This window comes from Acartia tonsa, chromosome 5 (assembly GCF_053477335.1).
Source record: "Acartia tonsa isolate MP-2025a chromosome 5, ASM5347733v1, whole genome shotgun sequence".
NCBI lineage: Eukaryota > Metazoa > Arthropoda > Copepoda > Calanoida > Acartiidae > Acartia > Acartia tonsa.
The window spans coordinates 22,983,344-23,127,522 of record NC_137264.1 but is presented as its reverse complement, the minus strand read 5'-3'; the positions used below and the strand labels follow the sequence as shown (position 1 = coordinate 23,127,522).

Sequence of the window (144,179 nt, the reverse complement as noted above, 5' to 3'; positions counted from 1 at the left end):
AAAAATGTATGGATGTTGTTGTCAGTAATATGTTAGTATGTATGGACTCAATTGTATATAAACTTCGCTTCGCTTTTATGGATGTTGTAATTCTTGTTTTAAAACTTTTATTCAAGAGATAAGACAATGAACGATAAATTGATGTATAAATAATTATCGCATCGTATTAAAGATTTCTTTGATAAGACAATGGAAGATAAGTTGATGTATATACCCAATGATCTATTATTACATACATCTAACAGTGAGATTTTTAGATTAAAAAAGGTAAAAATGATAAAAGTAATTCAACTATGTATTGACATATTGATGTTCAGATTTCGTGATTATTATTCAAAATATTTATTAATTTGGTGTTTTACCTAGAGGTCATAAAAAATCTGTGAGGTTGTAAAATTTCCCCCTTCCCCCCACGTAACGAAAACTGGCCAACCCAAGAAATTCATAAATTTGTTTATTATTTTATTGCCTTTACTGACCACAAAAATGAATATTTTTATTCCATTATTAATATTGAAAATATGAACCCTTCCCCTCTGAACAAAATTATAAATTTAGGTGTTAATTAATACTTCCTTTGTGAACGAAAAATTTAATATTTAAACCCATTAGATATATTGATATTTGAGTCCAAATATGGACTGACCACAAAATTTTTCAATTTTTTAAAATCTAATGCTACCTAGCCTATGCCTGGGAAGAGACATTAGGCTGTTTATTACACTAGTCCCCAAACTTTAAGTTTTATAATAACGTTTTTATATTCATTTGCATAACAACTTTAGGCAATTTGATTGATTTTCTATTGGTTGGTTCATTAAGTTGAGTGTCAAAACTTTTCAACCACAAATTTTCATCTACAGACGATTAATTTTGTAAAATAATTTAAAGAATTAATGTTGGGGATATTCACACATTAATCGGTTATTGTTTTGTTCCTTAGATACCTGGGTGTTAATCTATAATACAAAGTAGCTTGCTGTCTGTTTGTCTGTCTGTCCGTCCCATAAGATCTCGGTAACCAATAAACCGATTGAATTCTACTCTTCAGGGAATATAACTACTGGTCTTGTGGTGGTTATAAGCTATTTTTCAATATTTTAAGGCATTTAATTTTTTCTTTTTAAAAGTGAAGCTTTTCTATAATTAGGGTAGGTCCGTCCGTGTGTCCGTTACAGTTAGCTCCCTTCATTCATTTATACAGATTAGAATTGTCCTATCTATTTCAAACTTTGCATGCTGATTCCTACAACATTTAGGTACGACTTAGAAAGTAACACATAATCGTTACTAGAAAGTCTGTACTTCCATTTAAAACAAGCTGATTTTTACTTTTTTGACAACAAATTTTTGAATGTTAAAAATATCCTATTCATCTGATATTTTGAATACTGATTCCTATTACAATAAGGTATAGTGTGTTAAACGAAACATCTCTATAATCAAGTCCTAAAAACGTCAGTATGTCCTTAAACTGTAACATGCATTTAATCAGTTTTGCAACAAATGTACTTACAAAATGTAAAATAAGTCTTTTTTGCGCATTTATGTACATTTATGTAAGGGATATATAATTATTTGCATGTTGCACCATATTTTGCTCCAACTCAAATAAAATGGCCTTTTCAGCATGAAAATATAACGATATCCCCTCCCCTCCTACTGAACGTAAGAACTGACCAATAAATGAAGACTAAAGTAGCAACCTAAATTGACAACAAAATTTTCCCTGTTATAATATCAACGTATGTTATATTTATTATTATAGAGTATAGATAGATTGATAGATGGATAGATAGATGGATAGATAGATGGATAGATAGATAGATAGATAGATGGATAGATAGATGGATAGATAGATGGATAGATAGATGGATAGATAGATGGATAGATAGATGGATAGATAGATGGATAGATAGATGGATAGATAGATGGATAGATAGATGGATAGATAGATGGATAGATAGATGGATAGATAGATGGATAGATAGATGGATAGATAGATGGATAGATAGATGAATACATAGATGGATACATAGATGGATACATAGATGGATAGATAGATGAATAGATAGATGGATAGATAGATGGATAGATATATGGATAGATAGATAGATAGATGGATAGATAGATAGATAGATAGATAGATAGATAGATAGATAGATAGATAGATAGATAGATAGATAGATAGATAGATAGATAGATAGATAGATAGATAGATAGATAGATAGATAGATAGATAGATAGATAGATAGATAGATAGATAGATAGATAGATAGATAGATAGATAGATAGATAGATAGATAGATAGATAGATAGATAGATAGATAGATAGATAGATAGATAGATAGATAGATAGATAGATAGATAGATAGATAGATAGATAGATAGATAGATAGATAGATAGATAGATAGATAGATAGATGGATAGATAGATAGATAGATAGATGGATAGATAGATGGATAGATAGATGGATAGATAGATGGATAAATAGATGGATAGATAGATGGATAGATAGATGGATAGATAGATAGGGTAAAGGGGGCTATTTTCAGGGAGGGGTTAATCCTGTAATTTTCAACCTACCTTCATAAAATGACCTTTATCTCTATGTTGTATTCAAATGACAGAAAAAAACATAAAAGCAAATTTGTTTGTTGTTAAATTACCTACAAAAAAGTATAAAATGAAATTTTTGTGAGATGAATTTTAAGGGTACTAAATAATTAAATCCCCTTTTTGGTTGATTTGCCCCAATGTGCAATGGAGATAAATTCATATACTTCCACATGATTACAAATAAGATTAATCCTCATGTAGATTAGATCTATTGGTCAAAATGATTAGACACTACCAGTTTGAGCTAACTTATCAAAAGTCAATAAAATAAAACCAACGAATTAGATAATGTTGATATCAATCTTACTTAATGGTTACTAGTCCAATGTCCCCTTCCCTCCCTGATATCTGCTAACAAAGCTACTCATTAACTTATTTATTAAAGCTACTCTACAAATATATTTTTACGATCAAGCTTTTCTTTGGGGGGGGGGGGGTTGGCACTGATAAACTTTTTGGGTAAACTGTTTTTGGGGGTAGGATATATTTCCAAAAATTAAAAATGAATAAACTTGATCTACCATAAAATTTGGATTAGTTGGCTTCCAAAATTACGGCGTCCAAACTTTACAACCAATAATTGCATAGGTAATGTATATGCTTAATCTTCAATTGTTCATTGTCAAAGTCTCTGTGTTTAAACAGTTTGACCTAAAACTGCTGCAGCTGCCGAGCCCTTGATAAAATCAATTAAATATTCAATTTTTGTAATGAAATGATCAAATTTTTAGGATTTTCATTATACATAAAAACTTACTTTTCATGTGTACTAATATCATCAAAATTAACTTTGAATGCAAATTATTTATTTATTTATTGTTCCCCCACCCCCCTTAAAAAAATTAAGATGGTTTAGATTTACCTTTTGTAGATACACCCACTGGGTAAAAAAAATTTATACATCCAACCCCCCCCCCCTCAAAAAAAAAGGACGTCCTTAGCTCTGGGCCTATCTAAAAATGCAGATTCAGCTACACATCACTGGCTACAATCCTGAAGAAATTTGTTTAAACCAGGAGGGTAGGGGACATTAGGCGTTAAATTTTACTGGTTTCCAAACACGATCTTTAATTCGTTGTATCTAAGCTTTGAATACTTTTATTAAATCTTTAATAGCTAGTTAAAACACGCAGTGTCCAAACGTTGCAACCAATAATTTTTTTTTATTCATTACGATTGGGAGCATACATAAATTTATCGGTCATTGTCTTATCCCACAAGATCTCTGTTTAAAACAAAAGTTTAATGGTAATTAAAACAGTTAGTTTATAAAAGTGTTGTTAACCTGTATATCGAAGATGAATTCAAAGGACAGTCAGATTGGATCTTTTGTGAAAAAAAATAATATTTGATTTGTTTATAAATTACCAAATTTGACAAGAGAATTAAAGTAAGAAAAAGAATCGGATATTGGACTCTAAAATACAATGGCACCCAAAGTTTTTTTTAGAACCCGGTATTAGTGTCTTAGAAATTATCTTAGTGACGTAACTAAAAACGAGGGATTAGAGGGGAGGTGGGAAAGGTAACCCCTAAAAAAGAGATGGATAATAGAGGTGATTGATAATTGATAATTGATAAAGAAAATGTAGGAAATAATTTATACTCTCTGTACTTTCTACCATAGATTAATTAATTTGTATTTTCTAGACAAGGATGACAACATCCATAAAAACGAAGCACAAAAATCAGAAGGTAGAACAAACGCACAATAGCTAGAGTGTCAGAACTTAATAAGCAGAATATTAATTTTGAAGTCTAAATGAAATTGCACATAAATTTGTTGCAAAATTGCGTAAATATAGCATACAGTAAAAGGACATACTTCCGTGCAAAATTTGAAATCAATAGTATAATTCTAATATGTCTAATAAATGTTGTCAAAAAAAGGTTGAAAAAAGTCCGCATATTTGATTAAATTTTTCTTAAAATCCGCATATTATGTTGATATAAACTATAATATATTATCACTAGCAGTAACATCACTAGAAGCTTTTAGGGTGGTAAGGGGGAAAGTTCATTCTTCCAATTTTCAATTTAAGTTTTAAAACAAAAAAGTAAAATTGCGGAGATGGTACTTTTTTTCTAGGTGTTATTTTTTTTGGAGAGTGGAGAGCCCTCTTCCTAAATAGTTATAAACTTCTCTATACCTATAATAAGCTTCACTGTAAAGAAGAACCCTTTAGGTTCAGCGGTTAACAAGATCCGTTGCTACAGTCAAAAAAAGCTTAGCTTACTAATTTATATAATAGGATATAATAAAGTCTCTTTGTTTGTTTGTTTGTCTTTTCCTTTTAAAATCTAGAAAAATAAATTGGTTTATTAAATTGGACTCTCTCCTCCTCAAGTGCCCCAAGAGGCCTCTAAGGCGTAGCCGCTAGTAATAGGATACAGTAACAAAATGCTAATCCTTATATCAAAGTAAAAGAATGTTTGTGTGTGTGTGTCTATTTATATGGAAGGATCTTCCTAACTAATATGCTTCTCCTTTGCAGGGACATAGGTCATAGGTCATGGGAAGGTTTATAACTATTTTAGGATAGGGTACCTGCACCCTCACGCGCTTAGAAAAAAAACCACCAACATTTTTTAAATTTTTTTCTTTTAAAACTAAATTGTCCTTTTAAGTATATCTGTCAGACAGACAGACAATAAATATATGGAGCAGATCTGTATAAATATAAGGTATCTTGACTAAAACTTACAGCTGGCTATCTAAAAAAGCAGTCGTGAAAATAACATTTCTCCAACAATAAGGTTTTTTAAGCATGACCGACAGTCAGACAGACAAAATAATGTATAGAGTAGATGCAGGGGGGGGGGGGGAAGGGGTGATTACTTGAGGGCACCCTCAAATTTTGGAAGTCGTTAAGTAGATGCACATATATCTTGGGTATAGTCCCTTTCATGACAATGCCTCTTAAGGGACGTTTCTTGGTATTTTCACAGTAGATTTTATCCTATTTCTAGCCACTGCGGGGGGGGGGGGGGGCTCTATCCATGCGGGGCCATTTTCCTAACCCTGCAGGGCAATCACCTAACCTAACCTAAAATAATCCATCAAAAGCTACTGTAAAAAAAAATACATTAAAACACCTCTTAAAAGACCTTTTCACTTAAAATTTCAGTTGTCTTTCTTCAATAGCAGCCAAAAAACACACAAAGCATGTTTTAAATGGACGTACTGACTTTCTGTTAACAATGATAGAGTTGCTTTCTAAATTATACCTAACTGTCATAGGAATCATCATGAAGAGTTTGAAATTGATAGGATAATTCTAACATGTCTTGTTTAATAATCTAAAATCAATTAATAATTTTATCTAATTTCAATTTCAATTTATCTATGAAATAAATGTAAAGCTGTACAGGTTAAGGCTACTATCTGACTCAATACATTTCTTTTTCTCCTCTTTTTAGCAACCGAATGAAAGTAATTCTTTTCAATTCCAGATAATTATAAGAATTGGTAACATTTGCTTAGATATTTATTTTATAAAAACATAGCAAAAAAATAATAACCGTATTATAATACAGGTATTAAATATTTATATACAAACAATAAAATTGAATATGAATATAAAATTAAGGATAGATCAATCAAATAATAATTATGTACAGTGTCAAAGGACTAAACAATCTTGTGAGAGGTAATATAACTTATGCATTTTAAAAAGATATTTGTTAAATAGACTGATTATTTAAAGACATATTTGTTAAATATGTTGCTCTACTGGATATCATTACCCTTGTTAGAATGTACCATTCATAAAGAAGGTTATTTTTTAATGGCAAAACTGTTTAAGCTAGCTTTTTTAACAATTACGTTCAAATTCCGTTAAATTTATTGATATAAATAATCTAATAATTGATTGTTTTGTTTTTATTCGTAATTGTCTTTTTTATATATACATTATTATGCTTAATTAAAAATTTCTGATAAACATCTCATTATATTTAAAGAAAAATTAGCTGTCTCTAAATTTAATATAGAAATAAAATTATTATGGAAAATCAATTGATTCTTCATGGTAACAGTTATAAGTTATAAAATACAGACGAATTTATAGATGTAATCTTGAAAAGATAGCTTTAATTTAAAATGATAAATATGCGTTATTTTTACCAAAAACTAGACAAAACCCTTTTTTGTTGTTGTTGATAGCAATATCTTATTTCTTTACTCTCGTTTATATATAGTTTTAACCTAATATCTTTTGATTTAATTGTTATTGGTTTGAAATTTTGACTAAAAAGCTGGCTTAAAAAATAGCTCATATGTGATAAAATATATAGCATTTTGCGCTAACTTATGAGATGTTTATACAATAAGTATAATTATAAAAGCAAATATTTGAAAATTATTTAAAATCATTCAATATTTAATGTAAGATTAAGCCAATTATTAATCACGAAATTACATATAGTTTTTTTATTATTTTGCTAAATAATCTATAAAATATTTACACATTGTAAGTCAACTCTTGAGTTATGTAAGAAGTACAATATCAGCTGATAGATCTTATTTCAATTTTGAAAGATAATTTTATAAAAAAAAATAAAAAAAAGTTGATTTTGTTTTTTAAAAGTGAGCAAAAATAATGTAGAATTTTTAGAAATATTTTTAATATTTTTTAAAAGCACAAAAAAACTTGATTTCAGGCCTATATTAACAATTCTTAAAAATCCTAGTAGTATCGACACATCCTATTTTTTTTACGTCACTAAGATAATTTCTAAGACACTAATACCGGGTTCTTTTTTGAACCCGGTATTAGTGTCTTAGAAATTATCTTAGTGACGTAACTAAAAACGAGGGATTAGAGGGGAGGTGGGAAAGGTAACCCCTAAAAAAGAGATGGATAATAGAGGTGATTGATAATTGATAATTGATAAAGAAAATGTAGGAAATAATTTATACTCTCTGTACTTTCTACCATAGATTAATTAATTTGTATTTTCTAGACAAGGATGACAACATCCATAAAAACGAAGCACAAAAATCAGAAGGTAGAACAAACGCACAATAGCTAGAGTGTCAGAACTTAATAAGCAGAATATTAATTTTGAAGTCTAAATGAAATTGCACATAAATTTGTTGCAAAATTGCGTAAATATAGCATACAGTAAAAGGACATACTTCCGTGCAAAATTTGAAATCAATAGTATAATTCTAATATGTCTAATAAATGTTGTCAAAAAAAGGTTGAAAAAAGTCCGCATATTTGATTAAATTTTTCTTAAAATCCGCATATTATGTTGATATAAACTATAATATATTATCACTAGCAGTAACATCACTAGAAGCTTTTAGGGTGGTAAGGGGGAAAGTTCATTCTTCCAATTTTCAATTTAAGTTTTAAAACAAAAAAGTAAAATTGCGGAGATGGTACTTTTTTTCTAGGTGTTATTTTTTTTGGAGAGTGGAGAGCCCTCTTCCTAAATAGTTATAAACTTCTCTATACCTATAATAAGCTTCACTGTAAAGAAGAACCCTTTAGGTTCAGCGGTTAACAAGATCCGTTGCTACAGTCAAAAAAAGCTTAGCTTACTAATTTATATAATAGGATATAATAAAGTCTCTTTGTTTGTTTGTTTGTCTTTTCCTTTTAAAATCTAGAAAAATAAATTGGTTTATTAAATTGGACTCTCTCCTCCTCAAGTGCCCCAAGAGGCCTCTAAGGCGTAGCCGCTAGTAATAGGATACAGTAACAAAATGCTAATCCTTATATCAAAGTAAAAGAATGTTTGTGTGTGTGTGTCTATTTATATGGAAGGATCTTCCTAACTAATATGCTTCTCCTTTGCAGGGACATAGGTCATAGGTCATGGGAAGGTTTATAACTATTTTAGGATAGGGTACCTGCACCCTCACGCGCTTAGAAAAAAAACCACCAACATTTTTTAAATTTTTTTCTTTTAAAACTAAATTGTCCTTTTAAGTATATCTGTCAGACAGACAGACAATAAATATATGGAGCAGATCTGTATAAATATAAGGTATCTTGACTAAAACTTACAGCTGGCTATCTAAAAAAGCAGTCGTGAAAATAACATTTCTCCAACAATAAGGTTTTTTAAGCATGACCGACAGTCAGACAGACAAAATAATGTATAGAGTAGATGCAGGGGGGGGGGGGGAAGGGGTGATTACTTGAGGGCACCCTCAAATTTTGGAAGTCGTTAAGTAGATGCACATATATCTTGGGTATAGTCCCTTTCATGACAATGCCTCTTAAGGGACGTTTCTTGGTATTTTCACAGTAGATTTTATCCTATTTCTAGCCACTGCGGGGGGGGGGGGGCTCTATCCATGCGGGGCCATTTTCCTAACCCTGCAGGGCAATCACCTAACCTAACCTAAAATAATCCATCAAAAGCTACTGTAAAAAAAAATACATTAAAACACCTCTTAAAAGACCTTTTCACTTAAAATTTCAGTTGTCTTTCTTCAATAGCAGCCAAAAAACACACAAAGCATGTTTTAAATGGACGTACTGACTTTCTGTTAACAATGATAGAGTTGCTTTCTAAATTATACCTAACTGTCATAGGAATCATCATGAAGAGTTTGAAATTGATAGGATAATTCTAACATGTCTTGTTTAATAATCTAAAATCAATTAATAATTTTATCTAATTTCAATTTCAATTTATCTATGAAATAAATGTAAAGCTGTACAGGTTAAGGCTACTATCTGACTCAATACATTTCTTTTTCTCCTCTTTTTAGCAACCGAATGAAAGTAATTCTTTTCAATTCCAGATAATTATAAGAATTGGTAACATTTGCTTAGATATTTATTTTATAAAAACATAGCAAAAAAATAATAACCGTATTATAATACAGGTATTAAATATTTATATACAAACAATAAAATTGAATATGAATATAAAATTAAGGATAGATCAATCAAATAATAATTATGTACAGTGTCAAAGGACTAAACAATCTTGTGAGAGGTAATATAACTTATGCATTTTAAAAAGATATTTGTTAAATAGACTGATTATTTAAAGACATATTTGTTAAATATGTTGCTCTACTGGATATCATTACCCTTGTTAGAATGTACCATTCATAAAGAAGGTTATTTTTTAATGGCAAAACTGTTTAAGCTAGCTTTTTTAACAATTACGTTCAAATTCCGTTAAATTTATTGATATAAATAATCTAATAATTGATTGTTTTGTTTTTATTCGTAATTGTCTTTTTTATATATACATTATTATGCTTAATTAAAAATTTCTGATAAACATCTCATTATATTTAAAGAAAAATTAGCTGTCTCTAAATTTAATATAGAAATAAAATTATTATGGAAAATCAATTGATTCTTCATGGTAACAGTTATAAGTTATAAAATACAGACGAATTTATAGATGTAATCTTGAAAAGATAGCTTTAATTTAAAATGATAAATATGCGTTATTTTTACCAAAAACTAGACAAAACCCTTTTTTGTTGTTGTTGATAGCAATATCTTATTTCTTTACTCTCGTTTATATATAGTTTTAACCTAATATCTTTTGATTTAATTGTTATTGGTTTGAAATTTTGACTAAAAAGCTGGCTTAAAAAATAGCTCATATGTGATAAAATATATAGCATTTTGCGCTAACTTATGAGATGTTTATACAATAAGTATAATTATAAAAGCAAATATTTGAAAATTATTTAAAATCATTCAATATTTAATGTAAGATTAAGCCAATTATTAATCACGAAATTACATATAGTTTTTTTATTATTTTGCTAAATAATCTATAAAATATTTACACATTGTAAGTCAACTCTTGAGTTATGTAAGAAGTACAATATCAGCTGATAGATCTTATTTCAATTTTGAAAGATAATTTTATAAAAAAAAATAAAAAAAAGTTGATTTTGTTTTTTAAAAGTGAGCAAAAATAATGTAGAATTTTTAGAAATATTTTTAATATTTTTTAAAAGCACAAAAAAACTTGATTTCAGGCCTATATTAACAATTCTTAAAAATCCTAGTAGTATCGACACATCCTATTTTTTTTACGTCACTAAGATAATTTCTAAGACACTAATACCGGGTTCTTTTTTTTACCATGTTATCTAATTAATTGGTGTCAAACTAAAAGTGTCAAAATTTTCAAATATTTTAATTTACAGATTGGGTAATTAATATTTTGTTTAACATGATTGAGGATATATATCTACATTGTCTTATCCCTTAAAGTCCCTGAAGTTTACCCCAAAATCAAATCAAATTATTTAGAGGCTTACATCTCAAACCTTCAATAAAACTAGCAGCTGCGCTCCTAGAATCTAGGTGTTTTATATTTGAATTGGTAGCTTAGCCCAAGCCATCCTAGGACTTAGATATAAAAAGTAAAGTAGCCTAAACCCATACCAGAACTTAATGACAAAAAGAACTTAATCAGCTCAGTAGTTTTAAAATCTTAGGCTACAGATGAAAAAAACTTTGCTGCTTTAAAATATAGGATATATATAAAAAAAATTATCCTTTTAAGAAAGGTTATGTTGGTATATTTAATTGCAAATTATATAATTTCAAGGGGTCCGAATATTCTGTGAATTTTACACACTCCGACCATTTTCAAGCATTAACGATTACTTTGTCAGCAATATACACGGAGATTATAGAGTATTACTCAATGGTGAAAATTAGATATGCGTTAAATGTCCCCAACAAAATAAGTAACTTTTTGTCAGAGGCGAGTTATTAAAACTGTGGATACTTTTATTAAATCTTCTACTTAGATTAAGATTTTTTAAAGTTGTAATTAAACAGTTTATACCAATAACGAAATTAATTCGCAAAAAAATCATGAAACCAGTGCAAAATTTTCAGCTGTTGTTGGGGGCAACACTTAGTAGAATTGACGACCTTTTTATCTGCCCCACCCCCTCCTCCAATATTATTTTAGAGATGGTAGAAGTTGGTGATCATAACTATTCTCAGACTTCTTAAAACCTGATTTACCCCCCTCTCTTTTTCTTTTCCCTTTTTTGGCGTAAAACTTGGCGTCTATAGGTGTTTATACAAATGTGCCAATTTTTTTTATAAAATATATTTTTAAAATGACATCTGTTTGGTTTTTTTGCAAGTAAGCTTTTTTTAGGTAAGGGGAAGGTTTTTAACTATTTTGGGAGAGCGTATCTCCACCCTACCAATTCAAAATCCCCCTTCCCCAATTTTTTTTTAATATTTCTAATTAAAACTCAAATCAAAAAGTAGAAGTGCGGTTGACTTATCCCCCTCCCACCTTAAGAACACCTAGAGGCTTCTAAGAGGCGTTGCCCCTAGTCTATCTTAAATAAAAGCTATGTCTTGCAATTTTTTTTCAATTAGGTGTTTGATCACGAATTGCATATGGTAAAAATATTTTTCTTATTTAATTGTTATCCTAATAAGATAAAAGTTATGCTTGAAAATTGTTTAAATAGCTATTATTATATGTTGCATTTTTAAATAAACGTGAAAATTGAGATCGCAATTTGTGTATATTTTATACACATTTGCGTAATTTGTATTTTCGGATATTTCTTACCTGTCACCTATTTTAGAATAATTTCGCTAACTGGCTATTCCTGGTAATTAGGGGTTTAATTAATACCACAATTGGTTTAGCCAACAATTTCTAGTATAAAAGGTGGTTATGCAGTAAAAAGTTATTAGTTCTCTATTCTCAACACTCTATAATCAGTATCTCTTTTATATAAGACCAAGTTTTATCAGACCCACTGTGTGTGTAGCCATAGTTTCTTAGTGTTTGGACCTAAGTAGTCATGGAGAAGACGAGACACTTTTGTATGCTAGCACAAGGTCCACGCTCAAGTACAAGAACTTGACCCGCTGTCTCAAAGGACCTACTCTTTATTACCTCACAGCAGCTGAGAAATTCGAGTTGCCACATGGGGACTTGAACTCGAACACTCACCACCGTAACTCAGTGCGTTACCACTGAGCTACGACGCCTCTAAAAAGACAATGTATTTAGATTAATTATTGAAATTTTTCAATATTGCTAATAAATTGTTCCATTTGTGTTTACATGCAAGTGTAAAGTTAAAATCTCCTATGCACGGTCAAAGTTCTATAAGTTCTAGATATTAAAGAAAATAGAAATAGAAATATAGTTCGCTTTAGATTAAATAAAAATAGTTAAAATACTTAGTTTTGAAACTTTAACATCAATGTAAAAGAGTCTCATTAACAATTCTAAGAAAGAAAAGCAAAAACACAATAATTTCATTCTCTATCTTAACTCTAATATCCCTTTTTCTTTAATTTCTTTATTTCTCTTTATGTAATATTTTTTTAATAACTCAATTTTCTTTCTTATCCTTTTCTATGTTTCTCTCCATTCATTTGTTGCATAGTTTTATTGAGTGGATACTCTATGACTAGCAGGATTCTTCATGGGATACGACAAGGATGACAACAATCATAAAACCGAATCTCTAAAACGAACCTAAACCCTTACAGATCGGGGGGGGGGGGCTCCAAGAGCCCCCCCCCCTCTAGTTTTTTCAATCTCATTTTTTTTGTAGGTAAGATGGAGTGCTGTGACTTCAAGACTTTTTAAGTTTAGTAATTATACGTCGGCAAGAGTTGATTTTTTTAGGATATCTGGTCTGTGTCGGTCGTGGTGTCCGGTCAAAGTCGGTTGGGTAGCACCAAAATTAGAAAAATAATCTAAAAAAATCTTAATTTCTACATTATGACTTTTGTGTATAAGGAGAAACCTAAAATTTTTTTTGTGAATACTTAGATATCAATGACCTTCTGAGAAAAAATGTGTTATGACCGTTTGACCGCTCCCTGACTGACTTTATGACCGATTTTTGTCCGGCTTTTACTACAGACATATATCATAAATATCGTGGCTTCTATTACAGCTAGAGTCCTATAAATTTTTTGGTAAATCCTTGAGCAACATCAAACAGATAAAAGTATTAATCGGCGCCGCCAACCGCCGTTTTACCACCGTAACCGCCGAAAATGGTGGTTTCCGTTATTTGCCGTTTTTTGGCGATGATCAGAAAAAGTAATTTTTTGTTATGAAAAATAAAAGTTCGTCCTAAAATTTGGTCATCCTAGCTGCAAAATTGGCCGCTCTACAGCTGTTTTAAAATTTAGCGGCTGGCCGCTAAAAAGCGGCTAAGGAGCGGCCTGGCTGCTATGACTAGAAAAAGTAATTTTCTCTAAAAATACACATGAACCACCAGAAAAAAATTTTACGTCTTTATCTGTAACAGGAGCCAAGATAGAGGGGGGGGGCTCTTGGAGCCCCCCCCCCCTGATCTATTAAGGTGGGAATTGGGGCCCGAGCTGTAAGAGTTAAAGTCGTAGACAGTCAGAACTGAATAATCAGAATATAAATGTATAAAAATCGAAACAAATTGTAAGTAAATTTGTTGAAAAACTGCTTAAGTACAGGATATCGTTTAAGGGCATTCTTACATTTTTAGGCCTTAATTATATCTTCGGCTACAACATTGTACTTTGTTGTCCTTGGAATCAGTATCATATCAATCGGATAATTTAATCACATAAAAATTTGTTGTTAAAAATCAACATGTTTAAAATGGACGTACGGACATTCTGGTAACGATTTTAGAGTTTTTACGCCTTTTTAATCGTACCTAACTACTACAGGAATCACCATGCAAAGTTATGAATCGATAGAACAATTCTAACCTGTTTAAATTAACGAAAAGAGCTAACTGTCCGTGATGTACGGACGGACGGATAGACAGACCCTAATTATAGAAAAGCTTCGCTTTTAATAAATGCTGATAAACAACTGATGTTCAATTCAAATAAACATATAACAAAAGTTTGACCCTGCCAGTTTGAAGATTTAATAAAAGTTCTCAAAGTTTTAAGTTTCGGAATATTTTAAAATATTTCATATATATAGTGGCAAACATATAGCTTAATCATTTAAAGACGTTTTCCATCAATGTGCCTTATTGAACTTAGAAACCCCTCACTCCTCATTTTTAGAAAGTGAGTCGAGAAAAGAATTTTGATTGTTTGATTAGTTTAGTCCCGTTTAGGTCAGTTTATAGGTAGCCCAACAGGGTCTGGGCATCAGGTATGGTCCCAGGGTTATTGCCCCCGGCAGGGGTTAGGATAATTTTTTTTTAAGGAGGGAGGAAGAGTTAGTGTTCGACAGTCACTTTAAGGAAAAGCTTAAGCTATTTGTGTGTGCAAGATAATTAATAAATTATTGCAATCCAACAAACTAGAGCAATATATTCAGCCAAAAAATTGTTGAGAAAAAATTCCTATATTCCCACACAATTAAAAGGACATTTAAATTCCTAATCTTATTGTATCAATATGAAACTTTACAAGGTACTAGTAGCTACGCTCCTAGATGCCTCTAGGGGCACTTGAGTTGTTGGAAGGGGGGATTTTAATTTTAGGTTTTAAAAAGAAAATCAAAAATAAATTGACGTTTTTTTTGCACTCGGGGAGGTTTCTCTTGGAATGATGTTAAAAACCTATCTCAAAATGGTTATGAGCCATCCTTGGACATAGGAGAAGCTACATTGTAAAAGAGAACAATACTGCTTCAGTGGTTAACGAGACTGACAGACAGGCACACATGAATTCACAGATAGACAACCTGCTACTTTCATATTTTAAGTCATGTTAATACTATTATGAACAAGGATAACCAATAACTAAATCTCGATAAAACTTGATAAAAGTATTCAGAATATAAAAGTATTCTATCCCTGAAAGTTTCAGTCGTCTATCTTGAATATGAGAAAATCATGAAAACTTTAAAAATGTAGAAATCGATCTAGCACCCCAACCAATTGACGAATCTTAATGAAACTTGGTAAAATGTGAAGGATGTCAACATAGTTAATCACTGAAAATTTCAGCTCTCTATCTTTTATAGAAGCCGAGAAAATCACGTTTCCCCTTTCTGTCTCTGACGGACAGACGGACAAACGGATGGACATTTCGAATAATAGAGTAGCTTCGCTACTAAAAAGAGTAAGAATATCAGTTTAAAATTCATGTTATTTAAGTTTTTTGCTAATGATATCACATAAATCTTAAATAAATTAGAGGAAGGATTAAGATTCATATAATTTAAGATATAGGACTGACCCTTTTCCATTATGCATCTGAATCAATTTATATTTTTACTGTATCAAGTATTTAGGCTAATTTGATAGACAGATACATAATTATATCAAGATAGAAAATATATAGATAGATAAATTCATGGTTTCATAGATTAGATCAATTACATTTCATATGGTCAAAACATTTTTATAAAGTTTAAAGGATTTTTTGAGGGTAATTGAATCTATTTTAACACTAGCGACTGCGAACTTATCATCTTTGGGCTCTTATTCGAAAAAACGAGGATAGAAAACAGCCTAATACAACCACTACATTTAAACATAGAAATAAAATATACAATTTGTATAAAGGGTTTATTTGAAGCTTCCCAATGATGGAGATCTCAATCGGTTCAGTAGTTAGCGATATCTTAACGGACATACAAAACACCTTACTACTTTGTTTATAGCCTTTTAATTTAATTTATTGAGCTTCGTGTAAATGGTTGTTGTCATCCTTGTGTTGTATGACTCAAGCATGTATTCAATGAATTTTTAATAAACACTTCAAACTGCAAATTAAGTATGAGTAGGTCAAAAAATATCATCTTTATGTGATTCATGCTTTGGATAGTTTTAGAAACTTTAAATTTATGAAATCACATGTATATTAAACCAAATACTTTACTGTAATATTGTTAATTCATTTAGCCTTTAGGATTGAACATTTATTCAGATTGCAAAGGCAAGGAATGAGGGGACATATGACTGTAAATAAAACTGGTACCCAAAGTTTTATAGCGTTATTTTATACAAGTTGGGTACTTTTCATTAATTTTGATTGGTTAGTTCAAAGCTAGTAGTATCAAAACTTTTTTACCAATGATTATAATCTCCATAAGAGCTAATTTTATTTATAATCAGGGGATGTATTCAGGGGCGTCCAAGCTTTTTATTTTGGGGGGGGGTAAAAATTTTTTAAGGGGGGGGGTAATTCGGTTTTGGGGGGGGGTAAAATGGCGCAAATTTTTTTTACCCCCCCCAAAATTTGCTTGGGGGGGGTAATTACCCCCCTGAAATCTGTTGGCAGGGGTAAAATTTGTTTACCCCCCCCAAAATTTACCCCCGGGGTAAAATTTTTGGGTAATTTAAATTTTATCAAAAATTTAGTATTAAAAATGCGCGCGAAGCGCGCAAAATTTTTTTTTGTTAGAGATTTTCTATTTTGGGGGGGTATTTACCCCCCAAAATTGTTTGGGGGGGGGGGGGTAAATACCCCCCAAAATTGTTTGGGGGGGGGTAAATACCCCCTCCTAAATGGTTGTGGGTGCCTACGGCACCCCCAGGGTAGGGGTAAATTCTAAATGGGGGGGGGGGGGGGGGGTAATCGCCCCATTACCCCCCCCCCCTTGGACGTCTATGGGATGTATATCAATTTATCAAGCATTGTCTAATCCCTTAAGAACCAATGATTATAATCTTCAGGAGGGATAATTTTGTCATTAAAGAATTGGATTTATATCAAATTATCATTCTTTGTCTTATCCCTTAAGATTTATCTATAATAAAGGTAGATCCTAATATATAAAGTAGTAAGTTTTTTTTTGTATGTAGCGATGGATCTCGCTAACCAATGAGACGATATGGTTCACCTTCACAGTGACGCTTCTTATAGGTCCTTATATGGTTTAAGGCTAATTCGTTTTCATAAATAAGTCTAGGTATGGTTTTAGGCTATTTTTCTTTCATCCCGTATCCCTTCTAATATAGAGCCGATAGATGTTAGGGGCGCAGCCCCTATTATTGTATAAAACAACAATCATGCTTAATCTACAAACCTTTCTTTCAACCAATATTTGTGAGCTATAAAAGACAGATTTTTACCAAAGATTTATTCACAGTCCATTGTCCTGTCCCTCTATGCGTGAATTTTATTGCATATGTTTTATTGATAGCCTGATATCTAGTTGCCGAAAGTGTACGCAGTTTCCTGGGTGTTTCCTCATCCTAGCTCAATATTTACTACTAGCTAAAAAAGCTTCAAACTTCAAAAAAAAAAAATCAAAATTTAAAAAATTCAAATTTATAATGTATATTGTATAAATCGTTTACACATTCAAATTTTGATTTTTTTAAGGGAAGTTTGAAGATTTGTAGCTAGTAGTAAATATTGAGCGAGGATGAGGAAACACCCAGGAAACTGCGTACACTTTCGGCAACTAGATATCAGGCTATCGTTTTATTTGGTCAATACCATTCAATATCATGTGGAGTTAGTGTTACAACAATCTGGAGAAAGTGGTAATATTTTTCTCTACTTATTCCAGGGATCTTAAGGGATAAGACCATCCTATTATAAAATTACCAGGATTTGCGTCTGACTGTCTAAGCAAAAGGATCTTGCTAACCGCTGAACCGATATGGTTCTCGTTTACAGTGTAGCTTCTCATAGGCTTTGAAACGATTTTTACTATTTTTGGGGAGGGTGCCACCACCCTTCCAAGAGAAAGCGCAATAAATACCAATATTAATTTATAAGGTCAAAATAATTGGTGGAAAAGTTAGAACAGTGGTAGTTTTATACAACCCAAACAATATTATATTAAAGGCCTCAGAGTTTTTAAGCCAATAAATGAGGTAGCGTGTTTCGCTTATTTGACAATTCAATATCAATTAGGCTTAATTGGTTGGTTTGTTTGAAATGTTAGGAATCAATCACCCTTCCGATGAATATAATAAACAAAAAGGCCAAAAAATGTTGAAATTTTAGCAGAGCAAAATCATAACAGAAAGGTGCTAATCCAATTCAATTTATTGATCATCAAACAACAAAAATGGGGGGGGGGGCTCAACAGTTTGAGTTATAGCACCCAGTTTTCTTCCGATTTGACAGGAAGATAGGCTCTTACATAATAACATTTATGGGAGACATAAGGTGAAAATTTAAGAAAAATTACAAGTTAGAATTCATAAAGGAGCTTCAAAATATTTATATTCTTTTTGCTATTTTATATTATGCTAAGATGAATAAACTTTCCTCTAAGAAGAACTGTAACTTTATTGATAATGTTAATTTCATAGATTTATACATAATATACGTACACACTGCATGATAGACTCGAAATAAAGTATTACCAAACTTTACCAATAAACTGTAAACAAATATGATAAATATACAAGCAAAATAACAAGTTAATGTTGAGATTCAATTCCTTCTCGTTCCTTCTTAAGCATAAAATGAATTTGAAAATTTTTAACATAAACTTTAATATCCTTATCAGGATGTTGATTTTATATGTCGTCTTTATGACAGGTAAAGATGTTATGAATATATTTCTTAAATTATGTATATAAAAAATATTGTACGGTAATATCAAATTAAATTAAAAATAATTTATTTTTTTTTGTTTTTTTTTGTACCAGAATCATCCCTGCAATGAAAGAAGAAAAAAATTTGTTTTGTTTTACATAGCAGACTAAATGTATTATGATAACATACAACGTCTCTTTGTGAGTTCATATTTATAATATTGATTTTTATAAATGAATTAATGAAAAAATATTTGTTTGAAATTTGACTAAATGTCATATTGTATAATTTACTTAATTCTTAACAGTCGGGCCCCTTGCCGCATCTTTATCGGTCGGGGGTGAGGGGGTGGTGTTCAACGCCCCCTCCCCTATTATCTGAGCCACTTGTCCCTAGAGGATTTAAGGGTACGTAGCCGCTAGTCCTTATATGGAAATAACGGGATGTATGTATATCTGTCTCTAGCAAAGGAACTCGTTATCCGCTAAACAGATGTGATCCTTGTTTTTTTTTGTAAAACTTAAATTTAAAAATAGAGGGGATTAAATTCTAGTGCCCATAATGATTGCTGGGGGCATAGCGTTTTTAGCATGGCAAGCATCGTTTTAGAATTAAAAAGAAAAAAAAATGTTTCAGTTAATAACAACCCAACAAATGATGTCTATAGCAATTTGATCAGCTGATTGGTTTTAATACTAGATGTTTTTTTAAGTAGCGCAGCTACTCTAAATCTAGGAAATAAATCTAATTTTGCTTAGAATTTACTTTTAGGTGTTTTAAACGTTGTAAATTGAAGATTTTATTTTGATAATTAACATTTTACAACAATACCCTCTATAAACTGTGAGGAAGTTTGATAAAATTACGTTTATTTTGCAAGCTTTTTTGAAAATACTTCATTATTTTTATAATTCTGACAAAATAGAATTTCTGTTTAAGTAAATAACATGGCCACAAAAAGGTTTAAGCAGTTATTGAAATATTTTATTACCATTCTTGCTAATTAAATAGTCGTTAACTATGTTTAATTTGCATTTTTTTAAAAGACAAGAAAAATATCCTACTTAAATGCTTCTTTTATGAAGTTATCTTAAACCTTTTCCAAAACTTTGTTTTATAAAAATATTTTATTTTCCATTGATTTTATTGATTATATAGGTTAAAAATATCAAAAGTATTTTTTAAAGGCTATAGATTAATTTTGATTAATTCCGATTTTTAATTTTTTAAATTTTTTTCAAATCTGAAAGAATATGCCTGTCTTTTTAAAGAATAGATTATATAAAAAAAACTAAATTAAACATATTCAGGCTATCAAAAAGTTAAAAATATTTTTTTTTTACTATTAAATCGCTAATTTTTAAAATCATTAGATTTTAAGCTTATTTTGCATGGAAACACACTTTTTCAGTCATTTCTTCTCAACAATGGATCTTAAATGATTATTACTGAAAACTTTTATGAAAATGTTATTAACCAAAACTCCAAATAAAGGAAATAATTGCCGTTTGCGAAAATGTGTGCAAAAAGTTGCCAATATCTCGTTAGAAGGGACTTAATGGATTTTAATTTTTACTGCTTACGACTTAGTGGACTATAAACTATTAGAAAAGTATCACTTCAAGGTGGAATTTTAAGGGTCAACTTTTTTTCTTTTAAAATTTGCAGTGTACATGCAATGTTATACAATAGGCTGGAGTTAGAAATATAATTCATGGAATTGAATAATGTTTTTTTTATCTTTTTTTCACAAAGATAAAAAGATAGATATGTTTGGAATACCTACTTTAATATGGTTCTGCCTAATTTTTGTGGTAAAATCTTAAATTTTGATAGACGAATACCTACACCTTAATTATCCTACTTGACTGACTATTGGATCAATGATTCCCAGGACAGCAAGGTACAATATTTACAGCGAAACCTCCCTATAATCATGTCCTAAAAATGTAAGTATGGCCTTAAACGGTATCTGGCATTTACGCAATTTTGAACAAATTTATATAAATTTTGTTTAGAATTTATAGATTAAAATTCTGCTTATTAAGTTCTGACACTCTACAAGTGTTAACATTTTCCTACCTTCTGATTTTAGAGCTTCGCTTTTATGGCCGGATGTTGTCATCCTTGTTTGTGATTAGATTAAAGTAAGTTATCTACAGATTTAGTATTTGTTTAAGGAAAATTATTATGTTTTTAAAATCAAAGATAAAACATTCATCACTATGTACAAATTTTAAAAATTGTGGCTGTTTATAATTATTTCTTGTGCTTGAAATTGTAAACTAAACAACGTCTTCAAAATAAGGAGACCAAAGTTTTTAACAAAAATTATAATTCAATCACTTTATATTAGTGGTTAAAATTAGGTGTTAATTAGTGAAAAAATGATTCTATTATGTCACTGTCAGACAGTCATGACTTATTATGATTTCATCATCTTTTATTATTTGGGCAACTTTGCTTGGATATCTCATTGGTTTAAGCCAAAGCGTTTGCCATGGGGGTGTATCCACTCCCATCAAAATTAAGGGAGGAAGTGGATCCCCCACGATTTGGGCTTTAGGGGATCGTCAAAATTTAAAAGTTTAAAAATGTCGGGTATGGTATGTTGCATGACGATTAGTATATGAAAGACAACAAAAACAAAATAAATTCCTCCTTTTATTTGATGCACACACACACACCCAGGCACGAATCATCAATTTATTATACATAAACTCACAGAAAAGAAGGAAAGTCAATTTGTGTCTTAATTAACTATTTGTTTCGCCCCTAGCTGCTAGTTGTTAAAAAGTAGCCTAAAACCATTTCAAAATATATATGAGTCTTCCCTGACTCAATCAATAGGACGAACAATTTTGCCTCAACCAATGTGATTTTATCAAGCAAAAAAATTTCCCTTGTAAGGTCTTAATTTTTATAACTTTTTTTGGTTGGTCTAGGTCAGGTTTTTGGCCGTTTTCATACTTTTAGAGTGTGTCAACTAACTCTAAAAATTATAAACTATACAGTTTTTCTTCGATTTAATCCTAAACATGAGTGAACTTTTAGTTCTACTATCTCTTAGTGAGCTTTATAATAGGCTGGTTTGGATTTAGGCTATTTTCTAGGGATGAGTCTTGTAGAAGAAGCCATAAATATGATTTTTTATTAGCATAGTATTAGATACAATATCCAAAGATAGTCCTAAATTTTAAAAATGCATGAAAAATATAATCTTATTTTAGAATAACAGAAGCATTATTCAGTTGGGGGAATTGAATCCTTTTTTAACGAAGCAGAAATAAAATCTATGATTACGGTTTTGACCCTCTAAAAAACGTAATTTACCATTCCACTTTTCCCTCTCTTGGTGATGATATCATCAACGACGATTTGATTTTTGTAATCCACCATTCCAATTTTGCCTCACTTGGTAATGATATCATCAATGCTGATACGATTTTTGAAATGTACCATTCCACTTTCAAGAGAGGCGAAACTGGAATGTTGGTTTACACTTTTAAAATCGACATAATTGAAATCTTACATACTTTTTAAAAATTAATCGTAGGAATGTATAAAATATTATTTATAATTAAAAAAATTCATGTAAAATAAAAATAATAACTAGAAAATACCATTACTATTATGTCGATTTAAATAAGGAAATCAATGTTTATGAATACGCAGATGTGTAAACATAAATGTACCATTCCAGTTTCGCCTCTATTGAAAGTAGAATGGAACAGTTTAAAAATCATATCGGCGTTGATGATATCATCACCAAGAGAGGGGAAAGCTCGGTTCATCATTTATTCCCTCGGGTAAGAAATATTCATTCCTAAACAAAAAACTGGACAGGAATACCCCAATTTTATGTAAACCATGATTTTAATTTAATTTTGTATATCTATTGAATCATTGATTCCCTCCTGCAGAATATTTAAAGGGGAGAGGAATCTGATATTACTACTTAACCCACCCTAATTCTGTAGATAAATTGCATTTTGTGTGTTGTTGATCCCTTCCCCCAAAATATATAAGGCGAATGAATCTATTATTATCGCATTTAACCCATCCTTTTTCTATAGCGATTGACATCAGTATTGTTAAACTTTTGTACCAATAAACTTGTGAACATATCCTCTGTGTTATTGGGGATGGAAGCGAAGCTTCTCTACAGTTAAACTAAGTAACGTCCGTCCGCTCGTCGTGTTCTGCAGCTCGCGCTTGTTACACTAGACAATAATTACCAAAAAAAACATTTTAATTGAAGGGGTGCTTGATTCTTTATAAGCAGACAGAGACTTGATTTCAGTATTGATTTCAATTATTTAGAACCAATATTTTAATTTGTACTCTTAAAACAAGAATAGTCATATTCTAAAGTAACGCTTCATAGAAATGAATAAAACAGATAAATTATTAGTTCCAGCAGTTAAGCTTTAGAGACAATTTCTTTTGAAAAGCTAAGGGTTCCCTCTCCCCAAAATAGTTAAAAACCTTAACTATAAGTGCGGATAGTGAGACCTTCTTGGGGCTCTGTATTTAAAGGGATATGGGGGCAAAAAATAGTCTAAACCACAAGGCTTTAAAAAAACTAAAAAACCCAAAACCATCTCAGACCTATGAGAAGCTTCCCTGTACAGAAGAACTGAATCAGTTCAGTTTTTATTATAATCTTAAGCTAAAAAAAGTAACATTACTACTTTAAGATAAGAGTATAAATTCATATATAGAGTCAACATTTTGGAGCCGGGAGCAGCAACATTTTTGGTGGAGCCGGAGCCGTATTTTTCGTTAAAAACGGCTCCGGCTCCAGATTAGCTAAAAATGATTTTTTAAAGTAATATTATAATTTGGCAACGGTCTATTTCTATATAATAAACTGAAAAACTATTGTTACTTAACAAATAGACACACATTCTTCTACTTTTATATAGCTTTAATCAAATAAAAGCAAAATATTTTATATTATTTATTTCATTTTATCAAATTCAATAATGAACAAAAATTGATATATTAATTTTAAGGTAGGAGCCAGAGCTGGAGCCGTATTTCCAGATACGGCTCCGCGGAGACGCATCAAAATTAAACGGCTCCGAAACGCTGTATAGAGTAAATGTTACAGGCACCTATAAAATTTGTCCATGCATATTTAAAGTTTGCATAAAACAAAACACACAAAAATTACTTAGATCTCACAGGATACAATTTAGGATTGTATTATCCCATACAAATAGTAAGGTTTCCTTATCTAAAGCTTAAGATTTTAATAACCACTGATATTATTAACTTGACATAGGTCCTGAGAGAGTTTTGGGTTATTTTATTTTGAGATGTGAGCCTTCATACCCCTTTGATACAGCGCCCCTAGATACTAGGAGAACAGTCACTAGTATAAAGACGGACAAAGTTTGTTGTATATTAGCTTTATTATAAAAATCTCCAATAATTAAATTACCGTAACAGTAAACAATTAAACCTCTGTATAATCAAAGTCTTACTAAAAGTATATCAACATCGTTAGCCGTATGTCTACTTTTTATTCAGCCACAGCCATAAATTAGCCGCCTTTATATAAGTTAACAGCAGCAGTTAGGAGCCCAGTTGTATACATCAATCATCAGCTGCAGCCTTAAAACTTAAAAATGTGCATCTAGAAACAGAAAATCAAATGTTATAATAAGTCTGTGGTCGCTGCTTTTTGTTTTGTCAAAGCTAGAATTTAATTAGGTTTGGTCTGTCTGTTCGGAACAGCTAGAACTTTCTTTTATTTAAATATTTTAGAACTGTCCTATCGAATTTAAACTTTGCATGATGATGTAGAAATCGTGGTAACTCTATAATCATTATTGGAAAGTTAGTACGTCCATTTAAAACATGCTGATTTATTACTTTTTTAACAACAAATTTTTATCTGAAATAATTATCCTATTCATCAGTTGTTTGAAATTCTGTTTACTATTGCAACAAGGTACAATGTCATAAGCATGGAATAAAAGGGTGTCCCGTAGTGTAGTGGTTAGCGCACTACGCTGTGGTTGGGAGAAATCGAGTTCAAGTCCCCACATAGACTTTGCACTTGGTTGACAAATGCTGTCACAATTTGTCAGATTATGATCACGCAACCTTCCCTAAAATGCCCTAGGGTTGTAAGGGGGGAGATTTGTAGGAAGTTAGGATTCTACAAATCAAGCAGCTCTAACTATGCCTTCCCTCATCCATGTTCCTTGTATGAGAGTGCCATTAATTAGGGTGGCTTAATATGGAACACCTGCCAAAACTCTAGGACAGGGTGATGTAATAATTGAGTAGCTTCCACGAGAATTGCGGGTCAGCTTGTAATGTAACATAGAATACAATCAGCTGTGCATGAAGCTTACCAATCTAAGATTGGCCAAAGGATTCTCACTTCCAATCTCTGTGTGCATCTGAGTCCTAACTTCAGAGAATCATGGCTACAACAACAACAATAATAAGCGTGGAATCTCTAAAATTAGTCCTTAGAAAGTATCCTTTATTTCAGCATTTTTGGAAGAAATTTTGTTTAGAGTTATTGATTATATTTTGCTCATTCAGTTCTGACACTCCCTCCTTGTTTTGATTTATTTTAAAATCAGAAGAATTGGAGAGCGGGGTGGGGGAGCACCGAAATGCTTCAAATAAAGATATTTATGCTTTTATCAGAATACTTAACAAATAACTGTGTGTGAGGTAATATTGATTTTGGCAATTAACAATTAAATAAAAGAAAAATTGGTTTGAGAATATTTTATTTATTTTTTAATTTATTTCAATATCAACTTTATTACTTGTTGTTTACACCCCTTTGTGTTTCTTACAGGGCCATAGAACATTTCAAAAAGTATTGTTTGTTTACTAAGCCAAAGTTTAGAGTTTGGACCTAAGACTCTTGTAGTAAAACGAGACACTAGGCCCAGCTCAAGCTCCACGTTCAAGTATATTATCAAGCTGCTATAAAATTAGGGTCAGTCCGTTCGTTTTAATAGTTATCGTTGATTGTGTACATATCTATTGATCTATCCATGTCAAATCTGGTATGAAACTGTAAGGTAATGTTGTTGTTGTTGTTAGCCATCTGGAGGTCAGATGTTGTCACTTCATATGCCAAGGAATTCTGCGCACTTTTTGGGCTGCGTCCAGAGGTGTTCTTAGCTGTACAGTTAAAAAGATGCTCAGTTGTGTGGTCATTTAATTTACAATCTGGGCATCGTATGCTCTGTGCTGTGTCAAATCTGCTTGTTGTAGACCGTAGAAAAGAACTATATCCTGATCTTAGTTGGGCAAGTGTGCACCGCGTCATACGTGTATGGCCTTTTTCTTCCTGGACATTAATTACAGGGGGTCGTGAGTTTAAAACTTTGTTTGCAGGATATTTATTTCTACAGTCTCTGTGAGCGTCGTCATGAATCTTCTTTAGCCGTTTCTTGTAGTTGCGTTCGACCGGTTCACCATCTCTGAGATATGGTTTGACAAGAGGTACATTGTTGATGATGGTCTTTCTCTTGTCTCTAGGCATGGTTGGTTCATGTAGAAGGTGGTGATTAGGGTGGACTGGGCGGTGCATGGAGAGAAGGAACTGGTTCGTTAGCATGTCATTGTGTTCTTTCACAGGGAGGATGTTGGTTTCCTGGTGAAGATGACTAACCTGTGACATTTTAATACAACCAGTTGCTACTCTCAGAGCACTGTTCTGTGCTCTTTGCAGCTCATCCCAGTTCGTCTTACTCAGAGATGGCGTCCAGACCGGTGATCCGTAGTTCAGAACTGATCTACCTATGGCCTTGTAAGTATTTACAATAATCTCCTTTGACTTACCCCAGTCAGTCCCTGCCAAGCATTTTAGCACGTTAGTGCGCTGCTGTACCTTCTTCTTGGTTTTGATGGCGTGCTGCCCGAAGTTGTGCATCGGGTCGAAGGTGACTCCAAGGATGGTTGGGTGCTTGACAGTCGGCACGTCTTTCCCTTGGATGGTGATAGGGAGGGTGACACTCATTTCATTGCTGAAAGTGGTGAAGACTGTGGCCGTTGATTTCTCCGGGGAGATTTCAAGACTGCGGCCCTTGAACCAGGTGGCAAGTTGGTCCAGGTAGGGGTTTATTTCATGGCAGGTTGGGTCAATGAGAGGCCCCGAGTTGAGTACCTGGCAGTCGTCTGCATAGGAAATGAGCTTGATGTTGCCTGGTGGAGTAGGCAGGGTGCTCATGTAAAGATTAAAAAGGAGGGGAGAAAGTACACCTCCTTGAGGTACTCCTTGTCTGACAGCCCTGAATTTACTTCTACTGAATTTACTGTAAGGTAATGATTATAAAGCTTAGCAGCTCTATAATTATTACCAGAAAGTCTGTATAATATTCACTTAATTTTAAGAATATCATTATGGATTCCAAGGTCCAGAAGAAGAATCTCTATATTCAATGACTTTATCAATGTCGGCATTAGACATCCTTTTTTAGCCCGTGCCTTCGGCACCTCGGGGCTTAAAAACTGGTTTTAATCTTATAATTGTACATTCTATATCCGTGGAAAGCTGTTTATAATACGATTCGAGAAATAAGAGTATTTACAAGAGAGTATTAACAAACAGATTTATTGATAAGAAAAAATTTACAAAAAAATACTTACAATAATTTTCAATCAATAAGAACGCCGCATCTTTTTATACAATTACATAAGTTCAGCAATTTTTACATTAATGCAAAAAGCTGTTAATCACTAGAAACTGTAAGAATTTATTTGGTATGAACTAAAAAAATTTAAAAAATACACTTACAATCAAAAAAACAATTTTCAACGTAAGCAGTCTTGAATTTTCAAATTAAATGATTATAAATATAATCTGGTTCAAATTTTTCTCAATAAAAATTTGAAAGAAGAAAGAAAAATAATGTTGAATTGGCTTTAAAAAGGGATAATTTCATAAAGGGCATTCAATGAGATGGTAGATATTCTTTTGAATCTATCCCTAATAAATATAGTTATTTTCATTGAATGGGAAAAACATATCTTTAGCATTAAAGTTAAAATGCATTTCGGAGAAATATCCCTTTTAATAATGCTGTTAATTAACAGTTAAAATAGGGACACAAGGAAAATTTACCAATCTATATTTCAATCTACGTTTTACTTTCTCTGCGGTTTGATATTATATATGTTTAATTTTCCAATGGTTTTGCTGAGACTGTTATCAATAAAGTTAAATGCAACAATTAACTTTGACCGACCGAAAAGTTTCAGGTTTACATGGACAAAGGATCTTGTTCTTGATGATGTTGAGCTTCATCCATAGAAAATTCTTCAACAAGATCTTGGTCGTACCCTCCGTACATCTGACACGTGGCAAAATACTTGAATATTTCCCGCCAATAGTAATACAATGCACGTACAGTGAGGCAAAAAGGGTTTCTTTAGAGAAAATACAATGGACGATAAAATAATATTCCACAATGATGGTAAACAAAATTACCCATTCTCTAGATTTAAATCATTGGCTGGAAAGATTTGACACTGCTTGTTGCGAACCAATAAATTAAAATTAAATAAAAATATTAGGGTTGGCAAATTAGCGTCTTGAGTTTTTTCTTTCAACTCCTCCTCTTTGAAGGCAAAGATTTTCATCATTATATATAATATCTTTTAAAATCTGGTTCGATTCTCGGAAGTGAATTATAGAGAACACCAAGAACATTGATTTTTAGGACATATGTAGCACTTAATTTTTAAATTAAAAAAAAAAATCCTTTTAAAATATTGCTAGAATCCGGAATCCGCTAAAAATAAGAATCCGGAATCCGCCACTTTTTTTCGACGGATTCTTTAAGAATCCGGAATCCTAATCTGGCCCAAAAATTCGACGGATTGCCATCACTAAAAAATATGCAAAGTTTTTTTTAGCCAACCAATAGGATGATGTAACTATAAAAGTGAACAGTTTAATTTACATCCCACTGCCCACCCCTTCTTCCCCCCCCCTCCCTCCATCCCTGGGCAAACCACATCATTACAAAATTTGTTTATTTTAGTGTTCTATACAGCAAAACGGTTGAAGTGTGCCAAGAGCTACATTTTTTAACTTTAGAGGAACCCAACTTGAGTTTTCCAAGTCTTTACCTACACGGAAACTAAACTGTTGCTGCAATTAAGAGTGTCTAAACTTTTTAGCGAATAATTACAATCTAATAAAGGGTTACCTTTGTTTTGAATTTATGAGGGCGTAAACAAATGTGTTGTCAATTGTCTATCCCTGTCTAACTAACTATTTGAGGTGCAGCCAGATTAACTATCAATCCTTATACTAAAGTAACAGGATGTTTGTGTGTCTCTCTGTGTATCTGTGTGTTTGTTTGTACCGAAGGATCTCGCTAACCGCTGAACCGATCGGGTTCTCCTTAACAGGGTAGATTCTCATATGTCCCGGGAAGGTTTATAACTATTTTGGGGGAGGGTACCACCACCCTCCCTAGAGAAATAATATTTTTTTTAATTTCTCAATTTTAGAAAGAGAGTTTAACGAAAAACAAACATCAAACGTAAATTTTTTTTTACTTTTTCTTTTAAAATCTAAAATAAGAAATTGAATTATTAAATTCGACTCTCTCCTCCTCAAATGCCCCTAGAGGCCTCTAGGGGCGTAGCCGCTAGTGATTCAATAAAGACATAAGCGAACGAGGGTAATATATTGTAAGTATTTGTGCCTGTTCATAGGTTTGTTCCATCTGTTGGTATGTCTGGTCAGCAGCCACGTGACTAACAGAGGCTATTTCAATACCAGTCTCTTCTACTTCTATTTCATCAATATCATCAACATCATAACTTCAATACAGTGATTAAAATAACCGCGGCATTTACAGGGAGGGAGGGGACATTGGTAATTCATACTGGTCTAACAAAGTTTTAAAACACGTTCTTGTATTCGTAGGCTTAAAAAACTTTAAATCTAAGTATAAATACAATAATACTATTCTACAGCATGGGTACTTTTGTTTATTATCATTGGAGTTGTTGATGAATGCAGTGGATACAAAAACGTTTTAAAATTAGGGAGATGGGAGTGCAAAAGGTCAAGGTTTTTTAATCACCCTGTATCTTCATCAAAATATTGGCCTTCCTCAGCAATTCCGCCACTCTCCAAGTACTCGCCATCCTCAGGATATTGTTCCCCACTATCATCATTATCATCAATGTCTTCAGTTTTGACAGCAGTTATATCAAAAGAGGACTCTAACCAAGACGTCTGAGGTTCATCAACCTTTCAAAAATACACATCAAATGACGATTTCCAGTTATTGGAAAGAAGAATCGACAATTTGCCTCAATGTCGAGCATTGCCACCCCCCCCCCCATATTTAAAAAAATAGATTGAAAATAATAGGAAGGGTCAGTTTACGTTGGGTTGTTTATTCCTAATCCGTTTAGTTAAGTTTATATTGGGTATCCCACTTTTTTCTATTAGTTTAAAATTAAGGAGGGTGGTGGGAGGATGCTCAATAAGATTAAGCACTTTGTTTTTGAAAAATAAAAATAAATCTATATTACACGTTTCTCAGGACATCATTACCTGTTAGGGAGGGAGGAGACAAAGAAATGCTTATTGCACTGGTCCCGAAAGTTTTATAAGAACGTTTTCTTATTCGTTGGCTTAACAACTTTGGAGATTTAAATAGAATTTCAATTGATTGGTTCATTAAGTTGAGTATCCAAACGTTTCAGCCACTAATTGTAATCTACAGAAGGAGTATTTTTGTGCATCATCATTGGGGATGAACATCAATTTATCTGCCATTGTCTTATCCCTTTAGATCCCTGATTACCTGTGCGTGTTCAGCATCCATAACTTCAGATTTAATATTAACATCATGAGTTAGAGATTCTTGTCCTCCGCCGTTTGAATAATTCTTATGGGCTGTGCTAATATGCTCCTCTAGCAGAGACGTGTGTTTGAAGTACTGATGACACACAGAACATTCTACGTCATCCTTGTGGACACGATCAACGTGGTGTTTGATGTACTCTTTGGTTAGAAAACGTTTCTGGCAGATAGGACAGGAGTAAGGTTTGTCATTTTTACCAGGGGACTTTGTGTTGGGTGGTGGGGAAGTGGATGGAACCATTCGCTTCACAAACCCTGCAAAATGAAGGATGTGCAAAAAAATGCGTACCTTTTTAAAATTCAAATTGCTCGGCTAAATTAAATGTCCCAACTGACGTAAAAACTTGACTTGCGAGTAAATTTTAAAATATGACTAAAAATTCGAGAAGATTTTACAAAAAAAAGATGCCTACATTTTTAGATTTAAAATTGCGCGGCTTGTGTTAATAGTAGAAAAATGTTACACTGAACGTTAGAACCGCTAATAAGTATATTTTTAGGAAATAATAAAACGATTTCTGTGCTACGCATAGTTTAGGAGCTACGTGTTAAAATGTCCCATCTGACTTAAAACTTAACTGGCTAGTAAATTTTAGGACATTTTACCACCTAGCTCCTAGATTATTTGTAGCTCAGGAACCGTTCTTATATTTCCAAAAATACAGTTCATAGCGGTTCTAACGATATGCGTAACATTTTTCTACTATTAACACAAGCCGCGCAATTTGAAATTAAAAAATCTAGGCATCTTTTTTTGTAAAATATCTTCTAAAATTTTTAGTTATATTTTAAAATTTACTCGCAAGTCAAGTTTTAAGTCAGTTGGGACATTTTAACACGTAGCTCCCTAAATATACGTAGCAGAGGAATCGTTCTTATATTTCCAAAAACTAGACTACTTAGCAGTTCTGACGGTATGCGTAACATTTTTGTACTATTAACACAAGCCGCGCAATTTAAATTTAAAAAAAGATACGCATTTTTTGCACACCCTTTAATAAAAGGTTTTTATATAAACAAAATTATACAATCTCATATTTGTTTGATTAGTGCAGTTTCTCTTAGGTTAACTCCATCGCGCATTTTTAATTAAAATTTACAAGTACACACACACACACGCAATGCCAATAACGCTTACATTACAGATAATATACAAAATAGATTGTACCTTCTATTATTAACTACATAGGTAATATTTTATGTAAAGAAAATCTGATGGTTTCCCTCAAAGTGCATATCGAGCAAAGAACCCCCAACCTCTTATGTTGAACAAATTAAAATAATTAAGGGGAGGGGGGTGGGTGGGTTGAACCTGTTTTAGCTATGCATTGCGAGGGAAAGCGCCTAAATACTTATTTCAATACCTGAATTATGTATAATTCTCATGTGTGCACTCACAGCCTCTGTTGATATAAATGACTTTTCACATAATAAACATGAATATAATGGGATTAATGTTTTCGTTTTCTTCGGGCTTTCACCCTCTGCAGACGCAAACTTTCTTTTACTAAAGAATTAAACTCTTTTTTTAAAACTAATTTAAAGTAAAATGTTTCTTTTTGTAGCAAAAGACCAATAAGGAAGCTTTTTTATGTCTTGGAGTAGTTTTAGGCCACATTTTATAAATAAAATAAGAATTTATCTTGGGATAGTGGAGATACCCTCCCATTAAATAACTATACTTGGATTTGTAAAATTTACTCTTTACCGACACACAGATAGACATCATATTACTTTTATTGAAGTATAGAAAAATCTTGACATAATTTAAGTAAAGGAAAAGATTTTATCATACAAGAGTAGGGTCCTTAAATTAATGCACTCACTAAAAAGTGGTGACTTATACCTAATAAATAGTAAAATATAATTTTTTAAAATTAAAACAAGAGTGTCCCTTGTAGAAGCCTCAGAGTTACTTGTATTATGCAACGACTCCACATGTTTGTTCAAAAAATGTTTTGTAATAAATCTCTTATTACAAACACGACATGGAAATGTTTCAAGCTCATTTTTCTTTCTCTCCTCAACTTCTATTTCTAGTTTATCAATCATATCAAGTGCAATCTTCTTGGATTGGTCATCCAGGGTTTTGTGAGCAGTTTTGATATGATCTGTTATGAGATCTTTTGTTTGAAAATCCTTTTGGCAAACCGGACATTTGTACTCTTTGCTGGTGATTCCCCCAATATTTTTACCAATTTCTTTGGCTTTATGGGCCCTGTTTTTGTGATAAGATAGGTGACTCTGTGTTGTAAAAGTTATTGAGCAAATATCACATGCAAAATTTCTTAGTATTATCTTTACGTTGTTGGCGCCATTGTGTTTCATTTCCTTGTGGTGTTGTAAAGATTCTTTGTTAATAAATCCTAAAAGAAACACAATATGAATAAAGGGTTTGTCTCATCAAGAAAAATAAAGAATAAGTCCCCTTATTTCATGGTAAAACCTAAATTAAAGTAAAACAGGATTTTTTTAAGAAATATTGACTATGAAAAGGGGCGTTTTATTGTAGAAATGTAATCAGTTACTGGCATTCTAACTTTGTGCCCAAAATAAGCTTATAATTTTGCTTCTAGGTGGTATTATTAAATTTTAATGTTGAAATATGGGCTGGAAAAATTTCGAAGATTTTCAACTCTTTCAATTCATTTTATGATGCCTAGGTATAACTTTTTTGTTATTGGAGCTGAAGGCTTTAAATTTGGAATATTTGGTCTACTTGTGGAAGTTTTTGAACAGTTAGAGCGGTGTATTTCCTGCAGGCTTCCTTAAAGTATAAATATAATGTTACCTTTAGGGCACATACTACATCTAAACAGCTGTTGTCCGTGCGCCTCACTCCTATGCTCATTCAGTTGATACTTCCAGGTAAAACTTAAATCACAATCTTCACATGAGAATGGCTTTTCTCCTGAATTTCAATGCTTGTAAAATCTACGTTGGAATGTAATAGAAATATCTTAAGGTGAACGCTTTAACATGATTAAGACAAATTTCAAATCATTACTAATATTATAGGCCAAGGCATCTTAGATTTGATATATTTCCGATTGTTATCTCTTGGGACAGTTGATAACAACGTAGGGCCATACCTTTCTAGTTAGTCCCAAGGCACTAACATACCAACTATTGCAGACACCCAAAGCCTTTAATTGCACGACCTTTATCTGGAAGTCCGAACTGTTTTTGTCTATGGCTAAGGCATTCTCCATAAATTTACTATTAATGTCGCACATATGTCATAGCAGCAGTAGGTTTTAACGTCTTAGTTATGACGCGGTTTGAGCAGAGATACGAATCCAACGACGAGTATTATGTAAAGTGATATGCTACAGTCGTGGGTTTTCAATTTTGATAACACCCCGTAATCTAAGCGCACGTTAACATTAGAGCTAAAATCGTAGGTTTTACAAGTACTGTGCCTGTATGTATTCTTGCATGCAGAGGAAGGTTAGCTCTACTCTTGTATTTCTTATTGCACAGTTTACATATAAACATGACATCACCACCACTGGTCCGTCCGGTTTTATACAAGCTTTCATAGTCTTTTTTAGCCTGAACAAAAAAAAACAACTATTATTTTCAATTAAAAAAAGGTTTAACTGTCTGTTTTTGTATGTATTTACAACATTAGATTTACATAAAATCTTAGAGATAGACAAAAATTCAAAATTTTACATTTTGTATAGACAACCTTTTTTATAAATCCTTAAGATCATACAAACAATGAAATGCCGCCAAACCGATATGGTTCTCCTTTACAGTTTAGCTTCTCATTGGTCAAGGGAAGATGAATGCTATTTTATAGCCTTTATGGGGGAGGGTTCCACCACTCTCCAATAGTAAATAGTCCTTCATATTTTTAACATTAAAAGTGGAGGAATGGGGTGGCCTCCCCACCCTCCCCCCCTATACTCTAGTGCCAATAGAGGCTACTAGGGGGCGTAGTCGCTTGTATATACCTTTAAAATCATGAAAGTATTTGGAATGTCAGGCATTAAGACACATAAAAGTAGATTCACTACAAAAACTTAAAAAGAACATAGCAATCCAACCTTTTCCAAAAGTGTAGCTTCCGGACCAGTAAATTTCTGCTTTGGCCAATCTTCTTTTTTAACATATGCCTTGGGAGGCTTGTGGGCTTTGTCTGCGTGGATTATGAGATCGGTTTTGTTGGTAAATTGTCCAGGACACTGGGAACATCTTAATATAAAAAATCAACTTTTTTATTTATTGACTGATTTTTAACTAAATAAAAATTAATAACAACAATTTGCAAAGATCAATGAAAATGTTTCAGAAAATTTTCCACGAATATTAAAATAAAATTCATATAATTAATACAAGTTCTTTTAGACCCGAAGGGCCAGGGGTTTAAATCTTAATTTTTTTTATTTTAATATCTGCGAAAAGCTGTCTATAATACGATGCGATAAATATTTATTCTAAAAATTTTGGCCAAAGTAAATTGAATTGATGAAAATTAGTTGAAATGCACAGTAGCAGTTCACATATCGTGACACTTTTTATAGACTACTGTTTTAGATGCCCCAAGGGCCATTTAATTAACGAAATGGTATTCAAATTTCAAAATAAAAAACAATATCTCTTTTTTTCCAAAAAAAAGGCATAAAATTTTGAATTTGTGGAAGGAGAATACACTAAAAAAATGTGTTTTTCTTACCTAAATATGGTATTATCATGTGCACTGTTATCAACCAACTGTTTATCTCCATGTTTACGGGAAGCATGGTAAAGGACACCTGTTTTGGAAGTAAAGTTTTTATCACAAAAATTACAAAAATAAATGTTCTCTTCCAATTCTTTTCTTATAAAGAAAAACTGGTTTTGTTCATCAACTTTGTCTGTTGATCTGGTAATTTTGTCTTCCCCAGAATTAAGGGAATTCTTACTTTTCAAAGATTCCTTTGATTCATACTCTCCTTTTCTGCTATGTGTGGTCATGTGTCCATTCACTCCAGACAGACTTCCAAATCTTTTGATCGTTTTACCTTTTGATTTATGCCAAGACATGTGTCCACGGCAAGCATGTTCAGATGGAAAAGATTTGCCACAAATTTTGCATGAGAATGACCCATCTCCATTGTCTTTAGTAGCAGTATTTACTTCTTTTTTCATGGCAGCAACTTTGTGAAAGTGTCCATAATGTCTCATGTGATTACTAATACCTATCTTTGTTGGCTTTGTAAGGCGGCATTTTTCACAGACATATACTTCTTCATTTTCGTAAATAACCTTAATGTAACGAAAACCAAGAGGTGTTATTTCTTCAACCTTTTCCAGTTTTTCAAATTCAGCTTCTGGAATTGTAAAACCTTTAATTTCGTATTTTGTTTCCATTCCAATTTCATAATTGTCAACAGTTACGTCAAATCTTTTATGATTTTGTTTATGATTGCGCATACTCCCCTTCGTTGGAGCTGTCTTATTGCATATATCACATAAATATAATCCTATATCATTATAAATTATCTTTACATAACGGAAGCCAAGGGGTGTAATTTCTTCAAATTTTTCTAGTTTATCCAAGACATCCTCTGGTATTGTTTGGTAACCATCACGTACAAAAGAATTTGAATTTTTCTTGTTTTTCTGGTTCATTTTAGTTGATGTTTCATTCATGTCAAATTCTTCATCACTGGTTTGCAGAGATTGGATGAGAAAGTCAGCAGGTTCTTCCTTGATATTAAGCTCATTACTAGTTTGCATGGATTGAATAAGAAACTCAGCGGGTTCTTCCTTCATGTGAAGCTCGTTACCATTCTCTAAAAACAAGATTAATTTTAGTTACAGAAATGGATGTAGAATATACGTGGATATTATGACAGGAGAAAAGTTGTCGTAAGGTATGGTTTTTAAACTTACCTAAACTGAAAAAAGGCCTTAGACTATTGTATATTTTTAAACCAAGATTATTTTCTTTAAAAAATAAAGATTATCTTTATTTTAGATAAAGACTTTTGGAAATCAATGCTTTAGAGACAATAACACAAATGTTTTAGAATTGGTAAAAAAGTTTAAACTAAAAGCTTTTTTTCTAAAATGCATAAATACGACTTAAGTAGAGAGATAATTCTAAGAACTCCCTATACTAATTAATAATGTGGAATTTTCAAACATTTGGAATCAAAAGAAAATCTGACCAGAGCCACCATAGCTAGAAGTCTCCTCCATAAGTTCTGCTAAAACACTGTGTTCTTTCTCAAGATGTTCTCTCAGACTTACACTCTGGCTAAAACTTTTGGTACACATGTAACATGGATGCTTCCTGAAGGATCTCTCTAAATTTAATCAATAATAGAAATAAAGAATATCTTATAAACAAGAGAAATTAGTTTAAAGGTTCTCCATGGCAAAATTTCACACAAAGGGATAGTTGCCAGTAGGGATGGCAATCCGTCTAATTTTTGGACCTGATTCGGATTCTTGTAAAAATCCGTCCAAAAATAAAACGGATTCTTCGCGGATTCTAGCAATATTTAAGGCTTTAAATAAAATAATTAAGGGATTCAATTTTACCGGGTATTTTCATATTTTCAAAGTAGCTTTTCTTCTATTTCTAGTAGGGATGGCAATCCATCAAATTTTTGGACCGGATTCGGATTCTTACAAGAATCCTTCTAAAAAAAGGCGGATTCCGGATTCTAGCAATATTTTTAAAGGCTTTTTTTAAATTAAAAAATTTAAGTGCTACATATGTCCTAAAAATTAATGTTCTTGGTGTTCTCTATAATTCACTTCCGAGAATAGAACCAAATTTTCAAAGATATTATATACATATAATGATGATAATCTTTGCCTTCAAAAAGGACGAGTTAAAAGAAAAAACTCAAGACGCTAATTTTAGCCTACCAATTAAGAATCCGAATCCGCTATTAAAAAACGGATTCAGGATTAGGATTCCAAAATGCGCTAAAAATTGGGCGGATTCCAGATCCCGGATTCGGATTGCCAACCCTAATTTCTAGACCCTACAGCGGCCAAAATGACTGTTAAAAATTAACATATATATTCGGACCAAAAAAACTCAAGACGCTAATTTTATCCTAACAATTTTGAATCCGAATCCGCTATTAAAAACGGATTCCGGATTCGGATTCCAAAATTGGCCCAAATTTTTGCGGATTCCGGATCCCAGTTTCGGATTGCCAACCCTAATTTCTAGGGATATAAAGGGATAAATGGCCCCGCAGGATTTTTAGCCCCCCGCAGGGCCAAGAAATAGGAGAAAAGCTACTGTGAAAATACGACGAAATCCGCTACTTCGTTTTCTTTTCATAGTCGTTATTTTTGATAAGATAAAGTTATCCTTATTCTATTGCCTGAAAGTGTGGAATGTATGAGCTTCTTTTCTCTGGTTGATGTTCGATTTTCAACATGCAACTCCTGACATTTTTTTAAATTGCTGATTTTATTTTATATTATGTAAAAAATGTTTGTTATACCCATAAAATGTAAAAAGGTTTTGGGGTTGAGAATGGTTATTAAAAACCCTTTAAACTTTAATTTACATAAGTATGTATTATCTTAAAATAATTTATAGATTTAAAATTTCAGAAAAACTTTATAGGAAGGACACTTTTCCACGAATATCAAAATAAAATATCATAACATTTAAGATTAAGGTGTTATTATGATTTTTACTTCAATATTAGCGGAAAATTGTCTCTAATACGATGCTATACATGAATTATCAGTAAGGTTGAGAACCGGTTCTAATCCAGCGGATATAAATCGAATTTTTGTAAAAAGCAACAACTATTTACCTTATGTTTATCCAATTCAGATTCTTCAAAATATGATTTTGAGCAGCTTGGACAATGGTGCAATATATCCGGGTGGTGAACCTTGCAGTGCGCCATTAGTTGTTGAGCTGTTGTGTATTTAGCCCCGCATTCCTGACAATCAATCTGCTTGTTGCGGCAATGCACATGATTAAGATGAGCTTTTATCTTACCATTAATTGTATTTTTGGTATAAAGTTTTAATCTCTTATTACACAGTCGGCAAATTATAAAGCCGCTGTTATGAGGCTTCCGGAAAGTCCATTTCAAGGCTTCATCTGATGAATGAGATTTTCATTACTAATGAATAAATTAAAGGGATAGTTCCACGAAGTGTATTTAAAGAGTTAAGGTACTTAGAGTAGTGAAATTTTATATGTCTTAGTAGAATATATTAGGCATTGGATAGATATGATTATGTGTTAAAGAATTTTTAACAGTGACCTGACCGAACTTTTTTTTATTTGACAATATAAAAAAAAATTTAAAGTGATTTGCCACATAAATTACATGAGAATGTTTTTTTTTCCTAATATGTATTATGTATAGCCAAAACACCAGTATTAGAGAATGAATTGCCGCATATTTCACAAGAGTTATAAAAAAAATTAACAGGGGTTCCCCTTGGGGCAAGTTACTTAAAAAACATAAGAAATAACGCCCGGTTCTTCATAGGACAGGTTTTCTATAGATACAGACTATTTTAAAAATTAACAAAACCGTCCGGTTAACTTACGATATACACATTGTCTCACATGGAATTACCAACTAACCATATATATATATAAAATAGACCATTCTCGTGTAATTTATGTGGCAAATCACTAACTTTTTTAGATATTGTCAAATAAAAAAAGTTTGGTCAGGTCAATGTTAAAATTCTTTATCACATAATCATATCTATCCAATGCCTAATATATTCTACTAAGACATATAAAAAGTTCACTACTCTAAGTACTATACTGTAAATTTTATTGGTCATTCTTTGTCATGTGTATTTTGTTGTATAAAAAGTTTAAAGTTCTATTAACTAGTAAATGCTATCTAAAGATGTATTTTTGACAAAAAAGTTTTCGCCATATACGTACAACATGTAATGAAGATTAAAATAAAAATCTCATTTTTTGAGGAAAATCCCTAGTCAAATCTTTTAATTTTAATCAATAACTTTATATTATGCATTACTACGTTATTTAAAATAGAAAAACCTTACAGTTAACTATTTTTTTAAAAATGCACTTAGTGGTACTATCCCTTTATACCAGGGAGTAAGGGAGGGGACAATGGATCGAATATTCAATCTTTAGGAGTCTCAGACTTTGGGGACTGGCTTAAAGGGAATGTGCAAGAATTAAGCAGTTTCTGGCTGAGTTTGGGGACTTGCGCAAGGAATGCCGTTACTCGCTATGTTAGTTTTGAATATATATAGTTTTGCAGACAGAGAGTACTTTAAATATAAATACACGGCCCCCCTCCCATACTATATTTCACTCCCTTCATCCCCACCTCCTTTTTAAAAATAGACGAGAAAGGGAAATGGAGAAGGGAGGTGGGGGAAATAAACAGGATAAAAAGGGGCAGGAAGGCGTGCGGGTCATATACTTGCCAATCCAGCTACACGCCTGCCTGCCCCTTTTTTTCGTGTTCACATCACTTGTCCCCAAATACCTTTTCTCTTTCCCTGTCATCTGTAGAGTTCCAGGGAGATATTTCTAGTAATTAATTACAGAATGGTTATGTCAGTCTGTAATACTGGTAATCTTATTTTCAAATAATTGCTTTATTTCTTGGAACTTTTTTCTTAGTTTATGGTTTGCTAGATTTAATCAACAATCACTTTACAATTTCCACCATATTTTCGGGATTATTCTGGTTTTCATGGCCTTTCTTCAAAAACTCTTAAATTGAATTAATTGCCCATTGTCCCCTCCCTTACTCCCTGCCTTTATACAGCAATAGGAAAATAAATGGTATCCAAAGATTTGAAAGCGTGCACTCACATTTGTATACTTTATTAAATCTTGATTTAATGGATAGTGTTCAAACTTTTCAACCAATAATTTATATTTACAATAAGGGCATTTTTTTCATCATGGAGGATGTGTACATCAATTTAACGGCCGCGTATTTTACACCAAAATCCATGGGTTCTACTCAAAATTTTTAGGGAGGTTTTGCATAAAACTAGAATCCTAGATGCTAGGGGCTCATCTGCTTTTTGTATATCTTAAATAAAGTAATAAAAATTCTTAATGAAAATTGCCTGGTATAGGTGGTACGGGGTTAGAATCAAGAGCTCGTAAAACATCATTCACTGTTTCAAACTTAAATTCCCCTTCAGGAGTAGTAACAGTTATAGGATTAGGTACAGGTTCGAAAATTTCTGATGGCTTTATTGCTTGTAGAGCTGGATCATCAGTTTTAACTTTAATATGAGTTTTCATATGACATCTAGCTCCTTGTAAACTGGTAAAAACATTTTCATCCCCAAATTTACAAACAAATTTATCATCAACATTCTCAATATATTTTTCACACATCTTATCAAGTTTCTTCTGTTCAGCACTTTTCTGGTCATCCTTGGGTGTGGATGTATATTGGGCATTTGCTAAATCCAGATTATTTTTCTTCATTTTTGAGACTGTTACATCACTTTTATCTGATGTTTTAGATTTGCTGAGAGAAGCTTTCATTGTGTCATCCATTTTCTTAAACGTCATATTACCTTTCTTTATTTTCATATCTAAATTGTGCACTTTCTAAAAAAAAAAATTATCTACAATATAGCCTATTTGCTTTTTATAATATAAAAAAAATTAGGTACCTATTTCAAGAAAATTGAAAAAAAAGATTACTGAATATGGTTTTCCTAAAACAGCCACACACACAGACAAACTTTTTGAAGATTACTGTTTTCAAAGTCCCAAAGGCCATACCTACTATTTATGCAAAAGCGTAATTTTTGTAATTGAATTGGCGGAAGAAGAAATAACGGGTAAACGAAGTTACGGATTTCGTCATATTTTCACTGTAGCTTTTCTCCTTTTTCTAGCCTGCCCCTGCAGGGCCAATAGCATAACCCTGCGTGGAAATAATCTAACCTAAAATAACCTTTCAAAAGCTACTGTGAAAATACGACGAAACCCGCAACTTCGTTTCCTTCATCCGAAAAAACGATAGGCCTATTTTATCAGAAGGCATAAAAAACTGTGAATGACAATCAGCCAAATTAAGCAGGTTGTGGAAAGTTGTAGGAAACCAAAAAAAATAAGCAAACCAGATATATTGTAGTTCACCCTTAAATGATATTTCATATTGTCTCTTTTGGCAAAAGCTTTCTGGCACAAATGACAGGAATATTTCTTATTTGCAATCATCTGAGTTTCTGATAGCTGGGAATAGACGAGATTTTTGTCCCTGGAAGAAGTTCTTTTGTTTTCTGTGTGAATATCCTTTTATAAAAGTACAAGTTATTGGTAAAATACCTACCATGTTAACTCTACCAAAAGGCAATACAAAAATGCAAGAAATTATGTGCTTCTAATCTTTAAAGGGCCCAGGTATCGAGCAATCAAATCCTCTACCTGCCTTTTTGCAAAAAATAATTATTGAAACTAGTTGACGTCTAGACCAATTGTGTTCACTTATTCAGGGCAGATTGATATTAGTCCTTGTTAGGTTTGTTTCTCCCATCCCAAACATCATGTGGAAATGGAAAAGACGACAATTATACTTCAAGACGACTTTTAGTGAAGCGTTAAAAATAAAGTTAAAACCAAAACTTGTATGGACCTGGTGTTTCTCTAATTCAGTCTTGTTGAAAAAATCTTTATGGCAAACATTACAAGAGAATAAAATATCGGGATGCTCTCTTCTTGTGTGATTCAACATTGTTTCCCTATTTAGTAGTAAAAGGTTAAGATAATAGCTCATTGGTTTTTTTAGCTTCTACTACATAAATATAAATATTAAATATACTAAAACAACAAACAAAAAAACGATGGAAGAAAAATCAGAAGTGGGTATATTGGACGAGCCAATAGAACTATGGAATCTAAATAACAATGTTAATGTTAATGTTCCGATCATTTAAGCATTAGAGCATCTGCTACACCAAATTACGGTGCTGCAATTTTTTTTCCTTCTAGGTATGAGTCTCAAAAAGTGGTAATGCTCCCCCCGCCTCCCCCCAAACAAAACGATAATTATATGAATTGAAAAATTTATTCCTTAAGTGAATCCAGGGCTTTTAAATGAAAATTCTAGGACAATGAAAAGTCTATACTTAAACAGATTACCTAGGTATCATTTCTAAAATAAATGCCATGTTTATCCCTTTATACTTTCCTATATTGAAATCTTTCATGACAAACTCTACATATGTGCTGACCGGCATGAACTTTGAGAGCATGATTATATTTCTCTTCATCTTTAATTTTGGTATAATCACCCTTTTTTATACATAGCAAGCAAAGTAAGTTATCTGTGTATATCAAATTCCATTTATCACTAGGAATGTCTTGACTTCGATTAAGTGCTTTTAAAATATCAGCTACTGTTTCGATTGATTTGGCTCCAAACAGTATGAATTTGTGGGTTTTTAGGTGAGCTTTTGCAGCCTGGATACAGCTTACAATTTTAGAGCAGACATTGCATTTATACCCAGTTGGCACTTTGGTACAATTCTTATCAAATATTTCATCTGTTATAAACAATTTCAGTTCTTCTGGTTCAGAAGATTCAATTCTACTTTTTGATTCGGAGAAGTTCGAGTTTTCTGAGAATGTATCCTCCATGTTGTTGATAGATTGTACTTCACCACCATTTGTTGTATCATTATCACTTTCATTCTCGTCATCTTTGATTTTAGATTTTTCAGACTCTATTTTGTCAGGGTCATCTTCAGATTCATCTCCGTCTGAATGGCCGTTTGTTTCTAAAAAAAGTAAGAATAATAAATATTTTTTTTGTAGCTGTAAAACTAAGTCAGTTGATGTGTATGCAAATGCAATTGCGTAATAAAATTTAAAACAAGGTTGAAAGGGAATAGTAGCTTTCACAATATTGCGTAAAGTTATGAGTAAGATTCCAGTCAAATGCGCTTATTAAGTCTATATGTTCTTAATGTTAACGAAACGCATAGTATAATGAAACGCATATTTATAAACAGTTTGACCTAATAAATGCCTTTGACTGGAATCTTACTCACAACTTTACACAATATCGTGAAAGCTATTATTCCCTTCATTCCTTATACCCGTACATAAGAAGTTAGCTATGAATATATAGTTAAGGGTGTTTCAAAATGTACTTAACACTTAGTTTAACAGAATCCATGGATCCAGGATCCTTTACCCATTAATTCTGATTACCTTGAAAATGATCATCTTGATCTGAATCACTTTTCTCATGTTCACTCTCGGTATCAGATGGATCATTCTCCTCGTTGTCATCCTTCACATAATCATCATTCATAATTAAACATTAATTCAAGCATATGACAATGGACGATAATTTAATGTACCCCCAAGTATGATTAAACTATCTCATTCACTATTTAGATTATTACTATTAATAGAGAAAGTTCGAACACTTTTACTTATATAAACCCAATCATCGCCCTAAGTGTGGATATCCCTCAGGGGTTTCTTTATATTATGTTTATTTTAGATCAGTTATGAAGATATCTTGTAAATAGAAAAATCTAATTAATCAAAAATCTATTAAATAGGTAGGGTAAGGGGGGGGAAATTTCGGGTTTTTTTCGGTTTTTTTGAAAAAAAATGGGGTAAATATTAATATTTTCAAATGAAACCAAGACCAGTAGAAAGCTTACGGAAAGGACTATCAGGTCCTAAAAGGACATTATCCTAGGACATTTAGAAATTGGCCGAAATTGACCGCAAAAAAGTTACCGATATTTCCCCACCACCGGGGGAAATATCGGTAATTTTTTTCAACCTAAAAAAAATCGATGAAAAACGGCCAAACGGCCAGTCGAACATAAATAATCATAATTAGTAGAGGTTATAGGGATTATCCACAAAAAGTTTCATAATGAGCGGACTATTCCTTCTATGTTAAAAATGAATTTTTTTGAAAGACGCGAATTTTCGATTTTTTTTTTCGAAAATTTTTTTTTTAAAAACTTAAAATTAATATAAGAAAAAAACGTATTTTATTACTTTTTAGGCCTGATCCTAAAAAAGCTCACATTGAACTATAGATTTAGCCAAAAAAACATGAAAATTGATTAAAAATTGACCTCAAAAATTGAATTTGAAGCAAAAGTGTCATCTTTGCAAAAAATCTTGACTACATTTTAACCTTAAAAAAATCGATGAAAAAAGGCCAAACGACCAAACAAGCGTAATAAATCATAATTAGTATAGGTGATTGGGATTAACCACAAAAAAATTCATAAAGATCGGACTATTCCTCCTACGTCAAAAATATTTTTTTTTCAAAGGACCAGAAATTTTGATTTTTTCCTCGCAAAATTTTGATTCAAAAAATAAAATTAATTTTTTTTTTGTTTTTTATCTGTTCTATTCATTTTTAGGCCTAATTCTTAAAAAGTCCATATGGAATAATAGATTTGACAAAAGAAAACATGAAAACATGACCTTAAAAGTTGAATTTTAATTTCTTTTGAAATTACCGATTTTTCCCCCGGCGCCAACTTTGGTCATTTTTGAAAAAAATATTAACCCGATTTTAAAGCTCTCAACGGATTTGGAAAAAGCGGGCAATTTCTAGTTCAAAAAGTTTTTCAGATCAGCTCTAGGTCTTACCAATTTTTGTGTAGGTCGATCTTTACACACCTACTAAAAAATTTTTGGAAAAAAAAAATTTTTCGTCCGACTTTGAGACCCAATAAGTACCCTTAATATTCATCTCACAAAAAATTCATTTTATACTTTTTTGTAGGCAATTTAATAAGGAACAAATTTGCTTTTATGTTTTTTTCTGTCATTTGAAAGGAACATGGAGAAAAAGGTCATTTAAAGAAGGTAGGTCGAAATTACCGAGAATAGCCCCTTACCGAAACTTCCCCCCCCTTACCCTAGGTATTTAAAACTTATTTTGAAAACTTATGAAAAATGGTGAATTTCCTTGGCCCAGATAATCATCATGCTCATGCCCCCAGCAGAAGCAGCTTTCAGGGTCCTTCCATCTGATTCCAACTTCACACCTCCTGAACTACTAGGATTGGCTGTTGCATCTTCTTTGCTGGCTTCTGATTGGTCAACTGAAGTGGTTTCAGCTATTTTATTATCCTTACTATCTTCTGATTGGTCAACAGAAGTGATTTCAGCCGTTTTAATATCTTTACTAACTTTTGATTGGTCATCAGAAGTTGATTTTGGTGTTTTATCTTCTGATTGGTCAAATGAGCTTGGTTCTTTTGTCCCATTGCAGCCCAATAATATAGTTGTACTGTCGACAACATCAGTTTCCATTTTATCACCTAAGCAGTTATATGCATGACTTAAGCCCACCTTCAAAATAAAATGAAAAAGGAAAAACTGTATGACTTGTTTTGCTTAAATGGTAGGTATGAATTATATAAATACTTAATATGTGATGCTTTAGATAAGTTTAATAACCTCTAAATACCTACCTAATGAAGAATCATTAATTATCTCTGAATTTCCGCCATTTAAGATATTCACTGGCTTTTCACCATTGACCTCTTTTTCGTTACTTTCCATTTTGTTTAAACCTACTAAATATAAAATTGTAGTTTTCGATATTTTTTATACTAGAAAACAATTAAAATTTTTAAAAGTATTTGGCTCATGCTGAACTGATTTCATTGATAGGTCCTTACTAGAAGCTATGCTATTTTAAACAACAAAAAAAAAAGATATCCAGGCTCGCAAGTTCATTATCAATGTAAAAAACATGCCATACATTATTAAATACACACAAAAATACGTTACGTACACACAAAAACGTGCAAATAGTGTAAATTGTACATTTGTATCTCAGGGGTGTATATTTTGCAGGGGATACTCTTCTAAAAGAGGGTGGGGATAAAAAAATATGTAAAAGGTAAAAGAAATAAAAAATGTAGAGCTATGAAAACCTTTTTTTGGTCCGAATTGGTTGTACTATTAAGGTAAGTTTTATAAGTGTTGTTTTAAGCTATTTTACTGACCTTCCCTGCCCCAAAATAGGGGAGAAGCAACAAGTTTCAGAGATGGGTTGCAATAATTTGAAGATTTAAGTCTTAGAATGGTTTTAGGCTATTTTTCTGCCAATTACTTTCCCTTCGAATACTAAGAACTTAAAAGCTAGGGGCGCAGCTGCTATCTAGCTTAATATTTTGCATTAATAAAGTAAGGCATACATACTGCATATTACAAAAAGGTAGAAAAAAGAGAATATTTCATGTAAAGCAGGAATATGAAATGGACATTTATCTAATAATGCCTTAAAACGAAAAGTCGTTGGCATTTTTTTACAAACCAGCTTAGGTAATATGCGACTGTGTCCGAAACTAGCATACACCCCCCCCCCCCTAAGTTTGCTCGAAGGGGGGAAGGAGTGATTAGCCCCCCCCCCCCCAAAAAAAAAACACTGAACTTTTAGAGTGCCGTAAGCACACCTAATGTCACACTTTTTGATACATTAGAATACACCCTTAACCCCCCTTTAAAAACACTAATTTTAACCACACCCCCTAAAAAATATAATGCTAGCATGTTACATACATAAAATACAAGCCAGCATGAATATCCGAAGAAAAAGTCCCTCCAAACCCCTACGTTTGATATCCCTTCTAAAATGGACACCATCGATAGAGGTTTAAAAGTTGCCAACATTGTTTGTGTAAAAGTAATTAAATAAGAGATACAAATATTCTTGGCACTAATAGTTTAATTGTCTAGGGTACGTACTAACCTTTCAAAGTAATTCATTTCACATCATTTATCTGAAAAAACAATACGAGATTTATCTTAGTACCATAACACAGAGATTTTAAAATAACATAATAGTTATTTCTTTAATCGTATTATAAACTGCTTTCCTTTCGGCACCTCGGGGCTAAAATATCTAGTTTTAATCTTAAAATTGTACATTTCTATATTCGTAGAAAGCTGGATATAATACGATGCTATACATAGTTTATTCGTATGGATGAGAACCGGTTCCTATCCACCGGATTCGAATGAATACGAGAATAGTTATTTCTCGTATCGTATTATAAACGGCTTTCCGCGGATATAGAATGTACAATTATAAGATTAAAACTAGTTTTTTTAGCCTCGTGGTGCCGAAGGCACCGGCTAAAAAAACTAGTTTTAATCTTATGATTGTACATTTCTATATTCGTAGAAAACTGGATATAATACGATGCTAGACATAGTTTTTTCGTATTCATGAGAACCGGTTCCTATCCACCGGATTCGAATGAATACGAGAAAAAATCTTAAAATATTTAATATATTTTCTGCTTAATGATAAGATTTGCGACAAAATGGCAGTATCACCTCAAAAACATTAAACCACTTATGACACCCCCCCCCCCCCCCATTTTCGTTTCTAGTCCCAAAAGGCATATCCATCCAGATATGGTATAAAACTTGTTCGTGTGTTCTTCAATCTTTCTGAACCTCAAGTTAACTTTTGCCTCAAAATTAATGAGGGGGAGAGGAGGAGCTATTTATGCTCAATCGGAGAAATAAGTTATTTCATCAAAAATATTAAGGATAGGTACCTACTGAAATTTTAACAAAATTATCACATAAATGCATTAAATAAACAATTTTTTAACATCTAAAGATTTACTTTAATTTTATAGGTAACAATGATTAAAAAATAAGATTTTATTTGTAATTTTTTTTTAACATAAATAGGTAATAACATTTCAATGAACTATGAAAATCAAATATGATTTTATTGTAGATTATTCTTTTTGGATGAAAATTTAGGGGCTTCAATTTAAGAATGTAGAAAATAAAAACTGAACAATCTTTCTTTCTTAACTTGGCAGTTAAAAAGTCTAGAAGACCCTGTCAATGTATCCTTCATTGTGTTGCTGCGGCTTCTGGTGGTTATTAGCCGCCACTGGCAAAGCCGCGTGCGGCCGGCCACCGCGATGCGGGCCCCTAGGAAACAAAACAGTTTCAAATTAGGTTTACCAATCTAATTAAGTATTTAAAAATGTGTAAAAAGTAGCGGATTTATGTTACGCAGAATGTTATTTGAAAGACAGGGAGGGAGTGGACATTGGACTATAAATTACAATGGTACCCAAAGTATTATAATGACTTTATCGTATTTGTCAACTTAATCACTACGGTTACTTGAATTTAATTTTTATTGGTTAGTTACATCCAGGTTGTGTCCAAACTTATATTTTTATCCACAGATGCGGTATTTTTTTTAATTATCATCATTAGAGTTGTATAGCAATTCATTGTTTTATCCCTTAAGGTATAACATTTGTAATTGTTGATATAAATTTGAAATTGTTTTGTTCCTTGGAGTAAGATATTCAAACATACTCTGGTTGTGTTGTGCTAACATCCTTTCCAAACTCTGATAAATTAAATGATACTTAGGTACCTAGTTTTAAAAAATAACAAAACAATAGGTAATGAGACTCAAAAACCAGGCAAATATTAGGAAAAACTCTGCATTCGAAGGATAAGGGAATAGTTAAAAAAAACTTAAATCACCTCAAGATTTTTTAAAAATAGCCTAAAACCAACCCATAACCTAAGTGAAGTCTCCCCTAAGGGAAGAATTCAATGGTTCATATCTTATCGGACAAACAAAAATACTTGCGACTTTATATCTATCCTTATAATAAACTAACTGGATGTCCTTTTGTCTATTTGTCTGTCTGTCTGTTTGTACCGAAGGATCTCGATAACCGCTGAACCTATAGTTTTCCTTTACGGAGTAGCTTCTCATAGGTCCTGGAAGGGTTTTAACTATTTTGGGGGAACGTACCACAAATAAGTCAAAAAGAAAAGTTTGAGATATATTAAGTATCATTTCCTGAGGCATAGGATCAGTATAGAAAAAATCATGATTCAAAGCTTCATCGGCGTTCAATCTTTTTGCAGGGTCTAGAGCCAACAATTTATCAATCAAATCACAGGCAAGTGGATCCTTGAGGTAGGGGCGCAGCCGTTCCTTCACCCGCCGTATTCCCTTGGGTATCTCCATGCGGTGGTAGAGCTCTAGCTTGTCTACGCCTTCCCACACGTCTGGTGTGATGGAGCCGCATAGCTGGGCTATTAGTGTGATCTGGTGCTGCTCAGTGTTGCCCTGGGGACAATCAAAGATAATTTAGTAAAGTTTGAAATGTGTATGTGTCCGAATCCGATTAAACTAATGTTATAATTTGGCTCAAAATATGGATACTTTTATTAAATTGTGATTTGTTGACTTTAAAATGGAGGTGTCTAAACTTTCAACCAATATTTTAATTTATTGAAGGGGTAGGTAATTTTGTTAATCATTGCTGGGGAATTACAACAATTAATCGTCCATTGCATTATCTTTACAGATATCTGGCTAATACTGTATTATCAGTTCCTGTAGTATAGGTACTCTGGTCCACATTTCTGCCATGATACACCCAGCTCCCCACATATCTACGGCAGGACCGTAGTTTCTTTCACCTTACATGTCACATACATGCATTCATTTTAAGTTTGATAAGAGTATTACGGTTGAATCATGTCCATAGGTAACAGGGCAACCATAAACTGAGGTTTGGAGGCAACCATCAGTAGGCAATGAAAAAAAATAAAAAATTGAACCCCTCCCTTCCCAAAAAAAAAACCAAAGTGCCCCCAACAGCTCTCTGAAAATCTTTAATACCCAGGAAGACGACGGGGTACAATAAAGAGAGGGGTAGGTTTCTGGAAGAATCCGTAAATATGTGTGTTTTAAGGCTTAAAATAGTAGTAGAACGATAATATTCACTAAATACGTGTATTTCTTATTAAAAAGAACTACAGACAAATTTAAAAAAAAAAAAGTTAACATAAATTTTTATCGTTCTACTACTGTTTTTTACTTATAAGTTTTTTTATGTTATGTCTTTTTATAGGACTAACGATACCAAGGAAGAATCATTCCAAAGTGAGGTGCGTAGGAAGAGTTTCACCATAACCAGTAGGAGCCTTCCCTGTGAAGAAACTATACCAAGCACCGATACCAAATATTTATTTATTGTCTATCTATTATTTTTGTAAATAAGAGTTTAAAGAAATGTCTTTTTATTTGCAGATTATGAATATAGTCTGGGGTTAAAAATATTACTTAATTTGTTCTTATTTTTTAGAGTGTGTGAAATGTCATTATGTGTACTGTTAAGGGTGCTTCCATAGCTGCGCTATTGTCTTAGGTAACTTTTTCAATGGCAGCAGATCTTCTGTAACGATCTACCCTCCCTTAAGCACACATTGCAGGACATAGAATCACATCTCATTAATACTTCCAGCGATGTTTGGATCTCAGTTAAGATCTCAATAACGGCAGTTAAAAACGTTAAATATACCAAACAAAACGCTAAAACATACCAAGGTTAGAGCGAGGAAAAGTATATGGATAAGGAAGAGAGAGATAGCGGTCTCGATAATAAGAAAAACAATAAAGATAGCGGTCTTGTAAGTAAAAGTAATATTGAAGATAGCGGTCTTAACAACGATATCAAAACAGATAGCGGTCTTAACGATATCAAAAATAAAACCCCAGATATAAAAATGACAGATGAAAGAGGTGAAAGAGAGAAAAATGTGGGGCGTAATTCGATACCACTTCCTTATATAGAGGATTTTCAAGATTTCGAATGTTGGTTAGACGCAGTCCGCGCATGGTCGGATATAACAGATATACCAAAATCTAAACAGGGATATGTCTTGGCGTGTGATATTCCTGTCTCTTCGAAGCGTTTCGGGGCGTCATTAAGAGAAGATCTATATAAAGAAGTAAAATTAAGCACTTTAACAAACAATGAAAAAGGGGTTGAAGAAGTGCTCAAATTTCTAAAGGGGCGAATTTATATAGATACGGACGAACAACTATATCAAACGTATAGCGATATCAAAACAATACGCCGAAAACCAGGGCAAACAGTTCATGAGTACGTCATTGAATATGATAAAATGCTACAAAAAGCCAAACAACTAGGCATAAACAATCCAAATGACAAGGTTTTAGCAATGGACTTAATGATTACGGCGGATTTATCCAGTACAGAATTTATGATGATTCGAACCGTAGCGAACGTTACAGAAGGCGATAACAAAAGATACCAAACCGTAAAGCAGAAAATGCGTGAAATTTTCTCAAAATTAGAGAATAATAATACCAATAAAGATGTATTATTAACAAATTCCAAAACCGAAGACGACATTTAGAAATTAGATGAAGCGTACATAGCGAAAGGCTGGAAGCCACCAAAGCATAACAAGCAATACCAAAAAGGTCAAAACCGATACCAAAATAAGAAAAAGTACAAGAATACACAAAATACGCAGAATACGCACAGCACAACCGGAAATCAAACGAGTAAACAAATTTTCATGAAGAAAAGGGAGAATCCATTGGGACCGAATGGAAAACCATTGAAATGCAAGGGCTGTAAAGCGATTACACATTTTCTAGCAGAATGTCCAGATGCTATGGAGAATAGACAAAATAAAAAAATACCAAACAGTATATGTTATGAATCATGAAGCAAAACAACAAGAGAAAGTTTTACTAGAAGTGACAAGTGATGTATCCGATACAGAAACCGAATCCAGTCAAGAAGGAGAGGGAGAAGGAGTATTCTGTTCAATTTACTGTGCTGAAAATCAAGATGATTTGAGTGCATTTACAGCTGAAACATTGAACAAGGGTGCTTTAGACACCTGTTGCACAGCGAATGTAGCAGGTGAAAAATGGGTAAAAATATACCTAGAAACATTACCAAAAGAGCTGAAAGACAAAACGATTGGACCAATGGAAAGCAAAAGACAGTTCATCTTTGGCAACCAAGGTAAATTGAAAGCAACCACAAAGTACAAACTACCAGTAAGGATTGCAGGTGAAGAAAATCTAATAGAAGTCGACATAATCAGCTCAGACATCCCTCTACTGATTTCAAAAGGAGAAATGAAACGGCTTGGCATAGCATTAGACATGAAGAACGATAAGGGAACTATAAATGGAAAGCCTCTCTCACTAAACACCACTACACCAGGACATTACACAATTGATTTGATAAGTGATGCTGAAGGAAATGATCAAATTCACATTGCAGAACTAGAAAGTGATGATGATAAAGCGCTGTATAAAGCATTGAACAAATTGCATCTGCAGTTCGCACATCGTAACAAGAAACAGTTTATGACAATTCTTAAAGAGGCTGGAAAGTGGAAAGATGATTTTGCACCAATAATCGATAAAATCATGGACAAGTGTGAAGGCTGTATATTGAGACGAAGAACACCAGACAGACCAGCAGTAGCTCCACCTATATCAAGTGATTTTGGAGAAGTATTAGGTCTAGATCTCAAAGTATGGGACAAAAATAAAGGTATTTACATACTTTACATGATAGACACTTTCACAAGATACCAAGTAGCCACAGTGATCAATAACAAAGAACCTGAGACAATTGTAAAAGCACTAACAACCAAATGGTTCCCAATATTTGGAAAAGTTAACAAGATTATCACTGACAATGGCACAGAGTTTTGTAATGACAAAATGAGAGAGATGTTAGCAGCTTTTGATATCATCCATCTGACTACATTGGCCCAACTCCCCCTATCAGAATGGGACGATAGAGAAAAACCATGGAACCACAGACTCAGTTGTAGTAATAGTCAAAAGAGATTTCCCTAATATGAGTCTAGAGGTAGCACTAGCATGGGCGGTGACAGCAGTTAATGCAATGTCAAATGTACAAGGATTCTCACCGCATCAACTGGTCTTTGGGAGACAATCTAGACTTCCCAACATACTTGAGGATCCCCCAGCAGCTCTAGAAGAACCAACAAAAAGCAAATCATTGTTGGATACACTAGAAGCTATGCATGCAGCAAGGGTAGCATATACCAAAAATGAACGCTGTGACAGATTGAGAAGAGCGCTTAGAGCAAAGATTAGAGTAGCAGATCAGTTATACGAGAAAGGGGACATAGTCTACTTTAAGAAAGAAGGTGAAGACACATGGAGAGGTCCAGCTAAGGTCATATTCCAAGATAGCAAGGTAATATTTATAAGAATGGGCTCAGCATATTACAGAGTGAGTGCTAACAGGATAACAAAAGCTGGAGATGGTTTAGCAAATGACATCAGAGAGAGAGAAAAGGAGGAAGAAAAACATGATGGCAACAGCAAGAAAAGTGAGACATCAGATATCAAGACCAGGAGGCAGACAAGAAATCAACCAGAAAAAGAAACCATCAAGATTAATACTGAAAGAGATCCACAACCAGACATAGATTCTCTAAGGATGGACGAGGATACGCAAGAAGGTGAAGAAAATAACAACGTTGATGATAACATGGAAGAAATGTTAAACGATATAGAGACAAATCAACAGAACAATAGTGGAGACACACAAAACACAAACACAAGAGAAAACAATCAAAGACAGAGTGGAATCAAACGAAAGAAAGCTTATCAAAAACCAGAACCAGAGTTCAATCAAGATGGAACAATTGCAAATGCAGCCATGGTGCTGAAGAAAAATGATCGAATAGAAATCCTAGAGAATGGAAAATGGGAAAAGGGCATAGTACTGGGTCATGGAGGCAAGGTTGGAGGTAAGCATGCAGGATGGTATAACATCCAACTTGACAATGGACAAGTATTCCATGATGAAATGTCTAGAAGAGAAGTGAAATATGATAACGACAGAAAATGGGAAAAGGGCATAGTACTGGGTCATGGAGGCAAGGTTGGAGGTAAGCATGCAGGATGGTATAACATCCAACTTGACAATGGACAAGTATTCCATGATGAAATGTCTAGAAGAGAAGTGAAATATGATAACGACAGAAATGATGATGAAAAGGGCATAGTACTGGGTCATGGAGGCAAGGTTGGAGGTAAGCATGCAGGATGGTATAACATCCAACTTGACAATGGACAAGTATTCCATGATGAAATGTCTAGAAAAGAAGTGAAATATGATAACGACAGAAATGATGAAGATGAAATACTCTTAACAATCAAGTTAGATTATGGCAAAACGATATCTATCAAGAAAACCGACAACAATAAGATACGATATGAAGATGAAGAAGAGAGCATTGCACTACTAGTCACTGAAGAAGTACTTGCTGTACTGATACCAAGAGAATTGAGAGACTCCCCAGCATGTTTAGCAGCAAAACTAGTAGAACTGGACAAGCTTAAAGCTTTTGACACATATGATATTGTCGAAGACAATGGACAAGATAGAATTACAACTACGTGGGTGCTCACTGAAAAAGGAGATGAAGTTAGAGCAAGGTTGACAGCAAGAGGATTCCAAGAAGAAGGTGATTTCCCAACAGATAGCCCCACAGTGCAAAAACACTCAGTAAGATTACTGCTTGCCTTAGCATGTAAATACGGTTGGGATATCTCAACAACAGACATAACATCGGCTTTCTTGCAAGGCAATCAACTTGATAGAGATGTTTACATAAAACCGCCAAAAGAAGCAAATATGCCTGGAAAACTTATGAAATTGAATAAGTGTCTATATGGGCTAAAGGATGCCAGTAGACAGTGGTACTTCAAAGTACTGAACAAACTGAAAGCAATGGGATTCAAAAAGTCTTTCTGTGACAAGGGAGTATTCTTCTTCATAAAGGATAACAAGTTAATCGGATTTATAGCTTTGCATGTTGATGATTTTTTGCATGCAGGAGATCAGTTTTTTAACAACACCATCATGCCACAAATTCTATCAATATTCAAGGTAGGAAAGTCAGAGTCCAGAAACTTTCTTTACACAGGTTTCAGGATAAGGCAAGAAAATGACTGCATTGTTGTAGATCAGGAGAAATATACTCAGAATGTACAAATACCAAGCGTTGATCTGAAACAACTTAAGGACAGAAAGAGAGAGATGGATCAACAAGAGTTAACGTTATTACGTCAACTGACAGGAATAGTCAACTGGGCACAGAGATCAACAAGACCAGATCTTAGCTTCGAAACAATTGAACTGTCTACTAAATTTAAAGGAGGGCTGGTAGCAGATCTAATACAAGCCAAAAATGTAGCAGCAAGACTCAAGAAGTTGAATGTTGAAGTCAAGACATCTGATATAGGAGATTACAAGGATTGTGAAGTATGGGTATTCACTGATGCGGCATTTAGGAACCTAAACAACAATACCGATAGCTGTGGAGGATACTTTGTGCTCATAGTCAATACAAGAACCAGCAAATGTGCTCCCATAGAATGGAGAAGTGGGAAGATTAAAAGGAAAGTGCACAGCACTTTAGGAGCAGAAACATTGAGTCTGTACTCAGGTATCGATGCAGCTCTAGCAATAAAAACTATGATCAAAGAAATGACAAATGGTGAAGCTGACATGCCAGTGAAGGCCATAACAGATAATGAGTCCGCCAGGAAAGCAGTTTACTCAGAGTCAGAAGTTGGAGAAAGGATGCTAAGGGCTGACATAGCCATGATCAAAGATATGGTAGAGGATGGCAGACTAGCGCAGGTCATTTGGGTTGCTGGCAAGAGCATTCTCGCTGACATACTCACAAAACGATCAGTCAACAAGATTCCAATTATGGATGTGCTAGAGAATGGAAGAATTCCAAGAGAATTGATGAATTCAATCATAAATGCCAAATAAATAGCAAAAATACCAAAAGAGCAATGAAAAATTGCAAATAATACCAAAAATTGTACATATTTAGTCTATAAGAAACAAAAATCCACCAAAAAGCACAAAAATAACACAAAAAATATAAAAGAAAAGAAAAAAATCAACAAAATTGAGAAAATACAGAAACAAAATTATCAATAAATCCAAAACAACAAAAAAAAATACGCTGAAAAATGAACACGGGAATAAATAGTAAGTTCAAAATCAAAAACAGTCGCGCTGTGAATTAGTAAGGCATGGTGATTACCGATGATTTGGCAACATCGTTTCTAGAAAATTCCAAGATGGCGCATATAGCCGGGTGAATTCAAGAAAGGACATATTGCGTACAATGTGCAGACAATTTCTTTATAATTTTTACACATTTTCTTTATGAAAATGAATTTTCAACGAAGTGAAAAATATAGTTTCCATTAGTCATAATAGTTTTAAAAGTATTCGTACAATGTGCAGACAATTTATTCATGATTTTTACATATTTTCGTCAATATGAATATGAAGCATAAACGAAGTGAAAAATATAGCTTTTATTAGCCACAATAGTCCGAAAAGTATTCCTGCAGTAATAATCAAAGTTTTATCTACTTTAATATATACCAAAAATATTTTTTTTAAAAAGTTTTATCTACTTTAATATATACCAAAACTAATTTTTTTTTTGTAACAATTTGTTTACAGGGATACCAAAAATATCATGTTATTCTTTTAAAAACTAAGATTGTCTTTACATTTCTTTAAACATACCAAGAAATCTTCTTTAAACGCATTTTATAAAGTTATTTTTAAACATACCAAAAATTGTTTTTTTATAAGAAACAACATCGCTAAGAATTTTTTAAAAAAAAAAGTAGGCCGGTAGAGAATCTTTCCTGTTATTTATTTTGATTGCCTAAAGATAACAAGTATTTTTAATTTTAAAACTACATATACCAAATGGAAATATTTCATTTTCAGAATAAAAATCGAAAGTAAAACATGCCGCCTGTGAACTCCAAGTTTAATCACAAAGTGCTAGATCTCATGATTTCGAGCTTCAAAGTTCTTGAAGAACTGTGGGATGAAGAACGGCTGGGAAGGCGTTGGCTTAGTCTGGCCAATTATGACCTGGCTACCGCCGTCCAGGTGATCAAAGACGCGGTGACTGACCAGACTGTAGAAAAGCACATAATTGTGCAGGTGTTCCAGAAATTTATTGGGCATGTTGATGTTCAAATTTTGATCCAGCACATGAGGGACATTAGGGACGTAGCTGCGAAGCAATCTCTTAACAAGATAGCATTTTCAACCTGTTGGTTTCCTCCAGCAGAAGAGAGAGTACGGGGAGGATCCTACGTTTGCCGCGTCTACGCCGTGGATCTACCTTCAACAGCAGCAGCAACACCATCAGCAGCAGCAGAAGAAGCCAAGAGCAAACACTTCCAATCTCCCATCGGGCTAAACAAACAAAGTATGGGGAGCAATTGGTATTTTCAATTTAGAGGCGCACAGAATCAATGAAGACATGCAGATTCCGCGTGTCAATCTACATCGCAGTGTCATGAGCCAGAAGTCAAAAACTGATCCATCATTGAGGATAAGGCCAGGTATGTGGGCAGACCATCAGATGGGGATAGGGCTGGGAAAATATCTCAGTTACGAAGGTCAAGAACACGTGGTGAGGACAGTAAACAAAGTTTTTGATACGGTTTTTGGTTCCAATGCTTACAAAGGAAGAGGGAGAACCACTAAGAAAGTGGTGCCGCCACCGTTAGATCAAACTGTTGGATACTATGATGATGAATACATGTATCAACTCATTGAAGAAAGCAGGGGCAGACCAAGATCAACTGGAGGAGAAAGGAGAACAAGAAGACTGCAGTATTCGAATCAGAGAATGCCAGGATGGAGAAGATGGCATGTGTTCAGACAACATGGAAATCTCTGGAACATTGGCTGTAGAGAAGGAATTCTTGAATCTCTGAAGTTTTTGACTAACAGATCTGACAGGAAACCAGTCTGGAATAAGGATAATGAAGCAAATGTTGATGGAGAAGATTACCTCATTGATCAAGTGGAGGAAGGAATAAGAGAGATTGAAGTTGTTGAAGCCAGTGATGATGAATCTGTATTTGAGGATGCCAAAGAGATGGAGGAAGATAGCGATGATGATCCTATTTTCAAGCAGGAGGCTAAACCGGTGCCAATCTGGAGAAAGTCAAGTGCAAAAGAAACCATCACAGGGATGAAATTTGTTGTAAAGGAGAACGAGAAATCCGAGGAGAAGGTAAAAGAAAGAAAAGATTCTATTGAGAGTGAGAATAGTGATGATGACAAGACCACCAAATTGTTAGAGCTGGCAAGAGACAAGATAAAAGAGAGTGAAAGGATGTTAACCGTAGCTGACGAGAAAATCAAAGCACTGAAGAAAGAAAGGGTCAAGAAAGATGAAAGCATTATCAAGGAAAAAGCAGCTACCCGATACTGGAAGGATTTAGCTACCAACAAACAGGAGGAGTGTGAGCAATTGTTGGACAAGCTACAGGAAGTGCAAGACAAGTACGAAAAGAGAAAGACAAGTACGAGAAAGAGAAAGACAAGTACGAGAAAGAGAAAGCTGAAGTACAGAGGGTAAATAAGCTGTACAACACTGTACTGAAAGCGTGTGAATATCAGCTATCCAAGAATGAAAAGAAGCTTATGAAAGCTAGCAAGCGTAAATTGTAACTCTCAGTTGGGCAAATGAAAGCGTTCACAAAAACAAAATAAAAAGATGTTTTATATTAGTGTTAAGTTTTTTATGTTATGTCTTTTTATAGGACTAACGATACCAAGGAAGAATCATTCCAAAGTGAGGTGCGTAGGAAGAGTTTCACCATAACCAGTAGGAGCCTTCCCTGTGAAGAAACTATACCAAGCACCGATACCAAATATTTATTTATTGTCTATCTATTATTTTTGTAAATAAGAGTTTAAAGAAATGTCTTTTTATTTGCAGATTATGAATATAGTCTGGGGTTAAAAATATTACTTAATTTGTTCTTATTTTTTAGAGTGTGTGAAATGTCATTATGTGTACTGTTAAGGGTGCTTCCATAGCTGCGCTATTGTCTTAGGTAACTTTTACGGATTTTACCATAAACCTACCCCTCTCTTAAATCTAATGTTTTATGAACACGTTCTCTCATTCGTTGACTTAAAAACTGTGTAGACTTTAAATCTTGATTAGATGGTTCAAACAATCAGTATCAAAACTTTTCAATCAATAATTTTAAAATACAGAAGGGGTTATTTGTTTCTTCATTAGGTAATGAGGGTGAAATATTTAAGAAAGAGTTATGAAGTCCTAGGTATTATAATTGAGTTGGTAATAAAATTTAATTATATAATGTATGCCTAGAAGAAGTTCCGGAGGTCTGTACCACAATGTGACCACTCTATTTGTATATCTATTAGGCTGGCCTGGCTTGCCAATCGAGATAGCTCGGGCCAAACCAAAATCAGCCAATTTGAGAATACCCTGTCGTGTTATTAATATATTGGCAGCCTGAGTATGTTCATATATGGATACTTGATTTGTTCAGAATGACAACATCAATAAAAGCAAAGCTTAAAGATCGACTGTCTAACATTAAGTGTCTCTGACTACGCTATAATTCTAAATAAACATAACATGATTTTGAAATCTGAGAAAATTTTTAATGTATTATCGTTAATAGATCTGATTCATGAGATAAGTACTTTTACTACATGGTACCAAAATGTTCTAAGAATCGCCTTTTAATTATGGTAATTAGGCATTCATTAAGCTATTTTATTTACAATTTGGTGTAATTTATCATACTAAATGTTGTAAGATTGTTATTGCAGAACTATTATTGTACGTAAATGTCATATTTTAAGTTAGCCGAATTATTGTGCCATATTGAGCATCTAGGCAACTAGAGTTATAAACCTATTGTATCCATATAACCATTCCTTCATATCTCTGTGAATAATTTTGCTGGCGTGAATAAAAAACAATCCGCCTAACATCTGTTGCATAACATTCTTAATATCACCCAGGGAAAATTTAACATTAATATTAGACAGCAACCCAGCTAGATCGTGTTCACAGAAATCAAAAACCAGATAGAAAGTGGTCTTGTGGCGGTTGTACTGACGACAAATCTCGATCAGGTTGACAATATTCTCGTGGTTTAACAGTTGCAGGATTTTTATTTCTCTGAGGGCGGTGATGGGAAACCCTTCTTTTTCGTTCTCCATAAGAACCTTTGTTGATATTATTCATTATATATTTTTTCCCTATCTTCCATAAAATCTCCCCCATACATGTACGAAAAGTTTACTACTTTATAATACCTATGGGCAATAAGCTGATATTGTATATTAATTTTAAAAAAACAATAAAATAGGCAAAACAATGCGCAGAATCAGATAGGATTATAAAAACGAAGTTTAACAACCAAAGGGATAGTTTCTAGTGATTTCATAATACTAAAGGCTGCGTGCCTAGCAATCTTTGGCTCAGTAATCAATGTAGGGAGGGAGAGGCAGAAAAATAGCTTAACAACATACCAAGACAAGCTTCTCTGAAAATAAAAAAATATTACTTTATAAAAATAGGATTAAAAAATACCAGACGATAATATAATGAATAAGAACCTTTTTGAGGGCAACAATTTTGTTTTTATCCTGTTTACACCGAGCCTTGAACACTTCACCAAAAGTACCCTGTCCAATCTTGGCAAGTTTCTCGTATTTTTCAACCTTGGCACAATATGGGAAATCATACTTCTCTATGTATTTGTCTCTTTCCTGTTTTAACAGATTTTAAATGTCTTTTATATATGTTAAACTTTGCGTTATTAAGGACAGGGATTATTGTAGTTAATCTTTAAAACCTGGCCTTTACAATTACACTTAACATGTTTTAGGAAGCCCAATTGGAATGACTATCAAAGTCTTATTTTGTGCTGTGATGATTTATTGCGTTACGATAAGGGGGGGGGGGGGGAAGTTTTGCCACTTTCGCTTACTCCGTGATTATTGGGCTAGGTATTAAAGTTAGACTATAGGTTATTTGGGATAAAAGTTTACTTTTGGGTAGTAGCTCACGTATTTTTAATCATTTTTTGGATAACCCCACCCCCTAGCCCCCCGGGGCTCAAAAACTCACTAAAAATGAACCTAACCTTAATTTTCTCAGGAACAATTTGACCAATAGTGATGATTTTTTAAACTTAAGCTGTTATGCTTATAAAGTAACTTCTAGTTTAGAAGTCAACCCCCTGCCGCCAACCCCTAGCCCTCCGGGGCTCCAAAAAACCCTAAAAATGAACCTAACCTTAATTTTCTCAGGAACCATTTAACCAATAGAGATGATTTTTTAAACTTAAGCTTTTATGCTTAAAAACTAACTTCTAGTTGAGAAGTCACCCCCCTGCCGCCAACCCCTAGCCCTCCGGGGCTCAAAAAACCCTAAAAATGAACCTAACCTTAATTTCTCAGGAACCATTTGACCAATAAACTTGATTTTTTAAACTTAAGCTTTTATGCTTATAAACTAACTTCTAGTTTAGAAGTCACCCCCATGCCGCCAACCCCTAGGACTCCGGGGCTCCAAATAACCCTAAATATGAACCTAACCTTAATTTTCTCAGGAACCATTGGACCAAAAGAGATGATTTTTAAAACTTAAGCTTTTATGCTTGTTAACTAACTTCTAGTTTAGAAGTCATCCCCCTGCCGCCAACCCCTAGCCCTCTGGGGCTCCAAAAAACCCTAAAAATGAACCTAACCTTAATTTTTTCAGGAACCACTTGACTAATAGAGATGATTTTTTAAACTTAAGCTTTTATGGTTATAAACTAACTTTAAGTTTAGAAGTCGCCGCCAACCTCTAGCCCCACCAGGCTCAAAAAAACCCTAAAAATGAACCTAACCATAATTAAAATTTCTTATTTGAAGAGTTAGAGGTACATTTATTAAACCAAATATGCTTATTTTTGGATGTTATTGACATATTTGCTGAAAAAATTAGAATCGGCCTCCAGGTTCAGGTGCTGCAGGCCTCCAGGTCCACTCTGGAGACAGGTAAAATTAAAATTTCTTATTTGCAGAGTTAGAGGTACACTTATTAAACAAAATATGTATCTTTTTGGATGTTATTGACATATCTGCTGAAAAAATTAGAATCGGCCTCCAGGTTCAGATGCTGCGGGCCTCCTGGTCCACTCTGGAGACAGGTAAAAATTAAAATTTCTTATTTGAAGAGTTAGAGGTACACTTATTAAACAAAATATGCATCTTTTTGGATTTTATTGACATATCTGATGAAAAAATTAGAATCGGCCTCCAGGTTCAGGTGCTGCAGGCCTCCAGGTCCACTCTCGACAGGTGAAAATTAAAATTTCTTATTTGAAGAGTTAGAGGTACACTTATTTAACCAAACATGCTTCTTTTTAGATGTTATTGACATATCTGCTTAAAAAATTGAAATCGACCTCCAGGTTCGGGTCCTACAGGCCTCCAGGTAGACACTGGATAGGTAAAAATAAAATTTCTTATTTTGAGAGTTAGAGGTTAACTTATACAACAAATTATGCATTGTTTTTGATGTTAATAACATACTTGGAGATACTCCAGGTCCACTCCTGAGATAGGTAAAAATTAAAATTTCTTATTTGAAGAGTTAGAGGGCAACTTATAAAACAGAATATGGATCTTTTGGCTGTTATTACTATTTCTGGAGAAAAATATTAATTTGGCTCCAAGTTCAGATATTCACCTGGCCAGCTGCAACCAGCGGTCACCAAGACGCAGGTAAAAGTGTTCATATCAAAAAGTATCAATGAATATGATACCTAACATGTCTTAAAAAAACTGAGAAAAAAACAGCAAAAATATCTGAAAATACCCCCAAAAAGCCATCTGGAAGCCTGCAGTACCTTGAGGCCGATTTTATTTTTTTCTTTAAATATGGTAATATTATCCAACAAGATGCTTATTTTCTTGTGAATTGACCTCTAACTCTTAAATTAAGAATTTAAATTTTTCATGTCTAGTGTTGAACTGGAGGCCTGCAACACCGGAACTTGGAGGCCGATTTAAATTTTATCTTCAAGTATGTTATTAACATCAAAAACAATGCAGAGTTTGTTTTATAAGTTAACCTCTAACTCTCCAAATAAGAAAATTTATTTTTAACTATCCAGTGTCCACCTGGAGGCCGATTTAAATTTTTTCAGCAGATATGTCAATAACATCCAAAAAGAAGCATATTTGGTTAAATAAAGGTACCTCTAACTCTTCAAATAAGAAATTTTAATTTTCAACTGTCGAGAGTGGACCTGGAGGTCTGCAGCACCTGAACCTGGAGGCCGATTCTAATTTTTTCATCAGAAATGTCAATATAATCCAAAAAGATGCATATTTGGTTTAATAAGTGTACCTCTAACTCTTCAAATAAGAAATTTTAATTTTTACCTGTCTCCGGAGTGGACCTGGAGGACTGCAGCACCTGAACCTGGCGGCCGATTCTTATTTTTTCAGCAGATATGTCAATTAACATCCAACAAGATGCATATTTTGTTTAATAAGTGTACCTCTAACTCTTCAAATAAGAAATTTTAATTAAGGTTAGGTTCATTTTTAGGTTTTTTTTGAGCCCCGAGTGGCTAGAGGTTGGCGGCAGGGGGCGTCTTCTAAACTTAAAGTTAGTTTATAACCATAGAAGCCTAAGTTTAAGAAATCATCTCTATTAGTCAAGTGGTTCCTGAAAAAATTAAGGTTAGGTTCATTTTTAGGGTTTTTTTGGAGCCCCGGAGGGCTAAGGGTTGGCGGCAGGGGGGTGACTTCTTAATTAGAAGGTTATTTATAAGCACAAAAGCTTAAGTTTAAAAAATCATGTCTATTGGTCAAATGGTTCCTGAGAAAATTAAGGTTAGGTTCATATTTAGGTTTTTTGGAGCCCCGGAGGACTAAGGGTTGACAGCAGGGGGGTGACTTCTAAACTAGAAGTTAGTTTTTAAGCATAAAAGCTTAAGTTTAAAAAATCGTCTCTATTGGTCAAATGGTTCCTGAGAAAATTAGGGTTAGGTTCATTTTTAGGGTTTTTTGGAGCCCCGGAGGGCTAGGGGTTGGCGGCAGGGGGGTGACTTCTAAACTAGAAGTTAGTTTATAAGCATAATAGCTTAAGTTTAAAAAATCATCTCTATTGGTCAAATTGTTCCTGAGAAAATTAAGGTTAGGTTCATTTTTAGGGGGTTTTTGAGCCCCGGGGGGCTAGGGGGTGGGGTTATCCAAAAAATGATTAAAAATACGTGAGCTACTACCCAAAAGTAAACTTTTATCCCAAATAACCTATAGTCTAACTTTAATACCTAGCCCAATAATCACGGAGTAAGCGAAAGTGGCAAAACTTCCCCCCCCCCCCTTGTTTTGCCTTTCCCTATTACTTTGAAAAGTTGGAAAAGGAAAAAATGAATTTCGTCTTAATTTCAACTGGTTTTCCAAATACCTACCTACTTATTAAAGGTAGCTATAAATGCACTTTAAGCTGTATAGGATGTTTTAAATTGTTCAATACACAGAGTTTCTTTACATCATGTATTGTTGCTGTTTATAGTTTGTCAGTAAAAACCAGTATCGGACCGGACCGACCCTGTGACAAAGCAGTAATTAGAAATAAAAATATATATATGATTGATCTCAAACATTCAAAGGTATATTTGACAATATTTAAATTGATTAAATTTGCTATCCTGCATGGCTTGCTGTGCAGTCATCTGTTGTGAACCAGGATGTGGATGTCCAGGCCGGCTGGAGGAAGAACTCTGCTAAACATTTCATTTTTTTCAGATTTAAAAAAAGTTCCTAAAGATAGTCTAACCTTTCAAGTCGCGTCATAACAAAAGAATTTATCGTAAGAATAGGTAGAATAAACTAGAAGTAAACAAGACAACTCAACAAGAACATGTTTAAAATATCAAAGATACGAAAAAGTTCATTTAAAAAAAAATTGGAAATTCTATCATTAATGCATATGATACAAAACATTTCATATAGCCACTTACTCATCCAATTACTGCATAAAATTCATAAAAAGGAATAAGACAAAAGAAGGTAAGTTAGCATTATTAAATTATCCTGAAAATAGAAAATTTCCTGTGGGTTTTGTGAAGGATCATGTGGGCGACTGCTTGGATGGTGTTGACCACTGTGTTAATGTTAGGTTTACTTCACCATGAGCACATGATATTGAAAACTTACGGGTTTTTTTTCGTATGGATGAAAAATAAATTATCCTTTAGCAAAAAATAAATAAGACAGAAAATCATCCATATCCAAATTTACTGGAGTACGAAAAACTACGAAGGGAGTAATTAAAATGGAGAGGGTTGTTGAAAAAAATCATTTATTTATAAGTCGGCTGTAGACATAACAGTCAAAATTAGTTAAAATTATTTTAAATCATTTAGTAGTTAAATAACATAAATAATCGAAAACGACTATATTGGAGAAAAATAGCTCTTGCTTGTAACAAAAAAAACGAAAACGGCTGATACAATGCTTTTCTGCTCCTTTTAAAAATTTAAATAATAACTTTCACTAGAATATATCGTTGATTGATTAGTTTACTGATTTTGAGTAGGTACTCATTAAAATGATTAATTTTTCAACCTAATAATAGGGAAACAAACACATTCCTTGAGCTGTAGGGTCTCCCCCCCATTGAGTGTCTTTGTCCGCTGCTCATATTGTTCATCTGAAAAGAGTCTATTGCATGAAAAGCAATTTGTAGGTATAAATTGATATTTTCTATTTTAAGTCCATTCTGCAAAATGTAACAGTTGTCAATAATCATTTAGTAAATATTATATAAAGTTACGTAGTAGGAACATTTGTCTGAATCATAAGATTTCAATAACTACTAGACAGATTAAATTTTCCTATTGATGGACGCTTTACACAGGTCCGGGAATGGTTTTGAACAATTAAGATAATATCTTTAAGCCTAGTGTTTTTGAGCTATTTTTTTAACCCATTTCTTATTCATTTTAATACAGAGCACCTAGATGCCAGGGCGCAGCCGCTAGCATAATAAAAATAAAGGTTTTAATTGTCTGAAGCTTAAGATTTCGATAGTTGCTGGTACGAATTGACTGTATTTTAGAGTAAAGCTGTTTAAAACTAATTTCTTTTACTCTACTAGAGGCTAAAGGCGAAGCAACTAACCATGGATAATATAATTATTCTTCAATTAACATGTTTTTAAACCGCCCTTTACAAAATTATTAACCTAGCCGTTCATTTAATCACCTAGTTACCCCTTATTATTAAAGATATTTGCAAGGATCTTAAGGGATGTAAATCAGCTTGTACCAACAATGAAATTAATTCGGTAAGAAATCACGAAACCTATACGTGTTTTTCAGCTGTCGTTGGGGGGGCAACACATCGTAAAATTGACGACCTCTCCATTTCCCCCCCATTTTAGATTTGTTTCGCTTGTTGGTTATAGCTTATTCCTGGATGTAAATAAGACAACGGGCTCTAAATTGCAGCGTTGCGGAGCCGTTTGATTTTGGTCCGGCTCCGGCACTGCAGCTTTGTCGTCACTGTAGGTTGAAAATTAGGGGTAAAGAAATAAAAATCATCATAACACCTCCAAATTTTAAGATAGATCAATAATATTTTAATTATTTAATTCCCCATTAACAGTAGTTTTAGAAAAACCTTTTTTTATTTTTTTATTTGCTAAGCAAAAAGTCGAAAAAAAGACTTTTTAACCAAATTTAAGCTAAAAATGATAACTTTTCGCAGAAATTTATGGAAAATTTCTAAATCAAGTAATTTATACATGAATACTTGTTAGTTGTTTAGCAAAATCAAATATTATGTATAAAATTCTTCAACTTTGACAAAAAAGTGGTTTTTAAGCTCTTAATCGCAAAAATAGTTAAATTTTCGATTTTATATCATTGCGCGCAGCTTTGTGGCAAATGTAGGCAAAAATTTAGGGGTAGTGAAATAAAAACGATCATAACTCCTACAAACTTTAAGATAGATAAAAAATAATTGGATAATTTAATTCTCCATTATCAGTAGTTTAAGAATATTTTTAAATTTTTTTTATTTAATAACAGAAAGTCAAAAAAAACCTTTTTTTTACGAAATTTAGGCTAAAACAGTGAACATTAGTTTCGGTAAAATTCGGTGGACTTAGTGTTGACCGATTTGAAAATTTTTTTTTTTTAAATGTTCATGAAGAATTCCTTTATCCCAAACATCTTTTTTTATATTTCTATTGTATTTGCAAGGCAAGTAATAAACAGATATTTTAGCGCCGTTATTGGTAATTTTTCAGGGGTAATTTTGTTTATCTGTGCTCAACATTTTTTTTTTTTTAAAGCATTTATATTAAATTCAAATAATTAAAAGTAGATATTCGGAAAAAAAAGTTCTAAAATATTTACATAAATCACTTAAAAATAAGATTTAAAAAGCCCTATTTTTCGTAAAAAATGCGCTCTTCCGTGACGGGTCGGAGTTGAAATCGGAGATTTTGTGTATTGTGCAGAATGCTCATCCCACAGTGCGCGCATTATACTTGACAAAACTGCAGTGCCGGGGATCCGTCTATGAAGATGGCGGCTCCGACCTAAAATCAAGAAAAACTCAACATTTTTCTTTCCCCACGTCTATTTTTGACTTTAGATGGTTGTATAAGTTCAACTTTTGATAAAAATGGACTGGAAAAACTTTAAATGGGCATTTGTACATGAGAAAACAGAGGTACCAAATTATAATTAAATAAAATCTCTTTATTTAGCTAACCCGGAGCCGTTTTTTTACAAAAATTACGGCTCCGGCTCCAGAAATATGGCGGCTCCACAACGCTGCTAAATTGACATATGAGTTTATTATTGGTAAATAAGTTTGGACAATGCAAGAATGCAACAGCCAATCAATATCAAAAAAGTTCTTTTAACTTGTGATCTATATTAAAATTTCACCATGTTGTGAAACTTAAAAATACTCATAACAACAATATTTTGTTATCAAAATTATTAGACAATTACTAAAAATACAGATTTAAAATACAATAAATACGTAAAAATGCCTAAATTAGCATAATTTTTAATGAAAAACTTTCTATATCCTGAAAATTGTTTACATGCGTGAATGCCGGGCGTATAATAAGTATTAAAATGTCGTCTTTGTTTTTTCTCCGATTAAAATTTATTAGTATTTTACCACAGTGGAAAAATTGTCAATTTAGGTTGCTAACAAGAAACTCCTACGTTTATACATTCAGTTGAAGGGAATAGCTATTTTAGCCAGCTGAGAGTATTTGAAAGTTCGTGTACTAAATCCAAAACCATAGGATCAATTTCGCATTCTTGAAAAAAACCCAGTAAATAAAACACGCCGGAATCCCCACCGAATAATACAAACATAATTTTTTCGCTATAAACTGAATACTAAGATTTCAAACTACCACAACAAGCAATCATTTTTGACAATTGTCTCTGCAGCTATTTTGACTTTTCAGTCTTATTTTATACATTTTAGTTGATCAAGAAAAACAGGATAATTTCAATATCGGGTGAATTTATCAAGATATAAAATAACTTAACTTTTTCATTATATTCAAACCCTTTAAGTAGAAAACTTCGCTTATAGAGGATCATTTTCAATTCTGGATTAAAAATTTTTGGGTTATTTTCTAGATGTAATTTCTCTTGGGGTGGTTTTGGTATCCTCTTCGAAACAGATGTATAACCTTTCCTATGACCTATGCTATGAGAAGCTACAATGTCAAGAACTATGATTTAGTGGTTAGGGAGTTGTTTTAATACAATCAAACATCCTACAATGTTTTGTGAGAATTGATTTTTACTCCCCTCTATAGACGTATTCGCTAGTAACCGATAAAGTGACCAAATGACATACGAACGTACCATAGTTACCGAGTAATGCTGGTATATTTAATACTAGCAGCTTCGCCCCTAGCCTCTAGGGGCTTTGCCCCAAGAGAAAATATTTAAAAAATAAGTAATTCTGGTGCTGCCACTTATTTAAAATAACTGGCTAAAAAAGCCTAAAACCACAACAGGAGCAATAAGTATATTCCCTGAAGAATAGAATCCAATGGTTACCGAGATCTTAAGGGACAGACATCGTTCTACTTTAAATTATAGATAAATATTAATAATGATACTTGCCATTATTTATTGATTTTTAAATAAAAAATGACATTTATTTTGAAAATGGCTTTAACATGCACATAAAATATTGATAAACTAGTGTATTTCAGTAAAAGTATACATTATCCCCGAAAAAAGGTGACATGAAAATAGTTCTCAATTTCATATAAAATTCCGGGGATTTGAGGGCATATTTTTACAATAACATAGTTGACCAGAGGCATATTTTGCTGATATTTATAGATGGATGGAGGGGGGATGAAAGGTGTGTAGATATTAAGCCTTGGTCTACTCCTTCTTGGTCTCCTTGGCCTTCTGTTGTTTCCTTATGGCCTGCAGCACGTTCTGCATCTCCTCCCTCTTCCTCTTACCAGCCTGAAAAAAGATGCAGTCATCAATAATGTGCCTAATCATCACAAGAATCTCCATAATAGAATAATTGTTATTTCTCGCATAGTATTATAAACAGCTTCCCGCGGATACAAAATATATTTAAGGGGGGGGGGGGGGGGGGGTTCTGACACATTTGCGTAAACCTGGTATATAAGCTTTATCTTTGAACGGAAAGGATAGGTTATTAGGGATAAAATCATTCTTATATGATAAATTTTCCCAAGTTTTAATTTTTTTTTGGATAGGGGTGGTCTCTGTACAGGTAAAAATGAAAAAAAATTTTTTTTTGAAGAGTTATAGGTCAACTTATAAAACAAAATATGCATCTTTTTGAAAGTTATTCACATATTTGAATAAAAAACATGCATATTTTGTTTCATAAGCCGACTTCTAACTATTCAAAATTTTTTTTTTCATTTTTACCTCTACAGAGACCACCTGGAGGCCTGGAGCTCCGGAACCAGGAGGCCTATCCAAAAAAATTTAAAACTTGAGAAAATTCATCACATAAGAATGATTTTATCCCTAATAACCTATCCTCTCAGTCCAAAGATAAAGCCTATATACCAGGTTTACGCAAATGTGTCAGAACTCCCCCCCCCCCTCCCCTATAAGATTAAATTATTTTTTTTAGCCCCGAGATGCCGAAGGCACTGCTAAGAACCGGTTCTAATCCATCGGATAATTAATGGTTTCAAATAAATCATAATGAGAAAATTTTTCCAGTATGACTCCGAAACCGATTAATATCCGCTGGATTGTAACAGGTTCTAAGCCATACTGAAAAATCATCGTTTCGTATCGTATTAGACAACTTTCCATGGATATTAAAAAATTCATTAACTTAATAACTTAATAACAGTTTCGTTAACCTGAGCCTTCGGCTCCACAGGGAAAACAACTGGTTTTTATCTAAAGCCGTCTATAATACGTTGCGATAAATAACTAATACCACAATACCACAGTATAGCAAAAGAATGTCAGTCTGTTTGATTGTAACAAAGAATCTTACTAACCACTGAATCGTTACCATTCTACTTTACAGTGTAGCATCGCACAGGTCATTGTAAGATTTATAACTATTTTGAGGTAGGGTACCACCAACCTCCTTTTTCTTTTTAAAACTTAAGTTGAAAGTAAGGTTGATAATTCAACTTTTCTTCCTAATACATTGATATATATATAATATGGATTGATAAACCAACACCAACAGACACTTAAAAGAGCAGCTACTCTACATCATAGGTATATCCTTACCGCGTGCTTGCCAAGACGTTTCTTCAAGAACTTCAAGCAACGCTTTTCCTTGCCAATTCTGAAAAAAAAAAACTCTAGAATATACAGTAGAACGATGTCCGCCGTCCGCCTGTCTATCTGAATCTCTGTAACCGCTGAACAGATTAGACACAACTCTGAGGGAAATATAGTTACTAGTTAAGTCTTGCTGCAATATACATATACCAATTAGTAATTGAAAAAAAAAGGGGGGGGGGGGAGAAATGTAGTAACTCGTGCCACGACATGCCAGCAATTTATTTAGGGCGCTACTCCCTTAGTTTTAAAGATAATTGGGTGAAATCTTTTGAGTTGAGTCACTAATTACCCTAAGTTTTAGTATCTTTAAAAAAAAACGGCGGCGGGACTGCCACTCCCGCCGACAAAAAACATTGTCTCAAATGATTCCAAATTGCCTAATTCGGCGAGAATTGCAATCCCGCCGCCGTTTTTTAAAGATACCAAAACTTGGGGTAATTAGTGTCACCCTAAAAAGATTTGGTTCCAATATCTTTAAAGGCAGAGGAGAGGCACTGAACTTAAGATATACCTTGATTAACGTGAATTTGAAAAAAATGACTAATTTGGGTTGGTTACAAAGGGAAAATTTTTTTTGAAAAAAATAACATTGTCTCAAATGATTCCAATTTGCCTAATTCGGCGAGAAGATTTTACACAATTATCTTTAAAACAACGCCCAAAATAAAATTGCTGGTATGTCGTGGTACGAGTAACCACATTTTAACCCCCCCCCCCCCTTTTAAACTATTTAAAATGACAATCTTTTTAGAGACTCTTGTTATAGATAACCTAGAATTTTCAAAATAGCAATAAATCGAACAAAAATCCGTTTAGCCGTTTTTGGGTTATTTTAAGGGCAAATCTATAATTAATTACATAGGAATTAACTTTTCAAAACATATTTTTGCTTTAACTCATGTAAAATGATATTAAAAAAAAACATTTTTTAGAATTCTGGTACCAGCGGCTACCGGCTAGAACCGGTTGAAAAAGTCTAGGAGCGGCGAAGAGTACGATTTGTAGAAATAGCTTGTGACGGATATGTTCTGAAAATAGCCAAAAATGGCTAAACGGCTGAGTTCAATTCAGGAAAAATATAGATCTACCAAGGATTTCTCATGTAAATTTTTATAACGAAATTCGGATTCTAAGTGCCATTTGCGCATTAACTACGAGATGAGTTACATTACCCCCCCCCCCCTTGTTTTGAATCAATAGAAAATGTCAAAGGTGTACGCCTTCAACTTACCTTAGCAACTCCTGAGCTCTCTTCTCATATGGGGCAAAGCCAGCCACCTCTCTGATCAGGGACTTCACGTGCTTGCGGACCTTACCTACACATTGGAAAAAAATGAATATCCGTGGGAAATATTAATATTTCTACCAAAAAAAATCGATCGTATGTAAAAAAATATCAACCGTAAGAAAATTTTCATCTAAATAAAAATTCTTCTTGGTTCTTTGCGAGTATTGAATTTAACCTTAAGGGGAAAAGAAAATTGACGATAAATTAGTACACATCCTCCAATGATTTTACACAAAATAAATTACCCCTTCTGTAAATTACAAGGGGGGGGGGGGGAGTTTTGACACATTTGCGTAAACAGGGAGTATAGGCTTTATCTTTGGACTGAGAGTATAGGTTATTAGGGATAAAATCATTCTTATATGATGAATTTTCCCAAGTTTTAAGAATTTTTGGATAGGCCTCCAGGTTCCGGAGCTCCAGGCCTCCAGGTCCTCTCTGTACAGGTAAAAATGAAAAAAAAAAATTTTTTTTTTGAAGAGTTAGAAGTCAACTTATGAAACAAAATATGCGTTTTTTTTATCAAATATGTGAATAACATTCAAAAATATGCATATTTTGTTTCATAGGTTGACTTCTAACTCTTCAAAAAAAATAATTATTTTTTTAATTTTTACCTGTACAGAGAGGACCTGGAGCTCCGGAACCTGGAGGCCTATCCAAAAAATCTTAAAATTCATCATATAAGAATGATTTTATCCCTAATAACCTATCCTCTCAGTCCAAAGATAAAGCCTATACTCCCTGTTTACGCAAATGTGTCAAAACTTCCCCCCCCCCCCCTTAGTGGTAAAATCGTTTGGAGTTGGACACTCAACTTCCCCAAAGTTTTAGGACCAACAAAAAAAGTGTAATCAACAGCTTAAATGTCTCCTCTCTCTCCCTGTGACTTACCAGATGAACGTTTCTTGACAATCTTGGGGAGCCTGGTGACCTTGTGGCCCTTGTTCATACCCACCACCAGCTCATACTTCAAGCTACTCGCTCTTACTCTTTGCTCAGACATTTTCAAGTTTTAAGAGATTTAGGGTCTGAAAAATGTTACATTTTTAATGAAAGTCTTAAAACAAAGCAGAGGAGAGGGATAAGTCACTTGTTGAAACCAAAAGTTAAATACAAATAATAGAAGTACATCTTGATAAGTCAATATGGCTCTTTAAGACTTCTTTTGGGAATCCTAGCAGGAAAAACAAATATATACATTAGGGTGGGCCCATTTCACCCTTTTTTTAGATTTTACTGTTATCATAAGTTGTGGAAGTCATATATATGTATGATAAGCCCCATTCAAGTTTCAAAAGTGACTTGGCTCTTACGGCTGCCGGCGCGCGGGGGGTAGAAATAGTACCCACCCCCTTATAAAACCAAAAATTTAAATTCCTTCAAACATAGGCATGTTGCATATCAAAATGACCGCATTGAAATGCTGATTACGAATCTGTAAAGTTTTGAAAAGTATTGCTCCTAGTTCGAATAAGATCTCATTAAGTACCTACCTAAAAAGAGCTGATTTAGTCAAAATTGTTCATTTTAGTAGGTTATTTGAAAATCATTTCAGACTGAATCAATATTTTTCAAAACGATTTTCAGATCTGTAATCAGCATTTCAATGTGGTGATTTTGATATGTAACATGCCTGTGTTTGAAGAAATTTTAATTTTTGTTTTTATAAGGGGGCAGGCACATTTTATACCCCCCGCGCGCCCGTTGTTTTATAATTAAAAAACCTCTTTAAGTTTTACATTGTTTTATATTGGCCCAGTAACCCTTGGCAATGTCTACTAATGTGAAATTCCAAAATCGACCCACCCTAATATACATAGACTAAAAACTACAATTTTTGTCAAGAGCGGCGGTTCAGCAGCCATTTCTTCAGTTCTACATGGTATATCATTAGAGCAACTACCATGCCAAATTTTTCCATTCTTACTTTCACAGCACAATCTAAATAATTTATTTTTAATTAGAAACATACTAGGTACGTAATTATCATACAAAAAAATTTGTTCCCGTAATTTTTTTTTGGGACAAAGGTTTACGACAGATACGGTGTTCCGAGAGCTGGGAAATGTCGAAGAAATCACTCATCGACTTATCATAAATAGTTTACTTCTGGGGGTTATATACATTTTCAGCAATTAAAATCTAATTGAAAGTATAATCTAACCACTGAACTAAATGTTTTTTTGAACAACGAAATTTCTTGCATGCCTAGTGAAGTTAATAACTATTTGAGGGGGGGGGGGGGAGGATTCCTACTACATCTTAAGAGAAATATTCTATTGAAAATTAAAATAATTACCAAAATTTTCGACATCGGCCATTAAAACTACTTATTCATCATCAGGCGCGTCTCTCTATTTGACTGTGTAATCCAGAGAATAGGACTACTGTTCCTCCTTGAAGTCTTGTCGTTGGCATGTGACTCAGCCTCTCCCAATTTCCATCCTAGCTTATTTAGGTCTTTTTCTATGATATGCCTCCAGGTCGTTTTTGGTCGTCCCTGATTGTTTACCAGTGGGGTTCCAAATTAAACACTTCTTAGGAATTCTGTTCGGTTTCATTTTGATCAAGGCCGGAACTAAATAAAACTTTTTTAATTGAATGATGAACGAAAATCCTCTTATTAAAATGAATGTTTTATTTTCAGTTGGCCATTCTTATTATCATCAATGCTATTCAGCCGAAAGATGGTGATATGAACAATCATCATGTTGTTGCTTCAAACTACATTATATCCTAACATAAATGTAAGATTAGGATCTCACAAATCTATTATCAGATAAATTCCAAAGTGGGGTGATTTCTAACACTTTTGCGTAAACAGGGAGTATAGGCTTTGTCTAAGGGAGCGATAGGATAGTTTAATTGACAAAGAAAATTTACTTAAAGGATGTAGTTTCTCTATTTTTAAAAATTTTTAAATTATAACAGGGGTGTATATTCTACATGGGATCCCCGGCTCAAGGGGGGGGGGGGGGGGAATAAAAATTAAGTGGTTGGAGGGAAAAAAATGTAAAAAGTAAGGAAACTGAAAACATTTTTCCATTTTCCCCCCTCCTTGGTGAAAAAAAAAATTGTGGTAGAGGAGGGATAAAATATAGAGTTCTTTAAATATTTTTCCATTTCCCCCCCCTTTTTGATGAGACAAAAACTAGGGGGGGGGGGGGGGGGGCCGGGGGGGTAAATGAAAAATTTGGAACCGGGGAAAAAATAGATCTTGTGCAGAATATACACCCCTGAATTATAATTTGGTAACTGTTTTATCATGTGCAAATGCCTTTTTAAGTTTTTTCAAGTCCAAATTGAACTTTTAAAACCTCCAAAAGTCAAAAATAAAAAATTTTTATGGGGGAAAAATATATGTAGTTTTTCTTGAATTTAGGTTGGAGCCGGAGCCGTATTTCTAGATACAGCTCCGCGGAGCCGCACCAAAATCAAACGGCTCCGAAACACTGATTAAGAGAACTGAAAACATTTTCCATTTTTCTCCCCTCCTTGGTGAAAAAAAAAAGTGGTAGGGGGGATAATAAAATTTTGCAGTAGGGAAAAAATGAATCATATGCAGAATATACACCACTGTAGACTATATTTTATTTAACAATGGAAGCATAATTTTAAGAAAAATCTTACCTAGCAATTTAACAGTTATGGCATTATCTCTCTTAGGCTTAATGTCTAAAGTTCAGACGTCTTTTCACGAAAAAGAGGTCTCTCGCTTTTCTTTCATCACGTTGCTCATAAGGACTAGGGTACATCCTCCACTATCTCGCGGATTTACACAATCTTTCTTGCCATTTTTTACTTCTGAAAACACATTATTGCAAATGTCAGATCTGTTCGATTTAAATAATGTATTTTTCTTGCGTACACAGTACACAGCAATAACCACGTCAAGATGTTGTTCAGAGCTTTAATAATCACTTCAACAATTAAAATTAACAATAACACAATTTAAATTCTATAAAAATTTGCCAATAGCATTCATCTTATATATGACAATATTGCATATTGTATTTTTCTTGATGAAATGATAGTTAGAGTGGCCTGTAGATAGAAACTTGATATCTGGAGGTCTTGCCAGGATATCTAGTCGAAGAGACCGAATCCCATGTCGTCATCCTCTTCTTCCTCCTCCTCCTCCTTCTTGGCCTCCTCCTACAAACAAAATATATCATCTAATATTTAATATTCAATTACACACATTCATCTAAACAACTGTACCAATTTAGTAATTGAAACCAGGTAGAAAAAACAACCTAAAGAAGGGAATTCCAGGATGAACTGAAAGATGAGAAAGAAAATTGGAGAACCATAGTGCGTGGCCTATGCTCTGGAAAGAAGGATAAATGGCGATGATGATTAGAGTTATTAAGTTGATATAATAAATTATCTTTGTCTAAAGAATCCTAACTTTTTTTTCTTGATAAGGTGGGGTGGATGGAACAAAAATTTATCTACCAACCACGTAATATCAGTTTATGGGCTTATCTATAATACGAAGTAGAATGATGTCTGTCCGTATGTCCCTTAAGATCTCGGTAACAATTGAACCGATTGAATTCTACTCTTCAGGTAATATAACTACTGGTCCTGTGGTGATTTTAGGCAATTTTCTTGGGGGATATGACACCCCCAACCCCCCAAAAAATAAAAAATTAAATGCAGATGATACCAACTATTTGGTGCTGCACCACATGTACTACATTTTTTTTTTTAATTACCTCTTGGGGCAAAGCCGCTAGTAGATTTTTAAGTAAAAAGATGTAGGTATATAATAGTTATATTTGTATAATGTTCTCCCCCAAAAAGTCATAAACCTTCTTAAAACCGATGAGAAGCTAACCTGTACCTATAGGAGAACCATATGGATTTAGTGGTTATCAAGATACTTCAGTACACATCGACAGACATACAAAGATCCTTTTACTTTATTATATGGACCATCGGCTACTGACTCTAAAGTTTGTTTTTTTTTTATTTCAAATATCTAATTTAAGAACTAATTTATCTATGTTGGGTTCAAGTCTCTACGCAAAAGCGAGAATATTAAGAAAAAATTTTTTTTTGTGATTTCTCTTGGGAGGGTGGTGGTACCCTCCCCTAAAATAGTTATAAACCTTCCCGGGACTTATGAGAAGCTACCGCCCTGTTAAGGATAACCCGATCGGTTCAGCGGTTAGCGAGATCCTTCGGCCGGAACAGACAAACATCATTTAACTTTAGTATAAGGATAATGAGAAGGATATTTGATTTACATTACCTTTGGAGCGGCAGCAGCAGCAGGAGCGGCTCCACCAGCAGCTGGGGCAGCTGCACCGCCACCGCAAGGAACAGAGGAGATCTTCTCCTTGCCCTCGGCAAGAAGCTCTTCCAAGTTCTTACCAGCCAACTCTGACACAACCTTCTCAACCTATGAACAAACATTAGGTATGAATATTCAGGCCTCAAGTCGTGCAAAATCAAAAGATTAAACAACCATTGTGCGTGGCCTATGCTATACAAAGAAAAGATAAATGGCAATGATGATGATTTAATAAAAAAGAAATTAAATATATACATTTTAAGTAATACCGGGTGATATTCTCTTATTTCTTTAAGAAATTTTAAGTCTCTCAGTCTAATAAATAGTTCAATTATATGCTGTATAATATAATCTAAATACTTCGTATCGAATAATTAACGAGTATTTTTCCGCGGAATGTAAAATCTTACAAAGTAAATATCCTAGTTTGTAGGCCCTATAAAGTCATTTAACTAGGCCACTACAATTTTTTTTTATTCTACGAATGTATTACCTTATCCATGGAAATTAAATAATATGTAAGGTACACAGGGAGTAAAGGAGGGGACAATGGGCAATTAATTCAATTTTAGAGTTCTGCTCAATATCTTCAAAACCAGATATATCTGGAAAATTCCAAAAATTTAGATATAGCAATCTAGATTAGATTTGTATAAAAAAAAATTATTGATCACTGAAAGAAAAGTATTAGACATTATTTAATCTGTAAATTATCATAAAAGGTAGGTATGACCTTAGTACTGACAGTTTCTTACAAAATAATACCATAATTGGGGTTTGTTTTCATATGACAAGGGGTTGATTAGAATGGTTAGTTACAGAAGTATCACAGTAGAATTTCTGATTAACCCCGCCCATTCTTAGAAGAAAACTGTTTTGTTTAAAAACCCAAATAAACTTGTTTTGATTCTTACAAATAGTCTGCTAGTATTTGTATTGGTTAGTTCTTGAGTTTTCTGCTTTGGGGGAATGATTGTTTTAGCTGCATTCTTTGCACTGGTACTCAAAGTCTTTGAAATTTGCCAAAATAATGAAAAAGGGATGTGTTCTGGTACCTAAAGTCAAAGACTGTCAGAAATATGAATTTGAGATCCATTGTCCCCCCCCCCCCCTTTCTCCCTGAAGGTACAAGATTTGCTAGAGAAATTCGTTACAATATCCACATGCTTTATATATAAATTGGACCCTGAATACTAACCTCTGCGCTGTCGGCATCAACACCAGCAGCCTTCAGGATCTTCTCGATGGCAGCAGCGGTCACATCTCCTCCGGCGAGACCGACCAACAGAGCGGCAGCAACGTAACGCATATTTAAGCCTTGGGCACGAAACGTTTATTTCTGAAAATATATATTATATATATATCACTTATTAGAACCTTCAATATATTCTAGTTATTAATCTCTTAAAGAATAATCAGCGATTTATAGTTAAGTTGTGAAACTAAACAATGATGACAACATACATAAAAGCGAAGCTCTAAAATCAGAAGGAATACTGTATATAGACATGAGTCGTTTTTAAGAATTTAATCATAGAGCTAGAGATGCTTTACTAATAATATTGGACCTTGTTGTCCTACGAATCAATTTTAAACCCAAAAATCAGATGAATAGGTTTATTATACCATACAATTGTTATCAAAATAGTTAAAAATCAGCACGTTTCAAATAAACTTTAAATGGATCGCGTATAGACTTGCTACATGCAATATCTAATTCGTACCTCACTGTTATAGGAATCATCAAGTCTGAAATAAATCGGACAATATATAGTTTTAAAATTAACTAAAAGAGCTATCCGTTACGGACGAACGGACCGACCAAGAGTATAGAAAAGCTTTGCTTACAATAATTGGAAAATTAAATATAATTCCAAAAATTTAGGTCCAAATATTCCCATGTGCAGACTACAATATTTTCAGCGGCATATGCGCCTTATAGGACAAATCCTAAAATGACAAACATCCCCATCCTTTTTTTAACTTTCTGTTGCAATTTACTGCTTAAAATCTTTTTCATTTAGTTTCTTTCTGTGTATTGTAAATTTCTAATTCATTATTTTTTTTCATATTGAAAAATATTAGAAAAAGAAATAAAAATTCAAGAAGGGACGATATATTAATGAAAATTATTCCTCTTATACTGAAAAATCTAATTGGTATAGTTCATTTTAACAATTCATATAACATATTTTTCAACAATATATTTCTATTCTAAATATTATGTTTGTTGAGTACGAAAGAATTAGCGACTTTGTAGTGATAAAACTAATTAATTTAAAAAAATTAAAATAAATTAATTTAAAAAAAAACATTAATATTACAATTTTTAAAATGAAGTTGTCCGCCTGCTGCACCCCTACAGCAGACAAAATTGTTTATTATTTATTTCCATTAGTTCCATTCCATCATCGATTTTTAACTTTGTTTCTAAGTGACACTGACACGTAGTTACACCACAATTAATGCTTTAAAGAGATTATTGGATTATCTACGCAGTATTTAATATATATATTTTTATTTTGGGCCTTCTTAGTATGTATGTAGTTTTTAAAATGTTAATTTTTAAACTAATAATATAATTCCCGGCCGGTTTATCAGTTATGTTTTTATCGTGTGGTTTAATATTTAATGTTTATATTTATGAATATAAAAACAATTTTGCAGCCTTTGTATTTTTGTTAATTTTTTTTATTGACTAGGTATTATATTTAGGAATTTTTTAGTGTGTTTGTACGTACGTCTACGTAACATGGTGCAATTCAATTACTTTTCGTCATTACCTTCGTAATTTGTAGTGGTTGCGCCCTTGGATTCTGTACAGAAAAATTTATAGCTTTAAAAAAACAACGTAAGATATACATATGACTTTCCATTTAAGATCTTATCGATTACTATATCCCAAAGTATGTATAATCGAAAAAGTTAGTTTAGCTAGCTGTTAATATATTTAAATATTATCTTACAGATAAAAAAAAAACCTTGAAATGTCTCAAAAACCTAAATCAAAGATGTCTGATTCTGAAAGAACAGCTCTAATGAAACAAATGGACGAAGAGTTAGAAGAACACTTTAGGAAAATTCCCCTAATTTGTTATCGTTAACGATGTCCCTACTAACCTTTTCGTAATTTAGAAATTTAAAATCTTTAATCTTAGATTCTTTTACGATTACGTAAGCTGTTTATGGGTCTCATTAATCCACTCGCCGAATACTTATTGATAAAAAACACCTATGCTTAGTTTAGAAAATGGTAAAGGGTTCTTTAGCAAATTAAGGGATCATTCAAAACTGCAGGAAGTTAGAAGAAAGGGCAAAAGAGCGAGAAGAGGGCCAGAGAATCGAGGGAGCCTGGAGCGAGGAGAATTGGGAGGAGGAAATGCAGGCACACCCCTTCTTTAACAATGGATGGATGGAGGGAGAAGAGTTGTCTCCAATGATGCAGGCATAGAATACTTAAGGAGAACAAAACACAAATATTCACCCATGCTATTGGGGAGATAAGTTTGTATATATAATACCTAGAGTAGATTTTAAAATACAAATATTGTCGTGATTTTTTATCCTATAGTGTTTTATATATTCAGGGCCTCCAAGACTTAAAATATTCACCCGATGAAAATTCTCCAGAAGAACTGGCCACCAACTACAAGGAGGATGGAAACTTTAATTTTAAATGCAAGAAATACAGGTTTGCCATCGCCAGTTACACAGAGGGCTTGAGAGCCAAATGTTCGGATCTTCTTGTTAATACTCAACTGCTTACAAACAGGGCTGCGGCTCAGTATCACATCTCAAACTACAGATCAAGCCTAAAGGATTGTGAACTTGCTGTAAGATTAACACCCACACATATTAAAGCAATACTAAGGGGTGCTCAATGTTGTATGGGCCTGAAACAATATCAACAATGTCAGACATGGTGTGACAAAGGTCTTAAAATCGAACCAAACCACCAGGAGCTGACAAAACTCAGGAAGGACTCGGTCAAGTTATTGAAACAAATAGAACGGGATACAAGAAAAAAGGAAATGGAAGAGAAAAAGAAAAAAATGGAAGCTGATCTGATTATTGACAAATTGAAATCAAAAGAAATTGTAATTGAACGAAAGAAGGGTAATGAACTTGACCTGAGTGATGTTGAACCCTGTCATCCTGCTGCACTGCACAAACCTGTCCATGTTGATTCAAGCACTGGGGAGCTCGTCTTTCCTGTCCTCTTCTTGTATCCAGAATTTGGAGAAACTGATTTTATCGAAGAATTCAGGGAATCCGAAACACTGGGAGATCATATACAGGTTATGTTTGGTCCTGGGGCTGAACGACCACACTGGGACAGAGAAGCAAGATATACTCCGGAATCCGTTGCAATATACCTGGAATCCAAGGATGAACAGTTAATAGGGATAAAACAAGAATCGAGCCTGCTCCAAGCTATCAAGAGCCCTGGATTTGTTTTAAAAGCAGGAACTCCTAACTTCATAGTCTTTACGAAAAATTCAAGTGCCCATAAAAACTTCTTGCAAAGACATAACTCTTGATGACATAGACTTTATACTTTTATATTTTTTTTCAGAGAAAAATGAAAATGTAATGACAATTTTGAAGAATATATGTAGTTAAAGAAAAAAGACAATCCTAGTTAAGAAAAGGATATTTGATAAAAATAAAAAGTTTTTTGTATGAAGCTAAAGAACTTGGATTTTGATAATCCGTATTAGTTGTACTTTTCTGGGAAGCTTATAAATGCCTTCGTTTGGTTTTAAACTACTGTAACTAACTCCTCAACAACATCTATGGATTAGGAGCTAAGTAACTAGTATAAGAGCTTCCCTTCTATTGGTTTGATAAACTTTGTTTCAGATATTAATTAGATAATATGGGTGACTATGATCCTACACTCGAAGATGGAGAAGAAGTTGACTTAGGCAAGGATTATGATATATATGGTTATGAAATTAGTAGGGTTGGCAATCCGTAACCGAATCCGGAATCCAGGATCCGCCCAATTTTTGGCCAATTTTGGAATCCGAACTTTTTTCTTTTAACTCCCCCTTTTTGAAGGCAAAGATTATCATCATTATATATAATATCTTTTAAAATCTGGTTCGATTATCGGAAGTGAATTATAGAGACCACCAAGAACATTAATTTTAAGAACATATGTATCTCTTAAATTTTTAATAAAAACCTTTCAAAATATTGCCGGAATCCGAATCCGGAATCCGCCAAAAATAAGAATCTTTTTTTGACGGATTCTTGTAAGAATCCGAATCCGGTCCAAAAATTTGACAAATTAGAACTATCACATATGAGCTGTCGGACACAATATTCGGTTTTACATCTTTATAAAAGAAATTTCTGCGTTTTTCCTCGAAATTACAATTTTGTTAGTAACTATAAAAAATTATTTTCATTCGTTCTATGTTTTTGCCTGTTTTAATAAAATTTTGTTTATCATGACCATTTTTCATCGGATTGTAAATGTAGTTTGCTTTAAATACCATAAAACAATTTCTATACGTTCTACGGTAGTTGAATGTATGTACAGTAGGTAATATTTTTTTTATTTCATGAAGGCATAACTTATCACGAAAACTTACCTATCTAGTCTACTACAAGTAAAAATATCTTAGACACCTTACCGTTACTTTAAAGCAAACATTATATTGATAATTATTGTGTTATAGGAGAAGATGACAGCCCTACAGGACCTGCACTGAACACAGCCGTTCTCCAGGAAATTAAACTTTTCAATTTTGTTAATAATATTCTGTTGAATGGCAAATACTTGGGTTAGAGATTGTGAAAATGTAGCTGAAATCTTGAATGTAAAGATGATTGCTCTAGAAATAAAATATCCCAAAAAACGCACGCATATGAAGCTCCCATAAAATTGATAATATAATCGGTTCTGTAGTTAGCGACTCCGTAATAATTGGATAACTTTTTTTTATTGCATGTTAATTAAAACATTAAGTACAACTTACTTACAAGTATTGTAAGGACATAGGGATTTATAGAGGATAAATTATTTGGTTCAAAATATTTAAAGAATGTTTAAACTAGGATGGTCAGACTGTATTACATTCCAATTCATCGAGACCCCAACCACCCAAAACTCTTAATCTAGGTATTTTTTTGTTCAGCATCTGGATTTATCCTTTAAAAGTGTCTACAACAAAGCCTTCCAATCCATGGGAAGTACAACCTTATTTGTCACTTTTATTTTAACAAACAGTCTTACACTTTACGAGATCTTTGTTAAGAAACAAGTAGCCAATTGAATAGAGCCATACATCCTGTAATAACTCTTAATACTTTTTTAATATCTTTGGCCTTTACAAAACAAAATTCTTTAGGTATTATAATTCAACAAGCGACAAATAGAACAAAGTAATTTATAGAGATGCAACGCATCTTACCATATATTGTTCTTTCAAACCATAGAGAAAAAAATAAAAGAGAGGAATCGAAGCAACTAGAAGACGAAAATTGGCAGTGGGCCTAGAGGCCTACTCAGCGCTGTTGCCGCGCTAAAATTTATTGCTATTCCACTACTTTTCAAATGGGAGGATTAAAAATTATTAAAAAAAATATTTTTTTACTTTTTAGGTACTATTTCCATATTTAGGGCAAGAATATTAGATTGGATATTTTCGTTTTAATGTTTTAATTAAAAATTACATAGAATTTTATTTTTATTTAAAAAAATTTGTTCATGAAAGATGAATCCTTTTATTTCTAAAAAGGGGGAAATTTTTTTCATAATGAACATTCAGCTGATTCTGACCGCCCACGGCTGTTTGCTAAATATCGCCTTTCTTTTTATTCACATCATTATTTATGATTGACTTACAAAAAGCCCTGGGCGGCTTTTGATTTTCGTCTGCTTCTAAATTTAGGGATGGGGAAGTAGTATTTTACCATGAAAAAGGGTGAGTATTCATCCTCTTATCCTTTTTCCTTGTGTTTCAAACATATATTTTAAAATGAACATCTGTTATATAAAAATTATTTAATGAATTATTATTGATTGTTGGTATGTAACTAAAAACATCTGTTCTACATCAAAATCCATTGTTGTTTTCATAATAATATATGAAATTGCTTATGTTCTCCTGAACAGCGTAGCTACTATATAATTAGGGCATCCAAGACACTAGCCATACTAGAACCTTACCTTAATTTATGTTAACCAGGGTTGGCCCTGTGGGGGACTTAACACTGGCAGGGGACTAAAATCTGAAAGCTCTGATCAATCCCAACTAAAATAAACTTTGAATAACCACTGAACTTGAATTTCAATTCGCTGTGAGTCAAATTCTATGCTCACCCCTCAAAATGCCTATGCCTATGTTTTTGAAATAAATAGAAAATAATGGGGAGGGGGGGGAGTGGATGTATTATTACTCATATACCCAAATTCTGTAGGGGGCATTATTCCTGTGGGGCTAACTTGACCTAAAATAATAAACAAACAAACGAAAAAGGTTCTCACTCCTTTTATTCAATTAAATTCAAAATAAAGAGGAGTGTTCTATGCTTGATATGCCTTTGAGGGAAATCACTTGTTGACTTTTACTAGGAGACGACGGAGATAGTGGCGTGAAGCCCAGCTGGACAGGTGGCATGGGCCAGGGCTGTGCTCCGGTCTTCCAGCCATTCGGGGAACCAACTTCTAACATTCCACTCAACACCCCCACAAGTCCAGGTTCCAAGGTGAGAATTAACTAGCAATAACACGTCCGTCCGTAGTTTACACGTTTTTATGTATATCAGTCTTGTAAATTACCATTAGGGATAACAGGGGTTAAGACAATGGACTTATAAATTAAAGTACAGCCCCAAATATGACAAACAAAATTACTCTTACTGTAGATAGACAAAAAGTTGGACACTGGAAAGTTTGTACCTATACTGTTATTTAATAAATCAAGCAAGATTTTTAAAATGTAGGTACTCAAAGTTTTTAAGTCCCCTCACTCCCTGATTAAGGCTAGGCTAATTAAAGTGTTTGTTTTCTACAAATAATAGACAAAATCAGGAACTTTTAACCAGGGGTAGCTATTGTAACAATCAATTCTACAAAAAAATCACGAAACCTTTTAAAGTATGTGGAAGAATGTTTTGTTTTATGATGTAAGTGAAGAGGGGTGGGTAAGAACGGGAGGAAAGGGGGAAGGGGGTTGTGGGGAAATTTTCCTTTAGAATCGTTTATCAGAATATTATTCCCTTGTCTCTGACTTTTAACACGTACATATTCATAGCAATTACTTAATGATAAATTTCTAAATATTTAAAGATAACTCACAACGTCAGAAGTATGATGTGGTTAATTTAATATTATAAATACCTACACACATCAATTATTTATTATATTTTACAATATATAGGTATTTACAAATTTAATTTCTATAATGGAGCTATATAAATTAGTACAAGGAAGATATGCACTAGAATAGTTTGGCAGTGAACGGCAGGAGCGGAGGTCACTGATTTTTTAAAAAGTAATTTTCGAAATTAAGCTCTAGGGGTTCTCGAGTACCCCCCCCCCCCCCCACCCCCTCAGCACAAACCATTCTAGTGCACATCCTCCTTTCATTAAGATAAGAATGGATGATTTGATTTATAACCTAAAATTATTAAATTAAACTACTTCTTTGCTACGTTTTCTAATCGTACTTAAATGTTACAGGAATCATTATGCAAAATTTGAAATCGATAGGATAATTCTAACATGCCTCAACTACGGACCATAATTTTAGAAAAGCTTCGCTTTTAATTATTGGTGGAAAATGTTGTTCACTGCTAGTTTAATCAACCAATCAAGATTTAATTAAAGTACTGTGCGTTGAAGACAACAAAGAAGAGAAAGTTTGGATCTACTGGAGTTAACGGTAAAATATTGCTGGTAAGCAATATTTCCAAAAATCTAAGAATTTTAAAGGCTGCTAGCTGCCAAACGGCTGAACGTACAGAAAATGCCCGCACACTGATTTAAGCGGCATAAGAAGGCCTACAAATAATCTGGAATAGCCATAAATCAATAGTGCATAATTATCTCGCAGTGCAGAGAAACGCGCGAAAAAGACCTATTTTACGCGTTTTTTCTTCAGTGAAGCTTTCCCTGTGCATCATTGGATCTTGGCTATTCCAGATTATTTGTAGGCCTTCTTAAACCGCTTAAAATGGTGTGCGGGTATTATCTGTGCGTTCAGCCGTTTGGCAGCTAGCAGCCTTTAAAATTCATAGATTTTTGGAAATATTGCTTACCAGCAATATTTTACCGTGAACTGCAGTAGATCCGAAAGTTTTTATATAGCTTTGGGTATCAGTGAATAATGTCTTAGAGTCCAAAGGTTAACTCGCAGCAGTTTAATCTGAAAATAATGGCTCTGGCTCCAGCAAAATATGGTGGCTCCGGGTTTCGGCACTGCATACCTGCGCAGCAAGCTCCCCCCCCCCCCTCCCCCACTTCCAACCCATGTACCCAAACTTACTAATAAGGGAGTTCCATGTTAGCAACCTTAAATGAAGACAATTTTTTACCCATCATAATATCATCTTATATTGTACATACATTCTAAGTATATTATTTACACATTGTCAGTTTTTTATTGTCCTCCTTTATTTTACCCAGGAAAAACATATTTACCTATTTATGTGTCTAGATGATCTACGCTTTGGAATATTTGTACATCTATTATCTAATGTTTATTTGTATAAATAAATGTTATTTTATCTGTAGGTGAAAATATCTTAATGCAATTAGGTCAATTGTAAGGGACACGGACTTTAAATTTCAGTAGCAGCAGTATTTTGCAGCATTTTGCCTGCGACTTCATCATACATCCACAGAAGCTATTTTTTATCCGCAGTTGCTCATTTTCTTGTCAACAATATCTGCAAGCGAAGCCGCAATAATTTCATAACAAGGGTGACAACATCCATAATTATCGAAGCAAATAAAATTATGGATTGACATACGGACAAAGTAATTAAAAGAAATGATGTTTAGTGGTCATAAAAAAGAAGAATATGACAAATATTTCTTAAACAAGAAATCGTAAATTGTCTTTTTAGCATGATCGAATATAGTGTTGCTTCGCTCACAACAAATATGTAAGCTTATATAAATTAGGGTAATAAATCTATAAATATAGATAAATAACCAGACAACTACCTAGTTCCCCTTGTTGGGGACATTTTTCGCCTGCTAGCAACTTGCTTTCTGCAATTTGGCTGTGTTAATATTCCCTACCCTATTGATTGATTTTCAAAGACCCAATTGAAAGTCGGCATAGGGACCTCGGGGTGGGACATACAGTTAATTAACCCCTTCCTCCTCTATTATTTTACTCTAATTTTAGGGTAACAAGCTGGAATCTATTAAGAATTGGACCATTTCAACATACAAGTGTAGCAGACAATCTCTGTACGAAAAACTTGGTGAGTAAAAGCATTAGGGTAAAAAATCTGAATAGGGAGAGGATAATATTTCTTTACTCCCCCCTCCCAAAAAAAAACACTTTTGTTAGAAAAAAAATTATACGTCTTGTATAATGTTTTTCAATGTTTAAAGCTACCCTGCTGCTTAATTTGTCTTGTCAGTTCCATGTTTTGTGGATCTAAACATCATTGTTTTTTTGTTTTCTATAAAAGTGTACAAAACCTCATTATTATATGTAGTAATGTTTTGGTTAGTAAAATTTTCAATAAAAACTATTTGAGGAGTATGTAGGTATTAGATGCATAAACTCAAAAATATTTGCTTTTCGAGCGTAAGAATTTTTTTTCTCTCCAGTAAACATCTATAATACAAAGTAGCTTGATGTCTGTCCGTCTGTCCGTCTGTCTGTCTGAAGCTTAAGATCTCGGTAACCACTGAACCGATTGGATTCTACTCTTCAGGGTATATACCTGTTGGTCCTGTGGTGGTTTTAAGCTATTTTCTTGGGGGGTGGGACACCCCCAACCCCCCCAAAAATGAAAATTTACCCTCCCCAAAAAAATACTCCTGGTGCTGCTGGTGCAGCTGGTGCTGAAAATTATTTTTTTTCTTGGGGCAATGCCCCTAGAGGCTAGGGGCGAAGCCGCTAGTAATAAATATACTAAAAGGTTGGAAACATTGTAAGTTATATTCATCTTGACTAGTGGCTCTTCGCACCTAGCTTCTAGGGGCAGAAAAATAGCCTAAAAATGACCACAAGACTTTGATTTATTAATAAAGTAGACTAAAACTTTACTGGGGGCCTTTGTCAAGCTTCTAAAAAAGTAAAAACTTAATTATTCAATGGTTAGCGAGATCTTAACGGACAAAAAACTTACATAAAATCATATTTTTAAGTTCCTATGGAGTTTTATTGACTTTCCTCTAATGAATACCCCTTACCTAAAATATGTACATGAAAATGTTGACAACGTTTAAACCTATAGGTAATTTTATGCTCTTTGTGTAATTGATGAAAAACTTTAGGTAAAACAAACAGAACTGTTGACGTAGAACTAGAATCTCAGATTGAAACATTGCGGCAAACGCAGGTAAACAAAAATGGTACCATATCGTAGATTTTTTTATTCTTAATGAAAATAAGAAGATAGGCAAAATTAATTTTAAAAAAGTCTTCAGTTTCATCGTCGTAGAAAGTTTCAAAATAATACAGTTCAAACCGTAGGTGTTCAAAGATTTTTTTCTAGTTTATCATTCATAGGTCAATTATTTGACATTTACAAATGATAATTACTAGTTTATGTAATTACTAGCGGCTACGCCCCCTAGAGGTCTCTAGGGGCACTTGAGGAGGAAGGAGTCGAATTTGATAACCCAATTTCTTATTTTAGATTTTAAAAGAAAAAGTAAAAAAATATTTTTTTTTTGGGGGGGGGGGTAATTTTCATTTGTGGGGGGTTAGGGGGTGTCCCACCTCCCAAGAAAATGTTATAAACCTTCCCGGGACCTATGAGGAGCTACCCTGTTAAGGAGAACCCGATCGGTTCAGCGGTTAGCGAGATCCTTCGGTACAGACACTCAGACAGACACACAGATAAACAAACATCCTGTTACTTTAGTATAAGGATGTACTTTTATTTAACTTAGTCTTTTGAAGTATTAAGTTATTTTTTAAAAAATATTTCATGTGCAGTATTTGTAATAATTAAACATGCGTCAGTTGGTCAAGACACTTATTATCTTTGATTTTATACCTTGTGACTTTTATTCAATCTCCTTTTTTTTTGGTGGGGGGGGAATTGGTACATTACGGCTATTTAAGTAATTACTTTGGTTTAAGTCCTGAGTTATTCGTTCATTCGTAAATATCCGTCTTTTAGAGTAGCGCTACTTAAAAATGGAACATTTTAGCTAAAATCTGAAAGCTTCACTTGAGAATAGATTTATTTTGTGTTCTTTTGACTTTACTAACACATTTGATTATATTTTAGAGAAGATACGGCAACATATTGAAACTGTCCAGAGCCCTGACTTCATATTTCTACCATGTAGTCTCATTACAGGTAACTAACAAGAACGTTTGTCTACAAAGTAACCAAAGATAAAAGTTTGGCGAGCAATGCTGCAAGAAAAGTTGAGCAAATGACCAATCATTAATGGTGCTTTTCCCCAAAGTGCCAAGGTGCCTAACGAGTAGAGAAACTCCCCCCATTTACTTTTTTGATTGAATAGAAAATAAGTGTGGCTTAATTTTTACCTTTGCTCAAAACCTGCGGGGTATGGGCTTACCTTGCTTGCTCTGTTCATAGCTCCGAAACCTTAACCCTGCGGGTACGCCAGTAACCTAAAGTAATAACAAACTAATGAAAAAGAATCATTGTTTTTAATATACTAGCGGCTATGCCCCCTAGAAGCCTCTAGGGGCACTTAAGGTATGAAAGGGAAAATGTGACCTAATCGCATTTAAATTTGAGTTTTAAAAGTGTAAAAAATATTTTTTGGGGGGAGGGGGGTGAAGACACCCTCCCCAAAAATAGTTTAAAACCTTCCCAAGACCTAAGAAGCTTCACTGTAAAGGAGAACAATTTCGATTTAGCGGTTAGCGAGATCCTTTGGGACAGACAAAAAAACGTTACTACTTTATATAATAGGATGTTAAAATAGAGCCAGGAGGGAAGCAATGCTATTTTAAAATCAAAGCCATAATAATTCTCTGTCCTTATATTCCTGATATTTTTAGAGCCAGTTGGGTGACTGTTTTTCAGAACTGGCACACAAATCACCAGAATTACAGGTAGTTTTTTTTAAACAAAGCTTTTCTTTAAAATGGTCGGTCCGTCCGTAACTCTAATCGTTAATTTCAGCATGTTTAAATTGTCCTATTGGTTTCAAACTTGGTATGGTGATTTCTGTACTAGTACGATTCGAAAGAGTAGCAATGCTATAATCATTACCGTACGTTTATTTAAAACATGTTGATTTTTAAAAAATTTACAACAATTTTTGGGTTCTGTCTTTTTAGAGCTTCGCATTTATTGGTGTTGACATTCTTGTTCATTAAATATACTCCTTGTCAGGTGTACGACAAAAGTTGGTTAATCCACAACTGTGGCATAACACGTAACCTATACGTGTAGGTATAAGTTTAAACAAAATATGAAGTAATGTTATAAAAACTGCTTAAATACAGGCTACAGTTTAAGGACATTCATTTTACCTTGTTGTAATAAAAATCAGATGAATAGGTTAGTTATATCAGATAAAAACTTGCTGTTTAAAAGGTTAAAAAGCAACATGCTTTAAATGGATTTACAGGCATTCTGGTAATGATTATAGAGCTGCTACGCTTCCTAAATTATGAATAACTGTTATACAAACCCTAATTATAGAAAAGCTTCACTTAAAATCTTTTTCCTTAGTTCTACTCAGCTTATTATTCATTAGTTTAAGCTAAATATGAAAGTGGTTTATTGAAAATCAATCTGAAATCGGTTGATGTGGGCTTAATTATTTAACAGTTAGAAATTTTCATTCATTGTACTTTGTTTTCTTTGCCATATACATATATACGTAAGTATTCTTTAATAAATATAATTTTTTTTAGAAAGAATTTTCAACTAACGCTGAAACACAGAAGACTTTATCCAAGGTAAAAATTGGGTAGTTTTTCTAAAAGTACCTAGTTCATTTCAGACTCCTCTCCCCACTTCATTATCTAGAAATGAATTGCAAATAAGAAGAGTATTTTTTTTCTTTTGTTAGTTTGTTACTTTAGGTCAGGTTAGGTTATATTGGGTATAGGGTAGCCCCTAAGTGTCATGGTAACGTTGGTATAGGCCACGTAGGGTTAGCACCCCTCAAGGGATAGGCAAAAAGAAAAAACTACCCTTATTTTCAAATATGCTTACCTAGATAACTTGCAAGTTTGTGTGCCGAAAAAATGCAATAAGAGTTGTTAATCGAATTGTAGACACCTTTCCGTGGATATTAAAATGTTAAAATTAAAAAATAAAAAATCTTTCATGTGCCTCCTCAATCTCCTCTCCCTTTCTTGCAATTGGTACCTAAAGATCTTTAAATTTTAGAATGGTGAGCAGCTACTTGCCGCGCTAAATTTTTTTGTGAGCTCAGTCAACACTTTGGCAAACAGGACCATGGAAGATACCATAACCACTGTGAAACAATATGAAGTTGCAAGGTGGGTCAAAGATAGATAGATAAATAGTTAAACTTAATTATAAGATAATTGTATTACTAGGTACAAATATCATGATTTTTATTATATATTATAATTATGAATTCTGATTAATTTTCGTCAAAATGAATGAGGTTGTCAAGAATCTGTGGGTTTTGAGATTACCTTCTTGATGAATCATATTTCTTATATTTTTATTAGATCACGTTTCCAGCTTAGGCTTATATATTTTATAATTTCAACAGTGGAGTTAATTAAAAACGTAAATATGTTCGTAGAGTAAATAGTGTAAAATGTCACGCCGTAGGTATTTAATTTTCATTAGAATTACTTTCTTGTTCTTCAACAAGTGGTTTGGTCTACAGAAACCTCTAGGGGTACTCACTTGAGGTAGGGGTGGAGGGTTTTAGCACGTCTTCTATTAAGAGGATGTAGGCCCCCCCCCCCCCTTGATATAGTTATAAACCTTCCCTGGACATATGAGAAGCTTCTATCAATTAGGTCCATCGTTTAGTTATATTCTTCACTACACATACGCGCATAAAGTCATCTTGTTACTTTTCTATAAGGATATATTTTTTTATTGAGTAGGTATTTTCACTTGCAAACAAACTTTATCAAGGTAAGACAGGTGTCCCAAATTGCTTTTAAAAGATAGATTATGAAGAGTATGTTAAAATAATCTGAATGAGTATGACAGCTAAACATACTTTATAAGCCAAGACAGGTGTCACAAATTTCATTGTTTTAGGGTTGAGTATGACGCGTACCGCTGTGATTTGGAATACTATGCCAGCGCTCCACAGAATGAGGTCAACCAGATGAAGCAAACTGAAACACAGGTATAGTGCAGAGAGAAAAAGGGGACAATAGGCTATTGATTACACTAGTCCTCAAAGTTTTGTAATGTTTGGGGACTTCAATGATTTTTTGGATTGGTTATCTCATTATGTTGAGTTTAGATTCCTTGGTATAGCGAGTATTCATCCTACATTTCTGACTCAGGTTCGAATTCGTGTAAATACTGAGCCTACTTTAATTTTCTTGCAGCAATGGTATACTATGTGCTTTAATTATAAGTAATAATACGAACGACGAACTTTTTGACTAATAAATTCAACTGTTTACTGGGATCTTGCACAAAATAACCCAATCTTACCTAAAAATTGTAAAAAATCTACCAACCACTTTTTGTAAAATCCACGAAATTCTAAACCACCTATGTATTAACAGTTGAGGCTTTTTTGTCCTGATGCTATTATGTCCGAGGCCATTTGTCCAAGATCCGTTTTGCTGTCTTATCATAAGAATAAAATAAAATTACTTATTTTACATTCCAAAACCTGTGCACTTTTTAAATAATAATGTGGTCGGATATGATTGTTCCTAAACTATGTTCTCATTTTGGCTTAATTGATATTTAGTTTATTTAAGCTTTGTATATTTACTACTGTACTTTACTACTTTGTACAATTGATGTGGTGTGCAATGATTGAAAGATGATACCTCTCTTTCCAAACTACTTGTTAACTCAAGAGATACATTAGACCAATAAAAATAGAGTAATCACATAGAATTCCAGTTACTGAAAATCATAGCCAAGAGAAATGATAGCTTAGGTTTCATTTAATTTTCTAAGGTTTGAATGGTATTTGAAAATGCGGTTGCAATTGTCGCATGATAAAAAAGGTATTTATTTATATCCATGTAAAAGGGAATGTGATTCTGGCAAACAATTGTAAGTGAAAATTTCCCCACAACCTCTATTTCTTTATTTCTCCCCCCTTATTACGCACTTCCCTTCAGCTACATAATAATCAGATTATACAAGAAAGAATTGCTCTATCGACTTCAATGACGTTTTTTTTGAACCGCAAGATACATTTTAAAAGCCCAACAACTCTAGGTACCTATAATCTCTATAATTTAGATTTTTTAACAAGGATGACAACATCCATAAGTAGCGAAGCCTAAAAATTATGGATAAATATCCGGAAAAATGAACTATAGAGCAATTTCATAAAAAAAAATAAACTAAAAAATTACGGAACCTTGTAAGATTTATAACTTGAAAATCTAGGAATCGATCTGCATCTCAACCAATAAGCAAAAATTAATGAAACTTTGTGGAGATATGTAAATTGTTAACTTATTCAATCCATTTTGATATCAGCCGTCTATCTCAAATAGGAGTAAAGAAAATCATGAAAACTTAAAAATCTAGGAATCGAACCAGCACACCAACCAATAAGCAACTTTTAATAAAACTTAATATAAGTATGCAGAATATTAACTTAAGGTATTTAATCCCTGAAAATTTCAGCCGTCCATCTTAAATAGGAGTTGAGAAAATCATGAAAACTTAAAAATGTAGGAATCGATCTAGCACCCCAATTAATTGACGAATCTTAATGAAACTTGGAGAAAGTATAAGGAATATTATCATATTTAATCCCTGAAAATTTCAGCCTTCTATCTTTTATAGGAGCAGAGAAAATCACGTTTTCCCCACTTCGTGATTGACGGACGGACGAAAGGACATTTCGAATTTGATTAGCTTCGCTACTAAAAATTTAGTTGGGCTTTTAAACGTAAACTATGAAGAAGAAAAAAATAGAATAGACAACTCTTTTTAGTTTCTTTAAGTACTGGAAATACAATATTCTGTTACTCCTTCATTATTCGCAGCTTCTCATATTTAGTTTCCAACAAAACCCATATCGAGCACTAATTTTTTTACATGAACTAAAAATAAGGGTTGGATGGGTATTTTTTTCAATTCTTGAAACTCTTTGAGGTGCCCTAACCTTGCGGGGCCACCTATCTTAATTTCAAAATAAGGAGTGAGAGATTGGGGGTGGTTGCTCTGCTCGACTAGGCACTTTGAGGGAAACTGCCTTAGATTTCTCAAACGTCATAATTTGATTAATTTAGTTTGTACACAAAAGAACATATAGAGAGAGAAAAACGTTGGTTTTTGGAATGTATTTAGGTCAGAAAGTAAATAAGACTTAGCTGGAATAAATATACAAAGTACCTATATGAATTAAGATTGGATCTAGTACAGTTTAAGGTAAAATGTTGCTCGAATGGATTATGTAAAATTAAGAAATAAGTTGTTTGGTAAGGTTTAAACGGTTGAACAGTTGTGCCTTTATTTCTAATATACTTTAATGTCAGGTAAAATGATTGTGTTAAGTGTACTTTATTGTAAAATGTCATCTATGTCAAGTGTTCTTTTTTGTCAAATATTCCTTTATGTAAAGTAAACTTTGAAGTCAAATGTACCTTATTTATTAATTACATTTATGGCAAATGTAGCTTTATGCCAAATGAATTCATATGAAACGATTATTGTCAAATGATATTTAGGCAAATAATACCTACTCTACTTTTATTTTAGTCGTGCTTCAATTCAAAGAAGGGAGAATTTGAAAAGTTGAGATCTGATGTTCAAATTAAACTCAAATTTCTCGATGAGAATAGGGTAAGTGAAGTTTTAAAATGATTAATATTAAAACTACTTAACACATAGCGCCTCCGAATGTCGTTATTATTTAAGATGATTCAGAAAGTCGGGGACCGACCTCAGCGGGCTCGCAGGGGTTAAGAGCATTTTTTTATATTTTGTGTTATAATATATCAAATTATAGGTTTTTGAGTTTCGGTCCCCAACTTGCTAAATCATCTTAGATAGTGTCCTTATGAATAGACATAGTATATTCAAAGAAAAAATTTAAAAAAAACCAATAAATTTAGCTTTCTACATCAAAATAGACCAAAAAGGCCTAGAAATCCCATTTCCGTAGGGTTTTTTAAGTACATAATAAGATATATAAGTTAGAAGGAATTTTAATGTTAGATTTGAAATCTGCATAAAATTTTAAGGATTATTTTATAAAATTCGTTTTTTGTAAAATTCTTTATCTAAAAGCGGAAATACAATTTAAGTTAATTAATTTTGACATCTGTGATTGGTGGATTGAAAACTATCTGCGCTCTGATTGGAGAAGCTTAAGTGTCGTACATCATTCAACCAAGAATTATACAAAAAACAAATTTAAAAAAAATCCTCAAAATTTGATGCAGATTTCAAATCTCCCTCTAACATTAAAATTCCTTCCAACTTATATATCTTAGTTCATAACCTAACCTAAAAATAAAAAAGATAATTTTTTTTCATTTATATGTAGTACCTATAGGACAAGGCTTATGTACCAAGTTTCAAGAATCTAGCTCAATATTTAGACTATTTTGCCCACTGTTTAAGTTCAGATGTCATTACGCACCCCCCCCCCCCCATCCCTCCCACCTTTCGAACTTTAATATATTAGAAAATTATTAAATCTTCAATCAATTTCGAGAAATATATCTCCATTAAACCTATTTAAATGAAATCTTATTATTTGTTTTCATATGTTTAATATTTAGTTTGTGAATGTTTGACTTCAATAATATGATTACCTATTAACTTACTGTCAAGATTAAATATATTAAAAATTGTGATTTTATTTGGGTATTTTAGTTTTTCTTGACTTTAAAAAAAGTGCTTAATAACTTATTACTAATAAACATTTATTTATTCGCATTAAGTTATAATAGTACCTACTTTTGATAAACTAATAACAATATTAGGATTCATTTGTTATGAAAACTTGTTAATCTTAAATCTATTTTGATACACAAATCTCTATGGTACCTATTTAACGGAAATTTTTTTCATCTTATAATTGCGCGCAATACTGAAGCTTTGACCTTAACTAAATGTTTAATAACTTACAACTAAGAATTTTTTTATAAATTTATTTTTAAGCATTCATTCATTGTTCTTATGTATTAGTGACAAGGAAACTATTTCCATTAGCAGCAAAGCACAAAATAATTATGGATGTAGAAAGGGACGAAGTAAGTTATAGCGCAGTTGTTCAGTAAGGGGGGCAGCGGTTCTGATACTTTTGCGTAAACAGTGATTAGAGGCTTTGTCGTTGGAGTGAGAGGATAGATTGTTTCATAAAAAAGGTTCCTTTTAGGATGAAGTTTTCCTATTTGTAAAAAAATTGGATTTGGCCTCCAGGTTCAGGTGCTGCAGGCCTCCAGGTTGTCTCTGGAGTGGACAGGCAAAGATGAAAAAAAAATCTTTTGGAAGAGTTAGAGTTCAACTTTATGCATCTTTTATCCTCAAATATGTAAATAACATTTAAAAAGATGCATATTTTGTTTTATAATTTGACTTCTAACTCTTCAAACAAAAAAATTCATTTTTACCTGTACAGAGACAACCTGGAAGACTTCATCGTAAAAGGAAACTTTTTTTGTAAATAATCTATCCTCTTACTCCAAAGACAAAGCCTATAATCTCTATTTACGCAAAAGTGTCAGAACCGCTGCCCCCCTTATTATTTAGATGTGTTTTCATATTTTTTTTATTGCATGACTGACAGACCATCGGACCAAGTAAATTATATACTGGATACTCACAAAAATAATTCAGCCCTTTATCTCAATAGATTTCGGTGTTGGTTATACCCTAAACCTGGCTTTTATGGATGTTGTCATCCCTGTTATTTTATAATACGCAATATATTTTACATGTTTTGATTTAGCTTATTCATTATAAAATCATACACATAAGTGCGCACTTTTTAAAATCTCGTAATCCGTATTTAAAAGAAGGATTGAGATTAAAACTATGAATAACAAGATAAGTTATGTGCCTAATTATCGCAGCATTAGAAGCTTGGACGAAGGGAAAAAACAGTACCCAAAGTTTTGTAATGATGTGTTCTTATTCAACTTTGGGTTTTATTTTTAAATTTTGATTGCTTGGTTCAATAAGTTAAATGTCCAAACGTTTCAACCAATTGTTTTAACCCACAGAAGGGGTAATTTTGATTATCATAATTGGGGTAGTACATCAATTTATCGTACATTTGGACGTCCCTGTATGTACCTATAAAATCTCTAAAAACAATGAAAAGGTAACTCGCTCCATATGAATTAAAGTCATTTTTGAAAGAATTGATAACTTTTTCTTAAATTGTAAAGTGTAATTTTTTTTTAATCTTCCAATTTCTAAGTTGTATTATCACTATCCTTATATTCAATTTTCATTGTTTACCTAACCTTGTTGAGATATTAACTTCATTCATTACAAATCATCAAAAGGATTAATTTATCAAATCTGACACATTTAATAATACCATTCTTCAACAAGAATATAAAATTTATGTATAGCAAAGCAAATATTAGAAAGGATTAAACTTTTTTTTTCTCAAATCTTTTCGGTCAATTGGTGTTTCCCTCAAAGTGCACTGCGAGCACATAAACCTGCCCCCCCCCCTTATTTTTGAAATAATTTTAATTAAATCTGGGGGAGTCCCTTACCTTTTGGGGCCTTAACCCTACGTGGCTACAGTATACCAATTTATAACCTTTTCCGACCTAAAGTAAAACGGAAATACTATAAACTACCAACCACTTTCTAATTTTCAATGTATTTTAAAATCAAAATTTTAAATTAAAATCCAATAAAAGGACCCAAAGTTTTGAAGCCAACAAATAAGAATATATGGTTATACAACTTTGCATACTAGAGTAGTTTACAGTCAAATTTTTCGGGTATAGTCCTTTCCTCGACATCCCTCCATAAGGAGCGATTCTTCGTATTTTTAAAATGGATTTTTATAGGTTATTTTAGGTTAGGTTAGGTTATATTGTGTTAGGTGATTGCCCCAAAGGGTTAGGTAATTGGCCCCGCAGGGTTAGAGCCCCCCGCAGGTGCTAGAAATAGGAGAAAAGATACTGTGAAAAATACGAAGAATCGCTCCTTATGGAGGGATGTCGTGGAAAGGACTATACCCAATTATTCCTCCTTCCCTGTTATTTTATTATGCGTTTCAATTCAAAATATGAGTAGCTTTAATTGCAATGTGTAGTTTACAGTCAAATTTGCCCTTCTTCCCTGTTATTTAATTATGTGTTTCAATTCAATATATGAGTAGCTTTAATTGCAATGTGTAGTTTACAGTCAAATTTGCCCTCTTTCCCTGTTATTTAATTATGTGTTTCAATTCAATATATGAGTAGCTTTAATTGCAATGTGTAGTTTACAGTCAAATTTGCCCTTCTTCCCTGTTATTTAATTATGTGTTTCAATTCAATATATGAGTAGCTTTAATTGCAATGTGTAGTTTACAGTCAAATTTGCCCTTCTTCCCTGTTTTTTAATTATGTGTCTCAATTCTGCCCCCCTCCAAAAAAAAAAAATAATTGAATTTTTTCTCATACGGACAAAGAATTATAGAGTCGTATAATTATGCTTTTAACAGAGTTCAAAGGTTGATTACCTAGAAAAATTTTGTACATTATCTTTTGTTTGGAATTCAACGTGATAGGTTCAATATTATTTGTTACGAATATTCATGGTTTAAAATCTGCCATACACGGTTGATAACAATATTATTTGTTGAAAATTGAATAAAAGCGACTGATAAGCAGTTTTTAAGTGGTAAGCTGCTATTTTTCAAAATGCTTAAAAATCCCTCATAGTTTCGGAAATATTCACAAAAATCAGGACTCTATTTTTATACAAATATTTTATTTGTTAATTTACTTTACCGAGTAACGGCTGGTCGTACAGATATACCTAATTATAGAAAAGCTGCACTGTTAAGATTTTAATGAATAGAGTGTACAACTTGCAAATATTTGTCTATATTTGAATACCAAAATATCAAACAAATAGTATGTACATCAAAGAAAAACAAGGTTTTTTTATGAGAAATAAAAAAAAAATATTTTGACATCATCAATTCGATTTAATTTTTGTTCTCCTCACATTGTACATGGAACTCCCATAAACTTTTGGAAGAGAAAAAAGTATCATAAGGCTTTTTTTTAGGCTAGATAAGTAAAGGATAGAAGAGCCCCGGTATAGGATCCCCATTGCATTGGTCTATAAATATGTTTTTTTCTTTATCGCAATCGAAAATATGTTTGAGTTAAAAAGCCAGAAAAAAGTATTATTAGTTTCTTCCAACCCCTACCCCTACAATAAAGAAAACTTGCTGTGTAATAACTTTATAACAGTATATACAGATACTCTTGTCAGGATTAATAATATCAACAAACATAATTGAAACTTGAAACTTGAAAGTATATTCTCATTAAATGGTTAATGTTTTGCTATCTACCCAATTGAAAAAAATCATTGGAGAGCTTTACACTAGTCCAGGGATGGAAGTAAGCTATTTTTTGCTCTTCGAATACAGAGCTATTATTCAGTAGTTTAAGCCAATGGATATAGAATACGTGGATAATGATATATGACAGGTTAAAAGGGGGGAGGCGGATGTGCCACTTTTTGAAACCAAAACTAAAAGTCAACAAAGGAACTCAACTAAAAAAAGAGTTACAGGTCTGAGATTTTGCATGGCAGTTGCTTTATAGGGGTACAATATGGAACTGTGAAGAAACGGCGGCGCAACCGCCGAAAACCGCCGTTTCCCGCCGATTTTTTTTTGCAATTTCTCGGCGGTTTTCGGCGGTTGCGCCGCCGTTTCTTCACTGTTCCATATTGTACCCCTATAAAGCAACTGCCATGCAAAATCTCAGACCTGTAACTCTTTTTTTAGTTGAGTTCCTTTGACTTTTAGTTTTGGTTTCAAAAAGTGGCACATCCGCCTCCCCCCTTTGTCGTCAATTTAGGACCTCATTTATTGGCCAATTCGTTCTTCGGTTCCACGACAAACGTAGGAATCCCAAACGTAGGAGTGGAAAAACATCGGAGTGGACAAACGCAGGAGTCCCAAACGTCGGAGTGGGACAAACGTCGGAGTGGACAAACACAGGATTTTTGGGACAAACGTCGGAGTGGACAAACGCAGGAGTCCCAAAAATTTTTTTTCAATTTTGAATTGTTCTTTAATTTTAGATTTTTTTTCAATTTTGATTTTTTTTCAATTTTGAATTTTTTTATCCACCCCCCCCCCCCCCTTTATTCGGTCCCCTTATTTTTCTTAGTTTGGTTAGGTTAGGTTATAGGCCAGGGGGCCGAGCGCTGCGGCTAGGCAGGCAGGGGGCCGAGCGCTGCGGCCATAACCATTATTTTGTATATTGCAATGTCCACTCCGACGTTTGTCCACTCCGACGTTTTTCCCACTCCTATGTTTGTCCACTCCAACGTTTGGGACTCCTGCGTTTAAGACTCTTGCGTTTGGGACTCTTGCGTTTGTCCACTCCGACGTTTGGGACTCCTACGTTTGGGGTAGGACCCGTTCTTCCAGTAGAAGATGAAGGGATTTAGTAAAGGGGGTGGATGGGAAGTATCGTCATTTTAGTCAGCTAGAAGTATCACTTTGTTAAGAGTACATGAAAGTCTGGTGTAGTATCCAAGTAATGATTTATCGATTTTTTAGAAATTGTTTTAATTTTTAAGGTAAAAGTTATGCAGAAGCAGTTATTATTATTCCATAACGCAGTGTCAGCATATTTCTCTGGAAATAATACTATGCTGGAGGCTACTATGAAACAATTTTCTATCAAGGTATACATTTTATATCTTTCTATCTATCTATCAGACCCAAATATAGACATCATTCAAATCAAAATCACTATCAAACTTTCTGTTTCTATGTTTATTTCTTAGTTTAGATTCGGTTAAGTAAGTGTCAAAAGGAGGAATTTAGGTCACGTGGTGTATTTATAGTTATGAATAAAAGCACCATAACCATATAAAATATATTTTGTGATTCACCTTTTTTGTTTTTTTATTTTATTTCATTTTTATTTTATTGGTTAGATACTTATACCTGATTCTTGATTTTAGGCCAGAGAATCTTGTCAGTCCAATCAGACCACTCCATCATGGCTGGAAACATAAACACTAACACATTAGCACTAGGAGGACCTGTGCTCCTTGCTTGCTTTAGAGATGCTTCACATAATATACAATATCTAACAATCTTAGTAGTCTTTATTAAGATATCAAGACAACTTATTGTTTGTTATTTAGATTTAGAATTTAATCATTGTTTGTTGTTTTTAGTTTTTTTAAAAAGTTTTTGTGTGTTCTTTTTTGTATTTGTGCAGCTATTTTATAATTCACTATTTTCAGCTGTTTTTATATAATGCTAAAGAAGAGGTTTAAGTAACTCTTTTTTTTCGTTGGTTTTCAGTAATATTGCTGCGCGAACTATGACTAGTAGTAGAGTCCATTTTTTTTATTAATTTTAATTTTCAATATGAAACGACAGGACAATTGCAAATATTTAACAAAACTCAGTAAGAATTTCTTAATAAATATGCCAAGATTTCCCACTGTACAAAGAACGTTGTGATAAATCGAAATGAAAATGGCCTACTTTATACAATTATTCGGTACTTTCTCTCCAAGTTCCTAGCAAGCAAATTATGCGTATACTGGAAACCTTAAATTTGGCAGCAATGGCTAATAAAAATATTCTAATCTTTTTATCTTACATGGGTAATTTTGGCCTATATAATCCTAAGCCTTATAGTAGTCCAATATAGTTTACTTACACTTTGAATAACATTTTACACTAACACAAACAAATAGTTATCAAATACAGTTAACTTACAAAAAGGCATTTAGAATTGTATCTAGATTATTAGTATTGATATTATTTAGTTTTTTAATAGCGTAGCTTTTCTGTTTATATGGTATGTTGCATAGTTACTCGAATAAATAGTTGTTAAAATTATGCAGTATCTACGCAGTCAACACTTCATAGTTTTGAATGTGTAGCTCATACTTTTTTCAAGCAGTTTATTACTTTATTGGACTGTAAATTACACTGGTACCCAAAGTTGTATATCCACTTTATCTTATTCATTGGCTAAAATACTTTCGGTAATCATGTTTAATTTTGATCGGTTGGTTCTAAACTTGTATTGTCCAAAACTTTTTAACCAACAATTTGAATCTGCAGAAGGAATATATTTGTTTAATATCCTTAGGAAAGTATTTTAATTTACGGTCCATTGTCTTATCCCCTAAGATCCCTTATGAATTCCATAATTAATATTTATACTTCTTGTTTTCACTTATAAATTGTTTATATGCACTTTGATTAATTGAGTATTTAATTGCCATTATTATTATTGTCATTTTCTTTATATTATTATTACAAAACCAAAGATTTTAAGTATTCTTAATTTTAGAGTAAAGATTTGTTTAAAAGGATACCTATAAATTAGAGATTTTAAAAATTCGCAAGCATTTTTTTAAAAGATCGCAAATTTATTAGCTTTTAATTGAAAAATTTTGTAAAGAAAAGTTTAAATTAAGATTTGCATAGATATTAGATAGAATAATTTTTAGCTTTTAATTGTGCTTTAAAGAACATTCCATACAAAAAAGCATTGTACTTTTTTTATTATATTAGATCTCAAAATTTTAAATTGTTTATTAAATGCGCTATAAAAGTCAAAAGAACCAAAAGTAAAAACTCCTTTTTTTTCTTAATCTTATGTTCAGGGGTAGGAATATTGGATATAAATTAATCTTTCTCAAGTATGCAATCGCCATGTTTTTCCTGTTTTTATTTATTTTTTGAGGGGGGGGGGATAGATTATTTTTCTTAATTATTATTCAGAGCTTTAAACAAAAATAAGAACCAAATATTATGATCTTATTAAATATGGTTTTATTTTTTATTTAATTTGTAATTAATTTTTATTTTTTTTATTTTCATTAATATTTTAAACAGTGCAGCTACTATTTAGGTAATTTTTCTCTTTTTAAATTAAGTATTTTTCAGTTCAATTTCTTAAAAGTATGTTTTTCGACAATCTAATTTACTTTTATTATATTCACTCTTGTTATATAGATAAATGTATATGTTCTACTATGAGGGAGGGGACATTTGCGTGTGATTTACACTGGTACCCAAAGTTGTTTAACCACGTTATTCGTTGCCTTTAAACTTTGAATACTTTTTTTGCATTTTGATTAGTTCGTTACCTATAAACTTTTCAATCAATAATTTTCAGCTGCAGTAGGAGTAACTGTATCTCCTGTATACATTGTCTTATCCCTTAAAATCCCTGCTGTTATATATCTGATTAAAAACATAATTTCCCATCTCATTATTTAAATTGTTGTTTATTATCAGACATTTAAGGATAGGTAAATGAGAAAACTTTTCCGCGGTTTGGAAAAAAATTATTTTTGCTTTTGGTTAACAAAATAAGTTGTACATCCTATGATTTTTTAAAACATTTTTCATATAACCGTACTACGTTTGTGTTTTGAGCACGGCTGCAACCGGTTTTTATCCAGCAGAAAATATTTGATACAAGAAAATTAAATCTCATTTATGTATCCCTTAATTTTATAATTTTATCTAGTTATTAATCTAGTCTGTTTTCTCTCTCTCTCTCTTTGTTTCTTTTGGAATTTTATAATAAATTTTGCACTATAATTTCATTCATTTCATTTTCTAAGCACAACATTTCTACAACTTGTGTGTTACTGTTGTTAACGTCTATTGACCCAGGAATAAGGAATAATAGCCAAGTAGCGAAATAAATCTAAAATAATATTTGGGGGGAGGGGGGTGGCAGTTAAAAATGTCACTAATTTCACCAAGTGTTTCTCCCTAACGACAGCTTAAAATCAAGTATAAGTTTCTCATTATTTTTCGAATTGATTTCGTTGTTGGTAACGTCGGGTACGGCATTCTTTATTTTTGTTGTTTGTCTGCTCTGAGATAAGGAATCAACCTATTTTCTTTTAAGATTTTTCTTTATTTTTCAATTAAATTTTAATGTACTGGTTAATGGTTAGTTTTGTTTATCGTTATTGGGGATGTATATCAAATGTATACCAATATGCCATATTTTAATGATATTTCAATTTTTGGCTTATTAGATTCTGCCATACTGCGTAAATAATTGCTTATAAGGTAATGTACGAATTATTTAACAAGGATGACAATATCCATAAAAGCTAAGCTCTGAAACGATAGGAAAAACGGACATTAACACTGTATAGTGTCAAAACTGAATAATTAGAATATAAATGAATAAGAGTCAAAGGAAAAAGCTTGTTGAAAAACTTCTTGATACAGGATTATGTTATTGTTTATGGACATAATTACAGTTTTAGGACTTAATTATAGAGTTGCTTTGCTTATAATATTGTACTTGTTGTCCCAGGAATCAGTATACCAAAAATCAGAAAAATCGGATAATTACATCACATGAAAATTTGTTGTTAAAAATCAACATGTTTAAAATGGACGTACGGACATTCTGGTAATGATTATATAGTTGCAAAGCAAAGCTGTAAGATAGGAACCTGGAATGTTAGAACAATATATGAGTCAACTAAAACAGCCCAAGTAGTTAAAGAAATGACAAGTTACAATATTGGAATACTTGGGATTGCAGAATGTAGATGGACAGGACAAGGACAAACTACAACCAAAGATGGCCACCTAATACTTTATTCTGGTCATGAAAGCCAACATATGTATGGTGTTGCTATAATTATTCAAAAACGACATGTCAACTCACTAATAGACTGGAAACCTATATCAGACAGAATAATTAAGGCTAGATTCCAATCAAGGCACTGCAAGTTGACCATTATCCAATGCTATGCCCCAACAAATGACAAAGATGGAGAAGTAAAACAAGAGTTTTATGATCAACTGCAATCAATCAGAAACTCAGTACCCAGACATGACATGTGCCTAGTTCTTGGAGATATGAATGCTAAAGTAGGAACTGACAGGACTGGAGTGGAGAATGCAATGGGACACTTTGGCATAGGTACAAGAAATGAAAATGGAGAACTTTTACTTGAATTCTGTTTAAATAATGATATGGTTGTAGGAGGTACATTATTCCAACACAAAAACATTCACAAATATACCTGGACAACACCTGATGGACAAACAAGAAACATGATTGACCACATTATGATCAATAGAAAATGGGTCAATTCAATGCAAGACTGTAGGAGCTATAGAGGAGCCGACATATTTAGTGACCATGAACTAGTTGTCAGTAAGATTAAATTAAAGCTAAAGCGTACTGGCCATGATAAAAAGAGTGAGATTGGTAGACAATATGATTCTTCAAGATTAAAGGACCCTGTGATAAAGAATGAATTTGTCTTAAAACTCAGAAATAGATTTCAAGTCTTAGAGGACCTAAATAAAGAGACTGAGATCACATGGACTTCAATTAAAGAAAACTTTCAATCTACTGCTAAGGAAATCCTAGGACACAAGAAACCAGAGAAAAAGGACTGGATCTCTGAAGAAACATGGATCAAAATAGAAGAGAGAAAGAAGCTCAAAAACAAAATCCATAATGCTCAACATTTGGCTGACATGAGCAATTTAAAAGCGGAATATACTGCTAAAGACAAAGAAGTCAAAAAGTGCACAAGGAAAGACAAGAGAGATTACATTGACAATCTGGCTGAAAAGGCCCAGAGAGCAGCTGACTTTGGTAACATGAAAACAGTATACAACATAACCAAGCAATTAAGTGGCAAATATAGCAAAAAGAGTGGTGAAACTATCAAGGCTAAAGATGGTAAATTACTCACTACAGAAAAAGAAATTGCTGAAAGGTGGAAATCACATTTTGAAGAAGTGTTGAACAGACCTGAACCAGAAATTACTGCTGAACCAGAACCAGGACATGAAATAGACATAGATATAAGACCACCAACTATTCAAGAAGTTAAAGCTGCTATACATAGCCTAAAGAATGACAAAGCACCAGGACCTGACTTAATAACTGCCGAAATGCTTAAGGCAGACATAGATCTTTCTGCTAGGACTCTAACTGATCTTTTTGATAAAATTTGGAGGCAAGAAAAGATACCAACGGACTGGTCTAAAGGTATAATCATAAAACTACCTAAGAAGGGAGATTTGAACAATTGTGATAATTGGAGAGGAATTATGCTGCTTTCTATCCCAAGCAAGGTCCTATGTAAAGTTATTTTAAACAGAATTGATGAGAAAATTGACAATAAACTGAGAGAAGAACAAGCTGGATTCCGTGCTGGAAGGGGCTGTGTTGACCAAATTTTCACCCTTAGGACAGTTATTGAACAATGTGTTGAATTTAACAAGCCACTTCACGTAAATTTTGTTAATTTCTCTAAGGCCTTTGACTCCATACACAGACAAACACTCTGGAAAATACTAAGAAGTTATGGTATACCAGAAAAGATGATAATTATGATAACTAAATTTTATGACAACTTCCAAGCCTGTGTTTCAGTTGGAAACAATAAGACATCTGATTTCTTTAAAATAAGCACTGGAGTTAGACAGGGATGCATTTTATCACCTATTCTATTTATATTGGTCATTGACTGGGTGATGAAGAAAACCACAGAGGACAAAAAACGTGGTCTCCAGCTGGGCATACTAGGACACCTAGAAGATCTGGACTTTGCTGATGACCTGGCACTGATTTCAGAAACAATTAAACATCTACAAGCCAAGACAGATAGACTAGTCAAATATGCAGGACAAGTCGGGCTCTTTGTTAATGTCAAGAAGACTGAAATTATGAATATACCTACAAACCCTGATCAAAGTATAACAATAAATGGTGAACAATTGAAACAAAGCAACAAATTCACCTATCTGGGGAGTGTTATCAGCAGTGAAAATGGCTCAAAAGCTGATATTAAAACCAGGATTGATAAGGCTAGGGTTGCTTTCAACAGTCTACACAACGTTTGGAATTCAAAGAAACTTGCTCTGAAAACAAAAATCAGACTTTACAACAGTAATGTGAAATCAGTTCTTCTCTATGGAGCGGAATGCTGGAGAACTGTGAAAACTGAAACAAATCAACTTAATGCATTTCACAATAGCTGCCTAAGAAGAATTTGCAAAATATTCTGGCCAAACAAAATATCAAACCATAAGCTGTATGCTAAGACCAAGTGCAATAGCATTGAAGCAGAAGTGAAATATAAAAGACTAAGGTGGCTAGGACATGTGCTCAGAATGGAACAAAATAGGTTTCCAAAAAAGTGCTTAAAATGGAACCCCACCACTGGTAAACGTAATCGGGGACAACCAAAAATGACCTGGAGGCGGAGCACTGAAAAGGACCTCTTTAATTTGGAATTAACATGGGGAGAAGCTGAAAAACTTGCCAAAGACAGCAGGAATTCATGGAGGAACAAGGTGTCCGTATTCTCTGGCCTTCACAGTCAAAAAGAGAGATGCGTCTGATGATGATGATGATGATGTGTCAAAACTGAATAATTAGAATATAAATGAATAAGAGTCAAAGGAAAAAAGCTTGTTGAAAAACTTCTTGATACAGGATTATGTTATTGTTTATGGACATACTTACAGTTTTAGTACTTAATTATAGAGTTGCTTTGCTTATAATATTGTACTTGTTGTCCCAGGAATCAGTATACCAAAAATCAGAAAAATCGGATAATTACATCACATGAAAATTTGTTGTTAAAAATCAACATGTTTAAAATGGACGTACGGACATTCTGGTAATGATTATATAGTTGCTACGCTTTCTAAATTGTACCTACCTACTACAGCAATCACCATACAAAATTTGATATCGATAGGACAATTCTAACATACTTAAATATACGAAAAAAGCTATCCGTCTCGGGCGGTCGGACGAACCGACCCTCATTATAGAAAAGCTCCGCTTTTAAAAATGCTGATTTGTTAAGAATTAAAATATTACGACTTAATTTCTTAAGATTAAGATACATGAGATCACTGACCTTTTACAATGATTTTATTTACGTCCGAATCTTCTCCATAAAATATTGTGTAATTTATACTAACGTATAACATCGTATTATAGTTCGTGCCCGCGGAAAATTGTCTGAGAACCAGACTTAATCCAGCGGTTATTAAACAGGTTCGAAGACGGTCATTCTGGAAAGCAGCATGGTACCTTTCCAATAACTATTAAAGCCGTCCTGCAAGCCACAAAAAACAAGGACGACAACATAAAAAATTACAGAGCTATGACAACGAACATTACTTTTGGAGTGTTAGAACTGTATAGAATATGAATATCCTAACAAAATTAGTAAATTTTGTTCCAAACTGCTTAAATACATGATTCTGCTTAATGACATGCTTATATTTTTGATACTTGATTTGCTTATAATAATAAACACATAAAAAATTGTTGTCAATAGGGTTAAAAATGAACAATCACCATGCAAGTTTAAAATCAATAGAGCAATTTTAAAATGCCTAAATAACGATAAGAGTGATACTTTACGGATGGACCGACCGACAATTATTGAAAAGCTTCAATTATAATACAAGATTATATAAAGAAGTGTCTTAACTTTCTCCATGACGACTGAGGTCCAAATCCTAATTAACCAATCAATAGAAAAGCTTTACCTTTAATAATCTGATGCAAATTATCTACCATAGTATCTGCCAAATCATCATCTATCTCATGTTTAAATTTGTTCAAAGTCGTTCCTGTTTTTCTTGTACAAAGAAATTTTGGTCAGCAATCGATTTTCTTTTGATTTGGATATCTTACTTTTCAATTTCGATTTCCAGAGAAAAATTATCAATAAATTCTCTACAATAACTGCGTATATAAAATAAACTAAAACTAAAAGAAACAAGTATCTCGTCATTATTAGAAGAGTTCTGCTCTGTATTCAGTGTTGCTGAGCTCGAGCTCTACGGCTCCAAGTGCCTAGGTTGTTCAAGTTACTTTTTTTCTCATTTGGAGCAATTTTCTTTTAGGTCGGCATTTACGTAAATGTGGAGCTAGATTGTATAGCCTAATTGTACTTGACCTGGACTAGAAATGTTGGATCATGTAAAAAGACGAAGGACAGACATTACCCTCCTAAGTTTTGACCTCAGATGGTCAATGCATGAAATGAAAAAGAAAATTAAGGCGTCTTTAGAAGCGTCTTATCATGCTTTACAAATAACTCAGACCTAGGGGTTATATAAGATATTTTAAGTACTTTCTTTAAAGCTAAATATTTCGCCAGCTGTACATTGCTGCCTATATCCATTATTATGTCACCATATTGACGAAATTCATTGACCAAATTAATAGAGATAATCTCAAGAGTCTAGAGACATACTTTCTAAAGCAGCCAATAGGATAACCATGGAGGTACATTAAAGACATGTCATTGGTTGAAATTATGTACAGATTTGCTGGAAAGGTATATTTTTTCTTTTCGTTTGCATAATGAGTCGCATTTCTTAAGATAAAACTTTTCTGGGGTAAATTATATCGTGGAAAAATTTATTTACTCGTATAGCGCGAAGCACATGACAGCACCCTATAATAGCTATGAACAATTGAATTCCGTAGGGAAAAAGTTATGGAATTACTTTTTAATGTTAACGAATTGTGGGGTTCATGGATGGATGGGGATGGACTATCTAGATATCTAAAATGTCTTTTTTAGGACCAGATTGACCATCTAGATATCTATTATGTCTATTTTGGGTCAGAATGGCCATCTAGATAACTTTTATGTCTATTTTAGGGCCAGATTGACCATCTAGATATCTATTATGTCTATTTTGGGTCAGAATGGCCATCTAGATAACTTTTATGTCTATTTTAGGGCCAGATTGACCATCTAGATATCTATTATGTCTATTTTGGGGTCAGACTGACCATCTAGATAACTTTTATCTCTATTTTAGGGCCAGATTGACTATCTAGCTATCTATCAGGTATATTTTGGGGTCAGATTGCCGGATGGATGTCTCGTAGGAGCTGTTTTTATTCCAAGGTCTTTAGGAGCAAAGTTACTTTAACACAAAAGGCCTTTTCCAAAGGGACAAACAAGGCAATATATAGATTTTCTCCGATCTTCGAAAAATGCCACGGATATTAACTATTATATTTTATTGTAATTCAGTAAAATTAATAAAAAGCTATTCTAATATATAAAGTGCGCATATTTCCATTATAAAGTTAACATAAACATGATGATCGTTACGTTTAGTTTGTAGTATTTTTTTTCTTAATACGAGTAGGCACAAAAAAGCGAAGCAACCCTCTAATCAATTCTGAAAGAAGTAGTTATGTCCAAATGGTCATAGCTAAATATATGACCGATACCTATTATAAATAGCCCAAAACTATCCCTGGATCTATAACAAACTTCTTTGAAAATTGGTACCCTATCGGTCCAGTAGTTTAGTGTAAACTAGCGGCTGCGCTTCTAGCATCTAGGGGATTTGTGTTTGAAAAGGGATCTATGGTGCTGTAAAATAGCCCAAAATCCGGGTCTTTTTGAAGATTCTCTAATATGAAGGACTTTACTTCAGTGGATGGCTAAATATTAAAGGACAAACAAATAAAAAGCATAAAAAATATTTTAAAAGAGTTTAGACTATTTATTTCCATCTATTGATTATCATACAATTTCATGTTATCACATTCACATGTAAAAAACATTCAGATTTCATGCTTGATAATATATATTTCTTGCATGGATCTATAGAGCATTGTCAGCAGATACGAAAATAAAAAGCCCTTTTTATTTACTTTTCTGCGGTCAATTTCAATAAATCTATGCAAGACACTCATTTTCATTTTAAGCTTTTTAACATATACATTTCATATGGTCTTAAATTTGTTTAAAGCAGCACATAAAAATAGGTTCAGTGATTGTGAGGGATAAGACATATAATTGGAAGTTAGAATTTGATAATAACTTTAAACTGTTTCGTGATTTTTTCTAGAATTGATTGTTAGACTGGCTATCCCTGGGAACAAATATCAAAAAAAAACATAAGTTATAAATTTTTATTTTACAGACATTTTACCAGAATAAAGTTTTGATTGTTAAAAAAATGAGTTTGTAATAAGAAAACATAGTTCAACAAAAAGATTCTGTAATATAAAAGCCTTAAAAAGAACACTTTGAATATTACAAATTACTTTCATTCCATAAAACTTATTATTTTTTGGTCCTTTAGGCATTTACAAAAGTAGATGTTTAAAAACAACAAAAATTTTCCATATATTTTTTAACAAAAATCTCTGAGTTGTCTTAGGGAGCATTGTCGTTTACAGCAGACGTGTGACAGACCGAAAGGCTGAGTTTTCTGTCCAGTTCCTCTGCCGTTATATTCAGCTAGTTGGCTTCTAAAATAGGTTGATTATAATAACTTTCTAATAATTCTTCTGATAAAAGGAAGGTGGGTTGTATATATATTTGTCGACTTTTGTGTTAGTTGGGGAGGGGGGTCGTAATACCCTTCCCACACTTTAAATGTCATTGAATCAGCAATACGTACATACCCAGGGTGACATTTGACTATAAATTACACTTGTACCCAAAGTTTGATAAACACATTTTCTTATTGAATAAAAAACTTTGGGTATTTTTGGTTCAAGAAGTGTTGAAACATTTGAACTATTAATCTTAATCTACAAAAGGGGTAGTTTTTTTGTTTTTATCATTTATAAACCATTCTTTTATTGCTTAAAATTCCTACATAAACTTAAAAGTACAGAAAATTATTACCTGTAGGGATTATAAGAATCCCAGCCACCTTCACTTTTCTTCAATCTAGAATTTGAAAAAAACATTAAATAATAGTTTGGCTAAAAATCATAAATTTTTACGGCTCTAGTGCCTACTATGACTACATAAAATGAAAGAAGAACCCAATTGGTCAATTGTTAAACAAGGATGACAACATCCATAAAAGCGAAGCACTGAAAAGGTAGGACAAACAGACATTAAAACTTGTATAGTGTCAGAACTGAGTGATCAGAATATAAATGTATAAGAGTCGAAGCAAAATTGTAAACAAATTTGTTGAAAAACTGCTTGATGGAGGATAATGTTTATGGACACACCAAAAATCAGATCAATCGGATAATTAGATCACATAAAAATTTGTTGTTCAAAAAGTAGAAAAATCAACATGTTTAAAATGGACGTACGGACATTCTGGTAATGATTATAGAGCTGCTACGCTTTCCAAATCGTACCTTACTACTAAAGGAATCACTACGCAAAGTGAAATCGATAGGACAATTCTAACATGCCTAAATTAACGAAAAAAGCTATCTGTCTCGGGCGGACGGACGGATCGACCCTAATTATAAAAAAGCTTCGCTTTTAAAAATGAGACAGACGAACAGAAAGTTTATTGTTACAAAGACAAAGAAGCGCACAAGTATAGCGGTGATATCAATTTAATTTAATTAACAGGATTAGTTGTACAGACATACTCTAGATATAGAGAAGCTTGACTACCATAACTCAATTAATTATTAACCTGGTAAGTTCATCTACTACACTATCTTGTACTCCTAAAATTACAAATATAGTATTTATTTCATCATGTTAAAATAACAGGATATCTATCTGTCTGTCTTTGTGTAGGTGAAGCGAAGGATCTCTTCAACCGCCGAACCGATATGATTCTCCTTTACAGTAAGCTTCTTATAGGTCCTGGGACCTGCAATAACAAACAAACATAGTACTAAACTCCATCTTTTGCCAAAAATCTTACATAGTATTTTATCAGCTTTGTTTTGATAAAAAAAAAACAATATTGTTAAGTATAGTCATTCATGTGACGTCACTTACCTAAGTTTTGTTGAGATCTTTTCTTCATTGTGTAGAGAGTAAAATCATCGATTCCCAATTTTTTCAGTGCCGCATCTCTCGCCATTCCTATTGTAAAAGAGAATTCAACCAATTAGAAAATAAAGTTTCATATTTCCAGGGATCGGCAGCCGCGCGTAAGCCGCGTGTAAGGCTCAGTGAAATCTTCATTTTATTACTCTAAAATTCAGCTAGATGTCTATACCTACTCTTTAGCAGACAATCCTTCTTTTAAAAATTTTTTTTGCTCACAGTCAGGTTTAAAACTGAGGCTGAGGCGCGGCTTCCGAACCCTGCATATTTCTTTTTTATTTACTCTCCCTCTAGTGGCCACTTATTCAGTATCATTTAGAATTTTAATTCTATTTTAAAAATCTTCCAATTTTTTTTAACAATCTTCCAAACAAATCACTTCAGAAGATAAAAGAAAAAAAATGTAAAAAGGGGGCATGGTTAGTAAAAAACCACACTAAAAAAGAGGTGTCTGGGTGCTAATGATCATTTATATTTTCATTAAAAATTCTAGGGTCATATTCTGTGAAATAAATATATAGTCCCTTTCATGACAACTCCTCTTAAGGGGTGTTTCGTCGTATTTTCACAATGGCTTTTGATAGGTTATTTTAGATTAGGTTAGGTGATTGCCCTTCAGGGTTTGAGCCCCCCACAGGGGCTAGAAATAGGAGAATGCCCCTTAAGAGGTGTTGTAGCGAAAGAGACTATACCCAATAGTAAATATAATCCAGTAAATACAAATTTTATTATTATTTTTGTTCAATCTTTTAATCATCCCTGCCATACAGTGAAAGAATATAGATTTTTTCCATATTCCAGAATTTGATAATACTTCTAGTACCAAAGCTTCTCTATAATATACTTTGTCTATCAGTCTAAATATGATTTAAACAGGCATTAATCAATTAACTGCTTTTTAAGATAAAGGCTAATTTATTTAGAAATTACTCTTGCTAATTAGCATCCAGGATATGAATATATTAGTCCATTTGGTAGACAATCAACAGTGGAAATGTGAATAACTCAACTTCTCTTAGAGATAACAAGTCAATTTATCAAAAACTAACTTACTCTCTGCTCTGACAGCTCCACAAACCAGAAACATCATATTCATTAGGTGATCTCCACACATCCGCTGAGACTAAAATTTAACAATTGTAATCAAGAGAATATAAAAAGAAAACTTACATCATAGATATAAAAATAATATTATTTTGATGAGTTTTCTATCTTGAGACACATGTTCTGAGAAGGATTAAATATGAACTCACATAATGATTTGTCACAAGCAAGAGTATGAGGTACAAACTAACTTTTAAATCTTTTACATTTACACACTTTAAACTTAAATATAGAAAATTTATATCTAAATATAGTTTGTTTATAAGAAAATTATGATTCTTTTTTAAATAGAGAAATCGTATTATAATAAGAAGAAAAGTATTTAGTATTATTAATATCAATATTCGTTAAAAAACCATAAAGAGGCTGCTTATGGTTGTATCAAGAGGGATTTAATCAATTAAATCTATTTTTGATTCTTACTTATAATCTTTAATATGCAGTTTAGGAAGGATTACCCTCAAAAATAGGGATTATTTTTGAAGCAAATAAACATTTAATTATTTTAATAATTCTTTAATGAAATTTGATTTTAGAATTTTAAATCCAAACTAATAATTTGTCAAAAAAAAAAAAGGTATATTATTTGATTATTTCAATGTAACTTCTTACATAAAGATATATATTCATTTGTGGATATTAATATAAAGTTTTTGCTGCATGCTAATACTAATATTATTTTATGCATCTTCATTTATTGTTTACATAGCTGTTTTAAAATATTATTAAATCATTCAATTATTCTGTACTTTATCAAAACTAGTGACTCGCTTGACCCAGTGAGGGGAGGAGAAGGGGGACTTTTTAAAAGCGAAGCTTTTCTATAATTAGGGTCGGTCCGTCCGTCCGTCCGAGATAGATAGCTCTTATTCGTTAATTTAGGCATGTTAGAATTGTCCTATCGATTTCAAACTTTGCATGATGATTCCTCTTGTAGTTAGGAACGATTTAGAAAGCGTAGCAACTCTATAATTATTACCAGAATGTCCGTACGTCCATTTTAAACATGTTGATTTTTCTACTTTTTTAACAACAAATTTTTATGTGATCTAAATATCCGTTTGATCTGTTTTTTGGTATATTGATTTCTGGGACAACAAAGTACAATATTATAAGCGAAGCAACTTTATAATCAAGTCATAAGAATGTAAGTATGTCCATAAACATTATCCTGTATCAAGCAGTTTTTCAACAAATTTACTTACAATTTTGCTTCGACTATTATACTTTTATATTCTGATTATTCAATTCAGACACTATACAAGTGTTAATGTCCGTTTGTCCTACCGTTTTAGTGCTTCGCTTTTATGGATGTTGACATCCTTGTTTTGTCAATACAGATAAACAACGTCCTACTTCTTACTTTAATGAACATCTTGAATTTTGAAAATAATAATCTTTTAATTGGTTTTCTCGTATTCATTCAAATCCGGTGGATAGGAACCGGTTCTCATCCATACGAAAAAACTATGTCTAGCATCGTATTATATCCAGCTTTCTACGATTATAGAAATGTACAATCATAAGATTAAAACCAGTTTTTTTAGCCGGTGCCTCCGGCACCTCGGGGCTAAAAAAACTAGTTTTAATCTCATATTTGTACTTTCTATATCCGCGGAAAGCCGTTTATAATACGATGCGAGAAATAACTATTTTCGTATGGGTAGGAACTGGTACTCATCCATAAGAAAAAACTATGTCTAGCATCGTATTATATCCAGCTTTTTTTAGCCAGTGCCTTTGGCACCGCGGGGCTAAAAATACTGGTTTTAATCTTATAATTGTACATTCTATATCCGCGGAAAGCTGTTTATTTTACGATGCGAGAAATTGCAGAAACCTTCTAGAATGTGTATTTCTATAATTTATTTACCTCTGGAATGCCATTTCTTTTAGAAATATAATTCTGTGAAATCCAATTTTCAATCTGTGGGCTCACAGAGGAACTGAACGATAAATCTAAAACAAAAAATATTTACCTTTAACATAAGAAAAGAAATAAGCTTTTGAATTGAAATATTAAAAATCATTTTCAATTAAGCAACAGAACCTTTAAAGTTTGGATAAAACTACGATACTACGTCATAAAGTTACAAAAAAAGTAGTTGTGTAATTTAAAGATTAAGATTAGGATTAGTGGTGGTTGAAGTCAGATTATATCGTATTTCTAGAAAATTATTACAAAGAAGTTGTATCAACTTTTTTTTTTATAGCTAGCCGGTTCTTTTAGTAAGTAGTAGATGTAAAATTTTTCATAGAATTCAAATATGCAATCGGTTTTTTTGTAGACCTCTTATTTTTTAAGTAATTTAAGTTTTTTAAAAAAATAATTAAGTCGGTTTTAAGGTACTAAAACGCAACAAAATAAAAGAAGAAAATGGTCAGTAAGAACAAAAATAGTAAGATCTTTAATTTGACACCTTACTTTTAAAATTCTGTTGAGTAATTATTGAAAAAATCTATTTTTTTAACCTCGGTATAATAAAAACTTTAGACCTAAATATTTTCTCAAACAGACATAAAAAACATGGGTTCATATATACCATTAGAATCAGAAAAATATTACGAATCCATTGTAAGCAAAATTGAAAAAAATTAAAAAATTAAAAAATTACAGAAATGGCCAATTATTTTTTTTGTTCAGACAACACTATTGTCTTCCCTTTTTTACCCCCTCTTTACCCCCTCTTTACCCCCTTCCCATTTTTATACTCAATTGAAGAATTAAGACGTTGCCTGTACAACATAATATGATATTTTCATATAATTCCTTTTATTGTAGTTTATATACTATATTGTAAACTTTTTTTTTCAATTTTGCTTACAATGGATTCGTAATATTTTTCTGATTCTAATGGTATATATGAACCCATATTTTTTTATTTGTGAAATAATAAAATTAAGTTCAAAGTTTTTATTCTCGTGGGTTTAAAAAAATCGATTTTTTCAATAATTACCTGACAGAATTGAAAAAGTAAGGTGTCAAATTAAAGATCTTACTATTTTTGTTCATAATGACCATTTTCTTTCTTTTTTTTGTTGCATTTTAGTACCTTAAAATCGACTTAATTTTTTTTTTTTTAAACTTAAATTACTTAAAAAATAAGAGGTCTACAAAAAAACCGATTGCATATCTGAATTCTATGAAAAATTTTACATCTACTACTTACTAAAAGAACCGGCTAGCTATAAAAAAAATAGTTGATACACCTTCTTTTAATTTTAGAGATGATAATCGATGTTAAAATAGTTAGGAAATCTTATTGCATAATGCAAATCTACATTGCCATAGACGAAAAAGATTGCACTTACACAAATGCATTGAATTTGAAAGGAATCACAATCAGAAATTTATTCATCTTTTTTCAATAAAAAAATATTTTTAAATTGTTAACATATTTTATGATATCATTGTTTTTAAAATTTATTATAGGTGTGAAAAAACATTTGTCTATAAAGGGATTGACCTTTTTAAAATTTTGCTTAACCCCTCCCCCCCTGGACAGGAAACATAAATATTGAACCTTACGTTTCTTGAAGGCTAGGAGAACTGTGGCCGAGGCAAATTTTTATTTAATCATAGAATTATTTGAGTAGCGTCTCTATAATCATAGTTTACCTTCTGGTACTTGGTTCATCAAAAAATCATGGGCATCTGAAATAAAAAAGTATTAAATTCAAATTTGACATTCTGAACTTTTTGACAATAATTTTTTATGTGATATTTTTATCCTATATATCTGATTTTTTTACTACTGATTCCTATAAGACAACAAAGTATAATTTATTATAAGAGAAGCATAAATTTCTTAAAGCTGCTTTTACATGAAATTAATTTAGGTAAAAATAAATACTCACCAAAATATTGTGAATTTTTTCCATTAATGTATCCAGCAACAGTACCTGATAAAAGTTAAAATATTACCTATAAGAGAGAGCATACTTTCAGTTATAAGTCAGATATAATATAATTTTCTTTTAATTCAAATTGATGGTGGTACTTCAGATTTTATGTTAATATGCAAAAGATTATTTCTACTAATATAAATCTTTTTAAAAAATTGAAATATTTTCTTTTTGTCCAAGAATTTTTTTTATTTTTATATGGGTCTAGTAGCTAGAGAAGTCTAACCCCCGCCATAGGGTACGACTATAATACAGAAAAGATTTTCCTTATAGGCTTTATTATAAATTCATAGCTATTTTATTTCTGTTCTTTATGTCCATATGTCTGCTTCACAAGAGATCATCTGAAGGAAAACTATTTTACCCCAAATGTAACCATATTTTGACCAGTTGATATTTCAGAGAATTATGAGCAAATTTAAGTTATCAGCATATTATTGTATATATTTATTTTAGCCCGCTGCAAGTATCGCTTTATTAGAATACACTAAAATCTGGTAATAAAATATAAAATACTAGAAGAGAATAATTTAAATTTTGGTTTGGGTTTATTTTTTAAAAATGTATATTCACGAAACCTAACTAAATTTAATAATAAATTTCATATTTTTATCCAAAAAACAAGAATTATACCTGTTAATAAAACACTAAGGGATAATATTGGAAAATTCTGAAGATATTTCATTGGTAATTTCTGAAAATAAATTGAATAATGATCAACATAGCAAGGACAATTTTCTTAGCGTAGCAATTAGCTTAACTAACATTATTTTTTCGAAATAAATGAAGATTAATAGAGTATACAGTAGCTGAAAATGGATGAGGAATGGAAATAAATTGATTTACATACTCACTTATAAGAAACAATCTTACCCCTGCTCTAAATAAAACTGCTGGCAAAAATTTAGGCAATGGTAGTTAGTAATAAGAGAGTAGCTACACAAATAAATGAGACATTGTTGTGAAAAGCAAAAAATTTTTCATTAATTTTCTTTCTTATTATTCTTATTATATTTTATCTGATGTGAACATTCTCTTGTATAAACCTTCCTTATTCTATTTTTTACGATGTATGAAACGTGATTTTCTACCCTAAACCACACCCAAAGGTGGGTTCATTTGACCCCATAAAATTTTTACAGAAATACCTTATTTTACCCCCCTTAAATCTGTGAAATCCTTTATTTCAACCCCCCAAAATAAAAAGCTTGGACGTCCCTGTCTCTCCCTACTCCATATATAAATAAGGCATAATAAGAAGCAACTTCAATCTCAACATTTTTGGCGTAGACCTTGGGTAAAATTGGTTTAGAAATTAATATAAGGAAGGAAATAAATGTTTTAGAAGAAAGATTCAATTAAAATTTTATGATAGAATCCATTATCCTAGTCTCTTGCTCTTGCATTATAGATAAGCTATGCAACTTAATTTTCAGTTGCACTTTCTCCCCTACTAAGAAAACCACTTAGAATTATGCACTTATGATTTTAAACATTAATTATGCTTTACATTAATGATATGTTCTTAAGAACTACATTTATTTGATAGATACGAAAAGTTTCTAGACACTTGTCCACGGATATTAAATGAAAAAACTTCTTCCAAAATTTATTAATGCTTTTTAAATTAAATACCAAATTCATGATTTTCGTATATATTTCTCAGGTTAGATTTATTAGAACTTCCTGACAAAAATCAGGCAATCAAATGGTTATTTGTCTGTAAAGATAGATAAAGATGAAAGATAGTACCCCAAAATTTACTTGAAATTATTAAGAATCTCCAAAGGTTTATATCAGTATCTTAACTAAGTAATTGATTTCTTTAATTATGCCATAATTTCTTTTGTTAGAGATTTTTTATTTTAAGGGGGGCGGGGTTATTTACCCCCCAAAAAAATTTTTTGGGGAGGTAAATACCCCCTCCTAAATGTTTGGGGGTGGCTACGGCACCCCAAGGGAAGAAGTAAATTTTAAAGGGGGGGGGGGGTAATCACCCCTTTATCCCCCCCCTTAGACGTCTATGGCTGTGCAACTATGTAAAGGGTAGTCAGTAAAATAGCCTGAAAATTCCTACATACTAAAATCTAAAAATAAAATAGCCTAGAACCATCTCGATATTCAAGCTGTCCTAAAATGGACAACCTAATAGGTTCAGTAGTTAGCGAGATCTTTACGCGCAGCTAAACAAAAAAAAACTTACTATAATAAAATCACTAAATAAATGAAAAGATTAAATAAATGATAATACATTATGATAATTATTATTACTAAATAAAGTAAATACTCAAATAAGCATAGATCGTTCTTTAAATCTGCCGCTACCGACGTAATGGTGCTTCCTACGTGGATGCTATTAATGACAACTTTTGTAGAGCTTTAGGAGTTATAGAAATTTATTTTTTTAGGTCAAGTCCGTAAAATGATTTTCAAGACCTTGAAAGGTTCGAATCCCGGATACTACCGAATTAAACTTTGTTAAGGCTTGCCAAGTGTAATGATATTGAATTTGTTAGTAAAGGCCGTAAAATGACTCCTTCCATGAGTTTTCTTTAAAATTCATGAATGTTTTTTCAGCCTGAGAAAAGCCAAACTGTATGGGTCTTGAACTCGTGTCTCCAAATTTACCCACCATTGCAATGGAAAATAGTTTGAAGCAAATATTAAAATGTTTAATAGTAATGGTCAGAAAGAGCAAAACCAAATTGCGGATTTTTAACAACATTTTAACGGATTTTTGAGCATTTACTTTACTTCAGTAATATATGATCCTACTGTATTATTAGTTATGATGCTCTAGTAAGAATGCTAAATATTTGATCCGCACATTCTATTAAATATGTTATCATCCTCGATAGATCTTAATATTTAACCGTAGATCAACCTCGAATCTTAACAGAGGCCGTAATTTATATGCGATATATATATGATTCTGTCAATGCTGTCCGCCCGTATGTTCGTTCGTCAATCGAGATTTCGCTAACTACTGAACCGAATCTATGTTTTGCTTTTCAGGGAACATAGCTACTGGTCCTATGGTGGCTTTAAGCTATTTTCATGTGCAAGGATTTACTTTATAAGTTAGAATAATAAACAAAACTATTATTTCCAGTGATCTCTAGGGATAAGACAAAAGACGATAAATTGAAATACATAACCAATGATCATTTTATTCCCCTTCTGTTGATTAAAATCATGTTTGGAAATGTTTCAAACATGGTTTTTAACTAACCTATCACAATTAAATAAAAAAAGTACCCAAAGTTTTTGAGCCAGCTATATATGATAACAACGGGTACCCTTGTAATTTACCTCTCTCCCCGATGGACATCAATTTTTGGAAAAAATACTATAAAGAGAATATACTACAGACAGACGAACAGACATCTAATTATGCAGCTACTTTTAATATTATTATAATAACAAAACCTATTATTTCAAATGATATTAATGTTTACAGTAAATTAAAAGTAAACAATACTCTCTTTTTATAACGAACACACACAAGAACAAGCAGACATAACTTAGCATAGCGTGATGAAACGATAGAAAGGAGAAAAGAACAACGGGTGATTTTTTAAACAATTAAGTATGCCATGTAAAGCTAAGCTATAAATGTGATAAAAATGTGGTCATAGGAGACGTTCAAAGTTTGCTGGAGACCTGATGTACCAGGACCTGCAGAAGTATACCTTGACCCATGAAGCGGTTGTTTTTTCCTTTTTTTAGAACACAGTAATAATGTCTGACTGATTATGACGAAACAAAAAAAAATTAGCCAATGAGAGGCCGCTATTGACCAATGGTAAAATTTATAGTGGCCTCTCATTGGCTAATTTTTTTGTTACGTCATAATCAGTCAGACACTATTTCTGTGTTCTTTTTTTAAGGGGGAGGGGGGTTATTTACTTTTGACTAAACTTTTTTTACAGAAAGATAATGGGCCAAATCCTATAAAAATTTTATATGTTAAATTAGCCTAGGAGTTAGGGTTTCCTTAGTCTAATTTTTAAGAACTATGTAAGACTTAGGTAATCCTAGGCTAGCCTAAGAAATTTTATAAGATTTGGCCAAAAAAGTTCTTACCTATAAATTACCTCATACGGGCGTTGCTGCTGGCCATGACACTCTAACGTCAGGTACAACAACCAAGGATATTCGAGGTGAGCCAAAACTTACCTTTTATGTCGAATCACCCAGGGTTTTAGATTTAGTAACACCCATCAGACAAACGACTCTTTGATTGCAAGACCCTTGTCTTAAAGTCATGATAATGAGTTGAGCATATTTTGGGCCAAGGCATTCCCCCTACTTTAAGCCACGGTGGCAGGTTTGGCCCAATGAGTTATTGAGTAGCTTGCTGATAAAGTAAAAACAGCAATTATGGTTGAATTGTTGTTATGTGAAATATTTGTTGTGGTTAGGCCCTTTCTTCAGTTTTAAAGAGTTCTTTCTCATTCTTTCTTTTTATACTTTTCCTTTCTAATCATCAGTCTCTTATATTTTTCTATAGTTTTATTCTCTCTTTCTTTCTCATTTTCACAACTCTCGTTTATGTCCTTTACACATTTTGAGTTTATATCATTTGGGTTGGCCCGTCCGTCCTTCCGAACGTCTGTCCGGAACGGATAGATTTTTCCGTTTATTTAGGCATGTTAGAATTGTCCTATCGATTTCAAACATTGCATGGTGATTCATTTAGTAGTTACGTACGATTTAGAAAGCATAGTAACTCTATAATCGTTATAAGAATCGTACGTCCATATTTAACATGTTGACTAAGGTTTTGTCAGGGATACAGAGATGGGACATTCTGACTGAGGTTTTGTCAGGGATACAGAGATAGGACATTCTGACTGAGGTTTTGTCAGGGATACAGAGATAGGACATTCTGACTGAGGTTTAGTCAGGGATACAGAGATAGGACATTCTGACTGAGGTTTTGTCAGGGATACAGAGATAGGACATTCTGACTGAGGTTTTGTCAGGGATACAGAGATAGGACATTCAGACTGAGGTTTTGTCAGGGATACAGAGATAGGACATCCTGACTGAGGTTTTGTTAGTGATACAGAGATAGGACATTCTGACTGAGGTTTTGTCAGGGATACAGAGATAGGACATTCTGACTGAGGTTTTGTCAGGGATACAGAGATAGGACATTCTGACTGAGGTTTTGTCAGGGATACAGAGATAGGACATTCTGACTGAGGTTTTGTCATGGATACAGGAAAAGACAAACTGAGGTTGCTAACATGGAACTGGTTTATTGGTCAGTTTGTTTATCCAAGGAGGGGAGGGAATGGGGTAATGGGGGAAGGGTAGGGGGAATCGTTATTTTACCCGCTGCCTGTTTTTGTTTATTAGAGAACATGAATATAACTTTATGTATAAGTATTCTTAAATCATATGATTATAATTAAACATTATGTTTTACTTTTAATTCTTTTTTATTTTAGCCTTGATTTAACAATAATAAAAACCTTTTTAAAGCTGCGCTACATGTATTTACATGAACATAATTTAATTTGAAAAGAAAATTAAGTGGAGGTTTTTGAGTCAAAATTTCTATGTTTGAAAATGATTCACATAGAATTGAAAGGATTTAACAAAATTGAAAATCAAAATCCCAAATTTTTGACATCCGTTTAAAATCTCTCTCTTTCTCTTGCTAACAGGGAGGGGCCTTATGACTGTAAATGCAATTTGCTACTAGGGTTTTTATTTACGTGGTTTCTCATTCGTTGGCTTAAAAACTTTGGTAAATTATTAAATATTTACTGTTTGAATTCAACCATAAGTGTCTAAACTTTTCGACCCAGCGGTATTTTTATATAATTACTATTGCAAAGTACACCAATTCATATTGAATTGTCTCCCTGCTTGCTCTGCACTTGAAATGAACCAAATAACTCTTATGGGAAAATTATCTAAATAAATATATAAATAGTATGTTTTTGTCATCAAACCAACGTTTTGATACAGTACAGCTGCGGATGATTTAAATAATGCTGCATAGCTGCGACAGGGGTTGAATCAGAATCTTGCAAAAAGGGTGTGGATACACTTCTTAGGTGTAAAAATTGGCGAGATTCGTCCGTCTATAAACCAATCAATGGATGCTTGTTTGACTTTTGATTATGTTGATTAAGTAAGAGGGTTGGGCACCTAGGGGCGTTTATCCACCCCCTGTCCCACCTCCCTAGATTTTTATTTAACAAGGGTGCGCACGTCCCTTGACAAAACCCTATGCACGGGTTGAGTCATAAATCGTAAAAGTAAATGGTAAATAGTAACCTTAATTCCTAGAACAAAAATTTAATATATCTAAACCATTATCAAAAGTCAATTAGAAGTTCAATAAAATTAAAAGAAGGATGAAAATATCCGTTTAGTAGCTAAGTACAAAAAAATTGTGGATAGACTAACGGACAAAGTGAGTTATGAAGCAAATGTTCAGAGGTCATAACGGGATACCACAACACCGACAGAACAACAGAATAAGTACTTCTGCACATTAGTATAGGGAATCGTCACAAAAAATCAGAGATGACAAATTTAAATAGTAGCGTCTCTGACTGAAATATTAGCAGACGGACTTTTTAAAATATAGAGTAGCTTCGTTACTAAAAAATTTATGTTTTTATTTAGAACACTCGGCCATCTAATCCAATATATTTTAACTCTGAATAATGAAATGTGACGCAATGACGCATTACGGGTTACTCCCCCGCCCCCTCTGTTTTCTCTCTCTGTCATTCCTAACTCTTAAAAGAGACTGACACGCATTGACTTGACCAGTCTGACGTCACAGCGAGAGAAAGATAAAAAAAAGAGAGAAATAACGAATTTTTTTTGAGTGAGAGAGAGAGGAAAAAACAAGAAAAATTTTCTCCATGATTTATATTTAGCGCAGGAACAGCAACAAGAATTATATATAATGTTCGTTTAGTAACGCAAAAGTAAAATACACTGTCATATCTTGCTAGGTGCTTCCACTCAAACCTATTTTTGACAATTAAAATCCCCTTCCCTTCATCTTAAAGTTTAGAAATAAAACTTAGTTTTATCCCCTACGCTGTGGAGGACAGGGTATTTTCCCTGCAGGGATCTTTTTAACCTCAGCTTAAACTAAAAAATCATAAAAATACTTTTTTCCCCAGAAAAATCGTTAATATAAACAGTAATAATGTTACTCTAGAAGAATATAAGTGGAGACTTGAACAAATTTGTGGGATTTAAAATTTGACTTCAAATATGGTTTAAAATATTTAATGCCACCAGATATTTTGTCAATTGGATTAAATTTCATGTAAATTATTTTCATATTCAACCAAAAGTTATTCAGAAAAATCATAGTATGGGAAATGCTTTGGCTCATTAACTGGTACAATTATCCAAAATAAGGAAAATACCTGTGAAATCAAAGGCAGGGAGGGAGAGGACTTTTGGCTGTTCATTATACTAGTCGCCATAGTCTTTTAATTTTCTTTTCGTTAACTGAACAACCCTAGGGACCTTTATTGAATTTTGACTAGTTGATTCATTTAATTGAGTGTCCAAACGTTTCAACCACTAATTTAAATTACAGAAGGGTTAGTTGTGTCGGCCATTGTCTTTCCCTTAGGTCCCTAAATCAAGGGTAGGTTGTCTGCAGGATGTTTGTCAAAACTATTATGAGCTTATCTTGTTCAGATATATATATCAGACCATGGATGACATCATAATTCATGGTCTGTTTTCGTATAGTATACATTCACTACAAATCTGTTTTCTTTATTTAAAAAAATATTTTTTTGTTGACTTATTTAATAAAAATGCTTAGAAAAGGAAAAGATTTTTAAAAGCGAAGCTTTTCTATAATTAGGGTCGGTCCGTACGTCCGTCCGTCCGTCCGAGATAGTTAGCTTTTATTCGTTAATTTAGGCATGTTAGAATTGTCCTATCGATTTCAAACTTGGCATGGTGATTCCTTTAGTACGTCCATACGTCCGTACGTCCATTTTAAACATGTTGATTTTTTTTCTTTTTTAACAACAAATTTTTATGTGATCTAATCATCCAATTGATCTGATTTTTGGTATATTGATTCCTGGGACAACAAAGTATAATGTTATAAGCGAAGCAACTCTATAATCAAGTCCTAAAAATGTAAGTATGTCCATAACCATTATCCTGTATCAAGCAGTATTTCATCAAATTTGTCTACAATTTTGCTTCGATTCTTATATATTTTTAAAAGCGAAGCTTTTCTATAATTAGGGTCGGTCCGTCCGTACGTCCGTCCGTCCGAGATAGATAGCTTTTATTCGTTAATTTAGGCATGTTAAAATTGTCCTATCGATTTCAAACTTTGCATGATGATTCCTGTAGTAGTTGGGTACGATTTAGAAAGCGTAGCAACTCTATAATCATTACCAGAATGTCCGTACGTCCATTTTAAACATGTTGATTTTTCTACTTTTTAACAACAAATTTTCAAGTGTTTTAATTATCCGTTTGAACTGATTTTTGGTATATTGATTCCTGGGACAACAAAGAACAATATTATAAGCGAAGCAACTCTATAATCAAGTCCAAAAATGTAAGTATGTCCATAAACATTATCCTGTTTTTGAGCAGTGTTTCAACAAATTTACCTACAATTTTGATTCGACATTTATAGATTTATGTTCCGATTTTTCAGTTCAGATACTATCCAAGTGTTAATGTCCGTTTGTCCTACCGTGCTTCGCTTTTATGGATGTTGTCATCCTTGTTAATATTGAACTTTAAATAATCTTTTAGAAACAGTATTTTAATGGAAAATTGAGACCTTGTACTTTTAAAAAAACTTGCGAACATTATCTGACTACTGAGTATCTGTCACCAGTCGAGGTTATACACTGACACTGATACAGGTAAGCTAGATGTGCTGAATTTTAATTTCCAAAAGTGTACGCAGTTTCCACGGTGTTTCCTCATCCTACCTCAATATTTACTACTGGCAAAAAAGCTTCAAACTTTCAAAATTTTGAACGTATAAATGATTGATACATTCAAAACTTAATTTTTTTTTTAAGTTTGAAGCTTTTTTAGCCAGTAGTAAATTTTGAATGTGTCAAAAATCTAATGTTTAATATCACAAAAACCAAATGACTAATTTTATCTTAGTAATATACAAAATTAAACAGAATTGATTTTAACTAGTTATATACTGGTATAATGAATTGACCAGAATTGAACAGTTAAAAACAAATAAAAAACTTTTTTTAAGTAAGATTTTTAACTTAAAAAAAACAGGGGTTGCATTTAAGCTTCATTTGAAATTTTAAAATTAATGAAATTAAAAATTAATATATAGCCCTGTAGATGAGTGAATAACGCTGCGGTTAACAACGTTCATACAAAAATGTAATTGTTCTTAACAACTTTAAGCTTATTATTAATAAAATTTAAGCTTTTGTGATCCATGAAAACACAGTTTAATCAGTCTCTTGTAGAAATGGAAATAGAAATATATATGTGGATATATTGACAGGGGAATTTTTTTGTCAATTTAGGTTGTTAATATGGAACTCATTTATTGGTTCGTACGTAGAACGGAAGGGGTAGGTAACGCCCTCAATCGCTTGGGGTTTCAACACCTGTCAGACAATCAACCCTTTGATTGCACAACCTTTTTCTGATGTTATGAGTTGCGCCTTTTTTGTTGAGCCACGGTCGCGGGTTTCCATTCCTAAATAGGGTAGTAAACACCTATTCTTTGTGATTCATTTCTCTTTATAATCATGTAAAACAAAAATTCTATGAAAATGTTCATTTCTTTATTTACCTTATATCAATATCACCTCATTTTCCTCATAGTTTTCGAGATCTTGCTGGACACACACATACACAATCACGCACCCACAAACCTACACACACAACTTAGTGCTTCAATATAAGACGTTTGTTTTAGTTACGATTGCTACAATAAATTCAAAAGTATAAGTTATGAGTATGTCTATGATAGAATTGAATATTTTTTGGTGGTAATAGAGAAACGTCTTGTTTAAAATATGATCCACATAGGTCCGTCCATCCGTCCATCCATTCGTCCGTCAAGTACTTTATTTAAGCTCGTCTCTCATTGACAACACCATGGCATGAAACTCAACAGTAGTTGTCCGTGCGTCTATGAATATGCAACATCAGTTGAATAGCAACAACAACCGTTGATTGTTGTTGTGAGTATGTGTATATATATTCAGTGAAACAAAACTTCTACTTTTTACGCAAGCATAGCACCGCGCAACTCCCCCCCTCCCCTGTTTGCTACAGCAATTGCGTGTATGTGCTTGCGTGTGACTTTGTGAATTATTTTACTATGGTATTTGTATTATTATTATTATTATTAATTCTTTATATCTGGAGCAAAATATAATTTATATTTTAGAAGCGTGGCTACCTCGTAAATATTTATGTACGTTCATCTGTCAACATGAATAAATGAAAGTCATCAAAAGTCTGATATATTATTGTGGGTAAATTATTTGTAAAGAAAATAGCTCAAAACCTGCCTAGGGCCTACATAAAGGTCTCCTGAAATAGAAAACACAATTGATATAATCGTTTGTAAGATCTTTTGAGTGAAAATTGGCTTCTTAATACTGCATAAGGATAATATCTATACGACACTAAAAATATTAAAAATCGCTTCAGACATATTTTTTTTCCAATTTGACTTCGAAACCGATTAATATCCGCTGGATCAGAAAGGGTTATCAGTCATGCTGAAAAATCATTTCAAGAATTGTATTGCAGACAATTTTCCACGAATATTGAGATGAAAATCATAACAAAACTGGTTTTAATCTTATTATTTTTTATTTCAAAATCAGCGAAAGCTGTCTATAATACATTGCACATTGGGGCAAATTAACCAAAAAGGGGATTTAATTATTTAGTACCCATAAAATTCATCTCACAAAAATTTCATTTTATACTTTTTTGTATGTAATTTAACAACAAACAAATTTGCTTTTTTGTTTTTTTCTGTCATTTGAAAGGAACATGGAGAAAAAGGTCATTTTATGAAGGTAGAAAATTACCAGATTAACCCCTCCCGAAAATAGCCCCCCCTTACCCTATCCATCTATCTATCCATCTGTCTATCCATCTATCTATCCATCTATTTATCCATCTATCTATCCTTCTATCTATCCATCTATCTATCCATCTATCTATCCATCTATCTATCCATCTATCTATCCATATATCTATCCATCTGTCTATCCATCTATCTATCCATCTGTCTATCCATCTATCTATCCATCTATCTATCCATCTATCTATCCATCTATCTATCCATCTATCTATCCATATATCTATCCATCTATCTATCCATCTATCTATCCATCTATCTATCCATCTATCTATCCATCTATCTATCCATCTATCTATCCATCTATCTATCCATCTATCTATCCATCTATCTATCCATCTATTTATCCATCTATCTATCTATCTATCTATCCATCTATCTATCCATCTATCTATCCATCTATCTATCCATCTATCTATCCATCTATCTATCCATCTATCTATCCATCTATCTATCCATCTATCTATCCATCTATCTATCCATCTATCTATCTATCTCTCTATCCATCTATATATCGATCCATCTATCTATCCATCAACTATTCATCTCATTATCCATCAACTATCAATTTATCAATCTATCCCTCTATCTATCCATCCATCTGTCTATCCATCTATTTATCCATCTATCTATCCATCTATCTATCCATCTATCTATCCATCTATCTATCCATCTATCTATCCATATATCTATCCATCTATCTATCCATCTATCTATCCATCTATCTATCCATCTATCTATCCATCTATCTATCCATCTATCTATCCATCTATCTATCCATATATCTATTCATCTACCTATCCATCTATCTATCCATCAACTATCTTGAATTTCGTGTTTAAAATGTCTAATTAGGGGTTTTGGTTATCAGAGCAATATGAGAATTTTTTAGTAGCGCAGCTACCCTATCACTAGCTTTTTTGGCCCTTTAAAGTGTAACTAGGTTAATTGTAGTCCGATTTTAGTGTTCAAAGTGTCAAATTTGGGGTCATGGAATTCATTTCAGTAGGAGGGGAGGGGATGGTGTAAATGGGGGTGGATGGGGATCCTTATTTTAGCAAGCTACAAGTTTCACTTTATTTTTATGTTTAATAAATCCATTATAAATGTGGGCATGATTAACATAAATTTTTATTAACTAATATCTATATTTATAATGATATTATGATTCTTGTTTACTGTTTATATGTACACTAGCGGCTTCGCCCCTAGCCTCTAGGGGATTTGCCCCAAGATGTAATTAAACAAGGATGACAACATCCATGAAAGAAGCGAAGCTCTGAAATGGAAGGACAAACGAACATTAACACTTGTGAAGTGTCAGAACTGAATGTTAATGCATGTCTATACAAAATTGTAATTAAAACTGATTAAATACATGTTACTTTTTAAGGACATACTGACGTTTTTAGGACTTGATTATAGAGATGCTTCGCTTATAACAATAGACGTTATTGAAATAGGAATCAGTATTAAAAAAATCAGATGAATAGGATATTTTTAACATTCAAAACCATTATTTGTTGTCAAAAAAGTAAAAATCAGCTTGTTATAAATGGATGTACGGACTTTCTGGTAACGATTATAGAGTTGCTGTGCTTTCTAAGTCGTACCTAACTAATGTAGAAATCAGCATGAAAAGTTTGAGATTGATAGGACAATTCTAGCCTGTTTAAGTTAAGTAAAAGAGCTAACTGTACCAGACGTACGGATGGACCGACCCTAATTATAGAAATATGAAAAAATTGAGGGGGATTTTTATTTTTGAAAAAGATCTTTAAACAACCACAGGACCAGTAGATATATATTCCCTGAAGAGTAGAATTCAATCAGTTTAGTGGTTAGCGAGATCTTAAGGGATGGGCGGACAGACAAACAGACATCAAGCTACTTTGTATTATATATTAACACCTAGGGATCTAAGGAACAAAACAATAACCGATTAATATGTACATCCCCAATATTGATACATATTTAATAAATACATATTTAATAAACTATATTACAAAATTATTTGTCTGTAGATGACAATTAGTGGTTGAAAAGTTTTGACACTCATCTTAATGAACCAACCAATAAAAAATCAATTAAATTTCCTGAAGTTCTTAGGCTAACGAATATAAAAACGTTATTATAAAACTTTGAAGTTTGGAGACTAGTGTAATTAACAGTCCCCTCCCTTTCTAAATAGAACTGCTGACTTTAAACATGAATACCCTGTAACTACATAATTTAAAAACAAAGCATTACCAATAGACAGACAGAAGACTACTTGCTAATTCCAATTTAGAATGATTATAAGAACCTCACGTTATTTGCATATTAACTAATTTTGAGGTAGGGAACATTGGGCTGTTTATAACACTAGTCCCCAAAGTTTTACAGTTGTGTGTTCAAACTACTAACTTTAATCTACACAAGGGGTAATTTTGTGTATTATCATTGGGGATGTACAACAATTTATTGACCTTTGTCTTATCCCTTTAGATCCCTGATATTTGTAAGTATCTATAGAAACGATTATTTAGTCACATTAAAACATCAAACATAAAGAGGTTTAGATTTAGGTTTTAGCCCCCCCCCCCTCTCCTCCCCATCATTTAGTGCAAAAGAACTTGAAAATATTTATTATTAACTTTAATTCTAAGTCTGAATAAATATTTCCCAATATGTCTATGTTTTTGTGTCTTTTATTTATTTGAATTATATCTTAAGTTTTGACTTTAAAAGCGCATTTAAACGCCTTTTCTTACAAGCTTTTCGTGCACCCACGTTCAGAAAACGGGCTAAAAACCCCTACGGGGGCGCGGGGGGGTAAATGAAACCAGTACTGGCGATTAAAATATGTCTTTGGGTAATCAAATATCGTTTTTTTAGCCGGCGACACCCGGCGAAAACATGTTTCCTCTTACTGTCTTCTCAAATGTTGATTAAAAAACAAACAAATAAAAACTAAAATCTTGACTTCAACTAGAATTATTTAGGACTAATTTCTTCAATTTGTGTTTTTTTCTTTTATACTGTCAAAATATATGTAATGCATGACTCATCAGAAGTTATTTTGTCTAATTACGTTAATTCTAAGAGATTTTATAATAATTTTAAAATTGTTGGTGAAACACAAAAAGTATGCCTTTTTCTGTAAGAAAATTTTTGCATTTCTTGACTTCCATGCATTAGAATGCTTACTTAAAAAGCGTATTTTTACGATTCCTTTGAAATCTGATTTACATTGGGTATGATAATACTCATAGAATGTTTAAAACTTGATTTGGGGGTGGTGAATTGTTGCCCCTTGTTGCCCCTATGTGCATTTGGTGAAATAACTATTATTTTAATTTACTTATTACTCAATATATAAACTATGCTTAGTTACTCAGTTATGTTTATAATTGTTTCTGTAAATATGTATTTAGTATAAAGATACTGATAAACAGTTTGCTATTTATCGATAGGACAAAAATAAACATAACAAAATTATTTTCATAAGAAGCATGATTATATAAAGCAGTTAGGTTTTTTTGTCTGTAGCTTAAGATTTCTATATCTACTGAACCGATTGGGGTGCATAAGGCTATTTTTCTACTTTCCTTACCTCTCCAAATAAAGAGCTCCTAGATGTTAGGGGCGCAACTGCTTGTTAAATTATCAAAGAGTTTAAATTTCTTCTAAGTGAAAAGTATATAAAAGCTGAATATAAAGGTTTGAAATTAATTAAGGCAAAGTTTCTTTTTTTCTTTGAGTCCTTTACTATGTATGAATTATCAGAATAAGCAACTTTACCCTTCACTTATATAATTATAATTTGATTTCGCATTCGAGTTCTTACTGGACATACATTCATACATATATCCCATTACTTAAGACCCTTGTATGACAAGCGTCTTCTATCGGCTAGCTACCCTCCCCCAAAACCTATACTGGACCTATAGGAAGCTTAACTGTAAAGGAGAACCATGTCGTATAGCGGTAAGTGAGATCTAAGCTTCATATAAACAGACATCATATTACTTTTATATTTGGATCATCCATGCTTTTGACGTACGGTTGGTCTGTATTGGATAGTTAATATTATTGTGGTCAATTTTTTTGGACCTTTTTTGGAATTAAAACAAATTAAAATATATATTCTATTCTTAAAACGCGATTGTTGTTTGAAATTCATGCATGATAATAATTATATTAACACATTGTAATAGTATTATGCTTAGGGGCTTCGTTTTTAAAGTAAGGGTGATTCTCACTTCTCACCCCCGCCCCCCCCCCCCCCAAAGTAACAAACCTTGTTTTATAAATTAAATATATTATTTTAAATATAAATAAATGTGGGATTGAATATAATAACTGTCATCAATCTTATAATTTTTCAAATTAAACATCCGCGGAAAGCTGTCTATAATGCGATGCGATAAAAAACTACTACATCCATAATACTTAAAAAGTTATTTTAGAGTAGTTGTTCTTATGTTGTTTAAATTCAATTATTAATTTACCGTGTTTTTTTGTGGTTGTAGTTACAGACGGTTATAAGAATCATAGAGTAGCTTTGATAGATTCGAAGAACTCTTATAAATGACGCAATATTTTGAGATATTTAATCTGTAAAAAAATCGTTTATTGGAACTTAAAATTTGCATGACTATTCGACAATGACTGTTAGGTTTCAAACAAACTTCGTTAAGATATCTCCACTTTAGGGATACTACTTAACATAGGTCTCTGGGGGTGGATTTGTGTTATTTTATGTTTAGATCTAAGTCTTTGGATGGTTTAAAGTAATTTATTTCATTTCCCTTCTCCTTTAAAGGGACTGTGAACGTAAATTTTTCTCATCTTAATATCAAATCTTAACATTACCTCATTCAAAATATCTCACAGATAGAGCAAAACGCGCTTTTGTTTGCTTAAAAAACGGCTTTTTCCGACGATTTTTATAAGGTACAGGGAAAGGAAGGAATTTTCCGTATTATATAAAATGTGCATTAAATTGCTTTTTTCTCCCATTATAGCTAAAATTAAACTTTTTCACATAGTTCTAGATTTTTCCTAACAGTTAAGCTGACTTTTAATATAATCCTTGCTTTAAACTAATGTATAGTTACTTAGAAATTGATAAAATAAGCAATATTTTTTATTGAAAACCAAATACAATAACAAACCTAGAAACAGGTTTTTTTATTAGTATCGAATTAACTTTAGATGGCCCATCTCTCGCCCACCTTTAATTACAAAATTGTAAATAATAAAGACGCAATATTTCTATATAAACAGTCTGATAAAAGTGTAAACTAATTCTCGAAAGTGGGTTATTTATTGTCCAACACAATAAAAAAGGATATTATTATTTTAAATAACCTATGAGATTCAACCCTTTGTAGACAGTAAGGTATTTTTTTGTCAATAATACGAAATTAAAATAGGTCTTTATTACCTAATTACTACGTTATAAAAAAACTAATTGGCAATTTTATATCATAAAATAAATCCTTAACAGTAAGTATATTGTTTCAACTATATATGACAAGTTAAATATCCCTACAAACATTTTAAGAAATAAAAACGTTAAGATTTTCCCTGTTTTTTCCTTTTTCCCTCCCAAAATACCATAAAATCAAGGCATTATTCCTGGATATTTTTGTTAATAGGACGTTTTTGGTTGATCAGTGTAGTGAAATCTGCTTAGAAAATGTTAAGATTTGATAATCAGATGAGAAATTTTTACGTTCACACTCCCTTTAATAAAGATTTCTTAGAAGGGTCAAATACGTATGCTTCGGCCATGGACTTTAGTGGAGGGTTGGGGAGGTCAGAATAAAGGGTTAAAACCACTCTAATTTATATATTTTTCATATGATTTAGATATTTATAAAGCTTACATGGAATCAATTTAGACGAGTATTTTCTGGTGTTTTCAGCTTCGGACAAAAAAACCATCATTTTTGGATGAGATTTTATCAAGCCAAGAAGCTTATATTTTTAGAGAAGCTTTGTTTAATAAAACTCTGGTAAAGCAATATGCAGACAACCAAGGTGATTTCCTCAATTAAAACAGAAAAATCTGCACGAAAACTGTTCCCTAATACATTTTAATACAGCAGTAACACTGTATAGACATAGGACAGTCTAAGCAGAAACTTTATTGTAACACTGACATGTTTACAAGCTTTAAAACTCATTTTTATTAAGTGATTCAAAAAGGAAATTTGAGGTGGAAGGGGGGACAACGTTTGGTTATTTTCAAGTTTATTGTGCTTATCATGTTGTAATCAGGGATCTAAAGGGATAAGTCAATGAATGATAAAGTAATATACATCCCCAATGATGGTAATCAAGATCACCCATTCTATAGATTAAAATAATTGACTTGAAAGTCTTAACTCTGTTATTATGGAACAAACCAATTAAAATCCAACATATATACCCAAGTTTTTGAGCCATCTAATAAGATAAAGGGATAAAACTATGGGTACCAGGGTAAATTACATTTCTATGTCCCCTCCCTCCATGGGATAAAAGATGGGTAAATGAAAGGTAATTAATTTCCAACAATTTTCATAATTAAGAAAAGTAATCAAAGTTTCAAAGCTAACGAATAAGAGAACGCATTGGGAACCAGTATAATTCACAATCTAATGTCCAATGCCTACCTCATTAAATACAATATTGACTCTATATGCTTTTTATTAAGTCTTGATTGGTTCGTTCAAACTAGCATTGTCCAAAGTTACCCATCAGTAATTAATATTACCTACAGCAATGATAATTCAAAAAAATATATTTAAAAAAAAATACTCATTATCAATCGTATCTCTTAGTGAAGTAATTAGTCCTATTTAGCTTGGTAATTTTATTTATCATCATTTTGGACTACAGTTTAACATAAGCTGTACTACAGAATATGGATAGGGACATCTGAATTGCGGGATGCAAAGCTTTTATAGAATATACTCTACGTGTTATAAATAATTTCTTTATTTGAAAAGACAAAGAGAAACACTTTGGCAGTATTAAAATGATCAAGATTAGAGAAATGAATTAAAAGTTGTTGGGGAGTTGAACGAGAAAATGTACATACAGCGTACTTAAATTCCTAGCAACGTAGCTACTCATTAACTAGTGTTGTCTTAAGTCTGTACAAAAATAATTTGTTTCGTGTATCTTCATTCTTTATTTATGGATTTTAAAGATTTAAAAAATTAAATTGCTTATATTTATTGCTTTAGCTCTCGAAAAAAAAATTGAGAAAATCTAGAGATTAAAAGTTATTTTTTTCCGCGGGCCAACAAAAACAGGAATAAATATTATTATTTTTATTAATTTTTACTTTTTCTGCAAAAATTTGCTATAATACTATACGATAATACGATACATGATATTTTAAGATATCTTAGAACTCATAGGATGTCATATTCACTCTGGAAATAGTTAAGAGATATAAAGAACCTCAAAGTTTAAAAGGATGGGATTAAATGGCCTGATTTGAGATACAATATTTTCCTGCATGGCTTAATTATACGATGGATTAGAACCGGATCTCTGCCATACTGAAAAATCATGTATCACATCTTATTTTCGACAACTTTCTACAAATATTAACATAAATAAAAATTATAAAATCAATTACAGTTTTGATAGCGCGGCCCTTCATAACTTAAATTAATCTAATAATTTTTACTTTTACTATCTGCGGATAGATTTTTAAATTGGATGCGATAATAGTTATTTCTCGTATCGTATTATAAACGGCTTTCCGCGGATATAGAATGTACAATTATAAGATTAAAACTAGTTTTTTTAGCCCCGAGGTGCCGGAGGCACCGGCTAAAAAAACTGGTTTTAATCTTATGATTGTACATTTCTATATTCGTAGAAAACTGGATATAATACGATGCTAGACATAGTTTTTTCGTATGGATGAGAACCGGTTCCTATCCACCGGATTCGAATGAATACGAGAAATAATATTGTCTATATCCCTAACTTTGAAAAATGTTTATAATTAAATTTGGCTGGTTAAAAAGCTACCCAGGGAAACTGGGATAAGACATAGAACTAAAAACAATTCTCACAAAAATAAATTGGTAAAGAAGTTGTATCAACTTTTTTGCTTTTTATTTAAGATAGCTAGCCGGTCCTTTCAGTAAGTAGTAGATGTAAAATTTTTCATAGAATTCAGATATGCAATCGGTTTTTTTGTAGACCTCTTATTTTTTAAGTAATTTAAGTTTTTTAAAAAAATAATTAAGTCGGTTTTAAGGTACTAAAACGCAACAAAATAAAAGAAGAAAATAGCCAGTATAAACAAAAATAGTAAGATCTTTAATTTGACACCTTACTTTTAAAATTCTGTTGAGTAATTGTTGAAAAAATCTATTTTTTTAACCTCGGTTTAATCAAAACATTAAATCTAAATATTTTCTCATACAGACATAAAAAATATGGGTTCATATATACCATTAGATTGAGAAAAATAATATGAATCCATTGTAAGCAAAATTGAAAAAGTTTATTAAAAAAATTTTAATAAAAAATAGAAAAAATAAAAAAGTTATTTTAAGAATTGTAACTACTAAACTAGCCAATCACAAATCGCAAAAATTGACGAATCGGGAAGCTTAATCTATAAAATTAACCTATAGAATTGCCAGAAAAAAAGGAGAACGTTCATACAATATATACAATAGATACTACAATAAATATAGTGATATTAAATAACATGTAAAGAATGAAAAATTATGAACAAATATGCATCAGTCTGTTTATAAACTTCAAAACAATGCAGTTAAAAATACATTATTGTTTCTTGTGTTTAAAAAATATCTGCTACATTGCATTGTCTTTTGTTTAGGTTTGGTTCAGGTTTGGTTCAAGCTAACCCTTTAAAGCCGAAAATTATGAATCTTAAAATAAACTTATTTTTTTTATTATAGTTTTATAAAACTTTTTCAATTTTGCTTAGAATAGATTCGTAATATTTTTCTGATTCTAAAGGTATATATGAACCCATGTTTTTTATGTCTGTTTGAGAAAATATTTAGGTCTAAAGTTTTTATTAAACCGAGGTTAAAAAAATAGATTTTTTCAATAATTACTCAACAGAATTTTAAAAGTAAGGTGTCAAATTAAAGATCTTACTATTTTTGTTCATACTGGCCATTTTCTTCTTTTATTTGTTGCGTTTTAGTACCTTAAAACCGACTTAATTATTTTTTTTTAAAACTTAAATTACTTAAAAAATAAGAGGTCTACAAAAAAACCGATTGCATATCTGAATTCTATGAAAAATTTTACATCTACTACTCACTGAAAGGACCGGCTAGCTATCTTAAATAAATAGCAAAAAAGTTGATACAACTTCTTTCTGTCATTAGTAGCTTGTTGTTATTTTGAAGAAAAATGGAATGAAAAATAATTTAACCCCCATTGTCCTTTACCTCTCTGTCAAGGGGAACTAGTCCCCAAAGTTTTTTAATAACGATTTTAATATAATTTTTTTAATTGTCATCTTTTAGACAAAGACAAGTGAATAAAAGGGCTAAACAAATATTATTTCCTTTTAGGCTAATTTGAGTTTTTGCGGTATATTGCGTCACGTATTTGCGGGTGATTAGCATGATAGAACTGCGGCTGCAAAGCCTCGCCAAAAAAACCATTATTCGTGTTTAACCGCAGTGGTAATATAGAGTGGGTAATCAACTATTGTATTTGTGCTATGCCATAAATTATAAAAATGCGTCGCTACTATATGATTAGTCCGGGGTGCGTGAAGCATCTCTAAAACCAAAATTTTTTTTTGCAGTTTTCAACAACATAAGATGAGAATACTCATTAAAAGTAACAACATATGTGTCTTGTCTGTCAGTACCGAAGGATCTTGCTAAACGTTACAGTTTTGTCGATTTAAATATCAAACCTATAAAGAGAAGTTAAAATTGCATTTTATAAGTATTACTAAAACGGAAAATGTAACTGATTGTTCTTGATTATAATTGCAAAGATGCAAAAAACAAACATTTAAATGTGCTCGCAAAACTACAATTTTCAAGTGTTTTTTTTTAGCATTTTTTACTCTTTAAACCGAAAATAAGGACCTTCAGATAAAGATCAATTATTTAAAGGGTATGCATTCTGAAAGTTTAAGTCAGCTGTCTAAAACATATCATTGAATGCCTAATGTCCACTCCCGTGGCATTAGTGTAAAAGATGTAGGGGAGGTGTCGGGTTCGAGTCTGGATCACACAGTATCATGATAGAGACGTTAAAAATGGTACCTACTGCTAGTCTAACTGGCACGTGACTAAATGTAAGAGTAGGGGTGAATGCCTTGGACCGTAAACAGGATCAACTCATTACCATGCACAGTTAGTGGCTTCAGTCAAAGGTCAAAAATTAAAGGGTTGGTTGTCTATAGGGTGTTACTTAAATTAATATCCTATGGTGGGCATATTGTATTGCATTCCACCCATTACAAGCGGATGATTCGCTTGGGTTCTCTAGATGAACACATGAAATCGAAGGAGAATCCCACCCCAATTAGTTAATAACTAGGTAATAACAGTCAACTTTTATAGCCATATTAGTCACAATAATGCTATATAAGTAAAAAAAAATGCTGGTTTGCAACATTACCTAACTACTAACTACAACTGCACACGTGGTTAAAGAAAATGGTTGGGATATAAAAAAAAGATGACAGCAAATGTTCAGTTAATATACAAAACAAGCCACTTTATAGGAACCTTAATCTAGAAAATAATATGCTTATTTTCTATTATAAATCTATCAAAAGTAATTTTTATATTCTATCTTATTATATATAGTAGTAAAGTTTTTTTCCCTTAAGATTAAGATCTCAATTATTACTGAACTGATTGGGTTCTTTATTTTAGGTAAGCTTCACATAGGTCTCATGATGGTTTTAGTCTATTTCATTTTCAGATTTAAGTATTGGGCGGGTGTTAAGCTATTTATCTAGCAGCCCCGTTTTGCTCCTTTGAATAAGGATCCTTTAGATGCTAGGGGCACAGCTGCTAGTAGTAAAAATAGTATTATCTAAGAAATCGCCTATAACCACTTTGAATTAATCCACCAGAGGGAGAAAGTCCCCCTTCCCCTCCTTCTTCCAAATTTATTTTTTAGTGGGATGTCGGATACACACACATACTTGGGCTATAGGGTCTACTTGTTGCAGAATTTCAGCAATTAAGCGGTGTATTTCTTGCAGGCTTCCTTTAAGATTCTTTGATGACCTTTGGGGTCGGATTGTGGAAATACAAAAATCTATAAGATTTTTTTAGAATGCCCCTCCCCCCCCCTCTATACTTGCAACAGCCTTGTATAATTAAAAAATCATTTATCCATGCATTATAGTTTGGCCAGGAACACGGGGATAGAACAATTCTAACGAAAAAATTCTTTCCAAATTTTTTCATGTATAAAATTCTGCCCTTGGTAGTTTATAGTTTTACGGGGATAAAAGATTTGTAATTAAATTTAAGGCAGGTCCTTTACTCCCTGGGTTTAGTAACCAGCTGAAAAATATAAAAAATACTTTATTAAAAAGCAAAAAATTTTAATTCGCGAATAAAAAGGATTTCTTTCAACTATTTATATAATGTTTAATGACTAAAGAAGGTGTATCAACTTTTTCACGTTTTATTTAAGATAGCTAGCCGGTTCTTTTAGTAAGTAGTAGATGTAAAATTTTTCATGGAATTCAGATATGCAATCGGTTTTTTTGTAGACCTCTTATTTTTTAAGTAATTTAATTTAAAAAAATAAATTAAGTTGATTTTAAGGTTCTAAAACGCAACAAAAAAAAGGAAAAAATGGCCATTATGAACAAAAATAGTAAGATCTTTAATTTGAAGCCTTTCTTTTTGAATTTTGTCCGGTAATTATTGAAAAAAATTATTTTTTTAAACCCACGAGAATAAAAACTTTGAACTTAATTTTATCATTTCACAGGTAAAAAAATATGGGTTCATATATACCTTTAGAGTCAGAAAAATATTACGAATCCATTGTAAGCAAAATTGAAAAAAAGTAAAAAAATACAAAATGAAAAAATGGCCTATTGTATTTTGTTGTACAGGCAACACTTTCGTCATCCCCTAGTTACCCCCTCTTTACCCCCTTCCCATTTCTATTCTCAATTCAAAAAATAAGGTGGTTGCCTGTATAATATAATATAATATTTTCATATAATTCCTTTTATTGTAGTTTATAAACTATATTGCAAACTTTTTATTTCAATTTTGCTTAGAATGGATTTGTAATATTTTTCTCATTCTAACAGTATATATAATGCCTATTTCTTATGCCTTGGTAATGATAAAATTTAGTTCAAAGTTTTTATTCACGTGGTTTTTTTTTCAATAATTACTTGACAGAATTGAAAAAGTAAGGTGTCAAATTAAAGATCTTACTATTTTTGTTCATAATGGCCATTTTCTTTCTTTTTTTTGTTGCATTTTAGTACCTTAAAATCGAATTAATTTTTTTAAAAAAAACTTAAATTACTTAAAAAATAAGAGGTCTACAAAAAAACCGATTGCATATCTGAATTCTATGAAAAATTTTACATCTACTACTTACTAAAAGTACCGGCTAGCTATCTTAAATAAAAAGTGAAAAAGTTGATACACCTTCTTTGAAAAATTAAATTTTCAACCTTGACTGGTGATTCCTGTAACAGTATACCATAATTTAGGAACTGTAGCACGATGTAATTAATTGTTATTTTCTTTTATTTTTGGAATGGTGATTTCTTGGAAGATTAGGCGTTTGATTTGTTTACGTACACTTTTATGGATTAAGTCATCCTTATATTCTAGTGTTTTACATTTTATAACATTAACAATAAATTTGATAAAAATCAAATAATCAAATAACTAGAAATGCTTTCCAAATCATTCGAGGTTGTTAAAAGTTAAAATCATATGTAAAATGAATTTTAGGTATACGACAATGGCGATGAATCAATATACACCTTCCACGATGATAAACAATGATTAGATTAAAGTACCCAAAGATTGTGACCCATTATACAATATATTTACATGGTTAGAAAGCATTGGGTATCAATGTAATTTTTAGTCCATTGTCCCCTCCCTGAATCGTTATTATGAGTAATTTAAGGGGCTATCTGTCAGAAAAATAATTCTTCTAAAATAGATTTCTTTATGCAATTTCTTATTTGAATTAAAATAATGGCACTACATTAAGGTCTGGCGTCAATTCGTGTAATTTCTTTTCCTACTGACAAATACAAACAAAGTTTGGGAACCTAAGTTGGATGGAAAATGAGAAAAAAAAATTTATTAGAAAATATATCAAATATGAATATTATTATTGTCTGTAAAGATGATATTCTAATATTTTTGTTTTTACCTAATTAGTTTTAATATCTTTTGGTTCAATTTACATCCTATTACATAATATATAAGCAGTAAGCTTTTTCTGTCTGTAGCGAAGGATTTATCTAACCAATGAACCGATATGGTTCTCCTTTACAGTGAAGCTTTTTATTGGTCCAGGGAAACTTATAACTATTTTGGAGGAGGGTATCTCCACCCTCCCAAGAAAAATCACCCCTAAAAAAGTAGGGGTGGGTCGATTCCTCCCTCCCATTTAAAAAAAAACAAAGGGGCGTAGCCGCTAGTAATTTTTATAAC

The 144,179-nt window shown here is 32.6% G+C and overlaps 6 protein-coding genes across 9 annotated transcripts; 2 read left to right on the top strand and 4 right to left on the bottom strand.

The window, feature by feature from the left end:
* Positions 1-27,606: 27,606 nt before the first annotated feature.
* LOC145319069 (uncharacterized) lies at positions 27,607-47,649 on the bottom strand. Its single transcript, XM_080160893.1, has 21 exons — positions 47,617-47,649; positions 46,331-46,432; positions 45,825-46,177; positions 44,079-44,163; positions 43,058-43,642; positions 42,499-42,608; positions 42,003-42,158; positions 40,970-41,465; positions 38,689-38,984; positions 38,245-38,308; positions 37,066-37,203; positions 35,586-36,687; positions 34,957-35,104; positions 34,324-34,456; positions 33,693-33,812; positions 32,798-33,267; positions 32,266-32,410; positions 30,843-31,156; positions 30,111-30,280; positions 29,727-29,844; positions 27,607-28,361 (listed from the first exon to the last, which is right to left on the bottom strand). The coding sequence occupies exons 2-21, from the start codon at positions 46,419-46,421 to the stop codon at positions 28,272-28,274; spliced, it is 5,184 nt and encodes a 1,727-aa protein (XP_080017019.1). The 5' UTR covers positions 46,422-46,432; positions 47,617-47,649; the 3' UTR covers positions 27,607-28,271.
* On the bottom strand, positions 47,643-66,324 carry Cdk9 (Cyclin-dependent kinase 9). Its single transcript, XM_080160898.1, has 9 exons — positions 66,258-66,324; positions 65,716-65,767; positions 65,314-65,387; positions 61,211-61,366; positions 60,526-60,817; positions 59,942-60,094; positions 50,270-50,351; positions 49,727-49,999; positions 47,643-49,261 (listed from the first exon to the last, which is right to left on the bottom strand). The coding sequence occupies exons 1-9, from the start codon at positions 66,312-66,314 to the stop codon at positions 49,141-49,143; spliced, it is 1,260 nt and encodes a 419-aa protein (XP_080017024.1). The 5' UTR covers positions 66,315-66,324; the 3' UTR covers positions 47,643-49,140.
* Positions 66,325-69,767: 3,443 nt separating this feature from the next.
* LOC145319070 (uncharacterized) lies at positions 69,768-79,951 on the bottom strand. 3 transcript variants are annotated; one of them, XM_080160894.1, is made up of 7 exons: positions 76,388-76,847; positions 75,057-75,335; positions 74,564-74,698; positions 73,649-73,977; positions 72,698-72,782; positions 71,410-71,467; positions 69,768-70,134 (listed from the first exon to the last, which is right to left on the bottom strand). In XM_080160894.1, the coding sequence occupies exons 4-7, from the start codon at positions 73,758-73,760 to the stop codon at positions 70,048-70,050; spliced, it is 342 nt and encodes a 113-aa protein (XP_080017020.1). In that variant the 5' UTR covers positions 73,761-73,977; positions 74,564-74,698; positions 75,057-75,335; positions 76,388-76,847; the 3' UTR covers positions 69,768-70,047. The 3 variants fall into 3 exon arrangements, with proteins under 3 accessions (XP_080017020.1, XP_080017021.1, XP_080017022.1); XM_080160895.1 differs by having other exon boundaries at positions 73,649-73,931; XM_080160896.1 differs by lacking the exons at positions 69,768-70,134; positions 71,410-71,467; positions 72,698-72,782 and adding exons at positions 78,018-78,167; positions 79,258-79,951 and having other exon boundaries at positions 73,785-73,977; positions 76,388-76,912.
* Positions 79,952-80,470: 519 nt separating this feature from the next.
* Dpit47 (DNA polymerase interacting tpr containing protein of 47kD) lies at positions 80,471-82,631 on the top strand. Its single transcript, XM_080160891.1, has 3 exons — positions 80,471-81,138; positions 81,360-81,504; positions 81,647-82,631. The coding sequence occupies exons 1-3, from the start codon at positions 81,047-81,049 to the stop codon at positions 82,598-82,600; spliced, it is 1,191 nt and encodes a 396-aa protein (XP_080017017.1). The 5' UTR covers positions 80,471-81,046; the 3' UTR covers positions 82,601-82,631.
* Positions 82,632-82,847: 216 nt separating this feature from the next.
* On the top strand, positions 82,848-105,150 carry Arfip (ADP ribosylation factor interacting protein arfaptin). Of its 2 annotated transcripts, XR_013879666.1 has the most exons (15): positions 82,848-82,987; positions 83,750-83,801; positions 84,131-84,192; positions 85,648-85,781; positions 88,433-88,511; positions 89,539-89,603; positions 90,504-90,575; positions 91,253-91,306; positions 92,117-92,161; positions 92,598-92,710; positions 93,459-93,549; positions 96,111-96,194; positions 102,144-102,251; positions 102,534-102,770; positions 103,312-105,150. XR_013879666.1 is itself a non-coding variant. In XM_080160892.1 (14 exons), exons 1-14 carry the CDS (start codon positions 82,939-82,941, stop codon positions 102,585-102,587), a joined length of 1,062 nt encoding a protein of 353 aa, XP_080017018.1. In that variant the 5' UTR covers positions 82,848-82,938; the 3' UTR covers positions 102,588-105,150. The 2 variants fall into 2 exon arrangements, 1 of the variants encoding a protein (XP_080017018.1); XM_080160892.1 differs by having other exon boundaries at positions 102,534-105,150.
* Positions 105,151-112,083: 6,933 nt separating this feature from the next.
* On the bottom strand, positions 112,084-120,068 carry LOC145319045 (uncharacterized). The gene is made up of 9 exons (XM_080160869.1): positions 120,012-120,068; positions 119,331-119,375; positions 119,092-119,127; positions 117,346-117,431; positions 115,422-115,491; positions 114,318-114,404; positions 114,004-114,037; positions 113,241-113,285; positions 112,084-112,858 (listed from the first exon to the last, which is right to left on the bottom strand). The coding sequence occupies exons 1-9, from the start codon at positions 120,061-120,063 to the stop codon at positions 112,741-112,743; spliced, it is 573 nt and encodes a 190-aa protein (XP_080016995.1). The 5' UTR covers positions 120,064-120,068; the 3' UTR covers positions 112,084-112,740.
* Positions 120,069-144,179: the final 24,111 nt, after the last annotated feature.

Coding starts and splice junctions, on each gene's coding strand:
- LOC145319045 (XM_080160869.1), bottom strand. CDS start 120,063: ATGAAATATCTTCAGAATTTTCCAATATTATCCCTTAGTGTTTTATTA. Junction 117,432..119,091: donor GATGAACCAAGTACCAGAAG/GTAAACTATGAT, acceptor TTTTTGTTTTAG/ATTTATCGTTCAGTTCCTCT. Junction 114,405..115,421: donor TGGAGCTGTCAGAGCAGAGA/GTAAGTTAGTTT, acceptor CTTTTACAATAG/GAATGGCGAGAGATGCGGCA.
- Dpit47 (XM_080160891.1), top strand. CDS start 81,047: ATGTCTCAAAAACCTAAATCAAAGATGTCTGATTCTGAAAGAACAGCT. Junction 81,139..81,359: donor TTAGAAGAACACTTTAGGAA/AATTCCCCTAAT, acceptor AAACTGCAGGAA/GTTAGAAGAAAGGGCAAAAG. Junction 81,505..81,646: donor AGTTGTCTCCAATGATGCAG/GCATAGAATACT, acceptor TTATATATTCAG/GGCCTCCAAGACTTAAAATA.
- Arfip (XM_080160892.1), top strand. CDS start 82,939: ATGGGTGACTATGATCCTACACTCGAAGATGGAGAAGAAGTTGACTTA. Junction 84,193..85,647: donor ACCCAAAACTCTTAATCTAG/GTATTTTTTTGT, acceptor GACTTTTACTAG/GAGACGACGGAGATAGTGGC. Junction 92,711..93,458: donor AAACAATATGAAGTTGCAAG/GTGGGTCAAAGA, acceptor TCATTGTTTTAG/GGTTGAGTATGACGCGTACC.
- LOC145319069 (XM_080160893.1), bottom strand. CDS start 46,421: ATGGAAAGTAACGAAAAAGAGGTCAATGGTGAAAAGCCAGTGAATATC. Junction 37,204..38,244: donor CATACATTCCACACTTTCAG/GCAATAGAATAA, acceptor GATTAAATTTAG/AGAGATCCTTCAGGAAGCAT. Junction 33,813..34,323: donor GCATGCAAGAATACATACAG/GCACAGTACTTG, acceptor ATTGAAATTCAG/GAGAAAAGCCATTCTCATGT.
- Cdk9 (XM_080160898.1), bottom strand. CDS start 66,314: ATGAACAATATGAGCAGCGGACAAAGACACTCAATGGGGGGGAGACCC. Junction 50,352..59,941: donor ACCTCCGGAACTTCTTCTAG/GCATACATTATA, acceptor GTGACATGTAAG/GTGAAAGAAACTACGGTCCT. Junction 49,262..49,726: donor TTCTATACTGATCCTATGCC/TCAGGAAATGAT, acceptor TCATTTAATTTA/TCAGAGTTTGGAAAGGATGT.
- LOC145319070 (XM_080160894.1), bottom strand. CDS start 73,760: ATGTCTGAGCAAAGAGTAAGAGCGAGTAGCTTGAAGTATGAGCTGGTG. Junction 72,783..73,648: donor TGTCAAGAAACGTTCATCTG/GTAAGTCACAGG, acceptor TCCAATGTGTAG/GTAAGGTCCGCAAGCACGTG. Junction 71,468..72,697: donor AGAGCTCAGGAGTTGCTAAG/GTAAGTTGAAGG, acceptor TTTTTTTTTCAG/AATTGGCAAGGAAAAGCGTT.